Below are 142147 nucleotides of genomic sequence, written 5' to 3'. Positions count from 1 at the left end.
TATATTGCAATAAAGCTTTAGAAAACATTCTACAGGCCTGGTAGCAGTGTGTAATCTCAGGGTGGAGGTCACTCATAAATTTCATTCCAAATACTTCACAGTCTGTGTAAGGGGTTTGAGATGCCTCACTATTCTTTGAGATAGGAAACAACAAGGGTTTGGTGATGGGAAAAATCCTGAAAATAAGGCATTGGATGAGCAAAGTAGGAGATGGTTGGCATAGGATGGCACTGAGCCTTCATGCACACTGGAAGCATGTTTGCACATGGATCAGCAATACATATGCAGTGAGGGAGGGTGCACATGTATTGCCAGACAAGTAATGCATATGGGGACCTGGAGGTTGGGTAGAAATGAGGATCAGGAATGTAGAGAGGGGCTCTTCACTGGGTTGATAAAATAATAATGCACCATGGCTGGGCACGGTGGCTCACACCTGTAATCCCAGCACTTTGGGAGACAGAGGCAGGTGGATCACCTGAGGTCAGGAGTTTGAGACCAGCCTTGGCCAACATGGTGAAACCTTATCTCTGCTAAAAATACAAAAATCAGCCAGGTGTGGTGGTGGGCGCCTGTAATCCCAGCTACTCAGGAGGCTGAGGCAGGAGAATCACTTGAACTCAGGAGGCGGAGGTTTTAGTGAGCCAAGATCGTGCCACTGCACTCCAGCCTGGGGAACACAGACAGACTCCGTCTGAAAAAAAAAAGCACCACAACTGAGGAGTTCAATTGCTTTTGAAGGTTAAAATACTGCAGAGAAGATTCTTAAAGCAGAGGCTGGGGAGATAAACCAACAAAAGAATAATGTAAGGCAAAATGTAATCAAGACTAATGTGTTTCCCAAGTTATAAGTCAATAGGGAAGTGCAGTCACTTTTTTAAAAAATTAAAATTATTTTTCTATTAAAGGATATTATATAAATTAAAAATATAAACAGATGCATTTATTTCTATTGTTTTTTTCCTAATCCTAGACCTTTTGTTGTTATTTTAAAACTTATATGCACACTGCAACCCAACATTGTAACCCACTTTTTTCAGTTCATATTATAAGAAGCATTTACTCATATCATTACACATTCTTAATAAACATCACATTAATTGAGTGACTTTTTGATTATGTGTGCTGTTAGAGGGGAGCAGATTCAAAATGACTAGTAATTAAAAAGTCATTTTTACAAAGAGCTAGGCAAACTTTGATTAATCTGAATGCTGAGAGAATTAATTCTTCTTTATAAAATAAAACTCAACCTTAAAAAGCATGCGATGTTCTAGCCAGGGAGACAGGAAATACATTAAAAAGCTGAACAGCGCAGAGGCAGAATTATTATCTTTTCCTTACCAGTCTCACAGCAATGATTTAAAAAAAATATTCTCAGGACAAGGGCAGATACAGGCTGGAACAAAGGAGTCAATTGAATTGTTGAATGGGGTTGTTTGAAACTCATAGCTGAAACAATAGTCTTGAAAGACAAGGTACCAGAGAGTGGAAAGGTTTTTTAAATTCCAAAAGCTGGCTTTGAACATCAAAAGCTGAAACCGGAAGGAAGCTGGGCATAAAATTTATCCACAAACCACAGAATAGGTAGGAATGTACAAGACTCAGCTGCCTCCTGAGACCTGTTTATTACTGAGATAAGAAGCCTATTCCAGAATGTAAATCAACTTTATCACTATGAACACTGTTTAGTTCAGTTGGCACTGTTGTTGATTTGTGTGTGTGTGTGTGTGTGTGTGTGTGTGTGTGTGTGTGTGTTTTTGGTAGCAAGACTTTCTTGATGAAGGAAGCAATACGGTGATTTATGTGCTGACACCAACCAGACTTAGCTTGTTGCCAACCAGCACTTTGAGTAGCTCTGTTGTAAGAGATAGTTTTACATTCCAAAAGGGGAGGGACCTGAGAGTTGGGAAAGGAAAGCAGGAGAGCAAGATACCTTGAGCTTCCCTGTGAGAATGTTCAGAGTCCTAATCCCTCTCCCCCTACCCCTGTTGGCTTCATGCCAGCAGTGGGGTGTAGAAAATGTGTGTTAGAAACCTCTGATAGGGCCTCTTTTACCAAGGACCAGCCAACATGGGCCGCGTTCACACCCAAACCGTGAAGAAGGCGGCCCAGGTCGTCACAGAAAAGTACTACACGCGCCTGGGCAATGACTTCCACACGGATAAGCGCGTGTGCGAGGAGATCGCCATTATCCCCAGCGAGAAGCTCCACAACAAGATAGCAGGCTATGTCATGCATCTGGTGAAGTGGATTCAGAGGGGTAAGATACCAGTAAGAGGTATCTCCATCAAGCTGCAGGAGGAAGAGAGAGAAAAAAGAGACAATTATGTTCCCGAGGTCTCAGCCCTGGATCAGGAGATCATTGAAGTACATCCTAACGCTAAGAAAATGCTTTTGGACTTCAGCATTTGGCAGTCTGTCCAACCTGCAGGTCAGTCAGCCTACAGTTCGGATGACTTTCAAAACGCCTAGGGGACCTGTTTGAATCTTTCTGCAATACTGTAATATTTTCAATAAACCTGGGACAAAGGCACAAAACAAACAAACAAACAAAAATAAACCTCTGATAGGTTTGATGGGAGTGGGGCCTGAGGCAAGAGGGCACTCATGCCTTGCTCCCCAAGGTGTAGCCTAGGCAGACAGGCCCTTAGAGAGGCACACATGATGCCAGAACAATAGTCACTGTAGCTGCTTGAGTGAGTTACTCGAGGACTACCTCACAGTGTCCTAGCAGCCTTGAGGTCCAGAGATCTGGTGTGGGGGAGGGAGAAATATTGTGAGAGGGCTAGAAACTTTAGAGGCCTTGGGTTAAGATGAGGAGGGAGCAGAGTAGCGTGCCTCATGTTCAGAGGCCTTGGCAGTGTTGCAGATATCTGTTACTGGAAAGGGGTCTCTCTATCCAGGCCCCAAGAGAGGGTTCTTGGATCTTGCGCAAGAAAGAATTAGAGGGGAATCCATAAAGTGAAAGCAAATTTATTAAGAAAGTAAAGGAATAAAAGAATGGCTAATTCATAGGCAGAGCAGCCCTGAGGGCTGCTGGTTGGCTATTTCTTGATTATATGCTAAACGGGGTGGATTTTTCATGAGGTTTCCGGGAAGGGGTGGGCAATTCCTGGAACTGAGGGTTCCATCCCTTTTTAGACCATATAGGGTAACTTCTGGGCATTGGCATGGCATTTATTAACTGTCAAGGTGCTGGTGGGAGTGTCTTTTAGCATGCTAATGCATTATAACTAGCATATAATGAGCAGTGAGGATGACCAGAGGTCACTTTCATCATCATCTTGGTTTTGGTAGCTTCTGGCCGCCTTCTCTACTGCATCCTTCTATCAGCAACGTCTTTGTGACCTGTACCTTGTGCTAACCTCTTATCTCATCCTGTGACTAAGAATGCCTAACCTCCTAGGAATGCAGCCCGGCAGGTCTAAGCCTTATTTTACCCAGCCCCTATTCAAGATGGAGTCACTCTGGTTCACATGCCTCTGACACATCCACCACAAAGGTAGAGAGGAAAGAGCCACGTAGCTGTGATGGCTTGCAGATGAGAAGACAGCCCTGGGACAAAGGTAACCTCCAGTGCCTCTCTTTGTTATGGGGCACTTAACTGCTCTTGGCCAGGCACTGTGGCTCACGCCTGTAATCCCAGCATTTGGGAGGCTGAGGTGGTCGGATCATTTGAGGTCAGGAGTTCGAGACCAGCCTGGCCAACATGGTGAAACCCCATCTCCATTAAAAATACAAAAAATTAGCCGTGCGTGGTGGCGCATGCCTGTATTCCCAGCTACTCGGTAGGCTGAGGTGGGAGAATTGCTTGAACCTGGGAGGTGGAGGTTGCAGTGATCTGAGATCTTGCCATTGCACTCTCCAGCCCGGGTGACAGAGTGAGACTTCATCTCAAAACAAAAACAACCAAAAAAACCTTAACTACTATTTTTACCTCCTTCATTACCTGAAACTTAGATGTACTCTGCCAGCCTTGTTCCAAGGGGTGGAACTTGGAATTGACTAAGTATTCTCTCCTCAAAAAATGGGGGAGAACTATACTCAAAGTGAGTTGAATGGGCAACACTGAATTTTCTACTATTGGTGGAATTGGGGGCTTGTGAGTTAAGTTAGTTACGAGGAAATAAAAATATATTTCTGCACTCTTTAGGTTGTGATCCTATCAGTTAGGATAGGCTAGATTATGCTGCAGTATCAGATAATCCCCAACTCTCAGGCACATAGCATACATGGGGCAGCTGAGGCTTGGTTCAAAATCATCCTCACTTCAAGACCTATGCTGATGGAGCTGGAACTTGCCTTTTTGCAGAAGGAAAGACAGCTCTGGAGAGTCTCCTGTTAATGATTAAATGCCCCAGTTCAGAAGTGACACACATCACTTCTATTATTTCCACTCAGAGCATATTGACCTGTATCAGCCACAGTGTCCCACTCACGAGGGGGCTGGAAAATATTGTCCTTCTCTATGTTCAGAAGGTGGCAATCCAAAAATATTTGATAAACAGCGCTAATGACTACCCTAGTAGCTGTAAAAGTCTTACCCATTTCACATTTAGGGCTTCAGGACAAAAAACAAAACAAACAACAAAAAAAGCAAGATATATAAAGTGCTGTGGTTTGGATGTGGTTTGTCTCTGACAAAACTCATGCTGAAATCTAATTGCCAATGTAGCAGTGCTGGGAGATGGCACCTTTAAAAGGTGATTAGGTCGTTAAGATAGGTTAATGTCTTTCTTCCAAGACTGGGTTAGTTCTACTGGGAATGGATTAGTTCCCACTAGCGCGGTTTGTTACAAAGCAGGGTTGACTCTCAGGTTTTGCCCTCTTTGAACACACCCACTTGCCTTTCTGCTTCTCTGCCCTGTTGGGACACAGCACGTGGCCCTCACCAAAAGCAGAGCAGATGCCAGTGCCATGCTCTTGGACTTTCCAGCCATCAGAAATGTGAGCCAAATAAACCTCTCTTCTTTTTAAATTACACATTCTCAGGTATTTTGTTATGGCAATACACGACAAAACTTAGGCGTATAGAATAGCTCTGTAGAGCATAGAACCTGAGGTTGAGTTTTGACTCACTTGTAAATGGAGGTATGCTCTTAGCTAGCTTACTTAACCTCTTTGACATTTAGAGTTTCCCCAGGGTTGGTGTAAAAAGTATACGCAATAACTTCCTGGCATATGGAAGTGACACAATAAATAGCTATTATTTTTATCTTTTTTTGTTATCATTTGTTTCTTTTCCTGATAGTTTATAGTCCTAATTAAGTCAGAGTGCTGGTTAGTGGATTTCCAGCTAATTAAAGTCTTTTTTTCTTTTTAAAGTTTATCTTGGCCGTGCGCGGTGGCTCATGCCTCTAATCCCAGCACTTTGGGAGGCCGAGGTGGGCGGATCACTTGAGGTCAGGAGTTCAAGACCAGCCTGGCCAACATGTCTCTACTAAAAATACAAAAATTAGTTGGGTATGGTGGTGCACACCTGTAATCCCAGCTACTCAGGAGGCTGAGGCAGGAGAATTGCTTGAACCTGGGAGGTGGAAGTTGCAGTGAGCCAAGACTGTGCCACTGCACTCCCTCCTGGGTGACAGAGCAAGACTCTGTCTCAAAACAAAACAAAACAAAACAAACAAAAAGTTTATCTTAAAAAATATACAGTCAGACACTTATATTCAGCCAACCACATGTATTTCCAGCGGTGGCCCTCTGGGCTCATTTTGAATGATGGATATCTCATCCCCCATCCTAGAATGTCCCTGTGCCATCAGAAACAGTGGGCGGTGACTAAGGAGTGGTCTACATTTGGTTTTGTGTGCTATGTGGTTGGTAGTAAATGGAAATGATTGCTTCTCCTGCCCTACCCAAACCCACGACTAACAAATGTGAAATTAAGTAAATAACAGAGAGGGCTATGAGGGAAGTATAGCAAGAGCACAGGCCCCTGCAACCTCCATGGTGTTAACCCTACACCAGCATCAGTGTGATTCACAGCTGACCCTGTCAGGATTTCCATGAACAAATGGACCTACCACCTCTTCAGAACAAATCCAGACAGTCCATGTCACATATTTTGGTTTAGGATGTGGAAAGGTGCCCACCAGAACCTGGAAACAGCAGGACTGCCCATTTCCACTTCCTGCTGGTGTACTCTGGGGTTTTAGCATGGACTAAGGGGCAGAGGGGAGTGGAGGGCTTGCTTTCTCCCCAGCTGTCTTTCAACATAGCTCTCTCCTCTTCTCTGACCACTTCCCTCTCCCACTCCGACTCTAGGCCTCCACCAGGAAGGTGGAGGAAACCACGGGCACCTGACTCAGAGAAGGGTTCAGGTACCTCCTTTCTTGTGCCCTTCCCTTCTCAAAGAAGAGGTTTGGATTTGGGCAGCAATGAAAGGAGCACTTCTGGAAGGCACACTTCTCTCAGCCAGAGTCTGAGTGTGTGTGTGTGTGTGTGTGTGTGTGTGTGTGTAGACAAACCCTGAGTTCTTTTTAATCACTGGGGACCAAGTACTATAGTTGTACACAAGATACGAGACACTGTCTAAAAGTAACCATGAAGGTGAATAGGCTTGGCCTGAGGCAAAGTGATGTTTTGTATAGAGAGGGTTACTGCTGTTTCAGGATATCCCTTGCCAAGCCCGATTATGTTGTAAATTGAACTCCGACAGAGAAGGAGGACACTTTGTGAAGTCAGTTGTGTCATCAGATCACCCATCCTCCAAACCACCCCAGGAATAAAATAAAACAGAGGCACAGAAGATTTTTTTCTATAGCCCAATCCCCAGTACACATTCTGCCGAGGGAATAAAAAGTGTCCTTCAAGGAAGGACAGCCTCAGAAATTGCATTCTCTTTTAAAATTAATTTTAAAATTCACTGGCAAGGGTGGGGAGAAAATCCTTTAGCATACCTTACAAAGCACAGGGTAAGGTCAACCATAAATAGCAGAGTCCCTCTCCTAACTTAGTTTGAAGGAAGGGTGAGACTGAGAGGGCAAGGCAGAGAAAGACACATGGAATAAAAGAAAAATTTCACAGAAAAGGGACAGCTGCATGCTGAAATAAATTAGACATACCTGCAGAATGGGAGTTTGGACTTCCCACAGGACACAGATGTCCTTGGTGAATCCTGTCTGGAAATGATGTTGGAAAGGTGAGATTCCAGCCTGCACAGAGGTTCTCTGCTTCCTAAAGCAGCAGAGCAGAACCAGGGACAATTCCTTAGGTTTACAAGGTAAAGCCCGGAGTGAGCAACTGTTAATCAGGAAACCAGCACCAGGGTTGACCAGCAGCCTTGGAAATTGTCTGGGCCAGGGTGAAATTGTGTGTGTGTGTGTGTGTGTGTGTGTGCACGTGCACATGCATGTGATTATTCATAGATACATGAAAGTTAGGGAGGGGTTGAAAAGTCCTTGATACCAGAAATGGAACCTGGGGCAGGCTCGGGTAAAGCTAACTGCCCCCTCTTCCCACTGAGGCCCTGTTCTGAAGGTATGGGAAGAGGGAGTTGTGTATAGAAAGCTAATTTTCTGACCTGCCCACTCAGGGTAATGAAATGTTGCATGTCATTTAGTTGTGTCCGGTTGGATCTGGTGTCTCTCCCTACACTATCTAAAGGCCTTTGTTCACCTGTGACTTTATGGAGACAGCAAAATGATTCATTGAGAGTGACTGTACCCACACTATTGAGACCTGTGACCTGATGGCAATTTGTATAATGTGACTATAAGCATTGAATTAAATAAATAAATGTATTGTTTTATTACAATGATGGTTTGAAATGTCACCATTTTTTTTCTGACTACAAAATTAACCTATATTCTTCAGCATGGCTTAATGGTAATACTCACTTTCATCTCCCTCAGGGTGAGCAGGACAGGCCAGGGGTAGATAAGAGCCCATCGCTAACCTTGTGTACATGGCCTCTCTTTTTTGGTTAGGTGTTTCTGCCTCACTTTCTGATTCACTGCAGCACCCTGAGCTTATTTATGTTCCGGTTCTGCATAGCAATGATCACTCCCTCATCTAGAGACTTAATTGACTGTAGACCGATGCAAGAACTCTTGGGAAACACGAGGCAGCACTACAGGGCCCTGTGTCTACTGTGATGCAAAGGAGAAGGGAGAGATGCTCCTCACATGCCTTTTTGTGCAGAACATGTCAAGTCAGGGGTGACGGCAAGCGAGGCCCTGCATTGGCACTTGGAGATCCAGGGCATCTAGAGGGCCTGGGGTTGTGCCCAAAGCTCTGGCTCCAGCTGGAGAAGCAGCGGGAAGAGGCCCAGCAGCAGAAGGCTGCCCTTGGCATGGACAGGACCACCTTCAGTGCCAGCCCTTCCTTGCTTCACAGGGAAGCATAGATAGAATTGAAGGAAGTTGTGGTTTGAACATATGTGTACCTCCAGAATTCATATGCTGGAACCTAATACCCAATGTGATAGTATTAAGAAGTGGGGGCTTTCCGAGAGTGATTAAGTTCTGAGGACTCTGCCCTCATGGGTTAGTACTCTCATAAAAGCAGTTGAAGGGAAAGCCCTAGCGCCCTTGTCCTTCCATCTTTTCTGCTATGTGAAGACACAGCAGCAAGATTCTAAGATTCCAAAATCTTGGAAACAAAAAGCACCTCCCACCAGACACTGAATCTGCTGGCACCTTGATCTTGGGTTTCCCAGCCTCCAGAACTGTGAGAAATAGACTTCTGTTCTTTATAAATTACTGAGTCTCAGGTATTTCATTATAGCAGCACAGACAGACTAAGACAGGAGTGAAACAGGGAGGACAATGGCAGGAACAGCTGAGAGGACCTCCTCATCAGCACATAAGAACTCCTTGGCACCTCCCCTAAATAACTGGTGGGGTGGGGGTGGCTGTGGGGGTGGGGGGTGAAGCATGGAAAGATGGAAGGCCCGCAATAGCTGGTTCAAGCTGGAGCCAGAGAAATACTGCTTATGTCTGTTCACCTGACCTGCCTTAGCACTCCAGGCCGAGGGGGCTTTGGATACACAGGCTATCACTTCAGGGCTTTTATATAAAATATGTAAGAAAAATATTCAATTCTCCCTGTTTGCAATTATTTTAGGCCCACCATTTACATGCAGAGTCTTCCTTCACTATGTTTTATAGATTGTAGAAACATAAAGTAAAGGTGCGGAGCCAATGGGGATGAATTCAGAACAGACCTGGGTCTGGCCATTACTCACAGATGCTGTGAAAAATTAATCTTACCAGGGTCTTAGGGGTGATCAGACTCAGTGGCGCTGATCCACACTTACGAAGTTCATAAAATACAGATGTAAAAACAAAGATGCTCATTTATTAATGCACATTGAGATTTATATCCACCAAGGTGACCAGGTATGCATGACCCTTGGACTACAATTTCTCTGATGGAAAACAACTGAGGAAGCTCATTTATAATCAGAAGCATTCCAGGTGAGTGTAAAATCAGAACAAGAATTGGTTATGGGATTCACCTGTTACTGGCAGCTGGCTGAGCTAGCCTGAGGCATCTGTCTCCACAGTGGGGACATGTATGCAGGTCAGAATGGAGAACGGACACCATCTCTAACAGGCCGTGCTAAGTTGGGCACACCCCATGCTTGCTTCTGTTGCTCTTTTATTTCCAACTCCCTGCCTGCCTACCACATTACTTCTCGAGGAAGGCAAGCTAATGTTCCAAAAGACGGTGCTATCCCAGTCACTAAAATAAAATGTAGCAACTCATCAATTCACCAAATAACCAATTTACCAAATTACTGATTCACCAAAACCTTGATTCTATTAACTGCCTATGGAGCTTATAACAGATTGTTTGTATGAAATTGCTTTAATAGTCTTTGAAGATTTATTTTCCATTTTTGTTTGGTGTGGCTCACAGGAGCTGCTTCACCTCAGCTCTCTCCCTAAGAATTTATCAGGGCTTATTTGAATGTTCATTTCATGTTTTTCACCTTTTAGGGCCTTGCACGGCTTGTATAGCATTTTATATGTGAATGGGTGAGCTTGCCCTTCAACATAGATTATGACCTTCTCTAGTTTTGAGGCCTTATGCCTAACTTGGATTTTAGCCACATTCCTAAATTTGTATATAGACCCCATTTCATGGAAAGAATTTTTGCTAGTTTCCACATATTTTATGGATACATAAAAATTGACATGCAGACAAAAACTTTGTTCAAAAGACTGACAAAGTCAGCACAAATAGGGAAAGGCAAATTGATATAAAACTGTTTAAAGGGCAAACTCTTCTTTCATGTATATGATATCAAATGAAAGAGTTTGAAATTTGAAACATGCACAAAGTATTTATTTGATTGAGCTTATTCACAAAGCCATGATTAAGAGTAATAGGGAAGGCATGTAATGCATTGGCAAAGAGAAATCTACCTTATTTTTCATAAATTCCTTGACATTTGAGATGTGCAAAATGCACAACATTTGAAATACCCAGGATCTTCTCATTACTTAATGATATAGACCAAAAGTGCCAAACACACTAGGATTTGGCCAGCCACAGTGACTCAATGGTAGCAAATTGGCTTATGGTGAAATTGCTGCAGTACTAGACATGGCTTAAAGTACTAAATTTGGCAGTTTGGGGTGAATTAATCTTTCAGCAAGTTAATATTTGACACATTGGCTTTTGGTGAATTGGTCATTTAGTGACTTGACTTTTGGATAATTGATCTTTGACAAATTGGCTTTCATCAAATTTAATTTTAGTTCTTCCTTGGATTTATTATCCTCAGTTAAGTTAACGTTAAATCTTCTCTAGCCTTGGGCATTCCTAGTTCTTTAAGATGATTTAGCAAACTCTGAATGGATCCTACTACACTGATCTTCCTGAGGGCAAGTATTTTTAACTTCTTGAGAAACACGTCACTAACACTTGCCTATATTGTTTATCAGTATTTCGCCCTCCATTTCCTTGATGCTACTGAGCAATTCATGCCATACAGAGTTAAGGTATGCGATCTTACCGCTAATCAGTTCCTGGGGTCGCCTCAGACATTGATTTTCCATGGGGGCCATACTTCTGGGGGGTGCGTAGTTTGGACATTTATGGAAGCATTTTTGTCACAATGACAAAATTGTGGGTCAACTAGCATTTTAGGAAGTGGGGGCCAAGGATGCTGGACTTCCTGAAACGCAACTGTTCTGTGTCCCATATGCCTTTGGAAAATCACAGTAGACATTTGTGTTGATGAAAATCTTACAGACTACCTGTGCCTGGAATGTAACTCTGTTTTACATATAAACGTCATGTGTTTTTTGCATGGTTGAATATATACTGAAATTTTTAGGATCATAACTATTGTGGGAATCAAGGCAAGATGATATTTTGTTTTGTTTAGAACTTTAAGCTGGGCTCAGTCGCTCACGTCCATAATCCCAGAGTTTTGGGAAGCCAAGGTAGGAGGATTGCTTGAGCCCGGGAGTTTGAGGCCAGCCTGGGCAACATGGAGAGACCCCATCTCTACAAAAAATTAAAAAAATTAGCCCGGTGTGGTGGCATGCACCTGTGGTACCAAATGCACAAGAGGCAGAGGCAGAAGAATCACTTGAGCCCAAGAGGTTGAGGCTGCAGTGAGCCATGTTTGTGCCACTGCACTCCAGCTTGGGTAACAGAGTGAGACCCTGTCTCAAAAAAAAAAAAAAAAAGAACTTTACCAAGAATTTTGGAAATGCATGTTTCTGACAGCAACCCTTCTCATAATATTGAATCGCCAATTTAACTGCAGCTATATCCCTTGTGTTCACAATGATTTTAAGTAAAGGTGCAGGCACCTGGCCCTTTGCTATGTCTTCTAGGGCAGCTGTGTACTAGAATTCACATATTTAAATATATTTTATTATCCACTACTCTCCTTTTATTTTTCTTTACATTGTAGGTAGGACATTATATTTATTTTAAAAATTATATGTGTAGGTAGGTTATATATCTAAGAACTTCATTTCTAGATAGCAAAATGAATATTATGAAATATTTCTTACAAAAGTTAAGTATTATGTGTGAAAGGGTTGAGAAGCACGGTCTTACACTAGCTTTCTCTCTGCACTGCTCCATTTTCAGATCCTGGTACTCTGCTTCTTTCTGTTTCTCTAATTGCTCTGAGGGGCGGAAGGAGCTTTGTAGTCAGCCTAGGCTTTGGGGCAGGAAAGAACAACCTCCGAGATGAATTGACCTGGCAGAGTGCTCAGAGGCCTCAAGGTCATTGACTTCCTGTGTTGTAACATAAAACATCTTCCCCTCCGGCACCCACCCACTGACACCTCCCCATCACAGCCTGGCAGCCAGAAGGACGTTTCCCTGTGAAAACATTTCACTCCCACTGGTGAAGCAGCAAAGGGATGGTGTGCTTTAAGAGAACACCAAAACCCTGGCCAAGCCCAGTGTGTCTCTACTTTGGGGCTTTTGGCTAAAAAGTACAATATCTCTCAAAAATGCCTGTATAAGCATGTCAACCTGGGAGGAGTAACCTGCTAAAGCTTCAGCATTTATGACCTGAGATGATTAGGCTAGCCAGGCTGTGGGCAAGAGAGGGCAAGCCTCTGCAGAAACTGTCTCTGCGGTGGGAAGGGAGAAGGGCTGGCCTGGGGACTAGTCAAGAAATCTTGCTGGTGTGGGCCCTGCAGAGGTCACCTGAGAGGGTAGCATGGCGGGGTGTGGGAGGGAGACACAGACTTCACCAAGAGGTTGCCAAAGGCTACTTCTGAGACATGCCACTGCCAGGGAGGGAGACAGACTGTTTCCCACAGGAATATGCCTGGGAAGCTGATGTTACCACCACATTAAGGTGGGGTTTGCATAAGGATAGCAGGTGGGGAAAAAGCAAATAGTTATCTCTGTTGCTGGAGTCAGAGGGGATTTTTATTCTTTTCCTTTTCTTTTCTACATTTCACAGACAACCGGGAGTAAATAATACATACACTGGCTGGAGTCTGGCTCTACGGTCACACTGCTTGGGTGTGAATCCCAGAGCTACCACTTAGGAACTGTGATCTTGGACAAAATACTAAACCTGTATAAGTTGTTTCCTCCACTGCAAAATGGAGATAATAATAGAACTGATGTCATAGAGGAGATTGGAGCACAAATGAGCCAACACATATAGAGCACTGTGGTCTTCAATAGCTAAAATGACTACGGTGACCTTAACTTTGAGGGAGTGAGTTTCTCTGGGAATGTTCTGGCTGAGCCATGCCTCGAGTGGAACCTTCAAAGTGGTCACTGTGTGTATCATCTTGGGCCTGACTCTCCTACTCTAGGGAGCCACAGGCATTTGGTGCTACAGACACCTGGTCAAGTACTTTCCTGCCCTGAATAAACAAATAAATGGTACCAGCCCAGCACTAGAAGCCCAGGAAGTGGGTGGCAGAAGCAAAGCAGGATAGAATGGGCAGCCAGTCTGGAGAGGGGTCACTGAGGAGAGAAATGGCCACTTTGGTACCAGAGCAGGCCTTGGGCAAACTTGTGGCTCAAAGAAGTTGGTCATCAGTGTCCTCTCAATATCCCTTTCAGCCCTACCTTCCACCTTGTTTCTTTTAAAATGATGATTTTATGGGCCAGAGTAACAGAATATTTTTATATGGGATTTTTCTCTTTACCTTCCAATAACTATCAACACAAATCCTAGCTATAAGTTGGTGCATTTTTTTTTATTTTACTTTATTTATTTATTTATTTTTTTATTTTTTTAGGCAGAGTTTTGCTCTTTCACCCAGGCTGGAGTGAAGTGGTGTGATATCGGCTCACTGCAACCTCCGCCCTCTGGGTTCAAGCAATTCTCCTGCCTCAGCCTCTCAAGTAGCTGGGATTACAGGCACCCACCACCACCCCTGGCTAATTTTTGTATTTTTAGTAGAGACAGGGTTTCCCCATGTTGGCCAGGCTGGTCTCGAACTCCTGACTTCAGGTGATCCGCCCACGTCGGCCTCCCAAAGTGCCAGAATTACAGACGTGAGTCACCGTGCCCGTCCAGCTGCATTTATTTTTAAATACCTTTCCCCTCAACTTTTTCACCTGAAATTTTCAGACTATTTTACTTTGGGGATTATACATTTTTTTGTCCTCTGTTAAATTTAACTAATATTTACTGAGCATGGGTTATGCACTGGATGACAGTAAAGTTCTAGAACTGAACCAGTATGGGCTCTTAGGGTTTACTTCAGGCACACCAAATGTGGAATTCAGATGGCAAGAAGGGAAACTTGCTTCCTATTGGGCAAGTCAGTGGAGGCTGTGCTACCAAGTCCTGAGACTAGGGAACATGCGTGAATTCTAGGCTTACAGGGATGTGTGAGCGTGGGAGTGATGGGATGTGGGGTGAGATAGGCAGCTGAGATTCACATGGAAAATGCTGAAATAACTCCTACCTTCATCATTCAGAACTCTCCTGCCTTTTGAATTCCTTCTGTTTCATCTTCAGACTTCTCACAGAACTTTCTCTCTACCACTTTCTCTTAACTGAAAGCTGATCATAGTTAAGGACCCATTTCCTTTATTGCTCTCCTAAGTAGAAGCTTCTTATCTCAGACTCCACACACTGCAAGACTCAGAAATTTAATTTTGTAGTTTACTGGGTGCAGATGTCTCCAGGGGCTTGTTTCCTACTAACCAAACTTGCAGGAGATTGGTGTACAAATCTGTATCGCAATTTTTCCTCTGCAATGACCAGTGACTTCTAGGGCATCCTGCCTGGCACATGGGGTGTTAGTAATTGTACTCATCAGTAATGGTGGCTTGCAGAATATTGAAGTTATTAAAGTTTCTGTTTCTCTCATGTAAATGAAATTTAGATGTGGACAATTAAAAGCTGATATGCTGGCTCTGTGGAATCATCAATGCTCCTGCCTCCTTCAATAAGCCATCCTTATTGTGTGGCTTCCATTCACAAAGTCACTTCAAGTTCACATGTTAGACATTGCCTCTCCAGCCATTGAATCCATCATTCTGGCAGGAAGAAAAAGGAAGGAAGAGGCCAAAAAGGACGCCCAGCTGATTCAACACTCCCTTTTCAAGGGCTTTTCCCTGAAAAGCCCTATGTATTAGAAGCTAGAATTTAGTCGTAGAGTTACCCAATCGGTGTAAAGAGAAGCTGAGAAATTCAATTCTTCAGCCAGACATATCATCACTCCCTCTTCTCTCAAAATCAGAATTATGCTACTAAAGAAGCAGGAGAGAGAAAGAACATTGGGTAGACAGCTACCAGAATGTTTCAGCTGTTGCTTTCTGGGTCAACTTCTTAGGAACTGAATAGCAATGAATTGAGAACTTCCCACACCCACATAAGATTATTACAAAGAATATCCCACTCATATGCCACAATTCCACAGCAACTTGCTTAGGTAGAGTGAATAAAGGTAAATTGCTAGGAGTTTTGGGGGTAGCTTAATCAACCCATTGCAATCAAGAGGAACATCATGTAGTAATTTGTTTTATCTTAAAAATGTATACAGATTTTACATTTTACTCCTTGGTATAGCTGTGTTTACATTCATATTTTAAACTCAACTATATTCTGGAAATACTGATATTCCAGAAAGTTGAAAAGTCTGACTTTCCGAATTTTTTGAGTACTTCAGGGTATGCATTATCCAATTTGAGCTTTCTTTGGTTACCTTCTAGTATTGAGTAATGGTCACTTTGATTGAAGTTGGACACTTCCCAAGATTACTTGCAGCAGCACAATTTTGGTGGTGGTAAATGCTTTCATAGTGTTTTATGTATTTATTAAATTATATTTTATAGTATAATTTACATTTATTTAGAAAATAGATGTCCTATTTGTAGGCTATCTTGTTAGTTTTCATACCCTACATTCTCTATTCCCCCATAGTGATTGGCAAACTTTTTCCATGAAGAGCCAAATAGTGAACATTTTTGGCTTTGCAGGCTATACAGTCTGTGTCAAAACTATTCACTTCTGGCATTGTAGTGTGACAGCAGCTATCAACAATGAATAAATGAGCTGGGTGTGGGTAGATTTTAATATAATTTTATGTATAGTAACAGGCAATGGGGAAAGAATTCTGGGAAGGTGGCAGATTAAGAAGCACCAGGAATCTGTCTCCCCACCTAAAGACAGCTGTATGCCAGTATCTTCCTATTTTGGAACTCTGGAGTCTATTAAAGGCTTGCAACTTCCAGGGGAAGAATAGGATGGTAAATTGCAGTGACTTTTGGCCAATTTCAGCTTTTAAGCACAGTAGAAACTACCATCCCCCATCCCTAGCCCCCTGGTAGGCAGCTGGAGCAGCTGGCTTGCAGCCTGTGGGAGCCAGAGTGAGAAAAAAAAAAAAAAATTCCTTGTCTTCTAACATCAGGGATCTGTACTCCAATCACGGATTACTGATTCTGATCACAGCCATTGTTGTTGCACCTCTCCTCATTGTTGCATGCCCCTCCACCTCTGGCTAGAGTGATTTTCAGGAGACTTAAAGGGCCAGTGTCCTTTTCCACATTCATTTTTTTTCATTTTGTCTTTTTGAGAGCTAAACTAGGACATTTAAAAGTAACTGCATGTATGGTATAATTAGAAAGTGACTGCACATATTCAGGGAAAGGTGTAAGCTCAGCAAAGACCTGAGAAAACCTCAAGTTTATACCTCAGGCTGATCCTTGGCACAGAGAGAGCCTAAAAAAATTTTTTAACCCCCAAAACAATGAATAAGTTAACAAAACCCAGAAAACCCTGAAGAAGGGGGAGAATCTGATTTTCAGGGTTACCACATTATTAGCTTCCAATGTTTTCAACAGAAAATCATAGGCATGCAATGAAAAAAAAAAAACTATGGTGCATTTAAAGGAAACAAAATAAACAGAAACTTGATGAAAAAAACCTAATGGTAGACCTACTAGGCAAAAAATTTTAAAACAACCATTTTATTTTATTTTGAGACACAGTTTCACTCTTGTTGCCCAGGCTGGAGTGCAATGGCACTATGTCAGCTCACTAGCAACCTCCGCCTCCTGGGTTCAAGTGATTCTTCTGCCACAGCCTCCCAAGTAGCTAGGATTAAAGGCACACACCACCACGATCAGCTAAGTTTTGTATTTTTAGTAGAGGAGGGGTTTCACCATGTTGGCCAGGCTGGTCTCGAACTCCTGAGCTCAGGTGATCTGCCCCCCTTGGCCTCCAAAAGTGCTAGGATTTCAGATGTGAGGCATCGTGCCTGGCCCTAAAACAACTGTTTTAAAGACACTCAAATTACTAATGGAAGATATGGGAAAAGTCAAAGAAATAGTGTATGAACAAAATGGAAATATCAATAAAGATATTGAAAACTATAAAAGAAACAAGATATTCAGGAGATGGAAAGCGTAATAACTGAAATAAAAAATTCACTAGAGGGATTTAGGGGCAGATTTGAGCAGTTAGAAGAAAGAATCAACAAACATGAAGACAGGACAATGACAATTATAAAATCTGAGGAAGAGAAAGAAAAACATCTGAAGTAAAGTGAAGAGAGCCTAAGGGACCTGTGAGACACAAATGAGTAAACAAACATATGAAGTCCCAGAAGGAGAAGAGAGAGAGAAAGGGGAGGAGAGAATATTTGAATAAATAATGGCTGAAAACTTCTCAAACTGGATGAAAGACATGAAAATAAACATCCAAGAAGCTTAACAAACGCTAAGTAAGATTAACTCAAAGAAATCCACACCAAGGCACATTATATTCAAATCTTGGAAAGATAAAGACCGAGATAATCTTGAAAGCTTCAAGGGAGAAATGACTCATCATACACAAGGGATCCTCAATAAAGATTATCAGTGTATTTCTCATCAGAAACTTTGGAGGCTAGAAGGCAGTGGGCTAATATGTTCAAAGTGCTAAAAGAAAACATTGTCAACCAAAAATCCTACATCCAGCAAAACTATCCCTAAAAAGTGAGGGAGAAATTAAGGCATTCCCAGATAAAAGCAGAGGGAGTTTCAGACCATTAGACTTGCTCTGCAAGAAATGCCAAAGGGAATCCTTCAGGTTAAAGTGGAGACACACTAGACAGTGACTTGAAACCATCTGAAGAAATAAAGATCTTGATAAAGGTCAATACCTAGGGAATTATAAAAGTTGATATTATTATAGCAATAGTTTGTAACTCTACTGTTTGTTTTCTACATGATTTGAGAGATTAATGTACTTTTAAAAATTATTAGTCGAAAAACTAGTATTATTATACTTTGGTTTGTAACTTCACATTTTGTTTTCTATATAATTTAAGAGACTATAATAGATTTATTAGTTTATGGTTTGGGGCACAAAATGTATGAAGATGTAATTTTTTGACATCATCAACCAAAAGGGGTGGGGATGGAGCTGTAAAGGAACAGAGTTTTTACATCTTACTGAAGTTAAGCTGGTATAAATTCAAATTAGAGTGTTATAATTTTAGGATGTTAAGTGTAATCACCATCATAACTATAAAGAAAAGAGCTATCAATACATGCAAAAGGAAATTTAAAAAGGAATTTGAACACTTCACTACATAAAATCAACCAAATACAAAAAGAAGATAGCAATGTTGGAAATGAGAAACAAAAAGTTATAAGGCATATAGAAAACAAATAGTAGAAAGACAGAAGTAAGCCCCTCCTTACCAACAGTTAATTTAAGTCTAAATGATTAAACTCTCCAATCAAAAGACAAAGATTGGCAGAATGGAATAAAAAAACCCACAGGATCCAAATATAGTTACAGTCATGTGTTGCTTAATGTCAGATACATTCTGAGACATGTGTCATTAAGTGATTTCATCATTGTGTGAACGTCATACAGTGGACTTACACAAACCTACACAGAATAGTCTACTACATACCTGGGGTACCTAATATATAGCCTATTGCTCCTAGGTTACAATCCTGTACGTCATGTTACTGTACTGAATACTGTAGGTGATTATAACACAATTGTAAATATTTGTGTACCTAAACATATCTAGAGAAGGTACAGTAAAAATACGGTGTTATAATCTTATGAGACAACCATCCTATATGTGGTCCATCATTGACTAAAAGGTCATTATGCTGCATATGACTATATAGTCTGTCTACAAGTGACTTACTTTAGATCCAAAGACACAAATACATTGAAAGTGAAAAAATGAAAAAAGATATTCCATGCAAATAGTGACCAACAGAGAGCAAAGGTGACTATATCAGACAAAAAAGACTTTAAATCAAAAAAGTTTACAAGAGGCAAAAAGGGCATTGTATATTAATAAGAGGTTTAATATAGCAAGAAGATACACCCATTATAAACATTTACATACCTACCTAATAACGGACCACTAAACTATGTGAAGCAAAAACTGACAGAATTAAAGAGAGAAATAGACAGTTCTAACAGAACAGTTGGAGACTGCAGTACACCATTCTCAGCAATGGATAGAACAGAGAGAAGACAACAAAGGCAATAAGTACCTTAAACAACACAATAAATCAACTAGATCAAACAGACATATCTAGAGCACTCTACCCAACAACAGCAGCATACACATCATTCTCAGTTGCACATGGGGCATTTTCCAGGATAAACCGTAGGTTAGGTCATAAATTAGGTCAAAATGTGGTATATACATGAAGCAGAGTATTATTTAGCCTTAAAAAGGAAGGGAATTCTGACATATGCTACAACACATGGATGAACTTTGAGGACGTTTTGCTCAGTGAAATAAGCCAGTCACAAGAAAACAAATATTATATAATTCCACTTATATGAGGCACATAGAGTAGTAAAAATCAAAGAGACAGAAAGCAGAATGGTGGTTTCCAGGGGCAGGAAAGAAGGGATAAGAAAGAGTCACTGTTTAAGGGGTATAGAGCTTGACTTTTACAAGATGAAAAAGTTCCAGGGATGGGTAGTGGTGATGATTGTACAACTTTATGAATATATTTAACATCACTTAACTGTACACTTAAAATGGTCACGATTATAGATTCTATGCTGTGTTTTCTCTTTCTTTCTTTCTTTCTTTTTCTTTTTCTTTTTTTTTTTTTTTTTTTTTTGAGACAGAGTTTCATTCTATTGCCTAGGCTGGAGTGCAGTTGCGTGATCTTGGCTCATTACTCCAGCCTCCACCTCCTGGGCTCAAGCGATTCTTCCACCTCAGTCTCCCAAATAGCTGGGAGTTCAGGAGCGTGCCACCACACCTGGCTAAATTTGTTTACTTTTTTGTAGAGATGAGGTCTCACTATATCTCCCAGGCTGGTCTTGAACTCCTCGGCTCAAGTGATCCTCTCACCTAAGCCTCCCAAAGTGCTGGGATTATAGACATTAGACAATGCTCCCAGACTATGTCATGTATATTTTACCACAACAAAAAAATTGAAGGAGGAAAAAAGGCTATTTGACTATTTTGATAATTGCACTATGGCCATAAAACATGTTAGAATAAGAGTGGGGGACATAAAGGAAGTCTTTATTACTTTTTTTGCAACTTTTCTGTAGGTCTAAAAGTAGACCAAAATAAAAAATGGCCATTTGAAAGTGCTGCTGATAATAAAAATATTATTTATATATAATGAAATATGGCAACATGGTGAAAACCTGTCTCTACAAAAAATACAAAAATCAGCTAGGCATGGTGGCGTGTGCCTATAGACCCAGCTACCAGGTGAGGGGAAGAGGGGGCTGAGGCAGGAGAATCGCTTGAGCCTGGAAGGTTGAAGCTGCAGTAAGCCGCGACTGTGCCACTGCACTTCAGCCCAGATGACAGAGTGAGACCCTTTCTCAAAAACAAGAACAAAACAAAAAAAGAAATGAACAACATTATAAACCCATTAGACCTAATGGACACTACACCCTACAAAAGCACAATGCACATTCTTCTCAAGGGCACATCGGACATCTCCTAGATGGGCAATGTAGTGAGACCTCATCTCTATAAAAAATTAAAAAATTAGCCAGGTGTGGTGGTGTGTGCCTGTAGCTTTAGCTACTTGGGAGGCTGAGGTGGGAGGATCACTTAAGCCTAAGAGTTTGAGGCTGCAGTGAGCCATGATCGTGCCAATGCAGTCCAGCCTGAGTGACAGAGACAGACCTTCTCTCTAAAAAAAACAACCACATAAAAGTAAAAGAAACGGAAAAAAAGTACGAAATAAATACAAAGCAAGAAGGGAAGAAATAAAGATTAGAGTAGATATAAATGAAATGGAATGGAAAAGCAATCGAGAATATCAGTAAAAAGTTGGTTCTTGGAAATGTTCAACAAAGGTGACAAATCTTTAATTGAACTTACCAAGAAAAAAAAAGAGAGAAGACAGAAATTACTAAAATCAGGAATGAAAAAAAAAAGAGGCCGGGCGTGGTAGCTGTAATCCCAGCACTTTGGGAGGCCTAGGCGGGCGGATCACTTGAGGTCAGGAGTTAGAGACTGGCCTGGCCAATACGGTGAAGCCCGTCTCTACTAAAAATACAAAAAATTAGCTGGGCATGGTGGCGTACACCTGTAATCCCAGCTACTCGGGAGGCTGAGGCAGGAGAATCTCTTGAACCCGGGAGACAGAAGTTGCAGTGAGCTGAGATTGTGCCATTGCACTCTAGTCTAGGTGAAAGAGTGAGACTCTGTCTCAAAAAAAAAAAAAAAAAAAAAAAAAAGAAAGAAAACAAAAACATCATTACCAACCTTGCAAAAATTAAAAGGATCATAAAAGTATATTACAAATAACTGCATGCCAACAAATTTGATATCATGGCCGGGTGCGGTGGCTCAGGGCTGTAATCCCAGCACTTTGGGAGGCTGAGGCGGGCGGATCACAAGGTCAGGAGATTGAGAGAATCCTGACTAACAAGGTGAAACCCGTCTCTACTAAAAATACAAAAATTAGCCGGGCGTGGTGGCGGGCACCTGTAGTCCCAGCTACTCGGGAGGCTGAGGCAGGGGAATGGCGTGAAGCCAGGAGGCGGAGCTTGCAGTGAGCCAAGATTGCACCACTGCACTCCAGCCTGGTCAACAGAGAGAGACTCCGTCTCCAAAAAAAAAGGAGTTCGATGGTGAAACCCCGTCTCTACTAAAACTACAAAAATTAGCCGGGTATGGTGGCATGCGCCTGTAATCCCAGCTACTCAGGAGCCTGAGGCAGGAGAATCGTTAGAACCCGGGAGGCAGAGGTTGCAGTGAGCCAAGATGGCGCCACTGCACTCCAGCCTGGGTGACAGAGCAAGACTCCATCTCAAAAAAAAAAAATTGATATCATATATGAAACGGACAAATTCCTAGAAAGACACAAACTACTGACTCAAGAAGAAATAGAAATCCTGAATAAATCTATAAAAACTAAAGATGGAAGTAGTAATTTAAAAACTCCCCCCCACACAAAAATCCCAGGCCACATGGTTTCACTGTTGAACCAAAGTTTAGAGAAGAATTAATACCAATCCCTCACAAACTCTTCCTAAAAACAGAAGAGGAAGGAACACTTCCCAATTTATTCTATGAGGTCAATATTACCCTAATACTAAAACCAGACAAAGATATCACAAGAAAACTCCATTAAAAAAACGCTTAGCACACTAGGAATAAAATTTAATTTTAATTTTTATCCAAATAATACATCTACATTGTTTTACATGTATGTCAATTTGGATGGCCAGGGTGGCTGACATTATCAGATAAAAAAGGATTAAAGACATTGGGGTTTTAATTTTCAATCTCTTTGAGAGCAGCATACAATGGCCTGGGACAACAAGGTTTGCCTCACTTGGCCGAGCTGATGGAGGATCTAAAAATGGCTGACTTGCACATGCTGTTAGCATTAGCACAGTGCCTGGCACACAGCAAGCCTTTAGTAACCTTAGCCGTTACTCACATTATTATTGGCCAAGGTGAATGTATTTGATAATGCCAAGCACAAGTGGGAGTATGGAGAACTAGGTATTATTGCTGATGCTGAATTTATACATACCTTCTAGAAGGCAATTTGGCAACACGTTACAAAGGAGTTTTTGTTTTTTAAGTATGTATGCATTGAGGTAGTGACTTCATAGAAATTATTCTGAAGAAATAACTGGACAGATACACAACCATGTGATTCATGCCAGTGTTGTTTATAACCAAATGATTCATCTCTGTGTTGTTTTTGTTTGTTTGTTTGTTTGTTTTTTAGGGATGGGGTCTCACTATGTTGCCAGGAGGCTGGTATCAAACTCCTGGGCTCAAATGAGCCTCCCCCTCCTGGGCCTCCAAGAAGCTGAGACTACAGGCATGTGCCACCATGCTCAGCTTTAGTGTTGTTTACAACATGAAAAACTAGAAAACATAATTTGTTCAGTAATAAAGATTGGTAAAGTACGGTAGTCCCAGCCAAAAGATAGAGCATTATAAAGTTATTAAAACTCATGTTACAGAAAAATGTCTTCCATGGGAAAATGCTAAGTGAAAATTAACTTTAAAAATCATCTGTATCATATTATTTCAAATATATAAAGAGTGAAATGTTATATACTTAGAAAAATATCAATGGTGATTCTCTCCCAATGGTATGATTACAGATGGTTTTAAATCTAATTTCTTTTTTATGTTCTTCTGTATGTTCTGTGTTTACTTTTTTCTTCTTTTTGTTAATGGAGGGGGGAAAGTCAATAATGTTATTGAAAAAAAGTATAATGGTCTGTAGCACCCCAGTTCACACTTCATTATCTACTCTTTTAATATTCTTTAATTGATTCTGTAATTGATCCTTGGGTGTTAGTTTCATCTTTTCCAATCTGGAAACTGTACATCTTATAAGAAACTCTTTTGACATGAAGAGTTTTCTGTTATTCTCAATGTGTCTTTCAGACCAGAGCAATTAAACCCTCTTTAAACAGTGGCTCTACTCTGAATGGTGGCAGAAGTCTGCACAAGTTACTGATCTCGCCAACATCCTTGCACTGCAGCCCTTGTAATACACTAATAGAATTATCAATCGTCTGCAATAGGTACAGATCTTTTTTCTTGGCACTGTGAAGAGGGCACCTCAGCTGCAGAACACCATTAACACGGGATCCATTTTTCTTCTGTCTTCTTCAAAATACCTAGAACATAAAGTACCAGCAACTTAGGAAAGCTGATAGTGGCATTACTAACAAAGGCCATTCTCCCTTTCCACGAATATTCTGAAGCCATAGGTAGTAATAATGTTTGTGGTATGCACCAGCAACTCTGATATCTACAGTAAGCTTAAAGCAAAATGAGAAAATTGTTCCAGAAAATAACAGATGCTCTCAGATCAAATTTATTTCCCCAGAGGAAGACGAAACAAACAGAAAATAACCCCAGACATGATAAGGACATCCAACTGAGGAAACATCAATATTATAGACCACTCAATTAAAAGTTATGTGCCCAGGATTTATTTATGATATTAGTCCTTAATTTGGGGACCTGGGAATGGCAGATAAAATAAATTAGGAGTATCATAGAAGTCTCTGAACTTCCAGAATTCCATGTTGTACCTGTTGGAGCACTTTGTAACTGGGAAGCCACATAGGTAGGAGAGAGGGTCAGGCAGAAATGTATTTTAAGGTTAGCTCTGATAATCTAGACATGTGACTTTGAGTAAGTAATTGAATTTATCTGAACCTATTTTCTCATCTGTAAAATGGATATAGACACATCTGTCTCATAGGGTTGTTGTGAATATGAAATAAAAGAATGTACAAGAAGTATCTGGGATAGTGCCCACAGGCAGTCCACAAATGCTGGCACTTAGCATTACTGGCAGCATGCAGGGACAGTGCACAATATCCTATAGAGATGCAAAACAGACTTGGATAAACAAAGAAATACACACAAATGATTGGGTGCTTTAAGGAGGTATCTAGTTATTTATTGGAGAAAATGGCAGAAAACTTTTGTTTAAGACTAATCATGAGGTTAGACCACTGAGTAACCATGGGCTATAACCATATCTAATGTAACCAACATTCATTTGTTTATGAGAATCTTGAGTCCAACTCTTCCACATTAAAGTCCACACTAAAATATGGCAAATAGATACCATACCAGAAGAAGTCTGGAAGAAAAAAAAGTGTTGTCTAGAAATTTTAAAGATACTCTTGCGGAAACCCACAATTTCATTTTAAAAGGAAATTAAAAACAACAACAGACTCACCTCAAGGAAACTGATAATATTCTGGAAAGTTCCTAACGACTGGAGGATGGAGGTAGGTGTGAAAAATGTGTAAAATCATTTTCCTAATCCATAACATTAAATTAGAAAATACCTACATTGTTGTAATAGACACACTTAAATTATTAATTAATTATTTTTAATTAAAAAATTTAAATGTCTTTAAATATTGCTTAGGATCTAGAGCTCAAATCAATAAGGGTAACATGGTGGAAACATCGTGGCAGCTGGGGTAGACGGTATAGCATGGATTCCCTACTCTGCCTTTCCTTAGTTGATTGACCTCGGGCAAGTAATTTAACTTTGAATCTGTTTTTGCGTCTCTAAAATGATGATTACAAACACTTAGCTTTCGTTATTGTGTGACCACTGAGATTATGCAGAGTCACAAAAGCTGAGATGTATTGGCATCAGCTGACTTAAAGACCATGGAGAGTCCTGGAGACACAGGGTGTTTCCAACACAGGGTGTTTCCAACACAGGCTGTTGGAGATGAGCTGGGAGATGTTTGTGGAGAAAGAGCGGGGAAAGCTGGCGCTACAACCAAAGCAGCTGAGTCCTAGAGTAAGTCAGAGAGGAATTTCTGAAAACTTTAGACTTAGAGGCACATAATTATACTTAAAAACAAAAAAGATGAAAGTATAATGTGTGATACCATTTTATTGTAAAGATTTTCTTGATTATTTCTTAACTTTATCACACTGAAACAAACATACCATGACAGGCATCTTACACAGACAGATGCAGAGGTTAATGAAATAGTATTTTGGGGCTAAAGGGAAAGAACTTTTGAATGATCTCCATGGAACTGAACTGTCCTGTTTGTTTGCCTTCCATAGTAAATCCCACTTGCTTGGCTAGGTGTATCTGAGACAATGCAGGTGCTGTAAGGATCTGATGGCCAACCCATTCACATTCATCTAGCATGATTTCGAACAGAGTTTGTTCTTAAAGCTGAGATTTCACTGAGGGTCAGGCCTGCAAAGCCAGAGTTTTGAGTACTTAGATCATATTGTTTATTATGAGAGGGTGAAAATATTTTATTATAGTAGTTGCAATTTTGAAAAATCATCCAGTTTATAATAATATCAGAACCAATATATTTTGTGTCCAGTAAACATTATTACCGAAACTCTACCATTTTAAATAAAAAGCATTGATGAGCTTGACTGAACTGCTGGCACTTGGGATTTAAGAAAAAGAAAATTTTTTTGTAGTGGAGGGCCAGTACGTGGCAAGTGAGCTGTGCTATGTCTTGGAATTCACTGCATCTCTGCACTGAATAGGGAGGAAAGGAGGTCTGTGTGTTGATTTGCAAATAGCCCCATATTTGCCCTTGTTATTCTTCTGACACAACTTGCAGGCTCCTGGACCTTTTGATATTCCTCCATCAAAACTTACTGTCTGGGTGTCCTCTTTTCAAAGAGATCCTGGCTAATCCATGCCACTGAGTTACCCCTAATTCACAGACTTTTTAACCGCAGCTGAGGCTTTAACTCAAAGGATTGAGTGTAACACTGGGATTTAAAGCCGAAGTAGCCCCTGGGCTTCGAGTGTCTCTCTTTGTTAGCAAACTCACTAGACTTGTGTTGGAACTCTTCAGGGGAAGACATTGCATTTCCATCAACTAGAACAATTCTTGTCCCATGATTAAGTACCCCATGAATACTTGTTGAATGAAAGAAAGAGTAAAAATGAAGCTGATGAGGGAGATCTTTTATGGCAGATCTCAAATTATTGTCATTAATGTATTTTAATAAGTATTTCTTAATACCTATTAAAATTTTCTAATATCTATTAGAAAACACCTATTAAAATATATTAATAGTAGGTATTAGAAGATACCAGTTAAAATATATTAATAACAGTAATTAATAGGTATACTTTTAGACCTAATTGTCTAAATTTTGCCCTTGCCTGAAGTCCTCTTTCATCCTGACCCCATTGCTCTCTAATAGGCAGCAATTTTGCTTCTGTTTGAGAGACACTGTTGGGATAAGTAATTTGCCTAATATCTCTCTCTCTCACACACACACCAAAATAGATCTGGGAACAGATCCTGCCTCGACCCAGAAAAAGCCTGCTGAAACTCCCCTCCTCCAGCTCTTTGCCATTCCCCTCCCTGCTCCCCACACCAGCAGCCTTTGTAATAAATCGAGAGCTACATAACTACCTGCACTGTGCAGCTTTAAAAAGAGAACACTGTCTGAAAGACGCACAAATATTGTGACTCCCTGGAATGAAAGCTTCTCTCCTGGGAGTCAGGAGGAGAGAGCACACAGAAATCTTAACCTCTTTGAACATCCCGTCCTTTAAGTAAAGCTCCTATTTAAGAGCAGTCCCTGGGGGCTCCCTGCTTGTCATCTTCCTGACACTCTTTCACACAGGACTGTTTATTAGTGAGACGGCTAACACAGACGATGGAGGAAGACCAACTGGAGCACAGGCTTTGTTCAGGGACTGTATCTTCTGAATGGCCAATCCATCAGCAGCCCTGCACTCTGATTCCAGATTTCTCTGCAATTGCAGTTTTAATCTCTCCCTGGGCATAGATCTTTTTAAGGCAAAATGGTGTGGTAGAAAAAGTGGCTTTAAAATCAGATATAGCTAGGTTCAAATCCTTGCTTGCCTACTTATTATGTGATTCTGGGCATATTACTTAACCCCTTGTCTTAGCCTATTCATGCTGTATAACAAACTACCATAGACTGTGTAATTTATAAACAATAGAAATGTATTGCTCACAGTTCTAGAGGCTGGGAAGTCCAAGATCAAGGCACTAGTAGATTTGGTGTCTGGTAAGGGCTTGCTCTCTGCTTTTTAGATAGTGCCTTCTTGCTGTGTCCTCACATGGCAGGAAGAGAAAGCAAGATCCCTGGGGTCTCTTTCCTAAGGGCACTAATCCATTCATGAAGATGGAGCCCTCAGGACCTAATTTTCTCCTAAAGACCCCGCCTCTTAGTACGGCATTAGGGATTAGGTTTTGATATATGAATTCTGGGGGGACAGAAACATTCAAGCCATAGCACCCCTCTGAGTTTTCCCATCTGTAACAAGGTGGTATTAATACATGCTTTGCAGAGTTGCTGTATTGTTCAGCAGAGGTGGTCAATCAGCTTTCTAAATGGAATTCCAACAAGAAAAGTGGTCGAATTCTGGGGCCCCTTTTGCTCCGCCCCTCTCAGGGACCACCAGGGCTGGGAGCAGGAAATCACTTGCCTTGTCTTCCTGTTTAAGGGCTCATTTGCATTGCATTCTTGTTTGAGAAACGTTAATTAGAGAAAGATCCATTTAAGCCACATGTTCTCAGTGTCCTGCAAAGGCAGTGAGTCATGCATGCTGTCTGCCCTTTTGCTTGCCACAGGGGTTTTAGTTACTCTGTGTTCCTTTGAGGAATGTCTGGTTCCCCCAGAACAGCTCTTAGCCATTTCGTGTGAATGAGGTCACAGCAGGCTGGTTGCAGCTGGCATGGCACAGGGCAGGGCTAGGACCAATTATTACCATGATGGCCTTTGGAGCTGCTTTTTTTTCCCTCCCTTCTGCCCCACCCCAGCCTCTTCTTTGCCTTTCAGAGCATGGACATTTGTCAACAATGGCTGTACTGAAGCACTCGCAGCATTCCTGTGGCTTGGAGAGAGACACTTTCAGTAACTCTGGCCCAGCAGTCAGTGTAGGTGTAGTAGGGGCTATTCTTCCAAGCAGCTGGCTAAACTCTTGCACCTCCCAAAGATGCTTGGAATTCCCTCCAACCTCCAGTATCCTGTGCCACTCTCGATTCCATCACACCCTAACCATCTTGCTCACTCATGAGAAATTTTTTAAAAAGGAAAAAGATTACTCTGAAACTAGACAGAAATGAACTGGCTTCTTTGGGTCCTAAATATGATTCATGCTGGATTAATTAGCTAATCAATACTTCCATGCTTTCAAAATAAGAATAATTTTAAAACTTAAAATGCAGTAGAGGATGTAAAAGATAGCTTCCTGGGCAATTATTACGTGCCAGGCATTGTCCTAAGCACTTTCCAGATGTTACCTACCCTGTAAGGTGTATGGGCTCTGAAATCAGACTCTCAGTTTGAATTTTGGCTTTGACATGGAGTAGCCATATGGCCTTGGCTAATTTGTGATTTCACCTCCCTAAGCCTCAGTGTCCTTGTCAGTTTCCCAGTGTTGGCTCTGGGTCCTTGCTTGGCTGGCTCCTTCTCCTTCTCCAGGTTTTAGCTTAAATATTACCTCCTCCTAGAGATGTCTTCCTGATTGTCCTATCTTAAATAACGCCACACCCCATCTGCCATTGTTATCTATCAGATTAACCCGATAATCTCCTTCTGAGCACTTATTGTCTTGAACAAGAGCACATGTTTGCTGCAAGTCCTGCTTAGACCAGGCCTGGTTTCTAGTTGCAGGGGATACAGCAATGAATACCAACTCCTCCCATGGAGCTTACATTCTAGTAGGGAGAGGCAGAGAAGTAGACAGTCAGGGCGAAAACAAATAAATAATATTCCAAATATTCTAAATTACTTGTTTACTGCCCATCTGCCTTAATAAAAGTGTTAGCTCCTTAAGGGAAAGTTTGATTTGTTTTGATTTCTGTTGAATGCCCAGAGCCTAGCCCAGTGTTTAGCACATCTTATGCTTAAAAAGGAATTTATGCTTAAAAAGGATTTTTTTTTTCCTGCTTAAAAGGAAACAGCACACCCAAAGTGGTGACTGATAAGAATTTAGTGCAGGGATCATTTACAGAGGCATAGGAAGGGTCAAGGGAGCCAAAAAGATATAGTAAAGACACAGAGGGCTATGTGGGAAACAAGGTCTCCTTTATATACCACCTGGCTACTGCAGTAACCTTGTTAGCCAGTTCCAGCTTCACCTCCTTTGCATCTACTCTAGGACCAAATTAATTTCCCAAGTTCCCAATTCTGGTTCTTTTTCCCTCTGCCTAAAAACTCTAACAGTTTCCTATTACCTATGAAATGAATCTTAAACTTCTTCGCTTGGCATTCAAGGACCACTTTCCCCTCCCTTTCCAGCCCTACCGCATTACTCCCTTCGAGCACCTCACCTTCCGGCCATGTGTGAACCGCACCACATTTGGAACACCCTTCTGTGCCCTTGCTCAGGCTTTTCCCCCGGCTCAGCTTCCCCACCCCAACCTACTATCTCCCTGCTGAGATCCCCCTACCCTCCAAGGTTCTTCTAGGAGCTTCTCCTCTGATAAACCTCTTCCAGCCACCTTGGCCACATGAGGCTCTCCCTCCTCTGATATCGCACAGCACTTTGTTTATGTCTATCCATGCTTGCCACAGTCTGCTTCTTATTATAGGAATTTGGTGCATAAGGATAAGAATGTCTACCCCTCAGGATTATTGTGGGGTTATAAAGAAATAAGACATGATTTTAATGTGCCTAGACAGTTCATAGCATTAAGCAGAATTCAGTAATTGTACATTGTTATATATAATTCTATAATATTTGTCAGTTATTTTGGACATAATGTGGTAAAGTAGTTGAGAACACAACTTTGTAATCCAATTGAAAAACAACCAACACTTATATTAAATGTTTACCACGTGCCAGGCGCTACACCAAGAGCTTCAACGCAGCTATCTTTGGAGACACAGAAAGCAAAGGCATTTCTTGAGGGCTTCACTCTGATACCTGGTTTGGGGAGGTGGTAGTGATAACAGAATGGAGAGAGCAAATGCAATGGGCAGAATTACCTGGCCCAGGTGCAGGCAAGAGGCAAAGGAAGGTGTCGAACCCGACTGTGAGGTTTCAAGCGTGAGTGGTTGATGCTCTTCTGATATACTTGGCACACTATTAAATTCAGACCCAGATAGCTTGAGGGTTCTTTAACTCAGACAATTTTTCAAAAATTCTTTCTCATGAGGGAGTGGGCCTTTCTCTAACTTGAGATTGTCTCCACCTTCCATGACTTCATGTAGCATGCGCTCTTGATAGCACAGTACCCTGGTGCAGTGCTAGTGCAAGGTTGGCATTCAAGAAACATTTATCAAGCTGAGCTAAATGGAATCGAATGATTGGTTTGAGGCAACTTTCTTGGTTGCCACCAAAGGTGAATCCAACTTCTGTCTTCAGGAACCTAGAGACAGATGAAGCTAATCCAAGTGGGTCTTCTCCCTGCTCTGAGGGACTTCCACTCAGGATCCAGGGGACTGAATGGCGGGCAGTGGTGTGGCCTGGCTACTGCATCGGCTGATCTATATGCACAGCTTGCTTACAGACACTGTAAGGATCACAGTGTCTGAAAATGATTGCTGAAGTGTTTGGAACCTATGAGATTAAAATTATAGAATATTGTTAATTACCTCTATGAGGCAAAATGGCTGGATGGGTTTACACTACATCTGGCAGGTATTTTGGGGGATGGTGTGACTTAAAATACAGGTTTTACATGAAATTCACTCGTGCATGTATGTGTGTGGGAGGGTGGTGGGCAGGTGGTTTCTGTGTGGCACCTGGGACAGATGGCAGGCATCTTGCAGAGCAAGTGGAGCTGAGGAAAGACTTATTGCAGGGTTCACAAAATAGGTGATGCTTTAAAGCAAGAGCCTTGGATCAGAACTCCGAAGTGTAGATGTTCCTAAGAACAGGTATAGATTTGTATTCAAGATTCTTCACACAAAGGCAATTCTATGTAGCATGCTTTAAGGCAGGTTACTAGTTATTCAGTTGTCGTTGGTTGATAATTCTCCCAAACGACACAAGAAATAAGTTTTAAGAGTCCAGAAAAATCAGTATTTCCTCTTCTGGCAATATTCAAGATACTAAAAGCAGGGTCTTCATAACTCAGCACCAACAACATGTCACCAGCCTGAAATTTCGCCCTTGTTGTATATCTTCTGTTTGCTCTTTCGGATCTACATCCACCCTTCTCCCCACTCTCCCTGGGGCCCCATGGGGCTGACAGAATGGACCGCACACACCAACTCTCTTCCCTATGGGTTTTGGTTGGGTTTGGCCTGTGGGGAGGTTGATGGAGGTCAGAGTAAGAGGGGCTAAAGTCCTCTGCCTCCTTTCCTATGGGGTCGCATCAGGCTGGCTCCCTAGACGCAAGGTCTCAGCTCTTAAGACAGCCCCTCCACATAGCCCTCTGTGTCTCTAGGGGCCCAGTAACAGCTCCTCCCTTGTCTCTCCAGACCTAGGAGAGGCCCCTGGCCTTGGAGTGTGCACTGTGCCTGGTGGTTTCCCTGTCCCTGTACCCTGTACGTTGTACCATGTCCACTCCTTTGTAAACAGCTCCTTTAGAAAACGCCCCCTTTGAATCACCCTAATTTGGGCATGCCTTCTGCTTCCTGCTGGGATGCTGCCTGATACCTTATTTCTTATTTCTTCACAGCCCCCACATATCTCATTTCCTCCAGGGCCTTAACTTTGGATGAAGAAAAAAATCTGTTTTCCCTCTCTCTGCCCCTCTCTTACCCAGCCCTCACTTCAGGAGTCAGAGCGGGATTTTCATCTTGTAGGGCCCCTTTCAGTGCATGATTCTCTGTGCTGAATAACGTGGGAGATTTCTCCTAGTGAACTGTTTCTGTGACTCGGGAGTGGGCTCAAGTAATTCAGGTCAGTTTCCTCTTTTTATTTTCTGTAAAACAAAATCATTGACTCTGACAGTTGGTTTTATGTAGCTGAAACTCTATTTGAATTCTTAATGAATTCTTTTTTTTTTTTTTTTTGAGATGGGGTTTCACTCTTGTTGCCCAGGCTGGAGTGCAATGGCATGATCTCGGCTCACCGCAACCTCCGCCTCCTGGGTTCATGATTCTCTTGCCTCACTAGTAGCTGGGATTACAGGCATATGCCACCATGCCCAGCTAATTTTGTATTTTTAGTAGAGATGGGGTTTCTCCATGTTGGTCAGGCTGGTCTCAAACTCCCGACCTCAGGTGATCTGCCCACCTTGGCCTCCCAAAGTGCTGGGATTATAGGTGTGAGCCACCGCAACTGGCCTGTTGATGAATTCTTAAGAGAGAGTTGATTTTGTGTTCATTGTATAGTGTTCCTGGTCATTTAAGACAGACATCAATGGAAAAACTCCTACAGAGATGGCCTCTCCATTTAAACATATTGACCTCTGTGCTGGTAGTTTTCTGTTTGCCTCCAGATCTACTTATTGTCCTTCTCCAGACTACTCTGCTCTCCTACCCACTTGCTTCCAGTTAGGTTTAGTCCATGGAAGTTACTAGCATTGAACAGAAAACCAGGAGCAAAAACTGGGGTATTTATTCCCCCTACTCCTCTGCCAGGTTGTCAGGTGGCATTCTCCATGGTGATGACTCTTGCTGGGCTCTGGAAACAGCTTTGTCCCTTTGTCCCTTCAGTGCTAGGGTGGTATCAATGTTGCTAGTACACGGGTGCTTTACTATTTCTTTTTGGCTCCCTTGTTCCTTCCTATGCCTCTGTAAATGGTCCCTGCATTAAATTCTTATCAGTCACCACTTTGGGTGTGCCATCTGTTTCCTGTGGGGACTTTTACTGAGATATCTTTAATTGCCATTCGGAGGCTGGAAGACTGGCTTGCAACTTAACACGCTAGGTTAGGTAGAATTCAGAAGTCACCCTTGGGATTCTAACACTTCAAATCTCAGATATTTCTTCAAGTTCATGATAAATCCAATACACTTTCTATTGATGTGATTTCCCAAAATACACTCTAAACTCCAGGAATAAGTTAAATTAAGAATTCTGAATTCTCTGGCAGACACCTCCCTGAGTACAGGATCTCGAGGCAGCTATCTTTAGAGACACAGAAAGCAAAGGCATTTCTTGAGAGCTTTACTGTGAGACATCTGGTTTCCTCTGGTGAGCCAAACTGGTCTATATGTGGGCCATGGGGGTCATTATTGCCCCTCTAGCCTAAGAGCTCAACTAAAAGCAAACTAGGCAGTCTCCATGGTCTGTTTCCCCAGACTCACATCCAGGGATGGAGAAAAACTGGGGTGACTCTTTAAACCAATATGCTTGAAATGTTCGTTCAACACTTATTCAGTGGGGTATGGGTTGAGAGTTACTAAGAATAGTTTTTTTTTTTAATTTCTTGTCTACTTTGACATGAGTGAGATCAATTTATATATTTTGTTAGTTATAGTGAAAAAACAAAAAGACATGTATAGAGATCTGAGCTAATTGGCTCCTTATGGGTGGGCACAGGGGACCCATCAAAGAATATTCCGATTCTTCTCTCCAGAAGGTCAGCCTTCTAGAGTAGATGCCCAATTAATTGTGCCTATATCAGAAACTTCTCTATAGGAGTGAAATGAGAGCTCATCCAGAAGGTAAAATGGACCACAATCAGCCTTCTTGCTGTGGGGTGTATTAGAACAACACTTTTTAAAAAAGAGATGGGGGTCCTGCTATGTTGCCCAGGCTGGAATCAAACTCCTGGGCTCAAGTGATACTCCTATCTCAGCCTCCCAAGTAGCTGGGACTATAGGCACGCAGCACCATGCCAGGCTAATAACACCATTTTCTGTGGTGGGAATGACCCGTCGAGCATTGGAAACTAGGGGCTGAGACTGACTAAAGATGAACAAATGAAGAAAAAGGGGTAAATGGGACAAAGACTGAGCAGTATTTTTTTTTCCCAAGTCCTCTTCTCCCCCGCTCAATCAGTGAAGGAGAGATGAGTACCATCAGCAACTGAATGGTGGGCTAAAGTGATAGAGGGAAGGCAAGCAAATTAATTCAGTTGCTTTAACAGCAGCTATGTGGCATTGTGAGTTTGTGTTCAAGTCAGCTCCTGTTTGCCTTGATATATTTATCTTTGTGTTCTTTGAAATATGTGATGCTGAACTAATCTACATAGGAAGGTTACATAATCTCCACGTCCCATGAAACTCCATTTTTGGAAAAAATGATCACACAATTAACACGTACTATTTGTCTCATTGGTGGATTACTTCTTACTCTTTTTCCCTCTCATTAATCATTTCACCACCATTTGTGTCACCTGAATTGGATTTTTTGATTGATCAAGACATCTCAGACCCCTGCATAGCACAAAGTTGTTTTCAAATCCTTCAAGGTGCCGCAGCTTGAAAGGAACTGTAGAAACCAGTCCGTCAATCACTGTTGTAAAGTGCTCAAAGTGTCTCTCTGATTTGGCAACTCAACCTGCGTTTTAGGGGAAGAAATGCCTTGGGAACAAAGGTAAAACATTCTCACCAACTTAGCCCACTCAGAGCACAGAGAAGAATCAAGTGTACTATCCACTGCATTACCCAGTGATCCTCCTAGGAATAAGAAGCGAAGGTGACCACTAGATTTTATAAAAACATGTCTCCATCTCCTTGTACTGGGTTTATTTTCTTCTCTCACCATGCTCTGTTTTTGTTTTTCTGCCTTCCAGAGAGGCCTTCTCTCTACTTTACATCTTGCCATTCTCACCACAATAAAACTCATTCTCTCTTTCTCTAGTTCCCTTTGTTACTCTCAAGGGTTTTCCAAGTGTAATCTCCTGCTGTATTGTATCATAGGCCAAATACTTGTTTGTTATTTTTTATAATGAGACTATGATGGCATTGTCTGGAGGCACAGCTTTTGTGAAACAAGGTGAGACTGGCTCAGGATAATACATTTGTGTCTTTTAAAGTGGTTTTCTTCTAATATCCAAAAAGTTAAACATGACCAGAATAAAGAAGAACTATTTGCCAACATACCATTTTTAATGGAGACTCAAAACATTAAAAAAAAAAAAATCAGAACTGAGCATTGCCAGGAGAGGTCAGACTTGCCATAGGATAGACTTTCTGGGTCTCATATGAAGCCTCTACAGACAGAAGCGTGTCCTATGTTCATGGCCTTTCTGGATGTAAACTGGAGTCTCTGACAAACTACAGTGCTTTTCCAAGCTCACCTCTCTAGCCTGTGATGAACACTGCCAAATACATTAAGTGAAACACCAAAGCTTAGAGGGCGCTGAGCAACAGAAAATGGTATCAGTTGGTCCGCATTCGGACCTCGTATTCGTATTGATGGTTCTCCCCCTCCTTGCCTCCTCCCTACTCCACCTCTGCTGCCCTTATGCTTGGTACCTCTCATTTTGGCTCTGCCCCTCTGGAAGATCCTCTCTGTATCCTCATCCTGCGATGAGTGGTGGCAACGTGTGCCCTGAGCCCTATGCTAACGTGAGTGGTTTCTTTCAGTGTTCTCAGATTTTCCCCAGCTCAGTCCTCCCTCCTTTTCTGCAGCTTGGTCCTGGTTTCTTCTTGCCGGCGTCTCCAAGCAGCAATGATGGCTTCATCGTCCATTTCTTCCTCTTCCTCCCTGTCAGTGCTTCTCCGATACTGGGACCGCCGTCCAGATGCAAACCTCCCTTCTTCTCTGTTTTCTGTCCTCTCTTTCTCTCCCTCTTCTTCAGACCTCATAAAGCTCTGGGTGAACTTCCTCTTGGCTCCAAATTCAGAGAAGTCTGACTTGGATGACTCTTCCACATCTTCCCAGTCCCTGGACCTGGCCCAATTTGGGCGCTGTGGTTCTGGGGACTCTTCCCTTTCTGAGGACTCTGGGGTCCGGCGGAAGAAGTAGGGCTCTGGGCTCTCCTCTCGGGAACTTGAGGTCTCGTTGTACGTGGACCTGGAGAACTTGTGCATCTCTCTGCCCTCCCTGGTGGAGGAAGATGAGAACCGTGAAGTGCTTCTTACAGAGTTGCCATTTGCCTCGTGGTAGGAGGAGGTGTCCTGTTCCTCTGACTGGGATTTGGAAAACTTGTAACTGGAGGATTTAGACTCTGTCTCCCTGAGCAGGGACGATCTGGTGTACTTCCCTCTGGAACTTCCAGACCAGTCACTTTGGAAAGGAGGTTTTTCCTCCGTCCTGAGGCCACTGAGCCACTTATTAATACTGCTATCCATCTCTTTGCCAACTCTGCTGCCACTTGCATAGTGATCACAGACAGCCAGGGAGGAGCATGTGTCTGTTTCAGGTTTCTGGGAATTACTGCGGGAAGAATATCGGAAGCTCCCTATGGCACTGTCAGTGTCCTCATCCCCATCACCCACACCATCATCCTCATCTTCCTTGACCTTCTTCTTCTTGAAGAGGGAGCTGCGTTTGTTGTCTGAGGCCAGCTTTTCCATTTTGTACTCAGACATCTTCTCCCTAAGCTCCATCTGCATCTCCTTCTCCTTCCGGCCAAGTTCCTTTAGGTCCACATTGTCAGCAAAGAGGCTGAAGATGGGCTTGCTGGTCCCCCTCACTTTGCTTCTGCAACTTTCCGCGGGTGAGCTCAGTGTGGTGTTGCAGGACAGCACAGACTGCATGTCAGAGCTGGGTCTTGCCTGGCTCTGAGGCAACAGGCAGCCACCCAAGGAGGAGCTGCTGTGTCCACTAAGCATGGAGACTTGGTCATCCCCCAGGCAGCTAGCCGCTGGTACTGCCTTCATGCTTGCAACAGACGGTGAGCGGGACAACAGCAGCATTTCATTTTGCTTCTGAGCAAGGGTCTCACTGACTACATTGGCAATCCAGTTCTGGATACTGGCAATGGAAATGGTGTCTCCAGGCCCCACTGGCAGGTTAGGCAGGGGTGTGGTGGGGTTGGAGGTTGAACACCCCGCTATGTTGCTTGCAGCCTGAGACAGGTGGGAGCGGTGGCTCTGGGTGCTCAGTACTGACGTCGTGTCCCCATCAGCGCTGACTGAGGGGTCTGCAGACCAGAACGCAGACAGGGGAATGCTCCCGCTGGCCGTGGAGCTGTCCGCCTCCCAGCTTGCCATAGACTGGCTCTCCTCCAGCGTCTGCCGGCTTCTCTCCAGCAGCTCCAGCCTCCGTTGTCTCTTCTTAGCCAAGGCCGAGTCCTCCCCCTTGCTGAGCTCCACCACCTCCTCCTTGTTCTCACTGCCCACCTTCTTCTGGTGTTTCAGCTTCCAGGCCTGGTAGGCTGTCAGGCTGACGTCGGAGGGGTTCTTCTCCCCTACTGCCTCCTCTGCACCGGGCTCACCGCTGCTGTCTCCCGCTCCCAAGTCTTTCTTGTGAAATCCAAATTGGATTCTCTTGATCTTCCATCTTTCCAGGGCAGTGAGCTTGTCCTTGTTCCTGCTGCAGAAGTTGTAGAAGGAACTGGCCTCAGAGCCCACGCTGTCCTCATCATCCTCCCGCACCCTGCTCCCTGCTTCTGAGCTCCTGTCTGCCGCCTCCTCTCTCTTGCTCTTGGCGTGGTACCTCCGGGAAGCCTCCTTCTCAATCTCCAGCAGCCTCTCGTTCCATGCGTCCCAGGTGCTCTCCGAGGACATCGAGTCTGCGCGGCGCCTCCTGCCGTGGTCCGGGCGGTTCAGCTCCAGCTGCTGCTTCAGGACCCAGATGTCGTGGCTGCTCACGCTCTCCCAGGCGCTGCTCTCGCTCAGGGTGCGCCGCCGCCTCCCCACCGAGGAGCCAGCGTCGCTCTCCTCCTCCTTCTCCTCCTCCCTTCCCCACCTCCGGTACCCTTCTGCTTGGTACCTCTCGTTTCGGCTCTGCCACTCCTGGATGATCCTCTCCACGTCCTCGTCCTCGAGCTCCTCCCCACCCTGGCCAGAGGAGGCTGAGCGCCAGCCACCTCCATCCTGGGGGACCTTGTCTGAGAGGAGGCCCTGCCCCTTCTTCCACTGCTCGTACAGTTTCTCCTCCTCCTCCTCGTCTATGAGGGTGAGGGGCTTGGAGGCCTGGGTGGCCTTCCCCAGGGAGGAGCCACTCAGGTGGCTGGCGCTGTCGTCCTCCTCTTCCACCGTCAGGGCGTGCACTCTGGCCCCGAGCATGCTCCCAGTGCCCTCGCCCTCCTCAGCCTCAGCTGATCCCCCCTCCCGGCCATAGTCCTCTTCTCTCTCCTCCATCAACTTCTCATTGAGCTCCCGCAGCTGCTTCAGGAAGCCCTCATTGGGGTAGATGGCCCGCTTCTTACGCACGGTCATCAAAGCCTCCAGGATGGCCATGTTGTGGAAGATCATCAGGTAGGCGACCACCAGCACTGCTGACCGGCTGATGCCCATTTCGCTGCTGACCAGGACTTTCCCTGAAATGAAAACACAAGAGAAAATGATGTAATGACAGTGGCTTCCTTGTAGTGTTCTTGTTTGTTTGTTTTCTTTGGTAAGTGCTGTTTTAATATGCTGCACTTAAGGTGTTTACTTTGCCTCTGAAGTTCATCCGGGCTCAAGACACAGGAGGGCTGAGCATCACTGACCCCATATTACAGATGGGAGACATCACAATCCCCACTGGCCCTGTATTTGAAACACTGGAGTGCATTTCTACTTTCTCCTCACAAACCGAGCAACAGAGGGAGGAGAAATACAAGAACAGGGGGAAGGGTGATAAAGCAGAAAAGGAATGAGAAGCTAAGATAAATGAATCACAGAGAAATAGAATCTTGGTGTTGGGAAGCATCATAAGTCACATCCTAAACTTGAGAATTCCCTTTACAACATCCCTGATGCTGGATCACCTGTCACACCTGTTATCCAGCCACTGCTGAATGCTTCCAGTGACAGGGAGCTCATTAGCTCACATGGACACATAGACACAATTCACTCCATTTTTGGATCACTCTAGTGCTTCAAAATTTTTTTCATATGTTAGGGAAAAGTATAAATTTCTGTAACAAGCATCCAGTACTCCTGCTCTGACATTATAAAGTCAACTATGGATACATTGTATGAAACAGGGCTTTTATACAAAAATCCTTAACAAGATTGCTATCATATTCTTCCCGAAATATATATATTTTTCTTTTCCTGGCTATTTTGAGTCCTTCAAACATTATTTGAACATCTTCTCATGTTCCCTTACTATTCTAGCTACTTTCCTCTAGGTCAAAACTTGAATTTATCAGGGTTTTTTTTTTTTTTTTTTTAGGAGTTTGTACTCAGGATGGAGCAAGATATTTCAGGTTTGGACTGACTCACTCACATAGAGTAGAATGGGCCCTTCCCCACCCTTGTTTGGGTCACTGGGGCTTTACTGATACCATATAAACTTGCAATATGGGAGGATATGTCACACAATGAACTCAAGTTATCTTTTACATCCGTCAACTGAAACCTGTAAAACGTTTTTTAAAAACTGCAATTAAGTCGTGTTCCTTTTAATGTGCAGTCATTTTTAAACTTAAGGATAATTTCACAAATTCCTACTAACATCTTTTGGTGGATGTCTGTTTTTATAGCCTACAGGAGCTTTTGCGAGTCTTGACTCTACCATTCAACAGATCAGTTACCTGCTCCTGGCCTCCTTTTCGGCTTTGCATCCTTCATGAATGTGACAAATATGCCTCCTATGCCTTCATTGTAATAGCTGTTTAAAATGCAGACTGGGACCACTGGAGACCTTCCTCCCTGCTCTCATCAATCTACTTGCCAACAGTCTTTGGGGATGTTTGCTAATTCAGTTAAAAATCCTCTCTAACAATATGAGATGGGAGGTGACTCTTTCAGTATTATATCTTTGCAGCAGTTAAGGTCATGTCTTGGTCACACAGGAGGTCAGAGACAGAAAATTCAGGGGACTTGAGGCCCAGTAATGATGAAAGGTGTTATTGCCAAGAGCCAGCAGCCACTAGAGGGAGGTAAATCAGCAGAGTCAAAGCCACAGGCCAGGGTGTGGTGGCTCATACCTGTAATCCCAGCACTTTGGGAGGACAAGTTAGAGGATCGCTTGAGGCCAGGAGTTTGAGACCGGCCTGGCAACATAGCGAAACCTCGTCTCTAAAAAAAACAAAAACAAAAAACCATGGCAAGCGCCTGTAGTCTCAGCTACTTGGGAGGCTGAGGTGGGAGGATCACTTGAGCCCAGGAGGTTGAGGCTGCAGTGAGTGGTGATTGTCCCATTGCATTCCAGCTCAGGCAACAGAATGAGACCCTGTCTCAAAAATAAACAAACAAGGGTGTGGTGGCTTACATCTGTAATCCCAGCACTTTGGGAGGCCGAGGTGGGTGGATCACTTGAGGCCAGGAATTCAAGACCAGCCTGGCCAACATGGCAAAACCCTGTCTCTACTAAAAATACAAAAATTAGCTGGGCGTGGTGGAGAGCACCTGTAATTCCAGCTATTCGGGAGGCTGAGGCAGGAGAATCACTTAAACCCAGGAGGCAAAGGCTACAGTGAGCTGAGATCATACCAGTGCACTCCAACCTGGGCAACAGAGTGAGATTCTGTTTCTTAAAAAAGAAAAAGAAAAACAAGTAAAAGCCTTATAAGGAGCATCTATAGAAGCACTTGTCTTTTTTCTCCTCTCGTCCTCAGTCAGGGCTTAGCTGTCCCTTACAAGGACCTCCCCTCCACCCTCTGACCAGGCTACCATATACTGTGGCTAGTCTCTAAGTCTCACTGGTTTTCTTTGGAGGTGGAATCACGAGACCAACTCACTTCAGGACACTTCAGGACATGACCAGCCAGTCTTCTTCATAGGAGCATCAAATACTACTTAGACTCAGTCTGGCGGAGACCAGGTTGGGGTGCCACATTTTTCCTGCTGTGTTCCTAGCACACTGGGACTCCTCTGAGGAGCCTAAAGGGCAGCCAGAGGGACAAGAGAGAGGCTGGGTGGGTGAGACTCAGGGATGTTTACCCACTTCATCCAAAGCAGCAACAGGATTTTCTGTCTTCTCTGTTAGAGGCAGGCTGATGCTGTATAGATTCTTCTCTGCACAACTCTAGGGGGCCTCTTCACATCAAAATCAAAATATCAAAATACACTTGGGTTATGGTGAAAATTTTTCCAACAGTAAAATGGTTTGAGGAAGGTAGTGTTTTTCTAATTAGCAGAGTTACCATTTTGATTACCAGCAGGGCTGATTGTGAAGAGGGTCCCTGTTTTTAAAATTTGGAAAGTACAGGCTGGGTGCAGTGGCTCACACCTGTAATCTCAGTACCCTGGGAGGCCGAGGTGGTGGATCACTTGAGATCAGGAGTTTGAGACTGGCCTGGCCAACATGGTAAAACCTTGTCAATACTGAAAATACAAAAATTAGCTGAGCAGTAGTGGTGCGTGCCTGGAATTGCAGCTACTCAGGAGGCTGAGGCCTGAGAATCGCTTGAATCTGGGAGGCGGAGGTAGTGAGCTGAGGTCACATTACTGCATTCCATCCTGGGTGACAGAGTGAGACTCTGTCTCAAAAAAAGGACCTTCAAAAAAAAATTTTTTTTTTAAGAGTACAGCTACTGGGGAGAGCATCAGATTTGAGCAAGCCTGGATTTGAATTCTCTACACTCTCAGTATGTCTTTATATGGCAGGCAATTGTGCTATACCCTCCCAATTCATAATTCCCCCTTTCTTCAGAAGGTATCCCCCTCCACACCTGTATTTGCCCAGAAGCCACCCCACTTGCCACTGCTGATGGAACTCAGGGTACACAAAAAGACCAGTATCTGACAAATTCGCCAGGAAATTTGGAAATGGGACTGAGGCAGGAAATTAGCTAGTTTAATGTCAGGCCTGTGGATGGCCATTTGCTATCTGAAGTAGAGAGAGAAAGAAGAGGGAAACCAAGAGTCCTGAGATCGTCCAGTCCTTGTTCCAGGCCTGCCCGGCGTGCCAGGCTCCTGTCTTTGGCTTCTTTCCTGCATCTTCAGAATTAATGCCTTTGCTGCTTGTGAAGGAGTTTGAGATGGTTTCCACCCACTAGCAACCAAGAGAGTCTTGATTATTACACCGTGCACCATACAAAGTCACCACTTAATCTTCCATAGGTCTCAACTTCCCAGTGTGTACAATGTAAATAACAACACCCCCTCATAGGCTCTTTGTGATTATCATGTAAAACGCCGGCGCCAGGTGTTTCTTTCCCTGTTCTGGTCAAGAACTGACTCCCAAGTCTCCTAAAGCAGAGAAAACCACAGGACCTAAGGCTCAGGGAGTAATTCTAGGGATGCCACGAACTCTCTGTAGTGGAGTAGGAAGGACCCACAAAAGCAACAAGCACAGCAACAATAAGGGCCTTTCGCTGCCTGGCAGGGAGAGTGAGGCTGAATCGGGAGGAGATGCCCGCAGGGCGCACTGGACCCTGCAAGGGATCTGGACACTCAGCGCTCCGACCTACGGTCTCCGGCCGGGGTAGCTGACGCGCTGGCTCCTGGCCAGCATGACCCAGCCCGCCTTGGGTATGCTGCAGGGAAGGCAGCGCCTGGGTTACACCCGCGACAGGAAACTTCCTGCTGAGCCCTCGCGGCTCCTGGCACCGACTCCGCCTCCGCGTTTGGGCTCGTTCTTCCTCCCTCCACCCTCCAAGGCTGGCTATCGCTTCTGGGATGCGTTCCACATTCTGGGATCTGCCTCATCCGCCCTGGGATGCTGCGGGGGACCGCCGGCTCGTGGCCGTGTCCACACGCCTGGAGCTATTGCGAGCGTACCCGCTCCGCCTCGAGGTCTGCCGGTGCGCTCCAGGACCTGCGAGCGAGGTGGGACACACTCCTTACGCCGCAGGCGACCGACAGACCCATTCAATCCCACGTTGGTCAAACGTCCTACATTTTAAAAAGAAGGAGTTTTTTGGCCGGTCGCGGTGGCTTATTGTAATTCCAGCACTTTTGGAGGCCGAGGCGGGCGGATCACCTGAGGTTAGGAGTTCGAGACCACTCTGGCCAATATGGCGAAATCCCCTCTCTACTAAAAATACAAAAATTAGCTGGGCGTGGTAGTGGGAGTCTGTAATCCCAGCTACTCGGGACGCTGAGGCAGAAGAATCGCTTGAACCCAGGAGACAGAGGTTGCAGTGAGCCGTAGATGGCACCATTGCACTCTAGACTGGGCGACAAGAGCGAGACTCCGCCTAAAAAAAAAAAAGGAGTTTTTAAGCATTGAAAAAAGGAGAAAACTGAAAACTGTATATATATGTGAGTGTGTGTATGTGTGTATATATGTATATGTGTATACATGTCTGTATATATACACATACATACCTCTCTCTCTCTCTGTATATATATATATATATATATATATATATATATATATATATATATATATATATATATGTAATTTACACGCACACATACATATACATATTTAAAATATGTGTATTTGGCCAGGCATGGTGGTTCACGCCTGTAATCTCAGCACTTTGGGAGGCCGAGGTGGGAGGATCGCTTGAGCCCAGGAGGTCAAGGCTATAGTGAGCACTCCAGCAGCCTGGGCAACAGAGCTGCATCCTGTCTCTAAAAATAAAAAGTAAAAATAATTAAAAAAAAGAAAATATGTGTGCTTGTATTTTCCCTTAGAAGTTACCCAACCTGGCCATTGGTGGTGACAGGCAATGCCCTTTCCAGGAAATCATTAACAATATTATTATAGCAATGGCTATAATTTTTAAAGCATTTATTGTGCCAGGTGTTGTCCCAAGGGAGTTATTTTATATGCATTTTTAAAACGTTATTCCTCACAGCAACTTTAGGATTTGATATTTTTGTCTTTGTTCTCTGCAGTTCCTAGGGCTAAAGGAAATGGCCCAAGGTCACATTGTATATACAGTGTAGCAAATCCTGGACTCAAACCCAGGTTTCTGGACACCATATCCTCAACTCTTCCCAGCCAGGCTGTCGGCCCCATTGCCTGGGCTCCACCTCTCCTCCCTGAGGCCTGTGACCTCTGCAGACTAGTCTCATGTCACCTTTCACTTGGATATAGCAATAGCAACCCCAAAGCACTACTCTCTACCTTCCCAACTCGGTCTGTTCTCCAAGGTGGAGGGAGGGAGTTTTCCAAAACATAAATCAGATCAAGGTGCCGCTCCAACTTCTTACCCTGGCTTTTAGCTTCCTGTTTGATGGGGAACCTCTGCCACTTCAACCTTCATCCACCATGCTCATCGACACTGGCCTTTGATTCCTGAACACACCAAGCTTTCCACCTTTGGATCTTTGCACTACTAGTTCTCTTCTGCAGGAATGCTCTTCTTCCAGTTCTCCCATGGCTAGCCCTTTGTCACTTGGCTTAAATGTCCCATTGTCAGAAGGCCTCCTCCCCCATGCTCTCCAAGGAGCTAGTCAGTCACTCTAGCACATTGTTCTAGTTAGTCTCTGCCTCACACTTATCACCATCTGACATTTTTTTCTCTTTTTTTCATTTTCTGTCCCCTCTTACAGTGTAACAGTCAAAGGCTGGAAGCGTTGCCTGTGTCTTTCACCACAGTGCCTAGAATAGTAGTTGGCACTTGCTAGGCACTCAGTAATTACTTACTGGATGAATGATTATCCTGTCTTTTCTCCTTTTCTTAGAGAAAACAGCCTTCTTAAGACAGATACCCCTCACACACGCCAACTAATCAGGTTTTCATAACATTCCCCACATTACTTTTCCCCCGTGGAATTCCAGCAGCCTGGAGCGGCAGATCCCTCTCACCTCTGTAAGTCAGCAGCGCCTCATCCAGGAACTCAGACGCCTTCCGGAAATGCTGGGAAATGTCCACCTCAGGAAAGTCATCCACCTCTACACCCAGGTACTGGATCTCCAGGCCAGTGTAGAATTCGGGGCCAGTGTAAACGCCGGTGCCATGCGCAGCATTCAGAATGTGGGTGATTCCCAGCCTCTTCAGCCTCCCCTTGTTCACAGCCACACTCCTGCGGGAAGAGGCAGGGACCTGTTTGCAAGAGTCGGAACTAGAAAGGTGTGTCACCACTGTGACGGTGAGCCTGCCTCAGCCAGTCTAGGGCCACAGCTGGGCAAGTGCCTCCTTTTCTGCCCCTGGTTGTCTGGGGATCACTGCAAATACCATTATAGAAAGAGTTGATGACTTGGCCTCAGCAAAAGGGAGAAAAGACATGCAGTTAGGCAAGGAAGGGCGAGATGAAGAGGCCAACAAAATGATGTGTAAGGAAACATTTGAATGATCCAGAGACTTCTAGTTTAAAACCCCATGCCTTGGGAATGGACATTCATCAAGGCACAAAAGTGGTAGGCACAAATAATAAAATTAAGTGTATTCCACATTAATATGGCATGCTATAATTGTCAAAATCCTTTCACATGCATTATTTTATGTTATCCTAACAATAAACTTAAGAAGTAGACAGGAACTCTAGTTTTATTCCCATTTGAAGATTATAAAACTCAATCTGAGAGCTCTTATAACTTCCCAAGATTGTGAAAGGAGAAAAAGACAACAAGAACTAGTGTTTTAGATTTCTAGTTCAGAGCTCTTTTTGCTGTAGCTGAATAAGTGCAGCTTAGTTTGAAGAGGCCCTGAGGACAGGTTGTCCGAGAAGGAACAAAAGCTTTTAGCTGAGGATACCTGGCGATGCCTGGGTTCTTAGTGACCGTAAGATGAATGCTTCTGTATCTGAAGATCTATTTAAAGATCACTTAAGACTTGGTGCCCAGCTCTGAGGATCAAGTTCTAGGCAACTGATTACTCCTTGGTGAAGATAAGACCCACTGTTCAAAGCTGTTTTCCCTATTCCCTCCCCTGAGGCCAAATTTCCTCCTTTGCTTCTGGATATCTGGATAATTACACTGGGAAAACATCTCATTAAGTATTCGATGAGTCAGCAAAAATTTGTTTCACTAATTAACCAAGTGGTCGCAATTATGCACTGGCATCCTAAAGAAATAGGATGTGAGTGAGTTGTTTTTGTTCTGGAAACCGCTGATAAACTTTTAGAAAATAATAGTTTTTGGATTATAAAAACAATGTCTACCTTAGGAAACCTGTACAAGTTAAAGGAAATCTAAAGAAGAAAATAAAAACTGCTTGTAAAAACACCTCCCAGAGAGAAACATTGTTCACATTTTCTCACATTTCCTAACTGTTGTCTATGCAAAAACATGCACACACATACACATACATCTGTTGCTCAATTAGCAGCACACTGTACATGTCTTCTCTTGTAATCTAATTCTTTCTTACTGTATTGTGAACATTTTCCAATGTTGGTAATTACATATGCATGTCAGTATTATTGTCAATGGCTCCTAGTGTCCGGTTCTGTGGTAGCTACAGATGTCATGAGATGGTGAAGTCGGCAAGACTCTGTGGCAGGAAAGGAGGCCCAGAGGCCTTCTTGAGGGACAAGAGAGTCCTGGCAAGAGGGCAAAGGATAAGCAGTCATGGCGGCATCTTGCCTGGAGACCTCCGAATGCAGGTGGATGGAGGGGCCTTTCTCTGGGCTGGGGCAGGGTAAGTGGCTAGGCAGCCTCATTGTGCTGGATGGACCTATGGGCGCCTTTGGTGAAAGTTGGGGGAGTTTCGTCTGTCTCAGGCACTAACCAGAGGGTTAGGACAAAGGGTCATGAAGAGCAGTCAGACTCACTTCTCAGCTATGAAGACATTGGGCCAGACCTCATCCACCTCATTCCAGGGCGCCTCTTGGCGATCCTGAACCAGGGCCCGCTGTAGGTCCAGGACACAGGGCGTATTATAGAGGCTGGTGTCATCCATCTTCTCCCTGACGCGGTTGTACAGGTCCTCCACCAGCAGCTGTTCAGCAGACTCCAGCATGCCTGGACACTCTGCGTCTGCTCTGACCCCCGGTGGCTTGAGTTCTAGAGGAGACAGGCAGCATTCTCATCAGAGAGTTAGGAACATCATGGCCTTCCTTGTTCCTGGGGAGAACATGCTCTTGGCCAGTTTGCTGCCAGGATTCTGGGCATGGACTGAATGCCAGCAGGATCTCCCAGGAAGGACTTTAATTGGGCCCAGGGTACCTGCTGCACTGGCCCAAACACTTGTAATCAGGGTCAGCAAGAAGACTGTATAGATGTGGGTAAAGGGGATCCAATTTCTTTTACTCCCTCCCATGCTTCTCTGAAGCTGGTCGATAATTTTTTAGACCAAGTTCCTTAAGTATTAGGTGTACTTTGATTCATACTTAATAACTCCCACAGTGCCCAGTACAAAGTGGATGCTCAGAAGTGTTTACCAGCCAGGCGTAGTGGCTCACGTCTGTAACCCCAGCACTTTGGGAGGCCAAGGTGGGCAGATGACCTGAGGTCAGCAGTTCAAGACCAATCTGACCAACATGGTGAAACACTGTCCCTACAAAAATACAAAATTAGCCAAGCGTGGTGGAGAGTGCCTGTAATCCCAGCTACTTGGGAGGCTGAGGCAGGAGAATCACTTGAACCTGGGAAATGGAGGTTGCAGTGAGCTGAGAGCATGCCATTGCATTCCAGCCTGGGCAAAAAGAACGAAACTCTGTCTCAAAAAAAAAAAAAAAAACCAAAAAAAAAAAAGTAGAAGTATTTACCAAATGAGTGAATGGCATTCATTCATAGTATAATTCACTCTGTTAGTTTGACTCTTTTACATATGGATTGCAAATAACCCTGGGAAAAGTAAAACTTTCAGCAGTAATTTATGCAATATTGCCTTCTAATATACACCTAATTTACTGATTTATTTCTTGTATTGTCTTCTTCCCCCTACTAGAATGTAAGGACCTATGATTCTCAGCCTCCCAGCCCACAGACAGGTGGCAAAGGTTGGCCATGAGCTCTCATTCTAATCTCAAAACGTGACTCAGGGCCTTTCTGACAACAGGTCAGAAAAGCTCAAACTCCAGATGAACTCAAACCCCAATTCACTCACATCTGGGGTGAATCTTTATCTTCTAATAATATATTTGCTCACAGTTTATCAAATTTGGGGAAATGTAAGATGCTTTCTTTCTTTAAGTTAGACAAAAATAACAAAGAACAAAATCGTTCCTCTCACATGGTAGCCAAAATACTGAATAGAGAGAGAGAGAGAAAAGAAGCTGGAAAGATGTTTCCTCTGTGTTCCCCATAGCCTCTTGATGGCACCATCTCTTCCCTGATGGGCAGTCTCTGGGTGGGGGCTGCAGAGAGTCCAGCCACATTTGGAAGGTAGACTTGGTCCAGCCCCTCGTGGAATCTGCTCCTCCCAGGGGTCTGTAAGCAGGGCTTGTTGCTCATGGACTGCAAATCCAGGGAGCCTTGGGTTCTGCCTAGGGCTCAGGATTTCATTTCCCTTCTCTCTTCCCTCCTCTAACCCCCCTGAGGGACCCCCACATCCCTGCATCAGGGCTCAGCTCTAAACGTTCTCTGATCTCCGTTTCAAACGCAGAAAGAAGAAAACTCCTGCAATCCCAGAGCTCTATTTTGTTTAAAAATAGATGAAGTGTTCCTATTTTCTCCACTACCCAGTTTTCTCCCCTGGCTCTCCTGGGGTCTTTCATAGCAAATTCAGTCCGCTCCCCTTCCCGTGTCTACTTAGATGTCTTTCCCTTACTACATATAAAAAGTGGGACTCCTGACACCTCATTAAAATACACGGTGTTGTCTTCCTCGGCTATTTATCTAGCAGGTTGTTGTTTCCATTTCTTTTCTTTTCAATTTAAAAACAAATGTCCCAGCCCTTCACCCCTGATGGCAACTCCTGCTTTCACTAGGTCTCTGGTTCACACTTCAGCCTCTGTAGAGCTTGCCTCTCTCCCTGCATCAATTTCTTTCTATTACCTGACATTTCTTCAGCAGAAAGTAAAGCCCACACATTTCTCCCCTACACTCTCGGATGTGTGGCATATGCAGACTTTCATTAAAACGGAAGGTTTTCAGCACACATTTTTACCCCTGTAATCACTAGTGAGCATATATTGTTTTTTCTCTCCCTATAGCCCTTCAGCCACTAAGGCTAATGAAACTTAGGTTTGATGCCCCCAGAGAAGGGAAGAATAGAAAAGAGCCAGGATAAAACAAGGCATTGCACATCTTTTGGCTTCAAACTAGACTGAATGTCCATAGCATTCTATAGACTTGAAAGTGAAGCTTTCAAAGAGAGAAAATGTTTTTTATTTTTTTTCTCCCCTCAATTCCTAAAGCTGGACTTTTACTTATCAAGAACCAAAACATGGAGAATGGTCCACAGAATGAAGCACAAAGCAGAGATGATGCAGAGTGGAAGGTTAGGGAAATTTCCAACCACAAAAGAGGAAGAAAAGACTTTCTAGAGCTATAGTGGTGCTGGGAGCAATTCAGAGAGAACTGGACCAGGGTGAAGACACTGCCTGGGTTAGTGGGCAAGATATCTTGGGACAAGATATCTTGGAGCAAGACAACAGAGACCCCAGGTATGGAAGAAAAAGAAAAAAAATCCCCCAAAGCAGATGGGTCTTTGAGAAGATGGGGCCTCCTAGAGTGCCCAGAACAGTGAGCAACAGCAAGTCAAATTTCTGGTTCTATGTGAAGTGTGCAAGAGGTCCAAATGTCCTCTAGAGACCCTGGTGGAGACCCAAATGGGTCAGGGGACCAGTACCAGAGTTAGAATGGACAAAGAGTAGCATGTGATTCTAATAATGAAAGACCAAGGAAAGGATTGTGGCCACCAGCGGTGGTTGAGAGATTAAGCCCAAAGGCCAGCTGGGCCCTGCTTCATCAGTGTGCACTTTATCCCACTCCACCCCATCTCACCAGAGTTGTGAGGCTACCCAGGGAGAAGGGAGAAGAAAGGGGAAGAAAGAAATTGCAAAAGATTATTTCCTTAAAATTGATTAGAAAAAAATTCATCTAATCCAGATAAGTATCTTTGAGTGAAAAATAACTATATGTTGTCTGCTTCAAAATTTTACTGTGTAAATATTAACATATTGAATATTGGGTGCTCCCCACCCAAGCCTTTCCCTCCTCCCCATGCATCCTTCAGTTTGAAGCATCTTTAAGCACTGGTGGAAGTGCAGGTCTAAGTCTAGACTCCCTTGGAAGAGAACCCTCTGGATGCTTCTGGCCATTTCTCGGGCTCTCAGGTCTGTGCCTCTGCCATAAGCCACCTCAGGACCCCTGAGGTAACCAAAAATTGAGCAGGAGGCCCTAGGGACAGATTGGTGCTGCCTCTCTGGTTGTCCCTGTTCACACTGATGCATAATTATTTCCACTTCCATCCTATCAAAGTTGAGGAGGTAGGGTTGGCAGAACTGCCTTCTGCAGATCTGCTCTTCCTAACGTGATGGGCAGCACCTGAGAGGCACATTGACGTCTTCCAATGGCCCCCCTCTAAGGGTCTCCAGATGACCACTGGACTTTGCTTCCACCCAGCTTTTGATTGCATTACCTTCATTGATGATCTGTTTGGCTGCAATGGCTGAGGAGAGGTGAATGGGTTCCATGAAAATGCTTTCTGTTTCTGCATCTGAGACCATCGAATACCTAAGGGAAGAGGATATTCACGTGAGATAAGCCTGTAGCATCTGAACTGAAGGCATTCTTTTAGATGAGAAACCTGGCTTTGATTTTAGCAACAAGTGGGGAACAACGAGTGATCAAGGCAAAGCCTTCCTAAGTTTAAGGACCCAAGAATACAGAACACTGGGTATCATGTGACTCAGATGCCCACCCATTTTCAGATCACAGTTGGCACTGATGGTGTGTGATGTTTAATGACATGGTGGTCTATGTTGTGGAGGCAAGAGCGTACATCTACGCTTGGGGGAACCCACCCTGATGTGGCTTCACTTTCTTGGATGTCCCGCTGCTCATTTTAAAAATTTTGTCTCCTTTTCCTCTGCTATCAATCTACAGGGTGTCCTTAATTTTGCCTCTGCCAGTCTTCTGCTGGACTGCTGGGCTGAATAGGTTGCCACCACTCTTTCTGTTCCCTTTGTTCTCCATTCCTTCTCCCTGTTTGTAAGGGAATGGGCTAATGATGAAGAACTGGCATAGCACCAAGTGCAATGCTAAAGATGAACTCAAATGCACGGGTACTGATTCTGAGCACATGAAATCGAGAGTCAGGTTGAGCCCAGGGATGCAAAGAAAGTAACTTGGGTAAATGTCATGGCAATTTCCCAAAAATAATTCGGTGCAGTTGTCAAAAAAGACCTTTAGGAACATGGAGAATCTACAGCAGACACAAGACCTGGGACTGCACTATGGCGGTGGGGATGGGACCACACCATAGTTCACTAGTAAACAACTTTCTAGTGAGTTGTCCTGTTCTCCAGGTGTTCAGATGAGCTTTGGGTCATTTTCTTTTTTCTGCTTAGTCTTTCCTATAGGTCCATAGAGGGAGGATTTAATGGATACCATTTGTGAGTGCCTTCTATGAATTTAATTCTGACAAACCCTCCACAAATTAGGTATTATTTTTATTCCTGCATTACCGATGAGAAAATTGTGGCTCAGAAAGGTTAAGAAAATTGCCTAAGGCAGTAAGTAAATGGCAGGGCTAAGTTGAGAACATAGGGCAGTCCTGCTGTAGGTCCAGTGTTCTCTCCACAATACACAGATACCATTTAGATTAGAACAGGGAGGTGGATTGGTTGGTGGAAGCAACCCCAGCTGGATTCCCAGACTCAATGCAGACTTTGACAGGTAAGTACTTAAGAAATGCTTTATGGGAAGCCTAGATGCATGCATCAGATGAATTATGCTGAGTAAAGTTGAGTTGAGCAGAATCCCGATGAGCTGAACAAAGCTAACTTGAGCTGAGACAAGTTGAGATTGAATTAAGTTGAATTGATTAGTAGAACAATTCTCTCGTGCATCCACAACATCAGAGTCCACCCTAGGGAGAATGGTGTGCTCAGTGTCAGCAAGCCCAGTGCTCTTGCCAGGAGAAAGAAGTAGCCTGGGACTCTACCCAGGACATGGCCAGACCTGCCTAGGCAACCTCAGGGACAGCATGATGTGGCATCATCATCCATAGTATCTGAGAGTTTTCTGATAGCAGTTGTGCTGGCTCATTCCTATTCTAGCACCAAGTACTCCTGTGACCAAAAATGCATTTTCAAATATGTATGACTGCGGAGTGGGGTGGATTAAGGGTGAGCTTTGTTCACTAGAGGCTGCATGGGCGGGTCTGGCCATATCCTGAGTAGATTCACAGGCTACTCCTTTCTCCTGGCAAGGTTATTTCCTTCTCCATGGCCTGGCTGACACTGGGCACAGCATTCTCCTGAAGTTGGACAACAATTTGTGGATGGTTACTACAAAATAATTGTTCTGCTAATCAACTCATTTTTTTATATTTCAGTAGGTTTTTGGGGAACAGGTTTGGTTACATGGACATGTTCTTTAGTGGTGATTTCTGAGAGTTTGGTGTACCCATCACCAGAGCAGTGTACACTGTATCCAATGTGTAATTTTCTATCCCTCACCCCCTCCCATCCTTCCCCTCAAGTCCCCAAAGTCCATTGTATCATTCTTATGCCTTTGCCTCCTCGTACCTTAGCTCCTACTTATAAGTGAAAACATACAATGTTTGGTTTTCCATTCCTGAGTTACTTCACTTACAATAATGGTTTCCAATTCCATCCAGGTTGCTGCAAATGCCATTATTTTAGACCGTTTTATGGCTAAGTATTATTCCATAGTATATATATATATTTGTGTGTGTGTGTGTGTATATATATATATATATATATATATATATATATATATATATATATGTACCATATTTTCCTTATCCACTTGTTGACTGATGGGCATTTGGGCTGGTTCCATGTTTTCACAATTGTGAACTGTGCTGCTATAAACATATGCGTGCAAGTATTTTTCACATAATGACTTCTTTTCCTCTGGGTAGATACTCAGGAGTGGGATTGCTGGATCAAATGGTAGATCTACTTTTAGTTCTTTAAGGAATCTCCCTACTGTTTTCAATAGTGGTTGTACTAGTTTACATTCCCACAAGCAGTGTAAAAGTGTTCCCTTCGCACCACATCCATGCCCACATCTAAAAGTTTTCCAAACTTTTAGATTTCTCTTCTTTCTCAGGAACACCGATTATTCTCAGGTTTGGTCATTTAACATAATTCTAAATTTCTTGGAGGCTTTGTTCATCTTTCAAAAATTCTTTTTTTCTTTGTCTTTGTTGGATTGGGTTAATTTGAAAACCTGGTGTTAGGAAAATAAAAACAAGAGAGCAATGGAGAGAAAGCATCTCAATGGCCAAACAGGTTTATTCACAGGAATAAGCCTGCAAGGGGTTTCCGTCAGGAATCTGGTGGAGACCCTGATAGCTTAAAGCTGAGGTTTTTATAATAAAGTTTCTACAAGAGAGGGGTTGGGGAAGTGCTGGAAGGTTGGAACTGTAAGGGGCTGGGAAAGGATGTGGTAAGGGCCAGTCAGTCTTTGTTGTGGTCAGGATTGTTATGCTCCGTTAAAGGTACCGGTGAGGTTGACATTTGCTTTGTTTCTGGAAACACTGTCACCAAGGTAGAAAACACAATCACCAAGGTGGAAAAATGGCATTACTATTGTTAATTCTCACACCTTGTCTTTGAGCTCTTAAGTTCTTTCTTCTACTTGTTTGATTTTGTTGAAACTTTCCAGTGTATTTTGTATTTCCCTAAGTGTGTCTTTCATTTCCAGAAGTTGTGATTTTTTTGTTGTTGATGCTATCTATTTTTCTGGAGTTTGTTTTGTTCATATCCTGTATTATTTCTCAAATTTCTTTAAGTTGATTTTCACCTTTCTCTGGTGCTTCCTTGAGTTGCTTAATAATTGATCTTCTGAATTCTTTTTCTGGCAATTCAGAGATTTCTTCTTGGTTTGGATTCATTGCTGGTGAACTAATGTGATCTTTTGGGGGTGTTAAAGAACCTTGCTTTGTCATGTTGCCAGAATTGTTTTTCTGGTTCCTTCTCATTTGGCTAGACTATGTTGGAGGAAGGATCTGGGGCTCAAGGGCTACTGTTCAGATTCTTTTGTCTCATGTGGTGTTCTCTTGATGTGGTGCTCTCCTCCTTCCACTAGAGATGGGGCTTCCTGAGAGCTGGACTGCAGTGACTATTATTGCTCTTCTGGGTCCAGCCACCCAGTGGAGCCACCAGGGCTTCAGGCTTGTACTGGGGAGTGTCTACAAAGAATCCTGTGATGTGATCGACCTTCAGGTCTCTCAGCCATGGATACCAGTAACTGCTCCAGTGGAGGTAGTAGGGGAGTGAAATGGACTCTGTGAGGGTCCTTGGTTATAGGTTTGTTTACTGCACTCGTTTTCTCAAATGCTGGTTATGGTAGCAGTGAAGTTGTCATGTGGACAGACTCAGGACCTCTGGTTAGCCAGGATGTTACAGATGATAGAATTAGCTGTTGTTTTCTCCTTTCTTAGAGCAGCATTGTTCTTTTATGAGTTGTTGTAATGGCTTGAGCTGGTTGACCTCCAGCCAGGAGGTGGCACCTTCAGGAATGCATCAGCTGCGGTAGTATAGGGGGGAAACAAACTTGTCCTAAGGTCTTCTGGATAAATATTCAGGTTTCTCAGGTGATGGGTGAGGCCTTAGAGCTTCCAAGAGATTATGTCTTTTGTCTTTGGCTACCAGGGCATGTAGAGAAAGACCATAAGGTGGGGGCAGGGTTAGGTGTGTCTGAGCTCAGACTCTCCTCGGATGGGGCTTGCTGTCGGGGATGGAGGGTGTGGTTCTCAGGCCAAAGGAGTTATGTTCCCAGAGGGATTGTGGTTGCCTCTGCTGCATCATACAGGTTGCCAGGGAAGTGGGGGTAAAGCTGGCAGTGGGTGCCTCACCCAGCTCCCACACAGCCAGCAAGGCCAGTCTCACTTTCACTGTGCCCCACCAACAGCACTGAGTTTATATTTAGGCAGCCGGTAAGCAGGGATGAGATCTTGCCCCAGGCTATAAGCCTCCCTGAGGAGAAAGCAAGCAGAGCTTTCAGGCCCTGCCACTACCCCACTGTGGTGGCTTCTGTGCTCTTGTTTGCACTTCCTGTTTGCCATTCCCCCATCCCCATTCTGCCCTGGACAATTTACACTTGGTTGAAATTATTACAAAGTTCAGCTGGAAGTTTCCTTCTCCCTGTGGTCCTTCCCCAATACCCCTGGCTGCCCTCCCCAAGGACCCCTGTGAGATAAAGTCAGAAATGGCTTCCCTGGGGACTGAGAGTGCTTACAGGGCTCTTCCTGCTGCTTCTTCTACTTTTATATGTTTCTCAGCTCTCTAAATTCATTTTACCTCTAGGAAAGGTTAAATCCTTCTCCTGTGATCTGGATTTTCAGGTTCCCCAGTGAGGATGTGTGTTTGGAGGCAGACTTTCCCCCTCTCACACTTTGGGCATTCACAGTTTTTTGGCTATCTCATGATGTTTGCAGAAGCAAGCTGCTTCTTTGAAAGGGTCTGTGAATTGTTTCAGTTTTCCTGGTATGTTCCTGTGGTAGTTCTTGGAGCAAAGGTTCATGATGTGAGTCTCTATATGCTGTTCTGTTCATCCAAGTGGGAGCTGCAAGTTAGTCCTCCCTCCTATCTGCCATTTTTCCCCCCCATAACTCTAATCAACTCAATTTAATTCATTTCCAAATTATTTTGGATGTTAAAACTAGAGAGGCCTTTAGAGATCTCATTGTTTGGTGAAGATAATAGAGTTTTACGATAGCGGTTGTGTTGGCTCATTTCCATTCTAGCACCAAGCATTTTCTGTGACGAAAAGATGCATTTTCAAACAAACGTTATTGGGGAGTGGGGGTGGATTAAGGGTAAAGTTCATGGGATATTATCTTTTGGTGTTAAAACTAGAGAGATCTTTGGAATCTCATTACTTGGTGAAGACAGTAAAGACTTAAACACCTAGTGGGGGTGGCAGTGAGCTCTATAAAGGTACAGATTAGGTGGATTAGGTGGTCTTATTTACCTGTGTCTCTAGCAGATGGAGGGTGATCAGTCAGGGTTTGATGACTGAGTGAGTGGATGTACAGACAGATGGGTAGATGGATGAAGAGCTGGATGTCTGGATGAATGGATGGACCATGGTAAGGCTGGGCCAGGTGTCCACATACAACCTAGGGGATCAAACCTGATGATTTCCAAGGGCCTGTAGTCTCTGGCCCTTCCTCCTCCCCAGCCTCAACTTGCACTGGGTTCTCTTTGGCTCACTCCTTTCCAGTACACTGGTCTTCTTTTGGCTGTCATTCTCACCAAGTTCCTCTCTGCCTAGGGACTTTGTAGAAGTCCATTTCTGCAGCCTGATGGTTAGTCCTCTCCTGCTTCCCTCATTTTTCAGATTTTAGTTCAATCGTCCCTTCTTTAGGGAAGTCTTCCTTGATCTTGCACCATACACCTGTTTTTATGGCACTTCTATCAGATGTGATTTTACACTTATTTATGAAATCATTTGATAAATATTGGTCTCCTACACTAGATCATACCCTCTATGAAGGCAAGGACCATGACTGGGTATTTTGTTGACCATTGTGTTCCTAGCACCTAGGAGAATGTCTGGCACACAGTAAATGTTTCATAGATAATTTCTGACTCACTGACTGAATATGTCTTCAATAGAACTATACTTAAGGGAATGTGGCAGTTACAACAATCAGCAATAAGATCTATCAAGTGTTTGCTGCATGCTCATCATTTTACTGGGACACCAGTAGTAAGTCTCAAAGCAAAAGCAGGATCTTGGCTGTGTCCTCTCCATGCCTACTCTCTGCCCTTCAGAGGCCAAGAGGTATACAATATCTGAGGCCTATGTTAGCAATTAGTAATTTTTTCTTATGGTAGAGTAATGGTCACCCCAGATCTGTGATACTCTTTGCCTAGAGAGGTGGGGTCTATGTCTACTGCCCTAGAATCTGGGTAGTCTCTGTGACTACTCTGACCAATAGAATACAACATGGTGGAAGTGATAATTGATCAGTTTTTGAACCCACGTCTTGAGGGAAGCTTTCCTTCTTTGGGTCTTGACACTCTTTTTCTGGGAACTCCTGAGCTGCCATATAAGAAGTCCGACTACCCCCAGAACACCAAGCTAGAAAGGCCACTGGTCAACAGTCCCTGCTGAGCTCCCAGCCAACAGCCAACCATGTGAATGATCCTCTTAGAAATGGACCTTGCAGCCCATCAGGCCACTCCAGCTGATGCCATATGAAACAGAAAAACTGCCCGGTCAAGTCCTGTCCAAATTCCTGACCCACAAAAAGGGGAGCAAAATGAAATTATTGTCCTTAGTCATTAAGTTTTGGGGTAATTTGTTAAGCACCAATAGATAACAGGAATAGTGCTATTCCAAGGGCTAGGAAGCAAGTTTTAAGCAAATGCTTAGGCACTCTTCTCCTCAGTAGTGATACACAACCTATAAATATCAGTGACTGAGGCAAATATGTTACAGATGGGAAGCAACAACAAAATAATGCCAATATGGTAGAGCAAACCTTGCCTCTATAACAGACCTGGTGGACATTCTGAGCTCCAAGGGTTCAGGACAGCTAGTTTTCATATGACAATATTTCATAAAACTAGAATCAAAGCCCCAGATTTTATATAAATGTGAGCAGTCATATTTTCCATTTCAACAATATTTATTAAGGGAGTTTTATTATTTTATTTTTCAGTAATTAATACTATTTATACTCCTATTAACAAAACATTAATCATTTTATTTATTAAGGGTCAGTATTATGTAAAATGAGGTTTGGGGCAAAACCAAACCAAACAGATCCATGTTGAGAATTATTGTATTACTGTAGGGATTACAAGGCCTTCTTCCTTGCACAGCACCACATTTCTCCTACTTGGTCCGTTTTCTTTGTTCCTTTGTGTCCCAAAGAGGCTTTCTCACATCTCTAATCAGTATTCCAAGCAACTGATACAGACTGAAAATAGACACAGGAGGCGCCCTTACCTGTCAGGTGTGCAGAAAGGCCTTGCAAGGAACTCAGCAGGTGGGACTGCCAGGATCCTGGCCTGGGATTATCCATCCGGGAGCACTCCATCCTGCCACTTTCCCTAAATAACGTTGACTTTAAATTGTGAGGATTTGGTTTTAAATAACAAATACTGAGAATCAAGAATCTGTCCTAAATATACCTACACTCTGAGGCTGTGGGTTTGATAGGGGAGAATTTGAAAAGAGAAATCTCTGTGAAACATCTTTCCTTCTAATGGGTGGTAAAGATTGAAGTTCGGCTAATGAGTCAGCAAACCTGAGAAATCATACGTGAAGAGCCTACCCGGTATACTCTTGAGAAGCTGGCAGCTTTGTAAATGAGAAAAGAGGGGGGATGAAGAACAGATTTCCTCCTCAGCCCCACGATGTTTCTGTCTTTGGCTGCTGATGCTAAAATGTGAGCAACATTAAACTCTGCTCCGTATTACCCAGTGTGGAATGTACAATGTAGATTACAAATGCTTTTACGAGTCAGCCGCCATGAGGGGGAGATGTAAACCTAATAGTCATAAAACTGTTTGCCACAGACACGGTTTATTAAGTCTAATAAAGAAAGGTGTGGGGGCAAGACCTAAAACGGACGCTTGTTTTCCACAGAGAAGGAGGACTGCAGAAATAGAAAAGAGGAAGGAGGGAGAGACCTGAACAACTGGCCCTGTTTATATTTGCAAGGTCAGTGAGATGGCAGCCCTAGAGGTTTTGATTTATGACTATGTCTGTGTCCCAACTGGCATACCTGAGATGGAGTGAGATGACACTCACACCCTGATTAGAAAGCAGTGAGGGCTGGCTGTTCAAGAAAGACAGGCAGGGAAAAAAAGGACCTAGGATCGATACATACCTCATCATAGGATCAGGAAGCAGCTGCTAAAAAGCCTTGAGGCTGAATTGAAAGAGGAACAATAAAGGGGAGTTTGATGGACTTCCTAACCAAAAGCCGGAGAGTGGTGCAGCTTGCTTTAGACCTGCGTTTTTCAAAATTGCAGACTGACCAATCCATGTATCATAAAATCAATTCAGTGGGTTGTGTTCAGCATCTGGGACAGAAAGGAAAAAAGGAAACAGAAAAAAAGGAAGGAAGGAAGGAAAGAAGGAAGGAAGGGAGGGAGGGAAGGAAGGCAAAGAGGAAGAAAGGGAGGGAAGGAGGAGGGGAAAGAAAGGGAATAGCACCACCCATTGTAAGGATAAGTGTAGTTTTGTGAACTTTTAAAAATTTATGTATATGTGTATATATCTCTGAGTTGAGATGCAAATGGCATTGTCATAGTGCAGATTATAGTCAGCAAAGTTTGAAAGCCGTTGCTTTAAACTAGTTGCCTGCTGTCCAGACACGGAATGTAGTGGAATTGGGGTCCTTCAGCCCAGACTTTCCTATAGCTGATCACTTCCTGTCAAGGAGTCCCTTGGAAGTGAAATGGAGGTAGAGGCCCAGGAGGAGGTGTCTTTCTTGATTGGGCTTTTGCAAAAAAGGACAAGGTTTCTGAGCTCTAAGTTTTCAGTGACTTCAGAGAAAATGACTACACACAGGCAAAGTTCAGGCTCTAAGGAAGAAGAGAAGTCAGTAAACGGAAGAAAATAGATTTTTAGCAAGCTGCTTCCAACAGGCTTAGTGAAAGAGCTGAGGTGGAGAAATTTTCACCAAAAAAGAAATGTAAAGGAGAAAGGATGGACAGGAGGAGCCATTTCCCAAAGAAACATAACGAAAACACAGAGAAATTACACTTCATGCCCCTGTCTCCTACCACACCCACCACAGATGCTTGCTCGCCACAGGAAGGGAAAGGAGAGCACAGTTAAAGAAATTCACTGAAGGTCAAGGGAAACAGTGTCACCGTGACAGGAAGCCTGATCGAGCCTTACCAAGCAGTTCTACAAAACTGCGAAGTCTTGAAAAGTTCAGATCTAAAAGCCAAAGCAAGGAACGGATTTTGACTTGGAAAGATATAAAGTCAAGTAGAAACCATTCTTCAAATCAGGAACAAGAGAATGATAAAAATGCCTTTGCTCCTTTAGTTGGAAAGAAGAGAAAACTGATGATAATAGCTAAGAAGGAAGAGACGGGGGGTGGGGGGACGGGCAGAGGTTGGTTTGCATTACAAGCGCACTTACTTCTTTTTTTTCAAGACAGAGTCTGGCTCTGTCCCCCAGGCTGGAGTGCAGTGGCCCAATCTCGGCTCACTGCAAGCTCCGCCTCCCGATTCATGCCATTCACCTGTCTCAGCCTCCTGAGCAGCTGGGATTACAGGCGCCCACCACCACACCAGGCTAATTTTTCTATTTTTAGTAGAGACGGGGTTTCACCGTGTTAGCCAGGATGGTCTCGATCTCCTGACCTTGTGATCCGCCTACCTCGGCCTCCCAAAGGGCTGGGGTTACAGGCGTGAGCCACCGCGCCCGGCTGTGCACTTACTTCTTAGGCTGTATTTGTTTAGGTGACTGGGAAGGCCTGACGGAGACTATAGGTAAGGGAGAAGTCCCCACCAAGCTCCCCCACTGACAGGGGGTTTTAAATTTCAGTGTCAACTCATGAATCACTTAGGGAAATTTGCCTAGCTGTGAGATGGATGAATCTCTAACCGCCCATTTTCTTCCAGAGAGTGACTCATAGTGGCTAGGTTTGAATTTAAGGTGTTTGAAGTTAGTGCCTAACTCAGGCAAAAATGAAGATTTGATACCCCATCCATTTTCTACACCCCTTTCTCAGATTCTTAATTCACCCTAGGATGAGATTTACAGATGAGACTTGAAATGTTAAGACTCCCTGCCAGGACAGCAAGCAGGGTACATCCCTGCTAATTTTGGCTGGCTGCTAGTGGCTGTTTGGATCACTGGGTGAAGTTTTGCAAGGCTCTGTTCTAGTTCCACAGGAAAGAGTAAAATTCTGTTTCCTAGGGGCTGGATATAGGGCTGTAGTGAGTTGAACGGTGCCCTCCAAAATGGTATGTCTTCCAAAACCTGGGAATGTAATCTTTTTTGGAAAAAGGATCATTGCAGGAGTAATTAAGTTAAAGCTTTTGAGATGAGATAACCCTAAATTAGGATGGACTCTAAAGCCAGTGGCAAGTGTCCTTATAAGAGAAGAGAAGACAGAGCAGACGGCCTTTTGAAGGAGTGGCAGAGATTGGAATTATGCTGCCACAATGCAAGAAACGCCCGTAGCCAACAGAAACGAGCAAGAGACAAGGAAGGAGTCTTCCCTAGAGTCTTTGGAGGCTGTGTGGCTCTGTCACCAGCTTGATTTCAGACTTCTGGCTTCCAATATGTGAGAAAATAAATTTCTCTTGTTTTTAAGCTGCCTAGTTTGTAGTAATTTGCTGTGGCAGCCCTAGGAAACTAGTACAAGGACTAAGAGTCCGGTGGTGAGGTATTTGCTGACTTGGTGCGTAATTTAACTTAAAGAAGACTTAAAATTTAACTTAAAGACTCAAACCTTTACCTGAAGTCATAAAACCAGAAGGATGGAATTTCAGGCACTTATCAAGTACAAGGAGGACTGTTCAGGATGGGGACAAATATCAGTAAGTGATACTCTGCTTCTTAGAATACAGGATTTGCTCATGGCAGAATTAGAGAAGCATGATGTCTTAATCAGTGTGTGTGGGACTCTGGCTAAATAAAAATTTCTTGACATGATGAGTTACTGAAAAAATTTTGTTGTCAGATATCTTTTTCTGGAAGGAAAAGGTATGAGAACCAGCATTTATCAAATACCTAGTATACCTTTATATATGTTGTATTATTTATTCTCTACTCCTGGGTAAAACTGGTATTCTGATTTTTTTGATTAAGTAATTTAAGCAAGCTTTCAAGGGTTTATAAGTAGGAGGGCAGGTCTGACCTCAATTTTGGTCTCCACTGCACCACTTAATTTCTTTCCACAGTATCATACTGCCTCCTAAAAGAGGGTTTTATTTATCTTTTATATATATATATATTTTTAAAAAACAGCTTTATTATTGATATACAAACTGCACAAATTTAAAATATACAAGATTTGACATATGTATACATCCGTGAAGCCATCACTGCAACCAAGGTCACATCATCCCGTGTGCCCCTTTTTAAGCCCTCCCTCTCACCCCCTCCCTGCCCTATGCCCCCCAGGCAACCATTAAACTGCTTTCTGCCACTGTAGAGATGGGTTTGCATTTTCTAGAATTTTATATAAATGGAATAATATAGTATGTACCCTTTTTTGTCTGACTTTCAAGCAGTGTAATTATTTTGAGATTCATCCATGTTGTTGTATGAATCAATAGTTCATTTCTTTTCGTTGCTGTATAGTATTCCTATGTGTAAATGTGACACAATGTGTTTATCCATTCACTCGTCATTGGACATCTAGGATGTTTTTAGGTTTTTGGCTATTACAAATAAACCTGCTATGAACATTCATGTCCCAGTCTTTGCATAGACATAGGCTTTTTTTTTTCTTTTTTGAGATGGACTGTCACTCTGTTGCCTAGGCTGAAGTGCAGTGGTGCAATCTTGGTTCACTGCAACCTCCACCTCTCTGGTTCAAGTGATTCTTTTGCCTCAGCCTAAGTAGCTGGGCTTACAGGTGCCCACCACCACACCCAGCTAATTTTTGTATTTTTAGTTAAGATGGGGTTTCACTCTGTTGGACAGGCTGGTCTCAAACTCCTGACCTCAGGTGATCCACTTGCTTCAGCCTCCCAAAGTGCTGGGATTATAGACATGAGCCACTGTGCCCTGCAGACATAGGCCTTCATTTCTCTTGAGTATATACCTAGGAGTAGAATGATGGGATCATGTAGATATAGGTGTGCATGTTTAGGTAGATGTATGTTTAATTTTGTAAGAAACTGAAAAACTGTAAAATGGACTATTTTACATTCCCACCAGCAGTATATAAGATTGTCCCAAGTACTCTACATTTTCCACCAACATTTGGTATCGTCAATCTTTTTAATTTCAGATATTTTAATAGTAATGTAACGGTAACTCACTGTGGTTTTGATTTGTGTGTCCCTAATGATTAAGGATTTTGAGCATCTTTTCATGTGCTTATTTGCCATCCACATATCATTTTTGGTGAATATGTATTCAAATCATTTGTCCGCTTTTTAATTGAGTTGTTTGTTTCCTTATTAGTAGGTTGTGGGAGTTTTAAAAAATATATTCTAGACAGAAGTTCTTTATCAGATATGTAATTTGAAAATATTTTCTCCAAGTCTATAGGTTCTGTTTTCATTTTTTAAAAAGCACTGTAGACTCATTCATCTGAACTGGTTTAGGTGTGGTTCTGTGAAGTAAAGTGGGATCGATTGGATGATAGCTCCAAAGCCTGTGCAAATGTAATAGTTTAGAGTTCAGATTTTATGAGGCCATTGTGGGAAGAGATAGCCTATGAAGTGCCACCACATGTTTGCCTTCCTTGAGAATTTCTGAAAAGGGCTAGATGATTTGGGATAAGTTTCTAGAAATCAATTGCTGAGTAGTATACACAAACCAAGAAGCGCATTAAAACCAACAGGATTCAGCAGCAGTCACTGCAAATCCAGAGAACATTTGCTCTGGATGTGGGGCCATGTTTTAAGGAAGTTCAGCCCATTGTACAGTAAAGTGGGTCTTTCAGGTTGAGCCTGTTTTTGCCTAGGAAGGGAGAATGGCTGCTGAAAAGGCTAAGGACTGAATGCCTTTGCTTCAGTGCTTTTGTCTTGTGGTAGGCTAAGGTGATGTAAAATTGTGAAACCAGCAGAATTAATCTTCCCTGCGTCCTGTTTCCCCTTTCGGTGATTCCCTTCACCCCTGCCCCTTTGTGTCATATTTGTTATTTGCCTTCCTCAATCAACAATCTGAGAAGCTCAATCACCCCAAAGTGATAGGCAGTTAATAAAATACGTATTTCCTAGGGCAATTCTATGGTTTGTCCTCACCAAAACTCATGTTGAGGCTTGGTCTCCAATGGGGTGGCATTGGAAGGTAGTGTCTTAAGAGGTGATTAGGTTGTTAAGAGAGAGGAATGCTTTTCTCATGGGAATGAGTTCTTGCTCTTGGGGGACTGGATTAGTTACCATGAGAGGGGGTTGTTATAAAGTGAGGCTGCCTCTTGCATTTGGTCTCTTTTGCACATGCCTGCTCTCCTCTTTCACATGCACTCATGCTATGTGATGCCATCTGCCATGTTATGAGGCAGCATGAGGCCCTTGCCAAATGTGGCCACTTGATCTCGGACTTTCCAGCCTCCAGAGCTATGAGCCAAATAAACCTCTATTCTTTGTACATTACCCAGTCTCAGGTATTCTGTTATAGCAACAGAAAAGAGACCAAGACAGGCAGTTTTTAAAATAAATATATATGCCAGACTCTATTTATCTAGCCTACTGCTAATTGGACAGTTCATCATGTTGTTTATACATCCTATATCCTTAATGACTATTAGTTGCTAAACATTATAGTATTTATCTTCTGGTGCACATATGTAGTTGTTTTTGTTAAGTATTTATGAAGAGTGAGCCTGCTGGGTCAGAGGACAACCATATGTTTAGCTTTAGTAGATACTGCAAAATAGTTCCAAATGGTTGTACTAATTTACACTCTCACCAGCAATGAATAGGAGTTTTGATTGCTTCACATCTTCATTAATATTTGCTATTGTTGGTATTTAGTTTGAGATATTCTGGTGAGTATGTAGTAGTATTGAATTGTGATTTTAATTTGAATCCCTGATTTTAAATTTTTTAATTGATCTCTACCTTTATTCTTCTATGTTCAGATAACATGTTCTGTATTATTTCAATCACTAAACATTGGTTGATATATGTATGGCCCAGTATATGATCTATTTTGACAAATGCTCCATGTGTACATGGTAAGAATGTGTATCCTGTACTTGTTGGGTGCATGTTCTATAAATGCTCATTAGGTTAATTTTATTTATTGTTTTATCCAAATATTCTTGATAATTTTTGATATTCTTATTAAAAATGATTCTTTTGATTTTTTTTATTTTATCAGTTGCTGAGATAGTTTTAAAAAATATACATACAGTTGAGGGAGATTGTGGCTTTTAATTTTTCATTCAGTTCTGTCAGTTTTTTGCCTTATATATTTTGAGGCTGTGTTATTAAACATAGAAATTGAAAATTATTTTATCTTTTTGGTGAATTGAACCTTTGATCATTATGAAGTGTCTCTTTTTGTCTCTTTGTATCTAGTAATGATTACTTTAAAATCTGCTTCACTGGCTTGCTTTTGCTTACTTTACAATATCACCTTGGTACTTCTCTGATGGAGTGATGAAGTTTATGTTGCCTCCCCTTGAAACTTCATGGACATTTGTGTCAGCAGAGTACAGCAGAAGTGGTGCTATGTAACTCCTGAGGCTAGCTCATGAAAATTAATACACATCTATCTTATTCTCTTGGATGCAACTCTTGGAATTTAGCTACCATGCTTAGAGAAAGCCCAAAGTAACCCACATAGAGGGACTATCTTAGGTATTCCGGCCAAAAGCCCAGGTAAATTTCAACATAAACTGCCAAACGTGAAGATGCCTCTGTGAGTCACCCTCAGCCTTAAGGCATCTCCAGTCTTCAAATCTCTCTAGCTGAGACCTTGGACATCATGGAGCAAAGACAGGCTAACCCCACTGTGCCTCATCCAGGCTCCTGATTATGAACATAATAAAATGGTATTTTATGCCACTAAAATTTGAAGTTATGAGCAGTAGTAACTGAAACAGTGTAGTATAAATTTTTTATTCTTTGTTAACTTTTGTATATCCTTATTTTATTTTTTGAGACAGGGCCTCACTTTCACACCCAGGCTGGAATGCAGTGGCATGGTCATAGCTCACTGCAGCCTTGAATTCCTGGGCTCAAGCAATCCTGTTGCCTCAGCTTCCTGAGTAGCTGAGGCTACAGGCATGTGAAACCTTGCCTGGCTAATTTCTTAAAAAAAGTTTGGGCCGGGCGTGGTGGCTCACATCTGTAATCCCAGCACTTTGAGAGCTGAGGCAGAGGGATCACAAGGTCAAGAGATCGAGACAATGCTGACCAACATGGTGAAACCCCGTCTCTACTAAAAATACAAAAATTAGCTGGGTGGGGTAGCTTGCACCTGTAGTCCCAGCTACTCTGGAGGCTGAGGCAGGAAACTCACTTGAACCCTGGAGGCAGAGGTTGCAGTGAGCCAAGATCACGCCACTGCACTCCAGCCTGGCGACTGAGCGAGACTCCGTCTCAAAAAAAAAAAAAAAAAAAAAAAAAAAGTTTGTAGAGACAGGGCCTCACTATATTGCCTAGTCTTGTCTGAAACTCGGGGCCTCAAGCAATCATCCTACCTCAGCCTCCAAAAGTGCTAGAATTACAGGCATGAGCTACCATGACAAACCTATATCGTTATTTTTAAGGTGTGTCTCTTGTAAACAGCATGTAGCCTTTTTAAAAAAATTGAGTTTGACCATCTTTGTCTTTTAATTGGAGTATTTAGTCTATTTACATTTAATGTAGTTATTTATATATTTGAGCTTAAATCTACCATCCTACTATTTTCTTATTATTCTTTTTCTTTCTTTTTTTTTTAACCTATAGTTTCTTGTGGAGACAGTTGTTCTTTTTCTGTATTCTTTTTCTCTACTTTCTTTTCTCCTTTTAGATTGATTATATTTTATTATTTTATCCACCCTTCATGAGCTTGTTAGCTATACACTCCACTGCAAAACTTTCTAACAATTACACTACAAATTACAACATGCATCTTGGACTCCACACCCAAATTTACAGTTTCAGATAACCTCCCAAGATAACTATCATTAAACGGAGACAAAAAGGCAAATGAATGAATCAGGATTGAAAACTATATCTAGGAAAGAACTTTGAGTGTGGTTAGTAACACATGGATTTGTCTAATCTACATAGATCATAAACCTATTGAGTTTTTGAAAGGGTCGTATTTTCAAAGAAACCAGGAACTTCCAAAAGCTTTTGCATGGCATAAACCTTAAAACAGTCCCAGAGCCACCAAATTTTCATAAACAGGACACAGTCTGCAAAAGCTATACAGCCTTCAAGGAAGACATGTCTTCAACGTGGCTATGGAGGATAATGGACAAGCAAGACAGCTAGGAGGGCAGAGCTAGAGGTCAAAGAGAACAATAGACAAGGGTATTTCTCTCAGAGAGACAAATCAAGGTCAAATCTAGGAGGACTCCTCACATCCTGGGTCAACATGTTCATTAATGATATGACAGCAGTATTTCCTCTTCCTCCTTTTATAAAATGGTAGCTGTTTTTGGCAGTTATCCTGATCCGACCATAATGTGTTGCATTCAGGCCTGAGGGACAGAATGCACACCCATTGGAGAACCTAGCCTGGAACTACATATGCAGCAGTTGGTAAGTGGGATTTTGAGTTGCCTCACTTAGGAGGCAGTAAACATGTTCTATAGGTGGGGAAAAAAAAGATAACATGGATTGACTGACTAGAGGAGTACATTGTGGCTGAGACTGCTATTATCGACACACTGATTTCCTCTTTTTCTTGGGCTCATGGGCCTTATTTCCCATCCTTCTTTGCAAGAAAGCATGACCTTGCTGAGTTCTAGACGATAGAATATGAGTGAAAATGAAGTGACCATTTTCACATCTGGACCATAAAACCTCCTGGGAAATTATCCGTGCTTGTCTCCATTTTATGTTAATACTGATGAGCATTGTGACTTTAGAAGCCATGCTTTAAAGTGGTGAACCTTCAAGACAGAAGGAGTCTTAGTTCTTGAATCACTGCTCAGGTACCTGTTTTGGAACTTATTTGAGCAAGAAAGAAATGTCCTTTAGATATAATAGCTAGCATTACTCTTAGCAATACACGAAACTGTCACCTATCCCAACCACACACGAAGCGACCTCTGCCTTATTCGGGGGTATACAAGAGAGGAGGACCTATGTTAAATCTCTCAATCCTGAGAGTTTTCCTAAGTGGGACCATAATGCTGAATTTTCTTTTCTTTTTTTTTGAGATGGAGTCTCGCTCTGTCGCCCAGGCTGAAGTTCAGTGGCGCGATCTCGGCTCACTGAAACCTCCGCCTCCCGGGTTCAAGTGATTCTCCTGCTTCAGCCTCCTGAGTAGCTGAGATTACAGGCACCTACCACCACACCTGGCTAAGTTTTGTATTTTTAGTAGAGATGGGGTTTCACTATATTGGCCAGGCTGGGCTTGATCTCCTGACCTCATGATCCTCCCACCTCGGCCTCCCAACATAATGCTGAATTTTAAAGGAGAAGTCTCTAAGCTCCATTTGGGCGAAGTGCCCTGGCCCATGAGTGCTGAGCACCTGCCCTCATTCCTGTCTTACTCCACTGGGGAAGCCTTTTGACACAGGAAGCAGGAGCCAGCAAGATCCCAAGAGCATCAGAGAAAAGTGAAATCAAGCAGAATGATAAATTCTTAGAGGGGAAGTTAATTTCAGATGTTTTAGTTAGGCGCTTCCAACTAAAGGCTCAATCACTTCAGTTATTCTTCACACCAATTTGGTGACAGAGATGTGATTAAAAGTCAGGTCTCCTGTTATGATTTATGACAGAAGAAAATGGACAGGCACACACAGTATTGTTTTAGCAGGCAATTAAGCACGACATTTCTTTAACGTCTCGTGGTTTGTCTTAAAATGTTATGCACATTTTTTTCATTCTACATGATAACATAACGTCGATGATTTTAATGTAAAAGAAAGTTTCAAATTACTTGTGGTAAAAAGAGGACTCTCCAGGAAGATGCCTCATGCCTCTTGGCATCTTGCCACTTGCCCCAGGCATGCACATGTCCCAGTTTAAAAGACACAGCTTGATTATGGATAAAAAATTATTTTAGTGCTAGGGAATGCTTCCATGGGCTTCTCCTCTCCTCATCCCTTTTCTTATAGTCTACGGCCTGTCATCCCCATATCCAGCCCCAGTCCTACTGAATCAAGCAGGGCCAAATTCCTACTCATCCTCTGAGGTTCGGGTCCATCATCATCTCTTCCAGCCAAGCCTCCTATGACCTTCCAAGTCCAGTTGTTCCCTTCCCTATTGTCTAGTCCACCACATACTAGATCCTGGTCATATTAATATCTAGCACACACCTGCCACATTGCAATCAGTCTATTTGCATATTTACCTCCTCCAGAAAGTAGGACACATACAAGTACTCAATAATATTTGTTAAATGAGTGAACCGAGGTGATGGCTGCAGGCTCCCTGGAGCTAATGGCCCAACCTGTCCCCAGCCCCTCCCAGCTGGGGCTGTGAGGGTGGGAGATAAGTGGTCACTTACTGGCTAGGGGAGGGGCTTCGGAGGTAGTGGGCCTGCACCGCCCTCACGTTGGCTTCGTCCTCCTCGCTTGGGACTACCTGCTCCTCCTCTGTGTCCTTTCTGGTCGCCATGACAACCTGCCAACCTCTGAAAGTTTGGCAAGAAAAAGGCAGTTAGGGAATTAGGTTCCTGAGGTTTTGTTGGGGGAGAAGTTGTGTTGGTGATGTCACCTCAGTGGAACTAGGACTAGGAAGGTCCCGGTGGGCAAAAGACCAGCAAGGAATATCCAGTCAGACCTGGCCCAGCCACTGTTACCGGGACACCAAGAAGTGCACCCCGCCATATTAGGAGCCCACCTTGAAGTGACAATATTGAAGTGCCAGTGTGGCTCCTTCCACAGATGTCAGCAAGGGAGCAGGCAGAGGAGCCAGCAGGTTACCTGATCTCAGCTCAAAAAGTTGAAGAACAATGACTTCCCTGGACCAGCAAGATTTTTCAGTTGAAATTATAGGATGTGCATACACACACGCCCCTCACCTATGCCCATGCGCACACCTTTGTCTCTGCTGGGGAAGACACAGCTGGCCTTCGGTGTCTCTAACCAAGGCCACAGGAGGTAGGGCCTTTGGCTCAGGCGTCATCCTGGAGCCTATTAAAGGACATGAAGGATACCAGCAGCTGGTCCCAGCCATCATGGTTGTGCCCTGACACTCAGGGCAAAGCCGCTGCCCCTTGTATTGTAAGTCCTGGGCTCACCAGGATTGACAAGGGGAGAAGCACACTCACCTCTAACCTGCCTGGATGTTCCCCACCAAGGGCTGAGGGACCCAGATGAAATGACTGAAGCTGAAGCTCCGGCCAGTGAGACAGGAACCAGCCACCTCCTTCCTCAGGGCTTCTTCTCCTAGGGGCAGGACAGCTGTTAACAGGAAACCTTAGCCACCCTCTAAATTTAGCCTCTGGCCCCATAGGCTGGCAGATTTCTGGGAGGAAGGAATGCAGGCTCTGGACCCAGGCCCCAAAGCAGTCCTCACTTAACTCTTTCCCTCCTGGCTGATTCTCCAGACGCTTACATTTAGCAGCAGAATTGGAAGACGTTTGTGCTTGGTAGATGGAGAATCTAAAGAACAGCTTTTCTCTGGGTTCTCTCTTCAGACCCTCTTGCCTGGGACAGCCTATTCAAAGTTCTTCCAGAAGAGAGTCTAAATCCAAAGATATAGAAGAATAAACAAACTTACCACAGCCGCATGTCAACTAGAGAGGCCTAAAAAAAGGACCAGATATATAGAATGGAAAGGGTACTCAACAGATAGATATTGGGAGAGCACTGTGGTACAATTAAAGAGTAGTCATTGCTTGTGACCAGGATTACATTTCTTTTTCTTTTTTTTTAGACAGGGTCTCGCTCTGTTGCCCTGGTGAAAGTGCAGTGGTGCCATCACAGCTCACTGCGGCCTCAACCTCTCAGGGTCAGGTGATTCTCCCACCTCAGCCTCCTGAGTAGCTGGGAGTACAGGCACATGCCACCACACCCAGATAATTTTTAAATTTTTTGTAGAGATGGGGTCTCACTGTGTTGCCCAGGCTGGTCTCGAGCTCCTGGGCTGAAGTGATCCATCCACCTCCGTCCACCAAAGTGCTGGGATTACAGGTGTGAGCCACCGTGCCCTGCCTGCATTTCTTTTAATAGACATGTCTCAGGATGGTCAACTGGACAGTTGTGCTCACCCTCCACATTTCCTCCCCTCTACTCACACCCCAAGGTGATAATGGATTGGCAACCCTGGGTGACTTAAGAATTCCATGAGCTTCATAAATGTCAAATAAGCTGTCTTACCCTACTAACCCCTCTACCATCACAATGATCAAAGCAAAGCCAAATAGCCCACACCTCTCATCCCACACATACCATAGTCATCCTTTCATCCATTTATCCATCCATTTACCAACTTAAAATATTCATTGATTACCTACTACATATGACACTTTACTTGACCAAAATTGGCAAAACACATAGCTTAAAGTTGTCTTTCTTCCTAGTTAGGTGGAATGATGCCTGGTATATCGTATCATTAGAAATGGCTGAATGAATGAGCTCACTGTTTATTAGGAGGAATGAGACACAGACCAAAAATAACTCAAGCATAAGAGAGAATGTAGTTAGTGTCCTAAAAGAGATCCAGAGTGCTGTGTGAGTTCAAAGGTGAGAAAGAGCCCTTCTGACTGAAGAAATCAGGAAAGACTTCATAGAAGCAGTGGTGATATATGAGCTGACTTCTAAAGGACAAGTAAGATTATAATAGCAGATATAGTAGGGGAAGGGAATTACCGAGGGGGTGGCATCAATAAAGTTTTGGGGGTAAGGAAGTATGAGTTCTGGGTATGAAAATATGTCTAACTTGGTCAGAGCATAAATTACGTATTCTGGAAGGTAGACTGTGTTTGAGAACAAATGCTAGAATACCTTAAAAGCTAATTTGTTAGGTTCTGCAGAGTCAGTGATAGGACCCAAGCAGACAAGTAATTAGGAAGACTAATTTGGCAAAGATATTATAAAATGTTGGGGCTGAACAATTATTACATATAATAAGAGAATTAACAAGGTGCCTGAGTGAAATGTAATAAACAGAAAACAACAAATTTTGTATGTCAACCAAACCTAGCAGTCAAAAGGATTAATAACAATAAGTCATGTAGGATACTATGAATTCATAACACAAAGAAATGCTAGGGGAAATATTTGCAATGCTTATCACATCCAAAAGTTCCTTTCCCTAATATACAAAGATCTGCTAGAAGTCAACAAGCTAAAGATCAACAGCTCAATAGAAATATGGCCAAACGGCTGGACGTGGTGGCTCATGCCTGTAATCCCAGCATTTTGGGAGACTGAGGCAGGATTGCTTGAGCCCAGGAATTCAAGACCAGCCTGGTCAACGTAGCGAGATTCTGTGTCTATATTTTTAAAAATTTATTAAAAAAAGAAATACGGGCAAATGAGCTACCTAGTCTCAGAAAAGAAAATATATATGATGTGCAACTATATTAAAAGATTTTCAATTTCACTAATAATTTTTTTTTTTGAGACAGAGTCTTGCTCTGTCGCCCAGGCTGGAGTGCAGTGGCACCATCTTGGCTCACTGCAAGCTCTGCCTCCCGAGTTCACCATTCTCCTGCCTCAGCCTCCCAAGTAGCTGGGATTACAGGCGCACACCACCACACCTGGCTAATGTTTTGTATTTTTAGTAGAGGCGGGGTTTCACCGTGTTAGCCAGGATGGCCTCGATCTCTTGACCTCGTGATCAGCCCACCTTGGCCTCTCAAAGTGCTGTGATTACAGGCGTGAGCCACCGCGCCTGGCCAAATTTCACTAATAATTTTAAAAAGTAAATTATATATACATGGGATATCATGTTCACTTAGATTGGCGATGAGCAGAAAGTTTGATAACTGTGTCATAAACACTTGGTAACTGTGTTAGTGAGTGTGTGGGGAGATAGGTATCCTTATATGCTGCTAATAGGAGTGTAGGCTGTAAAATTCTCATGGTAGCTAGTTTAGCAATATCTATAAAAATTACAAATATGCATAACTTTCAGTGAGTCAGAAATTTTACTTTTAAGAATTTATCTTACATGTATAATCACAACACGTGTGAAATATCGTACACATAATAGATATTGGTTGCAATCTTTTCATAGTTGTGAAAGATGAGGAAAAACAATCTTAAAAGTAGTTTGGTTAAATAAATCATGTCACTCATATACAGTGAAATATCATCCCCATTTTAAAAAGATGATGGTGGTGGTGCTATACATACCGATACAGAAAGCTTTCTAAAACCTTTCATTAAATGAAAAATGAATAAATCATTGCAGAACAGTGTATATATATCTAAAATATCTATGGAAGAAACCAGCAACAGCCACTGCTCCTGGAGAATTATGGTCCCACACCACTGATCATTCTTTCAGTAGGGTGACCATCATCCAAATTTGCTTGGGACTGAGGGGGTTCCTTTTGGTTTGAAAACCAGGACAGTCCTAGGAAAAGTGAGACAAGTTGGTCACATGTCCCCAAGATGATCTTCTTTCACTTATGAACTTGCTACTTTCCCAGTCAGAATATAAACTCTGAAGGGGGAGACTTCCTGTTTTCTTCATGACTATATCTCTTGCGCACTGTGGGGTGGAGGCTGTAGAAGAGGAGAGAAGTAGAGAAACAGATCACATTGTGTCTTGAAGTGTTTCAGCAAATATGGGCAACACCCTTCTTTTACTAGCTTGGAACCCTACCTCTGAGTGCATTTCCCTTTTTATTATTTATTTCCTGTCAGTTATAAGAGAGGCCTACCCCTTTGTGAGCAGTCTAGGACTTTGTACACTTGTTAAGTAGGGAGAAGGCAGGGGAGGTGGCTGGTTTAAGGGGAACTTGAGGGAAGTAGGGAAGACTCCTCTTGGGACCTTTGGAGTAGGTGACACATGAGCCCAGCCCCAGCTCACCTGCCAATCCAGCTGAGGAGCTCACCTGCCAATCCAGCTGAGGCTGGGCAGAGGTGGGTGAGAAGAGGGAAAATTGCAGGGACCTCCAGTTGGGCCAGGCCAGAAGCTGCTGTAGCTTTAACCAGACAGCTCAGACCTGTCTGGAGGCTGCCAGTGACAGGTTAGGTTTAGGGCAGAGAAGAAGCAAGACCATGGTGGGGAAGATGTGGCCTGTGTTGTGGACACTCTGTGCAGGTGAGTAGGCCCCTTTTCTCTCCAGTGCCCAGGGGTGGGTGAGACATGGGGACCTAGGGCTGAAGGAGAGGCTCTGTCAGAGCCTTCCCAGGAAGGGCCTCCAGCAACACAGCTGCGTTCCTGCTGGGCCAGAATTACACATTCCGGACCAGTGCCCAGAATCAGAATGGTTTTTATTTACATATTAGTAAATAACATTCTAGCCCACTGCTGAAATGAAGAATTCAAAGTACTCTCAAGACCATATTTTCTTATCCCAAATTAGATTATAGGATCAGACACAGGATTTGACAATGTGGACAAAGTATTTGAAATCGGAGTTGTCCTAGAAAATCCAGGATGTGTGGATCTAGATATGTTCATTATCTAGTATATTAACGTTTGTGTTAAAACCAGAGAAAGAGACAGGAAACTGAGGCAGAAGAGACAATGCAACTTATCCCGTATCATTCACAGAGCAAGAGAAGATTCAAACCCTAAAAACAAACAACAAACTAGATGGGTCTTTTCCAAAGGCCAAAGCTCCTTGCCACTTCTGGGACCCTGGTCATTGAAAATTCTGGGACTCTGAGCATTTCCCTCTGGGAGGGAAACCTCCCAGAACAAAATCAGACATTCATGAGTATATGGTTGAATCCACATCAAGTGCTTAATAGCACAGTGTTCTGTGGGGACCTATGGAGTGTCTAAGGGTTAGAATGAAAGTCTTGGCATTAAGGTACCAACCATTTTGCTGGGCATTGGAAGGAAATAGAATGGAGAGAAGGAAGTTGAGAGACGCAGGGTTTGGCAAAGTTTAGGAATATCTTTGGTTTAGTGTATTTGGCCATCACCTTGCAATTCAGACACTGTTGAGGGCTTCCAGGATCCAGCTGCAACGGGGAGGAGAAGAGCTATACCAGGAAACTCAGGAGCACCAAGCCTGGGGAAGTGGAAACCAGGAGACTGGTTTAGAGCTCACTTTTTAGCATACACAGGAAAGCCCCGGGCCACGGGGCCTACAGCTCATTCTGGTTCTCCCAGGCCCTAGACATGCTTTTCTCTCAACACCTGGCCTTGGGGCTCTCGAGGGAAGGGCAGCCTGCTGCTGGGGAAGGGCTGGATCACACGGTTTGGAGGAAGATCTGGGTAAGATCATTCTCTCAGGCTGGCTCAAGTTCATCTGACTGAAGGCAGAAAGCCCCTCATCATCCACCAAGATGGACTGGTTGGCTCATTCCTTTATCCAAACAACTCTTTACTGAGCACATAGTTTGTGCAGGTGCCATAGAAGTGAGGAGTCTGGAATGATTAGTCATAAGTGGGCCTATCTCAGCCATCAGATTCAGGCAGGGAGGATGCTCCAGGGCCTGAGAGAGGGAGGCTGAAGGAAATACCCATCCTTCCCTGGCTGGGCCAGTGATTCTCCCATCTTCTCCTGGTAAGCCAGAAGCTCCTCCATGCCTGCACCACCCCAACCCCCAACACATATCCCCACACTTGTAGACTGGCTGCGACCCATGCATGAATAAAAATAAGAAATTTTGGCTTAGAAAAACGATCTTAAAACAAGATGCTCACCCAGCTTGGAGGGAAAAGTGGCCGTAACTCTGAATTGCCTGGAGCAGGACATTTTGCTTCTTCCTATGAGAAGGCAAGTGACCCCTGGGGAACTCACCCAGCAGAACGAGTCTTGGGCATGTTTTCAGACACACTGATGAAGTGTCTTCTACCTCCGCCCCATCCCTCCCACCACAGCCTGCCCAGCACAGAATCACGTGCCCACCAACTTTTCTTCCTCCATATCTTACATTAAGAGGAAGAAGGGGCCAGAGCAGTGGGGCAGGAGAAGCCAGGCTTGGTGGTCGACTTGAGGTATATAAACAGAGTTTACCAAATAGTGAAATAGCCATTGCCACTGCAGGTGAGCAAGGAAGACCTTCAAAGGTCGACCAAAAGCAACCAGGCGGCCCTCCCCACCATGCCTCATGAGAGGATACCACCTCTTCCTTTGCGCAGGTAAGGGAGACCCAGTTAGGAGCAGGGACATTAGGAAAGGCTTCCTGGAGGAGGTGGAGCTTGACTTGGGTTCCAGAGGACTTACTGGGCTTTTCTCTTCTTTCTCTTCCCATCTGACCTTTCCGAGGAATTGATTCTGCTAAGACCTGGGCAGGGAAGCACTGCACTGATGAATGGGCCTCAAGACTCAAGTGGTGTTGGAGGAAGCAGAAGCTATTCATAAGGTTCCATGCAGGGGGCACAAACGCAAGGCCGTGCTTTTAAAGTAGGGAGTTTAAAAGCAATCATAAAACCGACTAAAAGTTGGTCTGCTTTGTGTGTGTGTGTGTGTGTGTGAGACAGAGTCTGGCTTGCTCAGGCTGGAGTGCAGTGGTGTGATCTCAGCTCACTGCAACCTCCGCCTCCCAGGTTCAAGAAATTCTCCTGCCTCAGCCTCCCTAGTAGCTGGGATTACAGGCATGCACCACCATGCCCAGCTAATTTTTTGTATTTTTAGTAGAGACAGGGTTTCACCATGCTGGCCAGACTGGTCTTGAACTCTTGACCTCGCAATAAGCCCGCCTCAGCCTCCCAAAGTGCTGGGATTACAGGTGTGAGCCACCGTTGGTCTGCTTTTTATGATTATCATGTGCTGACAATTCTAAACAGAGTCAGTGACAAAACAGACCTCCATGCCTGGGAAATGTTCCACCCGTCCCTCCTAACACTCCACTGCCATCCCAGGGGACCAAAGGGGGCTGACCCCAGTGCCTCTTAACTGACTATGGTGTGGGCAAATGGCTTCACTTTGCTAAAGTCTTCTTGCACAGTCTTCTAGTCTGAAATGGAGGGGTGTAAAATTCACACTGTGCCCCAACAGGGCTATTATAGGTACTAAATGAGTTTGCACATGTAAAAATCTTAGAAGAGGACTTGACACATAATAACAACTCAATAAATGCCAGTTATGAGTGCAGTTATTATTATTACTGTGGGGGAATGTAAGTTACAGAAAATTAGTAGACTTTGGTGACCAATTATCCGAGAGCTCTGAGATGGCAGACACGTGCCAAGAAAGGGAGTCAGAGGTCACTGTGGATGAACCCTAAGTTATCACCAAAAAAGCCGCCATGCGCTGCCCCCTCCACAAGGCTGTTAGAGAAAATGCTCCAATGTGTGCACAAAATCAAGGCACTTCCATTCCAGGATTTTTTTTCAGCCACCAGACTTCATGAAAGATTTGATGTGCTGCAATGTGCCGCTGCATGAAAAGGGATGCATAAAGAGGCAAGCTCCAGGAGACAAAAGTCACTGAACAGCTCTGCTCAGAGCCAGTGAAACCTTTGAAGACCCAATCTCTCACACACACACACACACTTACTTACACACCCCACCTTCCTAGAATGAGAGGAAGCTTCCTTGTTTTTCTAAGTTAAATGAGAAAAACTCAGGAGAACTTTAACCTGGGAAAGGTGTAAAAGCTTTCTTCTCTCTAGAAAAAAATGTTTTTTCTCCCCCCATATAAAAAAGTTTCAGAAAACCCACAGGTGCTTGATCCATGAAGAGTTTTTGAAGGGAACCAAGTTTGCAAGTTGCTGACATTTTGAGGCTGATTGTGCCATTTTAGAACCCTTCCCTGGCATCTTTGTTAGAGGCACAATCCCAGCAGGAAGATTTTTCCTAAATGTGGTGCCCTACACTTGTCTGCTCTGAAGTGCCATGTTCGTGTGGATCACACAGGTGTGGGTTGGTCCCTGGGGTCTGCCCTATCACGATGGCCTATCTGAGCCCAGTGTCACATGTCTAAGCTCTGTGCAGTGGCCTAGCCTAAGATATGTGGTTTAGGGGCTTAGCCTCAGATGTGCACTTCTGATGAGACCCTGGACCTCAAGAGGGTAGTATTTGGGCCAGAGCCGGGGTGGTGTCAGCCCGCAAATGCAACTGCAAGATAAGCGGCCCGCCCACCATCTGCTCTGTGGCCCTGGGTCCTGTTGCCATTCCAATCCTAAATTAGCCTGGCTCCCCGCTGGGGCCTGGGCCCCACCTGCTGGCACCTGAGCACAAGTCAGAAGCCAGTGCTTGTAGGAAGAGCTCATGCACCTGGAATGAATCACATTGCCTCCCTGTCAGAGACGCAATCAGGATTAAAATGTCCTACTCTAGTCTCAGTCCCAGCCTCAATGGAGAAAAGATGTTATGAATGGTCGGTCTAAGAAGGTTAGGTGTTCAAAAGAGGAAGACTAATAGTTTAGGCCAGTGGCTCTCAACCCTGGTTGCCCATCAGAGTCACCTGGGAAGTGAAAATACAGATGCCCAGTCTCCCCCATACCTTCTGAGTCAGAATCCAGAGGGGAAGGATCTGGGTTTCTCTCTGGTTTTTGAAAAGTTACTCAGGTGATTCTGATGTGCAGTCTAGGTGTAGAGACGAATTGGAACTTAAGGAAAAGTTGGTTTAATGAACAGTTGCCTCTAATACACTGCATGTGACTTTTAGCTCAGTTTTGCATCATCCAGCTGCTTCTCCGGTTACTGTCCAATTCCCTCAATTTAGGGGGCTCAATGGTATGCATTCTCCCACATTAGTGTGCATACAAGTCATCTGGGGATCTTGTTAAAATGCAGATGATTCGGTATGTCCAGGGTAGGGCCTGAGATTCTGCATTTCTAATGAGCTCCCAGGGGATGATACTCCTGGTCCAGGGACCAGAGTCTGAGAAGCAAGGCCATAGGGAAGAATTGGTTCATGGGCACAGGTGTGATCCTCATCTTGCCTTTGCCCACCAGAGTCCCCTCTCAGGGCTTTTTGGTAATACAACCATGCTGCCTATTGTGATGCTGGTCACCAGGAAGCCTGGGGAAAGTGTGCCTGGCCCAGCATGTACTTGTAATCCTGGCAGTGTTTGACCTGGCTAATCTCTCCCGCATTTCTGAAACACTCTGTCCTGTTGGTTCCCATGAGACTTCCTCTCCTTGTTCTCCTCCTACATCTCTGGCCTTGATGTTTCCATGTCTCCTTAGCAGCCTCATTCTCCTCTGTCCTGCCATGAAATGTCAGAGTCCCTCACCCTCAGTCCCAGGCTCTCCTATTGTCACTCTACATCCACCTCCACCTCCAAAGCTTTAGTTGCCACCCATTCCCAGCTGACTTATAAATTTCTGTCTTCAAACCCAACATCTCTCCTGAGCTATTGTCTCACAAGTCCAACAGCCCACATGACTTCTCAACTTAGATTTGTGGAACACTGAAAACTCTCAAACTGAAAACAAAACTCATGATCTTTTTCCCCAAACCTGGGTCTTTCCCAGTGAGCTCTCTCTCAATAAATGACAAACTGTCCATTCAGGAATGAAAGCCAGAAACCTAGCAGTCATCTGTTACATTTTCTATTGCTGTGTAATAAACCACTCCAACATTTAGTGACTTAAAACAATAATAATCATTTATTTTCCTCTTAAATTAGCAATTTGGATGGTGTTTGGCAGGGACAGCTTGTCTTTGCTTTATGCTTTATGCTGGGTTGGCTTAACCGGCATTGGAAGACCCACTTCCAAGGTGGTGCACTCACTGGCTAACAAGCTGGTATATAGTCTAATTCCTCTCTCCAGGGGCCTCTCCACAGACAAGCTTGTGCCTCCTCATAACATGATGGCTGGATTCAAGAGTAAACATCTAAAGAGACAAGAAGTTAAAGCTGCTAGTTTCTTAGGGCAAAGCCCAGAAACTGACCCAGCATCACTTCTGCCATAGTCTATTGAGAAGCAGTCACAGAACCCAACTCAAAGGAGAGAATAAGAACACCTTTTGTTGAGAGCAGTTTAAAAGAATTTGGGGACCACATTTTAAAACCGCCACATCACCCTTGATCTCTTTATCCCCCACCTACAAATTCAGATCATCACTTTGTGTGATGATTTTAGCTCTCCAGCATTTCTTCAATCTGCCCGTTTTTCTCCATTTCCTCTGCCACCTCATGCTCCACACTGCCTCTCCTAAGCTACTGCCACAGCTGCCTCACTTGTCTCCTGAGCCTGTTTGCCCTTCTCCTAACTGCTGTCCACCCTGGAGCCAGAATGATCTTGTAAAATAAAATCATGACCATGTCACCACCTCTGCTTAAAGCCCTTCCATAACTTCCCATGACTATTAGGATAAAGACTCAAATCGTTGTCATGGCCGATAAGCGCCAGGCCCAGCCCACATTTCTGGCTGCACTGGCCATGTATGGTGTGATTTGAGTTGCTTGTAAGAGGATCTTGGTGGGGGCAGGCAATCTGGCTGAAAGGGTGGATAGCAGGATTTGTCCTCAACTACTTGGATGAGACAAGGATGCTGTTTTTACTTGTCCTGTATTTGGACAAGTTTATTTGGATTGACAGTGGGAGGCTAAAGGATATCATATGGGGAATCATACACCCCCAAGAAACCTCCCTGGTGCCATAGCTACACACTGGTTTGTGTTAGTTTCTGGAACATGCCTCGCCTTCTGCCACCCCCTGACCTCTGCATGATGCCCTTCCCTCACATCTCTTCTCCTATTTTCTCAAGGTTCACTCCTGCTTATATTTCAATCTCAGCTCAAAAGGCCCTTCCTCAGGGCACCCTCTCTGTTATATCCTCCCATCATATGCATGACACTCGTTACTATGGTGGTTTTACATTTATTTCTATGATTATTTATTTATTACCATCTGACTTCCCTGGAACAGTGAACGCCGTGAGAGCAGCAACTGCATCTGTCCCTGCCCCACGTTGTATCCCCAGAGTCTGGCATAGTGCCCAGGACACAGGCACCCAGCAGCCGTTTGCTGGATAGGTGTTAGTGAATGGGTGCCGACCCTTCTGAACCTCCCCTAGCAGCAGGCTGACTGGCTTCACCATTTCCTATCCTGCCTTTCCTGCTTTTCTTCCTCCTCCAGGCTGCCCCTGCTTGTCTCCAACCTCTGTGTTCCTAATCTCACTTGCTTCTCTCAAAATGTTCCTGTCTCACATTCCTTTCCTGGGTTTGATAGATAAGGGGCACTAGCTAGTTAGGGAGATGGATTACTCCACAGGTTAAAGTGACTTAGAGAAAGTCACTTAGTGTGTCTTCCCTGCCTCTCAGACATCACCTGCATTTTAGCAGGAGCTTCTGTGCCTTCTGTCAATGGTGGAAGTTTCAGTATTGCAAGAGCTGGTGGAGGACATAGTGGACTTGGGGGGAAGTTCAGTTGCCCCTCAAGCCACCCCGGGTTGGCAGCACTCAGGTTTTGCCCTCCATCGTCTTCTCTCTGCCTGCTCTGTGGGGCTTGTCTCTGTTCCCAGATCACCCTGTCCCCTTTCTGCCTGGGGCACCAACCGTCAAGCTTGGAACCCGCCTCCTTCCTGAGGTGTTTCCCTCTCCTCTCCTACCCAGTGACCTTTGGACTGCTTCCTCATTTTCTGCCCTGGTGAGTCAGGGATGCCATAAACACCAGGCATGGGCAGAACATGGCGACAGACAGACGCTTCCCATTAGGGCCGTCACAAAGTTCACTGGGAGAGGAGCATAAAACGTATATCTGTTGGCTAGAGCTCACGCCCTGCACGTGTCCACCAATGTATCTCCATCTGCATTTGGGGAACAGGTGACACTTGCCGTGAGCAAAGCTGGCTTTCCAACTGTGCCCTGGCCCTTCCCCTCCTCTCGGGTCCCCTCCCAGGCTAAGGTCTTGCTCCATCTGGTGTCTGCTGCACTTTCAGACTCTTCCTTGCTGGCAGCACCTTCCCTATAACCTACAAACCCACCTCCATTTCTCCTTCTTCAATCCCAAAGGGGCTAAAGAAATCTGCTCAGGATCCTCTGTGCCCCTCTGGTCTCAGCTTTCTCATCTTCCAGTGTTAGGTGAGCTCCTGACAAAATAGGCTGCCCTCACTGTCTCTACTTTTTCACCTCCTAGTTGGCTTTATTGTTAAAAGAGGGCTGTATGTTTGTTGCAGAGCATTTGGGAAATAAAAGTACACATAGAAGAAATCTCAGATTGCCCCACGATCTCAGAATCCACAGGTAACTGTTATTAATACTGTATTTTGGTGTATTTTCTTCTAGAAATATTCTCTCTCTCTCTCTGTCTGTGATTGTGTAGGACTGGGACACTGTTGTATGCACAGTTTTGCATCCTGCTTTATTCCCTTATATATGCAGTCCAACACCGTGAATTGAATCCCTCGGGTTCTACCTCCTCAATAAGCCTTCCCATTAAATCTCTTTTCCTGGTTTTAACTCAGCTCCTCCCCTACACACCTCACTCCCTTAACACTTCCACTTTAACACTTAATTGGGCTCTATTAGGATGCTGGCTGACAGTAACCTCTGACTGCTTCCTGAGCAGGGATTGTGCCACATACCACTCAATCAACAAGGCCTTATTAGGACCCAGCTCAGTGTAGACACCTGGCAGGTAAAGCCGGCAAGTGGTGGATATAAGAGAAGCCTGAGACTCAGACGCTGCCCCAGGGAGCCTGCCATCTGTTGAGGGAAGGAGCCTGATGCACAGCCCATATCAACACGAGAACTACATGTACCTGGGATACATCTGCCCGAAGTGGCTCGGGAAAGCCAGGCAGCAGGAAGGGCTGGGGTGGTCCTGGTGGGGCTTCCAAGATGGCGTGTGAACACACCTCTGATCATTTTTCTGGTGCCTTGCACTAAACTAGGACATTGGTAGAATTTTATTGGATTGATCTGAATTTATAGATGCATAAAGAATCATGTTGAATGAACGGTTCAACATTTATTGAGTCCTAAACCACCTCCCTCCCTGCCTCTCAATCTCTCCTCTCTCAGCTGCCAGTTTGAGAGCCTCCCTGCCCATAGAGGAAGGACAAACCAACCTGCGTGTGTGAACTGCCTTCTTCTCCCTAGAGACCAGCACTTTCTCAACACCAGCACATGGTACTTGGTCCTGGGGCTGGCTGGGTCCTTTCTGGCCTCCAGAATCTCCTCCCTAAGAACGTGGTTTCTCTGAGCAAATAGATTTTCCCAAGTGGAGGCATTACTGCCAGTTTCCCAAGGGCTCACATAATGTGCTATGTATGCCTCAAGCCACCGGTTCCATCAAGCATTTCATTATCCTCCAACGTATTATTTTCCATTTAGTTCTCAAGAGACCGTTTATTATCTTCTTAATAAACCTTAATTTTTTACAAGCAATCATCGAGACCTCAGGCTGGCTCTCCATATGGACCCCCTTAGGGAGGGGAAATGACCTCTCCCATTTCCAGCTGAGGTATCTTGCAGACTCCACTTCTCATCTCTGGGGCTCCTTTGGTCCTTTATTTTACTTTTGGTCAATTTCCAGCAATTCATTGAATAGGTTCTTCCACCAAGTTTCTCTGGTTTTAAATCCTACCCATCCTGTAAGCTTAAGTTCTCTATAATTCATTCATTTGCTGTCAAAAAACACGTATTGAGACCTTTTACATGTTAGGCACTTTGCCGAGCTCTAGGGATATGAAGATGAAGAAAACACAGGGCAGCAGAGGAGAGAGACATGACAACCTAGATTGCCTGTAGAGTCCTTTATGTCCCAGGGTAAAGGATATGCACTTTATGTGAAGTCATTCAACCCTCTCACAACCTGGAGTTGGATAATATGATGATGCTCACTTCACAGTTGAAGAAACTGAAGCCCAGAGAAGTTAATTCAGTTGCCTAAGGTTACACAGTTAGGAAAAGTAAGAAAGAGGATGCCAACCCGGATAGTTTGGCTGCAATGTTTGTGCTCTTGGCCATGCTGCTGTATTGTGTAATAAAGTTTTATGAGAGAGAAGCACTAGGAGGCAGGAAGCCATGGGTAGTAGGTGACACAAAGGACAGAGTTATCAATTCTTCTTGGGAAGGTTGGGGCATCTTCTTTAGGACAATGCATGTGCTATCATGCAAGAGATTGTTATGATTCCTTCCTTGCAGGTAAAGGCGCTTGCACTTCTAACCTGTATACCCCTGGAGGTTAACACATTGATACATTATTAGTTAGTAACACCTTACAGTAAATTAGCTTATCCGATGGATGCTCTTCTTGAGCATCAGAAGAGCTCAGCCTTGACAAGGAGAGTAGGGGAGAGAGGATGGAAGAAAGAAAATGTCTAGAGCATGACGGGCACAGGGCAAAGGGAGTGACTGGATGGGAGAGCCACAGCTACTGGGAGGAGGGTGGGCTCTGGGCAACTGGAGACCTGATATTCAATGCCAACCTATACAAGGAAGCGGAAAGTGAGGTAGCTGGAAGACTCTAAAAATGAGCTTCACTTCTCAACTTCCTAATCCCAGCTTAGATGTCCTACCTGGTGCTTTGGTCTCATTCACTGAGTACGGATGCAAAGACCCCCAGGAGAGAAAATGAGGGATGCAGTGCTAATAAGGATAAAGCCTGTGGAAAAAAGTAAAAGAAACTGGATTTATTCCAGATGGAGGTGAAAAAGCTGGTGATTGCAAACATCAGAAGCCTCTAAAGCTACAATGGCGAATTATTAAAAAGTCCAGCCAGATGTCTTCATTGCCAGTAATGTCAGAACAAGAGGATATTGACTGAATGGGTGGAAAGGATTTAGGCTAGCTATGAAGGATTCCCAAGATGGCTGTTGGCATAAAGTTCTTAAACACGGAATAACTTCTCGTCTCAAATTATGGAAAATGTAAGTGTGCCTCAGGGCACAGGATGAGCTTTTTAAGATGCTTCTCAGGTTTACAAAGAACATTGAAAGAGTGCTCCACATTTTCCACATTTGTGCAAGTTTTCTTTTTTTTCTTTTTTTTTTTTTTTTTGGAGACGGAGTCTCGCTCTGTCGCCCAGGCTGTGGTGTGATCTCGGCTCACTGCAACCTCCACCTCCTGGGTTAAAGCAATTCTCCTCCCTCAGTCTCCTGAGTTTTTGTAACTACAGGTGCATGCTGCCACACCTGGCTAATTTTTGTAGTTTAGTAGAGACAGGGTTTCACCTTGTTACTCAGGCTGGTCTCGAATTCCTGAGCTCAGGCAATCCGCCCGCCTTAGCCTCCCAAAGTGCTGGGATTACAGGAGTGAGCCACCACGCCCAGCTGGTTTTTTTCTTTATGAGCTCTTTCTTATTCATTCATTTCTATTTCTTCCTTCACAGGTCTAATAACATCAAATGGATTTTAACTCTCTGTTATAATGATCTCTAAAATTGATCTATTCTTTAGTTATAATCATTAGCAATTACTATTCTTTTTTGACAGCTCACCCATGGTGATGGTGAGTGCTGCCTCTTGTGATTAACTTCTACCAAGGATGCACCTCCACAACAGAGTATGAGACAAGGAAGCAGAAGTGGCTCAATATGAAAAATATATGTAATAGTAACTATCATTTATTGATTATGAGTTAGGAACTATTCTAAACAAAGTACCCATTTCATGTCACTTAATTCTCACACGGCCCGTTTCTCAAAGGAAAACTGTGTGGCACAGAGGTCTTAAGTAAACTGCTCATGGTTATATGTATAGTAAAGAAAGGAACCAGAGTTCCAACAGGGGCATTCTAGTTCTAGAATCTGTGCATTCAAATTCTATGCCATGCTGCCTCCTGAAATGGCCATGGAGAAGTTGTGCGATACAGAGCGGTACACGCTCCGGGATTAAAGTATCGAAGGGATGTTTCTGAACCAGAAGAAAGGGAGAGTTGGGAGACAGAATGAACGAGTGGTAGGAGTGGTTGATGGGAGTATATTGCCCTCCTTGGAAGGGGATGTTCAGAGAATCTGAATACAGCCAATTCGGCCATTCCATTTGGCAGAGTCTCGCCTCTCACAAGGATGTGAGGCTCCTGAGAACTGTGAGGTGCTAGAGAATAGTGGGTGTTGTTTCTATGCAGTTGCCAGCCCTAGTTCTTTTCCTACATAAAGGTCACACTGAGTTCTCTTCTATAAGCAAATACTGTACTTAGCATTTGGTTAAGAGGATCTAAGTGTATGTGTGAAGCTAGTCTATGTCCATTAATTTGCCAGGGTAAGAAGATGACTTTGTGGGCATCTATCTTATCTCCCTGAGTAGAGCAGGGGGCTGGTTTTATATGCTAGGCACATATTAAATACTTGTTGGTTGACTGAAGAAAGCAGAAGAGTTTCTGTGACAAGATTGAGGGGTGTGATGTGGTCAAGGAACAAAATAGGAAATAGGTTCTGTTGACAGCCAAGGAAAACACCATCCTCCTGTCCCTGCAGGCAAAAATTAGCACTTTTCCCTGACTGTTGGGCAGCAGCCCTATACCCTCACCAGGGCTGCCTCTATCTGAAGGACTTGCCAGCAGCTCTGCCATTTGTTAGCTGTCAAGCTGTCATATCTAGATAGAGCAAAGGGTTTAACCTTTTGGAACCTCAATTATGTCACCAGTAAAATAGGGAAAATACAAATGTCTATCATTAAAGAGAGTATGAAAATAAATGAGAGAATATCTGTAAAATACCTGTATGGTGCCTGTACCATTGAGATGTAATTAAAATAACATGAGATTAACAGGGAATTGAGAATGATTAACTCAATAGAGTGACTCATTTTTCATCCATTGATGGTTGACTTAACATTCCTTTAATCTTGAGTGAGCAGGTAATTAGACACTCCATTGTCTAAAGGAATGACTTAGTGGGTTGGTTCTCTTTGATTTGAGAGTGAGAATTGTTACTATCAGATAGAATTTGCTTGAGTTTTGGGGACCAACTGTGCATGGGCCATTTAGGTTCTGCCAGTGGCAGAAGTCCCTTAATGTGTAGTGTGTGGCCAGGGTGATAGACAAGAACAGAATCAGTGTAAAGTTCATGGAGAGGCCCAAGAGTGGTCACCGTGAGGACAGCGCTCCAGGGAAAATGCCCTGGTCCAGGCAAGGACAGAAGAGGTGAAGTAAAGATCAGTGGCAGTTGCCATGACTACACCAGGCATATGAGAAATGATATCTAGATGGGCTGTCTGCTATAGCTGGGAGCTGGGCAGACGGCACTGGAGGGCTCCATTGAAGCAAGTAACCTTCTGATGAAGGGTGACTTGTTAGTAATGATGACTAATGTGTTTTCTTCTCTTTTTTTTTTTTTGGAAATGGAGTCTTGCTCTGTTGCCCAGGTTGGAGTGCAGTGGTGCAATCTCAGCTCACTGCAGCCTCTACCTCCCAGCTTCAAGTGATTCTCCTGCCTCAGCCTCCTGAGTAGCTGGGACTACAGGCATGCACCACCACAGTCGCTAATTTTTTGTATTTTTAGTAGAGGCAGGGTTTTACCATGTTGGCCAGGCTGGTCTTGAACTCCTGACCTCAGGTGATCCATCCACCTCGGCCTCCCAAAGTGCTGGGATTACAGGCACGAGCCACTGCGCCCTGCCAGCAAATGTTTTCTGATAGACGAAGGTGGTGGAAAGACACCAGTCACATGGAGGGTCATTTGATAAGTCTTGGCCACTTTGGAATCACCTTCTGGAGCAGCATCAGTGACTTGGGAAGCCAACATTTGAACAAATTTTCAGGGGCTTCTGGCACTGGCATCACCATGAGGAAAATATGCAAATGCCAAAGAGGGGAAACCTGTTTTTTTGACATCTTCCTGTCTCTCATTCCCAATATCCAATACTCCCGGATATTATAAACTCACCCCAGGAGCTCACATGGCCCTCACTGTACAGTGCCCATTCCAGGAGGGTGGCTGACTTTCACCTTATGAAATACTGCTTAATGAAGTATGAACAACCCGAATGCTTCCCTGTTTCCCAGGAGCGATTTGCATTTTGAAAGAGAAGTGTGTTAATCCAGCTGGAATTTGCCTGGATAGTGGAGTCTTCCCAGCTGGGCGGGGGGACGGTCTTCAGCAGGACATTTTCCTTCTTTATGCTGCAGCCTCATCATGGGAACATTCAGTAAGAACTTGCTCACCCTTCTACCACCAAATCTACCAGCCCACTTGCACCTTTAGCCACATCCTGTTACAGTGGGTAGACAGCCCGGCATCTCTTCTAAGGCCTGTCCTCCCATAACACCGTACCCCCAGCCCCATTTGCCCTACAAGGACATCATTTCTGTCCCCATTCTCTCTTGGCTCATTCTCATCATCAACAAACAGTGTAAAAGTATTATTTTTTAAATCATCATACACATATTTTGGGAAAAAGGGCGTAAACTCCTCTTGACCCTATAGCCTCCTTTAGCTGCTACAGTCTCCCTGCTCTCTTCCCTTTCCAGCAAACACTGTCTGCTTCCTCTTGTCCCATCAGCTCTTGAACTCACTCCTTTCAGGCTCCATCCCCACCACCCCACTGCATCCACTAATGCCAAGGCCACCTCCATGTGGCCACATCCAATGACCATCTCTCTGCCCTCAGGTCCCTGGTTGAACATGTCAGCAGCATTTGAGTAGCTGACCTCCTTTGCTTTCAAGAAACTTTTCCTGCTCTTGGTTCTCTTCCTGTCTCCCTAGCCAGATTTTCCTACTTCTCCCTTACTGATTCCTCCTAATTTCCTCCATCATGAAGCACTGGAGTGTCCCAGGGTTCAGTCCCACATGTCTTTCCTGTCTTCATGCACTTCCTTAGTGATCCTCAACATCCTCTGACCTTAACTGATGGAGAGCCGGTGACTCCCAAAGTTGTGTCTCCATTCCGTGCCTCTGTGGCACTCCAGACTTACATAACTGCCTCATTGCCACCTCCACCAGGGTGTCTAAGGAGCATCTCAAACTTTGCAAGTCCTCAAACAAACTCCTGATCTGCCCCCTGAAACTTCCTCCTTCCTTAACTGTTGTCATTTCAGTAAACGACAACTCCATTCTTCCAGTTGCTGAGGCCAAATCCTTCTGTCTATTCCTGACTCCTGTTTTCCTCTAACACGCCAAATGTAGCCTGCAGTCAAATCCCATTGGCCCTACCTTCTAAATACATTCCAATTTGGATCACTTCTCACCACCTCCCCACAATCACCTGTGTCTAAGACATTAGCCCTCATCTGGACTATTGAGCCAACTCTTGCCTGATTTCCTTGCTTCCATTCTTGTTCCCCACCCCACTTCTATCTGTTCACCCCACATTTGCCAGAATGATCTTTTAACAATGTATGTCAGGCCAGGCATGGTGGCTCATGCCTGTAATCCCAGCACTTTGGGAGGCTGAGGTGGGTGGATCACCTGAGGTCAGGAGTTCAAGACCAGCCTGGCCAACATGGTGAAACCCCATCTCTACTAAAAATACAAAATTAGCTGGGCGTGGTGGTGCATGCCTGTAATCCCAGCTACTCGGGAGGCTGAGGCAGGAGAATCACTTGAACCTGGCGGGAGGAGGCAATTCAAGATCGAGCCACTGCACTCCAGCCTGGCAACAGAGCGAGACTCTCTCTCAAAAAAAAAAAAAAAAAAAAGTAAGTCAAATATATTTTCTCTGCTTAAATCTCTCCAGGGCATTTTCACTTCATTCAGAGCAAAATACAAAGTCCTAAATAAGGGCTACATTGCTCTATGCAATCTGAGACCACCCCCACCCCCACAACTTTTCCATTTCATCTCTCCTCCTCACTCACTTCCCTCCCACTACACAATCTCCCTTGCTGTTCCTTGTGCGTAGACTAAGCTGACTCCTGCCTCCCTGCCTGACCCTTGCTTAGCCTCTGCCTGGAAAGTTCTCACCACTGGGATCCACATGGGTCTCTGTGCCAAGCATCTATTCTGTATAACAAACCACCCCAAAACTCAGTACTTAAAATAATAACAATCTTTATTTTACTCCTGAGTCTTCAATTTGGGCAGGGATCTGCAGGGTAGCTCAACTCTGCACCCCTCAGCATCAGTTCCAACAGCTAGGTGGCTGGGTTTGCTCACTCCCATGTCTGGGAGTTGAAGTTGGCTGTCCCAAAGGACCTCAGTTGGTGTCCCAAACACAGACACCTGTCTTTCCATGTGGCTGCTTACCTCCCTTCAGAATGTTGATGGTTTTCCAGGGTGAGCATCGCAAGGGACCAGGTGAAGAGAATGGCCTTTTATGAGTTGGCCTCAGAGCCACATAACATCCCTTACACTGGAGTCACAGGTGCACCCAGGCTCGAAGAGAAGGAACACAGACCCCACCTCCTGAGGGAGGAGAGTCAACATCACGTGGCAAGAGCATGTGTGATAAAATATGCTAGTGTGGCCACATTCTTTTTCCTAACCTTGTTCTGATAAACTCATACGAGATAAACTCCTGTGAAAATATGGTCCATCTCTTTACCTCGATATAATCTTATTCATAAAATTCTTTACCACATACAAATGTTCCATAAATACTTGTTAAATGAGAGAATACATCATCATCACAACCAAAACGATGGCAGGTAATGTTTATTGAGAGTTTTCTATGCGCCAGGGAGTAATAAAAATACTTACACATGGTATCTCCATTAATTTTCCCAATAAATCAAGGAAATAAGTATTAGAGCTCCTATTTTATTGATGAGAAAACTGACGCTCAGACAAGTTGACACAGCTGGTAAGAAGTAGGGCTGAGGTTCAGGGCCAGGCAATTCATCATGCTGTGGGGTGGAGTCAGGTGGACCAAGGCCCATGTGTTTGTCCTCATCGCAGTCTTGGAGGAGAAGCTGGTTGCCAGGGCCAAGGTGGCCAAGATGGCTCTAGCTGTGGCTGGAGGTGCAAGAACAGCCCTGGACATTCCCTCAGTGGTCCTGTGGGCAGTGAGTGGGTATGTCTGTCCGTGTCGCTTACTTTTCCCTTCCACTGCCTACTTTCTTTCCAGTCAGGGTGACCGTCGATGCCATCTCTGTGGAAACTCCGCAGGACGTTCTTCGGGCTTCGCAGGGAAAGAGTGTCACCCTGCCCTGCACCTACCACACTTCCACCTCCAGTCGAGAGGGACTTATTCAATGGGATAAGCTCCTCCTCACTCATACGGTAAGGATACTTTACAAGTTCAGGCAACATGGGAATGATTATCACCTGACCAGGACCTCTTAGAAGGCAAGCACTATGAAGTCTTTCCATAAATGGTAGAATAAACACTAGCACCCAGGCTGGAGTGGGTGGGGAGGGAGCAGTGAATGTTGGGCTCATGGAGGGCCAGAGTATGTCACCTTTATTTTGAAAATGTCACCTGCCCCTAAAATATCTTTCTGGTGGCCAATCTCAAATGACCTAAATTGTATCATGCGAGTCAGTCACTCCTTTTGATTAGCATAGCCCTTGCTCTGAGGCCAAATTTTATGGGTTTTTTTTCCTGTTTGGATTCTTTTGGGAAGTGTGGAGGAGTTTTGTTTTTTTTTTCTATTTCTATTTTTAAATAGATAATATAATCTCATGGTTTGAAAATCAAAACCTCATAAAAAGTGTGCATTGAGAAGGCTCATTCCCATCCCTGCTTCTCCTGTCTCACCCACCCTCTTCCCACACCCTCATCCTCTATCCCCCACTTTCCTCCACCCCCAGGCAGGGCATATACGAGCATGGATATATGTTTTTATAGATGTATTTGCGTATATGAATATGTATATTTACATATACTACACACATACTGTTTTGCATTCGACTCTTAATACATCTTGGGCTCTTTGTGTATATGAGTATATTTATCTATCTCATTTTTCAACATTTGCAAAAGGCATTTCAATTTATGAAGGTACTATATGTACCATGAATGGACATTTGGTATGTTTCTTATATTTTGCTGCTACAAATAACGCTGCATAAATATAAATACCCTTATATGTACCTCTCTATATATACATATATAAAATAAATTATTAAAACTCTGGGTCATGTGAAAAAGGGTATGTGAATTAAACATTTTGACAAATAACATCAAATTTTTCTCATTAAATGTCTCCCAATCTTTATTTTCACCACCAACAGTGAGGACACCTATTTCTCCAACACAGAGCATTCTCAAACTGTTCGCTATTTGCCAGTCTGATAAGCGAAAAAACATCTCATTCATCATCAAATTAACATTTCTTTAATTATAAGAAGTAGAGCATCTATTCATAAGTTTAAAAGTGAGGTCTTCTTTTAAAATGCAAACGTGCCTGGCAGAGATAAGCATTAGGTCCCCGACCACTTAGAGTGGAAAGACTTAGCTTTTTCCCTAACAGGAAAGAAGGGGTGGCCTAGAACACTCAAGGCCTCGAGCGGGCAGGACGGATGGGGAAAGAGAGCAAGTCTTGGTCAGACGCACCAAGGGACCATGATGGGCCATAGCCACCTGTCCCGACTGCTCCCAGAGTCCCAGGGTAAAATCCCAGAGAGGGGAGCTGCTGCCTTTAGCTTGTAGGAGCGAAAGGGAACCTTCTCTTGCCATCATACTTATTTAGCAGGCCAGACTTGAGGTCTCTGCCTGACAGTTTTCTGGGTGTTAAGGTAGATACTAAAGTTATTTTATTGACTGCTGGGTCCCTTACTTCCAGAAGGATTTCAGGCAATTGCCTTGAGACCCTGCAAGAGTATAGAGAAAGGGATTTAAATACGGCCCCTCAAGGAGATTATTGTGACAGGTCCTAGCAGGTCTTCTAGCCTGGCGGAGGTCCAGGGAGGGAGGCTTAGGATATCTTTGATGGGAGGAGGGTTAGTGGGCAGAGGGTCCTGGGCAGAGCCAGTCAGCATCAGAAAAGAGCAGAATTGGGAAGGACCGGTATCCATGGACTGATCCACAGCCCGAGACACCTTTGCATCTCCCATCTTGTTTCTCCCTCGCTTGTCAGCTAAGCTTCCTGAAAGAGCTGTCTGCCTCAACCTGGTCTGTTGCCTGTGGTTGGGTAGATTGCACCCTGCACAAGGATATGTGCTTCATTAGCCAAGCCATGTATCCCAGCACAGGCTGTAGAGCCCCTTATTCTAATGTTGCACAAAGCGCACTGCACGCACAGGTGTCAGACTTGACATCGGGTCTCCACATTCTCTGTCCATCATGGTCTCGCTTCTATACCTAATGCTCTACAGAAATCAACAGCAACCTCTTTTTTCGCTCAATTCAGTACACTTCATTCAGCCATCTTATTTCATCTCTCATTAGCATTTCACACCAGCAGCCACTTTCCAACCTTGGAGTCTTCTTGTCTTGACTTTCTGGAAGTCTTGTCTTGGCTTTTCCTCTTAGCTCTCTGACCTCTCCTTGACCCTTCAAATGAAGTAACTTGGTGACTTGCCATTTCTCTACTTATTTATCCCGGGTGGCTTCATCTAGCCCATGTCTCAGTGAACATCGACATGTCATTGGCTCCCAAACCTTCATCCCCAGTTGCACTAAACTGACCTGTCTGGCTCTTACTGACTCCTCCACCTAGATGGATCTCCCACCGACACTCCAGATACCCCACACGTAAAGAGAACACATTGTTTATTCATAAAACATTCCCTTCCTTTGTGTTTCCTCTCTTGGAAATGACATCACCAAATATCCAAGCCAAAAAACTCTTACCCTGGAAGTCTGCCGTTCCCTTACTCTGTCCATCGGATCTTCTCCTGGCTTCATGGTCTCATTGGTGCCCCCACTTTCATACTCCTCAAATTCATTTCATTCTTTCCATCTGCATTGCCACAACCTTATCTGAGGACCCATCATTTTTTACCTGAATTGTTAAACTGGTTTCTTAACCAGTCCCTTTTCTCCTTCCAAGTCACTTTCCATCCTGTGTTGAGAGCTGACTTCCTAAATACATGGCTCTCTAGCACTTCAGGGTAAATGCAAACTGTTTAGTCCCATATACACGATGTCTGAGACCTGGCATTGTAGAATCTCCGGACTTCAGGCTCTGGAGCCACAATGCCCGGTTTGAACCTCAGCGCTGTCGTTTACTTAAACATCATGTGAACTTGGGGGAGGCCTTTAACTTCTTGGTGCCTTGGCTTCCTCATTTGTAAAATGAGTGTAATCATATACCTACTTTAGGGGTGTTGTGAAGATTCCATGAGATAATACATACCAAGTGCATAGGCTAGTACCTAGCACATAGCATACACTCAATAAATAGCAGCTATGATCTTTATTGCTACCTGCCCAAGCTCACCCTCTCACCAGTCCCTCACTCACACACTTACCTCCATTCATACTGAATGACTGGGGTTGATATGTTGCTTCCCACATCTAATTCTTTCTCTGTGGTTCTTCTTTTGCCTGAAATGCCCAACACCTTTATCCTACTCCAACACTTACTCTCCCAATACCCCCAGCCCTTTGCCTGGCTAATTCTTAGTTGTTTTTAGGATTCAAGGCAACTGTCACCTCTCCTAGGAAGCCTCCCCTGACTTACCACTCTGGAAGTGATATTTTCTTCTGGGGTCCTAGAGATAATCACAAGATGTTGCAAGGTTTGGTTGTCTATCACTTCCATCACTCTTTGGGTGCAGAATTCGTGAATTATCATCTTCAAATGTCAGACACCTAGTAGATGCTCAGTTATAATAATGGCTAGCACTTCTAGAAACTTAACATGTCACATAATGCCCTAACTGCTTTGTGTATATTACTACTGTAATTCTCACTACAGTCCTGAGAGGCAGGTGTTATTGTCATCATCTCCATTTTGCAGAATAGTTAACAGAATCACTGGTGGAACATTTTGCTCAAGGTCATACAATTAGTACATGGCAGAATGGGGATTTGAATTGAAGCAGTCTGGCTTGAAAGTCTGTGATTTAGCCATTACCACATACAATTTGATAAATGATGAGTCTATCAATCAATCAGTACATTCCAAAGGCAAGAGTCAAGAAAATAAAGTGGGTTTGGCAGCCAAGGCTGGCTGCCCAGCATCATGCCTGGTACATGGAAGGTGCTCAGTAAATACTGATAGACTGAATGAGTGAGGATAGGCTATGGAGAAAATGGAATGGATAAGAGAGATGCCGGAGATTACAAGAGGTGAAAGTGCTGGGATCCCAGATGGACCCATTCACCCACATGTGTACTGCGGTATGAACTGCCTAACTTCTTTCAATATTTTCATTTTAAAAATAAACTAAAAAAATATATATATAATACAAGAAATCCACAAATGGGTAGCACATATGCGAGCTATTTGTTCTGAGGGGTTGGCAGGTCTGTGCTTCTGGGCCCTGGAAACTGGGGGATGAGGGTAGTCAGGGCAGGCTGGAAGCACCAGGCAAGGGCCTTTGGGTGAAGACCTGGTGCCATTTCTTCTCTCTCCAGGAAAGGGTGGTCATCTGGCCGTTTTCAAACAAAAACTACATCCATGGTGAGCTTTATAAGAATCGCGTCAGCATATCCAACAATGCTGAGCAGTCCGATGCCTCCATCACCATTGATCAGCTGACCATGGCTGACAACGGCACCTACGAGTGTTCTGTCTCGCTGATGTCAGACCTGGAGGGCAACACCAAGTCACGTGTCCGCCTGTTGGTCCTCGGTGAGTGTCTTCATGTCTTTCAGGAGTTGTAGGAAGAGGGTGGGCAGGTGGCAGCACAGGGAGAAGAGCCCAGGTGTTGAGACGAAGCCAGAGGCAGCAACAAGGAGCTAAGACTCCTCACCTCGTCCAGGCTGTCTTCAGCAGAGGGACCGCTCCTCCCTTTGGAACTAAACACTATTCTGAGTTCTCCGCCAATGGCCAACAGTCTCGAGGACAGAGAAGGCCGACTTGGAGTGGTCCCTTGCTCTGTCGGTGTCCTTTCCTCCATACCAGCTCCTCTTTTTCATACCACACTTATTACAAAGATAAAGGAAAATCTTAAATCCTATTGCAAAGACTCATTGTGCCTTAATTGGGTGCTCAGGGGGCCACATCATGATTCTCTTATATCTTTCCCTGCCGTAACTTTGGCTACCCAGCAGAAATTCTTCATGCCACCATCTGCTCACCCCCATCCCTCAACAGATACTCCATCAGTCAGGTTCTGCTCCCTTTGAAATGTGTCCCAAGATAACATTCTTTTCATAGGAATGACTTATTATTGGAATTTATAGTTTGGGAAGGATCTGAAAGATCATCTACTTTAATATCCTCATTTTGTAGATGAAGCCCAGAGAAAGGAAGGAACTGACTCAAAGTCAAATCGTTATTGGAAAATAACTGTTATTTAATGAGCACTTAGTCTATGTCCAATATAAGAAATGGCACCACTGCTGGGAGGTAGCAATGCTTTAAACCAAAACAAAGATCTTTTTTCCCTCTTCCTTTTACATAATTGATTGCATTTTATTTTTAATTAATATGTTTAATTTAAATTAAATTTATTTTAAAATTTAATTTAATTAATAATTAAGATATTTTTATTGCATAAGGTGGTTGCCTGACGTTTTGAAAGCATTATAGTGGGTCCAACTATACAACTATGCAAACTCGCATTGTATAAAGAATAACTAAGGTCTCCTTCCACCCTACCCCCTAGAGAGGTAGCCAATGGCAACACAGGTAGGTATTCCATATTTTCCTCATGTCCTTTCAACACACACACACTCTTGCATACTTTTCTCTTTTCCTTTCTTTCCTTTAAAAAAAATGGAATCATGTTATAAAGATCACTCTGCGTTTTTTCTTTCTAACCTTGTTTCATGCGCATTTCTCCAGATCGGCACATGCAGATCTACCGATTAACAGCATACATTCCATCACACGGAGGTACCATGATTTATTCAAGTGTTCCATACTGATGAATATTCAGGCTGTTAACATTTTTTTGTATGAACAATACTACAATAGACATCCCATACACACACGTACATATGTATGTTAGGGGTCCCTTAAATAGGTCTCATTTCCTTTGGGCAATGGAAGTATTAATGCACACTCCCCCGAAATCCTCCACATAAGCATTATATAAATGCTGATCCCTCTTCCTCCCAACCAGGGCCAGCCAGAAGGATACAAATTTAATCTGAGATTATGGAACTCGGTGAAACCAATGTTTTACTTTTTTAAAAAAGAAGAAGGGTCGGGTGCGGTAGCTCAAGCCTGTAATCCCAGCACTTTAGGAGGCCGAGGCGGAGACCAGCCTGAGCAACATAGCCAGACCTCCTCTCTACAAAATAAATAAATAAATAAATAAATAAATAAATTGAGGTGGAGGATCTCTTGAGTTGGGGAGGTCGAGGCTGCAATGAGCCGTGATCGAGCCGCTGCTCTCCCACCTGGGTGACAGAGACCGGCCTCAAAACAAACAAGCGAGCAAGCGAGCAAGCAAGCAAACAAACAAAAAACACAGAGAAAAGAAAGAGCCCATTTTTTTAATGCACTCGAAGAAACAAGTTTAAATTATATACATATAAACATATATAAACATAAATAAAAACATATATAAACATTCACACACACGTTTTCTTTCCTAATGGCTTTGCAGCTAGGCTATTTTAAGGCAGCCAGCCCACTGGGGCTGGATGACCTCAGTAAACCGAGGCGAGCATGAAGCTCCCAGCCCGGCGGCCCCTCAGCCCGCGCCTCGGGGCAGCACGCGTGGTCTCAGTCTCGGTTTCGGCTGGGAAAACTGGGGCTCCGGGACCGGGGACCCGGTGCTCCGGCCTCTGGCGCCCCCTGACGTCTGTAGCGGGAGTCGCAGGCTTCGGAGAGGCCTTGGCACCCGACTGGTTCCGTTTCCCCTCCCTCCCTATCACTGCTCCTCCAGTGAATATTCAGGTAACATCTGCATTCTGCTGGGGAGGTAAGACTGATAATATACCGAGTCCCCCGGAGGTCTCACGGGCCCCACATGTGTGGAAGGACGATTTGATCTGTTAAAGATCTGTTTGATCGGAGGTCCTACCTGTTTTTGACGGTGGAAGGCTGAGGGGAGAGACCTTAGTGAGGGATCTGGACAGGGTGAGAGCAGGGGTTCCTGGGTGAGGCCAGAGGGTTTAGGGGCTGGGAACTGACACATTCCGCCCTAAGGCTGATCTCTTTGGGAGTGGCTGGTCACTTCTTTGCCATTGTCTGTACCTCTGCCTCTGGAGAGAATTAAGGATTTGCTTTCAGCAGTTTTCCCTTAGAAAATGGTGGTTTCAGCAAAGCTATAACAGTTTTTGGATGCATTCGGATGCCTTTGAGTGCTCTGTAGATGCCAGTAGGCCTCAGTTACTTTTCTTCCCTTTTTGTCTTTTATCCCAAAGAAACCTGGTTGTAGAAAGGCTCTACTGTCAGTCATGCACACTTGGTGTGACTTTGGGGACACCTGGGACTCCTCAGGTGGGATTGGTGTTTTGCCCGCTCTCCAATTGTGGAATAAAGCCTTTGCTTCCGATTCAAGGCATTCCTGGGAAAAGGCTGAATGGTTTGGATGCGTGGAGAGGGATGCTCCCGTACCTCTGAAAAGCTCAAGAGATAAAGCTTGGCTCAGCAAGCCCATCCTAGGGGTCCTCTGGGAAGTGGTGTTCACCTTCTCTTGTTCCCCGGGGACCTGCTTGTTGGCTGCTGGTAAGAGTGGTCCTTAAGCCGCAGACTCCCCCTCCCCACACTGCTCCAGTCCCAGGGTCTGGTGCAGGATAGATGAGGCCCGGCCTTGAACTTTGGACCTCTTATGTTTAGGAACCATCCAAGGGAAAGTGACAATCAGGGAGGGCCTCTAATTTCCCTCATGCTCGCCCCACACCTGGCCAGCCCTCACTATGGCAGCAGGAGATGTTGGGCACACCCAACAATAGCCTGGCTCTTTCCAAGAGGAAATACTGTGGCTGCTGGGCTAGAGGGGAGTGGTGTGTGTGGAAGGGTTTCTCTCAGCAGCTGCCGGGTGGGGCCGAGATCAGAATGCACTCCTGATGCTCAGCGACCGTGCACCTGGATTATAGAATGGGCAGCACTGTTTATTGAGCGAGCAAGCCATCCAAGGGGATGTGAAAAGAAAGACGCAGAGGAGACAGGCTTGCCACCTAGGGATTCCAGGAGCAACCCTCTCCACTGTGTGTCCTCCCCTTCTCACCTCCAAGGACACGACCTGAAGTCTCAAGCATGCTTCATGCTGCTTCTTGCCTCTGAGCCTTTGCACATGCTGTTCACTCTGCCTGGAGTACCATCACCTCTTTCTCCGACCACCACTCCCACCTCCACCACTGGCCTTGTTTACTGTCATGCTTCCTTCACGTCACAGCTGATCTTGGGTTTGGGGCTGTTTTAGGCCTTATCTGCCCCAGCAGCCTTGCCTCCTGTCTGGTCATTGTTCAGCTACTTGTCTTTTGCCCCCACTAGATTCCTTGACCCACCCACTGTGTCCTCCAAGTGCCCAGCATTGTCAGACACACAGTAGGCACCCAGTGAGGTTTGTAGAATGAACCCAGCTCCACAATGGTATCTTGACAATGCTGAGTGAAAGGCACAGGCTTAAGCTTCCCAGAAATCCAGGGAATCGGGTTGGGGTTGTGAGATGAGGGTGGCTGCCGTTCTGGGTAACCTCCAGTCTATGGGCTTCCCTCTCCTTACCTCTGCGCCCTCTGCCTGCTCGAGTCCCCTCAGTCCTCATCCTTCACCCTGCACATAACTTTACTGCTGCCTGTGGGTCCGCCCATCATCCCGTGCTTATGGCAACTGCTTCCGCCCATCATCCCGTGCTTATGGCAACTGCACGTTATCTGCAAAGCACAGGAGGAGGATGGTGCTGAACCCAGAAAGAACATTACTAAGAAGTTAAGAGTGGAAGGCTTCAGAGATCACTTAGTTCAGGGGTAGGCAAACTAGGACCAAATCCAGCCCACAGACTGTTTTTACATTTCTAACATACTATTTAAAGAGAAAAAGTAGCAGCAACAAAGACAATATGTAGTCTGCGAAGCCTAAATATTGCCACCTGGCCCTTTACAGAACAGGTTTGTAGTCCACTAATTTTACAGAATGGAACACTGAGGTCGAGGGGAAGTGAGGATTTTCCCAAAATGGCACAAATGAATTAGTGGCAGAAGGAGCTCATATGGGCTGGTGGAGAGTGCACAGGATCTGGAGTTATAAGAGCTGAGATCTAGTCCCAGCTCTGCCAGTACCTATGAGCAAGTGTCCTCTCTGGGCCTCAATGTCCCCATCTTTCTTTCTTTCTTTCTTTCTTTTTCTTTTTTTCTTTTCTTTCTTTTTTTGAGACAGAGTTTTGCTCTTGTTGCCCAAGCTGGAGTGCTATGGCACGATCTCAGCTCACTGCAACCTCCGCCTCCCAGATTCAAGCAATTCTCCTGCTTCAGCCTCCTGAGTAACTGGGATTATAGGTGGGTGCCACCACGGCCGGCTAATTTTTTGTATTTTTAGTAGAGATGGGGTTTCACCATGTTGACCAGGCTGGTCTCAAACTCATCTCGAACCCCATCTTTCTAACGGCCATGTTCCGCTATCTTTAAAATCCCATGACTGTAAACTAGAACACACATGAGGCCATGCCTTGGAAAGCTACTGCAGGCCCGCAATGCTTCCCAGCATATGTACTGCTCCTTTGTGGTGGTGACAGACCACTGAGGCCATATTGGGGTGAATTGGTTTTACAGCATTCCATCTCACTACTCAACTATGGAGTTTTCTGCCTGTGAACAAACAAGGCAGTATATGTGTGTGGGGGGTGGGTGGGGAGGGGTGGGTGGCTGTCACCAAGCCCCACCTGCCTCATGCCTTCTCTTTGGTCTCTCCTCTATATAGTGCCACCCTCCAAACCAGAATGCGGCATCGAGGGAGAGACCATAATTGGGAACAACATCCAGCTGACCTGCCAATCAAAGGAGGGCTCACCAACCCCTCAGTACAGCTGGAAGAGGTACAACATCCTGAATCAGGAGCAGCCCCTGGCCCAGCCAGGTAAGGGGGCAGTAGGGAAGGCGGGCTCCCCACGTCAAAGTGCAACACATGCAGCTGATTGGCTAGGGGCTGCAACTTGGGTTGACCGATCAGATCCCCCTGAAGGCCGCTTGCTTCCCTACCCATCCCTATCCCCCTATCCCCACCTCTCTAAGCACTGGTTTCTTGTTTTTAGACAGAGTCTCGCCAGGTGGCCCAGGCTGGAGTGCAGTTGGCACGATCTCAGCTCACTGCAACCTCCTCCTCCCAGGTTCAAGCGATTCTTCTGCCTCAGCCTCCCAAGTAGCTAGGATTACAGGTGCCCACCACTATTTTTAGTAGAGACGGGGTTTCACCATGTTGGCCAGGCTGGTCTTGAACTCCTGACCTCAGGTGATCCACCCGCCTCAGCCTCTCAAAGTGCTGGGATTACAGGCGTGAGCCATCGCGCCCGGCCAGCACTGGTTTCTTATAATAATACCTACCTCATAGGTTCTGGCAAGAAACAAAAATGATTCATGTAAAGCGCGTAGCGGAAGCCGTGGTAAATGTTAACTTGTTTTCTTTGTTCCTCATTCCTCAGTTCTCTTGGATGAACGTGCCCTGATAAGCACTCTGTGCAAAAGCATGGGTAGGATTTTAATTTGATTGTGTCCTGAAGTATACATTTGAGACCCCAAGTCTAACTCGGGGGCTCCACGCAAAGGTGGGGAATTTAACTTTCCCATTCCTTATCCAGGCCGGTCCCTCTCAGCCGTCACGGACCCCCGCTGCCCCAGACACACCACCGTTTTATGGCTCCACACAACGACAGCACCATGTTGCTGTAAGGGTCCCACCTTCTTAGGGGAGGCGATGGTGGATTCAGCTATAGTTGCCAGGAGACCAGTTTTGTACTGGGCAGCTTGGTATTGGACCTTTCAGTCAGGAAACTGAAAAAAAAAAAAAAAAAAAAAGAAAGAGCTATATAAAAATCCTACCATCCTTTCCACACCCAGAGCCAATGGGTGTGGAAATACCCTGGTGGAGTCCCAGGGCCCCTAGTGCCACCCCTGCTCCTGAGGATCAAGAAAGACAAGGCTTGCTGGGTGCCGTGGCTCATGCCTGTAATCCCAGCACTTTGGGAGGCTGAGGCAGGAGGATCACTTGAGGCTAGGAGTTCAAGACCAGTCTGGGCAACATTGTGAGACCCCTGTCTCCAAACAAAATTTTTAAAAAATTAGCTGGGCATGGCAGGACTCACCCTTTAGTCCCAGCTACTCAGAAGGCTGAGGTGGGAGGATTGCTTAAGCTCTGGAGGTCGAGGCTGCAGTGAGCCATGATCACACCACTGCACTCCAGCCTTGGTGACAGAGCGAGACCCTGCCTCAAATAAAATAAAATAAAATAAAGTAAAATAAAATAAAATAAAGTAAAATAAAATAAAATAAATAAAATATTTTTTAAAAAGAAAGACAAGGCCTGAAAGGTGTCCATCCGATTTAGCTTCTGGGAGGTCTTTCAGTTCAGTGTAGGTGGAAAAGGAGGCCAGAGGTGGAAAGCAAAGCCAGCAGGGCACACAGCTCTTCTGAGAAGATGAGGTGCCCCGGGGGTGGGGATGAGGACCCGGGGGAAGAATATCTGGTGTCCTGGATAAGCCCAGCCGGACGGATGCACACATTGGGGGTGCACTCAATCCAGGAAGAGCTTTATCACTCGTTTGGGGGCAAATCGACTTCTTAAAAAAGTTAGTAGACACTTTGGGAGGCTGAGGCAGGCGGATCACGAGGTCAGGAGATCGAGACCATCCTGGCTAACACGGTGAAACCCCGTCTCTACTAAAAATACAAAAAATTAGCCGGACGTGGTGGCGGACGCCTGTAGTCCCAGCTACTCCGGAGGCTGAGGTAGGAGAATGGCGTGAACCTGGGAGGCGGAGCTTGCAGTGAGCCGAGATCGCGCCACCGCACTCCAGCCTGCAGCCTGGGCAACAGAGCGAGACTCCGTCTCAAAAAAAAAAAAAAAAAAAAAAAAAAACAGTTAGTAGAATCCACTCGACCTAACTTAAAATAGGTCAATGTAATGTAGGTTTTCAACAAGCTTCCAGTTGTGTTTACGTATTTCTGGTTGGCAACTTTTTATCGAGTGTGTCTGGAATTTTTGTTGAAACCACCTGGCAGCTCCCCGGGGGCTCTGTGGCCTCCTCTCTCTGGCCTATGAATAGTCTAGTGACTCCAGCCATGGTCATGGTAGGTGTGCTGTGGACACTGGTAGTGTCTGATCTTCTTTCCTGCAAAGTGTGTATATGGAGACCCAAAGCTGAAGGTTACAGGTGGCAGATGCTATAATAGCTTTATACCCAGTGGTGATGTAACACAGAAGATGCATAAGAAGATCAAAGAAGGTTTCTCCAAGGAGTGGGTATTGGAGTCGACAGTGGTTAAGAGCATGCCATGGGCTTGACTCCTGGCTCGGACACTTGTTAGCTGTATGACCTTGGCAAGTGACTCAGCTTCTTTGTGCCTTAGGTTCTATGTCTATGAAATGGGTACAATGCTAGTGTTTACTTCATAGGGTTGTGAAGATTAAATAAAAGTAGATGTGAAGCATTGAGACTAGTGCCTGGTAGGCAGTAAGCACTCATTTAATGCTAAGTGTTATTAGCTGTTATTTGAGTTGGGTCCTCAAGGATGAGGAGGCTTGGCATGGAGAACAGGAAGGAATCATGACTGTCTGGTGTGGCTAAGGGGTAGGGTGCGTGTGTAGGTGTAGGAATGGTGGGAGATACTCTTGTTAAGAAACACAGTGATGAGAAATCATGAAGAGCCTGTGCGTTACGCTAGGGAGGTTCGTCTTTGCCCTGTAAGCCACGGGTACCTTCTGAGGAGCCTCACAAAGGGGCAGCCCAGCTGCAGTTCTCTCCTGCCTCCACAGGGAGACTCTTCTGGTTGTTAGAAGCCAAAACTTAGTTCTTTCATTATCCAAAAGGGAGAATCCTGAGGACAGGAAAGGAGGTGAAAAGAGAATTGCTTCTTTAATTTGTGAAAGCTTTAATTTGTGAAAGCTTTATCCTGTCTCTAGTTAAGATTTGCTGAGTCAGAATGGGGACCTGCAGGTGACAGAAAAGAATATGGTTAATGTCCATAACAACATGCCCTGGCATCTGGAGACATTGCGGGGTGAGGGCAGAGTTCTCAAAGCCTTCGTTTCCACTCTGCTTTGCAGAGCCTTGGAGAATCTGCCAATTCTGGCCAGGTGCAGTGTGGCTCATGCCTGTAATCCCAGCACTTTGAGAAGCTGAGGCGGGTGGATCGCTTGAGTACAGGAGTTCGAGACCCACCTGGGCAACATGGTGAAACCCTGTCTCTACCAAAAATACAAAAATTAGCCTGGCATGGTGGTGTGTGCCTGTAGTCCCAGCTACTTGGGAGGCTGAGGTGGGAAGATCCTTGGGCCTGGAAGGCAGAGGTTGCAGTGAGCCAAGATGGTGCCACTGCAGCCTGGGCACTAGAGCCAGATCTTATCTTAAAAACACAAAACAAACAAACAAAAAATAAATAGAGAGAATCTGCTAATTCTTCTTCCTCTGTGGGTCAGCCCAAATTATTTCTGGCTTTTAAAACATTTCAGTCCACCATGGACGATTTGGAGAGGAGGGTACCTCTGCTCTCCTACATCTGAAGACAATTTCCAACATTAGAGATTCATTCCTTTGACTAAACCCTCAGTGGAAACAAGCTAGCAGTGAAAAGAACAGGGAATCCAGAATCAGGAAACAAGAAGTCCTGACTTCTCCACTTTGGAGCTGTGAGTCACTCACAGCCTCTCGGACCCTTAGTACTGCCCTTTGAAAAAAACTGGGATTCCCCAAAAGCTGTGAAGAGGATGAGAGGAGATCCCATGTGTAATAGCTCTGAACAGACTTTGTAAGCTGTGTCCCAGGAAGCTGAGTTTCATGCACTGAAGAAACAGGAATTTGGATATCAAGGAAGTGGGGGAGGGGGTAGTTCTGGGGCCTGGAGCACTTAAGGGGAGGCGGTTGTGAAGGGTGGGGACCAGTCCAAGGAGGATCGTGAGGGCCCTTTGTGAGAGAGAGGTGGCAGCAGGGGCTTGTCGACAAGCTACAGGATTGGGTAGGGGTTGGGGGGATGCGGAAACGTTAGGTCTTGTCAACGTGACATTAGCGTCTTGGTGAGACAGGAGGTTCTCTTGAGGGGAATCTCTCCACAGCTGGAGCAGAGGAAGGTGGGAAGCGTATGACCGTCCTGTGCATTCCCCTTTCTGACCACAAGGTGTCGCCACTGCAGCGGAAACATTAGTTTTCTCCGGATATCAGAAATTACTAGTCCCTTTCCGAAGGAAAAGGGGCTTGGGAGCCCCAACTCGGAATCAAAGAAGGTCCTGTGGCACAAGACCTGCACTGGTTCATCCCAGCAGCTTCCAGTGCACACGGTTTGCATCAGGGAACTGGGGGAGGATAGCGCTGACTCATTGGACTAGGAAACCCCATGTTCCCCACCCTAAACAAGGCCTAGAGCTCAAAGCTGGACTCTGACAACTAAAAAAGTCCTGACTGTCTGCAGTGTGCTGCCTACACTAAATCCAGAGTCCGAGCTTCACACTCTTAAGTGGTGGGGATCTGTTATGAGCTCTAGACCTCCTAAGTATGCCCAGGGCCATAGAGCATTTCCTAAAGTGTGTTCCTTCAAGATGCCTCTTAAAAATAACAAATCCGATTCATTTAGCAAATGAGAGCATGAATACCACACCCCGCTGTCAGAAGTTCCCAGTGCTCAACAGCATTGTAGGAGCTCTGAAAGTGCTGCCCTTAGAAAGATTACTTAATCCTAACTCAGTGATTCCTAAACTTGCTTTTTTAGGGACTCCTTCTCCATGCCGCATGTTAATATCACATGTAAACAATGTTCCAGAAAACATACTGAGGCGTGGAATTCTAGGATAGAAGGGGACACATTTTATGAAGAATGAGCATCCAGAGAGTAGTGTCCTGGGGGTCAAGGGAAGAATTTGAAGAAAGTACAAGTGAAAAGACTGAAAGAAAATAGCACCAAATCAAAGTGTTATTTATAGGTGATGGAATTATGAATGATTTTTATTTGTTCTCTCTTCTTTAAAGAGGCATTCCTTGGCCCTTTGGATGAGATTAAAACCCCTTGCCATAAGCTCAGATAGTACCTCCATCTTGAACTGTAACCATCATTGTTTCATGTCTGTCTTCTTTGGGAGACTGGAAACACCAAGAGGACAGGGACCCTCCTCATCTCGTTTATAGCTGTGATCAGCAGCTAAAGATTTTCTGTATTGAATTGAATTGAAATAATAGTTTTATATCATTTATAAATTATTATAAGGAGCATACATTGCTTTTATCATACAAAATTTTATTTTTATACATATTTTTTTCGAGATGGAATCTCGCTTTGTTACTCAGGCTGGAGTGCAGTGGTGCGATCTCAGCTCACTGTAACCTCCACCACCCAGGTTCAAGCGATTCTTTTGCCTCAGCCTCCCAAGTACCTGGGACTAGAGGCGCACACCACCATGCCCGGCTAATTTTTATATTTGTAGTAGAGACGGGGTTTCACTGTGTTAGTCAGGCTGGTCTCGAACTCCTGACCTCAAGTGATCTGCCCGCCTTGGCCTCCCAAGGTGCTGGGATTACAGGCGTGAGCCAATGTACCCGGCCACAAATTTTTAAAAGAAAATTATCAATGGCTCCAGGGAGTTCTAGACCTGAAACAGGATTTTTGTTCCTGTTTTATAATTTCTTAATTTTGTGACCTTGAGCAGTTCACTTAACTTCTTTAAGCCTCCAGTTAACTCCATGAATTGGAGATTGAAATATTGAGGATTGCTGGAAGGATGAAAGGACATCACATTTGAGGATGTGTACTGAGCAGCACATCCGGAGAAGGAAAATCTTGAGATGCAATCTTGCAGGAAAGTGACGGTGGGGCGGAGAGAGGACAACTCCCCTGGTTTTGCCCCTAGCACCAAGTGGCAAGAGGCAAAGCTGGTATGATTGACAGGGCCAGATCTGTGACCTGAAGCTTGGACTTGTTACTGAGGATTACGTCTAGTGGTTGCTGGGCAGCCCCTGAAATGTCTGAACAGAGCAGTGACAGGATCGTATTTACAATTTAGAGCGTCTCTTAGGGATGGCGTGTAACCACCTGGTGGCAGCAGGGATCAGGCAAGGCTGGCTCTGCAGCAAAATTAGAGGAGGTAGGTCTCCAGCTCCTCTCAAAATAGCAGTTATAACAAAGCATCTTGGATGGCAGGACATATACATATGCCCAAGCACAAAGCTCTTGCTTTCAAGATGAAGAAATTCATAGGATGATAGATTGAGGGGAAAGGTCTTCCATGAGATATTCTGGTCCGTTCTCTTCGATTCAGGAGGATCAGGTGTTTTCACTCCTGCTTTCCGAAGGAAGCCTACAGCTCAAAGAAGTTAAATGGCTTGCTCAAGTGGCGGCAGATGTAGAGGAAGAGTCTAGACAGTCTGCCTCCGTCCCACCCCAACAGCACACACATTCACCACCCCCCATACCACACACACTACACATGCAACACACACCACACATCACACACCACACACATTACACCCACCACACACCACACATCACACACTGCACACCACACATACTACACACGCCACACACACCACACACAGTACACACCACACACACCACATGCAGCACACACACTACACACACCACACACACCACACACCACACACACACCACACACATTACACACTCACCACACACACTACAAACGCTGCCACATACACACCACACCACACGCACCACACTACACATGCCACACACACCACACACACGCCATACACACACCACACACACCACATACATCACACACTACACACACACTACACACACCACACACCCACCACACACCAGACACATCACACACTCACCGTACCACACACACTACACACACCACACACATCACACACTCACCACACACACTACACACACCACATACACACATACCACACATATGCCACACACACCACATACCATACACACACTACTCTCACAGAGCACAGCACACACACGCTGCACATCACTGACACACCACACACCACACACACTGACACACCACACACACTGACACACCACACACACCACATAACACACAGACACACACACACACATACACCCCACACACCTCTCTCATGGCAGAAATCCAGAGATCAGAGTTTTTGATTTCCAAAGGCTTCTTTCATATGAGTCTAAGCTAAGAGATTTGGTTTCTGAAGATCATAAAAGTAATAATATCTTCTGATTAGAAAGCATTTTCATGTAATACATAATGTGCATTATGTTTCCTGAGCACTTACTACATATCAGGCATTCTGTTGTGGGCTTATATTTATTATTAGTACCTCATTTTATGCTTGCAAGTACCCTGTGAGGCAGGTACTATTATTTCTGATTTTAGATGAGGAAATGGAGGTTGAATGAAGCTGAGTTACTTGCTAAAGACAAATTAATAAGTGGCAGAGCCAGGTGTCAAACCCAGGGTGCCTGACTGAATTCTGAGCACTTCACATTGTGGGCCCTGCCTGGTTTAAGCGTCCTGCAGCCCTGGAGGTGGACATGGGGCTCCGGCCTGAAGAAGCTCAGTGGCAGAGGTTGTGCTTCCCAAGGAGTCCAGACCTCCCATTCCTGGCTGTCTCCACTCCACTGTAGTGCCTCTCTTCACCCTGACTCTTCTTCCCCTGCAGCCTCAGGTCAGCCTGTCTCCCTGAAGAATATCTCCACAGACACATCGGGTTACTACATCTGTACCTCCAGCAATGAGGAGGGGACGCAGTTCTGCAACATCACGGTGGCCGTCAGATCTCGTAAGAGCAGCCTGCGGGGGGAGGGCTGACAAACGCCACAGGATAACTGGTGGGGGTCCAGAAAGTCAGCTGAGACCACCGTGAGGAGGAATAGGGGAACCTCTCTAGGGCCACGCACCTGCAGGTTAGCTGTGGTGACCTAGGCAGGATGACTCTGTCCCAGGCTCCCCTCACTCTGAGGCCAGTCCAGTTCCACTGGTGTTTGGAAGTGGAACCTAGGACTGACTTCTAGGACTCAGAGGCTTTGTCAGTCCCACCTGCCTAGGAACCACTCGGTGGGCGTGGAGGAAGTGCCCAGGGCAGCTGCCGCAGAGTCTGGACCACATCCTTCTGGGGTGAGACACCAAATCTAGCTTAAAGAGCTGGCTGGGCTGACATCTGAGGACTTTTGCAGAGCCAGGGTAGCCCGGAAAGTGTTAAGATGTGAAGTGGACCATATGTCTCTGTCTGCACCTCCATCCTGAAGAATATTCCTGGGCCATGGCTGGTCACATTCCTCCAAGACCATGCCTTTCATGGAGTGTTACCAGAAGCTGGTAGCTGCTGCTCCCCTGGCTGGGAGGAGACCCGGAGCTAGCTTAGAAGCTCGGCAAGTGCAGCTGCTCTGTCCTCTTGCAGCCTCCATGAACGTGGCCCTGTATGTGGGCATCGCGGTGGGCGTGGTTGCAGCCCTCATTATCATTGGCATCATCATCTACTGCTGCTGCTGCCGAGGGAAGGACGACAACACTGAAGACAAGGAGGATGCAAGGCCGTGAGTGTCTGGGCTGGTAGCCTGTTGGAAGGGTCTGGGGAGACTGGAAATATGCTTCCCAATTCCTCACAGCCTCTTCTACTTGCAGCACCCCTTGGGGTATATCACCCCCATTTTGTGCTGATGAAACAATGACCTGTCCAAGCCATAAAATGTGCATTGCAGCCCCAGGACCTGCCTCCCAGTCCTGTGGTTTTCCAGTCTGGGAGCTCAGGGCCGGGCTTCCTGTGGCATGACTAGAGCCAAGTGTGGCCTGGAGCCCCTGTCACGGGGCCAGTTCCTCCTGGGCTGGTAAAGCCAGCCTGTTCCTGTAACCCCCTCAGCTCATGCGTGGAACAAGTCTGTGGCACCTTTACTCTCAGCCCAGCCTTTCAGCCCAGTGTCCTCTGCAGCTGGTGGGTGGGGAGGAGGTCTGGAGGCTGCTCTTCCTGTAATGCACATGAGGCCCAGCTCCCTTGAGGGTCCACCTGAGAGCAAATCCTTCCCCTCTGTCCCCTGCTGCCCTGCAGGAACCGGGAAGCCTATGAGGAGCCACCAGAGCAGCTAAGAGAACTTTCCAGAGAGAGGGAGGAGGAGGATGACTACAGGCAAGAAGAGCAGAGGAGCACTGGGCGTGAATCCCCGGACCACCTCGACCAGTGACAGGCCAGCAGCAGAGGGCGGCGGAGGAAGGGTTAGGGGTTCATTCTCCCGCTTCCTGGCCTCCCTTCTCCTTTCTAAGCCCTGTTCTCCTGTCCCTCCATCCCAGACATTGATGGGGACATTTCTTCCCCAGTGTCAGCTGTGGGGAACATGGCTGGCCTGGTAAGGGGGTCCCTGTGCTGATCCTGCTGACCTCACTGTCCTGTGAAGTAACCCCTCCTGGCTGTGACACCTGGTGCGGGCCTGGCCCTCACTCAAGACCAGGCTGCAGCCTCCACTTCCCTCGTAGTTGGCAGGAGCTCCTGGAAGCACAGCGCTGAGCATGGGGCGCTCCCACTCAGAACTCTCCAGGGAGGCGATGCCAGCCTTGGGGGGTGGGGGCTGTCCTGCTCACCTGTGTGCCCAGCACCTGGAGGGGCACCAGGTGGAGGGTTTGCACTCCACACATCTTTCTTGAATGAATGAAAGAATAAGTGAGTATGCTTGGGCCCTGCATTGGCCTGGCCTCCAGCTCCCACTCCCTTTCCAACCTCACTTCCCGTAGCTGCCAGTATGTTCCAAACCCTCCTGGGAAGGCCACCTCCCACTCCTGCTGCACAGGCCCTGGGGAGCTTTTGCCCACACACTTTCCATCTCTGCCTGTCAATATCGTACCTGTCCCTCCAGGCCCATCTCAAATCACAAGGATTTCTCTAACCCTATCCTAATTGTCCACATACGTGGAAACAATCCTGTTACTCTGTCCCACGTCCAATCATGGGCCACAAGGCACAGTCTTCTGAGCGAGTGCTCTCACTGTATTAGAGCGCCAGCTCCTTGGGGCAGGGCCTGGGCCTCATGGCTTTTGCTTTCCCTGAAGCCCTAGTAGCTGGCGCCCATCCTAGTGGGCACTTAAGCTTAATTGGGGAAACTGCTTTGATTGGTTGTGCCTTCCCTTCTCTGGTCTCCTTGAGATGATCGTAGACACAGGGATGATTCCCACCCAAACCCACGTATTCATTCAGTGAGTTAAACACGAATTGATTTAAAGTGAACACACACAAGGGAGCTTGCTTGCAGATGGTCTGAGTTCTTGTGTCCTGGTAATTCCTCTCCAGGCCAGAATAATTGGCATGTCTCCTCAACCCACATGGGGTTCCTGGTTGTTCCTGCATCCCGATACCTCAGCCCTGGCCCTGCCCAGCCCATTTGGGCTCTGGTTTTCTGGTGGGGCTGTCCTGCTGCCCTCCCACAGCCTCCTTCTGTTTGTCGAGCATTTCTTCTACTCTTGAGAGCTCAGGCAGCGTTAGGGCTGCTTAGGTCTCATGGACCAGTGGCTGGTCTCACCCAACTGCAGTTTACTATTGCTATCTTTTCTGGATGATCAGAAAAATAATTCCATAAATCTATTGTCTACTTGCGATTTTTTAAAAAATGTATATTTTTATATATATTGTTAAATCCTTTGCTTCATTCCAAATGCTTTCAGTAATAATAAAATTGTGGGTGGAAATTCTTATTTCTTTTTTAATGTGGATTTTGTTTGCAGTAAGATAAAGCTTGGGTCTCATGGATCATCTCTACTCACCATAGCACTCTTCTGCTTCCTAGGGGAGGTGAGACAAGGTAACAGATTTGAGAATCCTGGGGTCCCTCTGCTTGTGGCCGCAGTAGGGTCAGGCAGTGCCTCTAGTGGTTGCTGGGAATAGGACAGATTCCTGCCTGCTGGTGGAGGTATATTCCAGGAGTCTGCAGTGTCAGGACACCAGGAGGCCTGGGTGTCGGTCCACGTGCTTGAAGGAAGATGGTGGAGATGCTCTAGCCAGTTCTGCTTCCTATGATGCCCCTTCTGAGAAAGGGGCGGGGCAGTCCTCTTGTTCTGTCACAGAGAACTGTGACGCTTCCTCCTCCAAGGCAACTTCGCTCCGCTGTGGGCTCTTGGCTTTGACATGGACTCTCCTGCGAGATATTCAAGGTCTGTTCTTCAGTGTCCTTTCCTGTGCTCCCTCCTGTCCGAGCACTTGTCACACAGTACTGTGTGCCTATTATACCTGTGTACAGGTCTGTCTCTGCCTCACCCTGTATGATTTGTAAGGATAGGAACTGTAGCTTCTTTATGGCCTGGCATGTGTTGACCCTTGACAAAGGTTTGTTAAATGAATAACATTTGGTATCACAGTATCTTGCCCAAGGACATCTCCTAGCTCTCTAGATACTCTGAGGTGCCTTCCAGTCCTCACGGTGCAAGGTTCCACAAGCATGTTCTTGAGGGAGCCACGGAAGCAGAGGCGGCCACCTTCCCCCAGGTTTGACTTGACTTCTCTCTGCCCCTCAAAGGACTCTGAAGGTTCACCTGCCTTAGCTCCAGGCTTAGGGAAGAAAAGGAGGGAAATCGAGACCCACTGCATTAATTCAACAACAAATATTTTGTGAGCATCTACTACGTGCCAAGCAGTGTGCTGTTTGCAGAGTATATAAAAGTCACTAAGAAACTGTTATTCAGGAGGAGCTAAAATCTAATGGCGGTCACAGACATAGAAACATAATTACATGAGCAAGAGAAGGGGCTACAGGACACAGGAGGGCCTGAGTAACTCAGCCTAAGGGAGTTCAGGAAAGCTTCAGAGAGGAGGTTGCATTTGGGCTGCATCTTGAAGAAGAATGAGGAGTTTTACAAGTGGAAAAGGGCTGGTGCTGACATTTCTTCTGTCCTCCAATGCATGTTTCTATTACTTGGGTGTCAAATCATATTATCACTCAGTAAGACTACAGTTTCCTGCTGAATTTATTTCGGTCCACAGACTCTGGGAATTGGACTGTTGTAGGTTCTTATACAATCAAAATTAGCCCAGCAATGCAGTCTCCTTAGAATGTTAGGCATCCCTTCCCAAATTATGGTTTCCAGCTGCTGGTTCAAAGACTTTATGGTGTTTTAGAAGAGAGACAAATGCTACCCATTAATTGAGGGAAGATTGTGTACTATAAACCCTTATTAGGCACTTCAGACAGTTTTCCATATAATCCCCACTCGCAGTTTCAAATACTTGGGCATATGCCAATGTTAGGTGTTCATGTTATCACCTAAGGAGGGACTCTGGCTGCCCAGAGAGGAATCCATGAACTGATACACAGCTTGGTAAATTAGCCACTCTTCAGGATCTTGTTATTTATTTATTTATTTATTTTTAATTTTACTTTAAGTTCTGGGATACACGTGCAGGACGTGCAGGTTTGTTACATATGTATACATGTGCCATGGTGCACCTATCTACCCGTCATCTAGGTTTTAAGCCCCACATGCATTACATATTTGTCCTAATGCTCTCCCTCCCAAAAAGTCTTGTTCTTAAGCTGCTTTTGTGACACAGTGACAGGGCCTCAGCTCTCAAATGCAGAGTCACATTAACCAAGCTCACAGTGCCTGATGTACAATGCTTATAGCAGCAGCACTTGCTCTGGGCCAGGTACTGTTCTAGGCCTTTTCCATAGAACATCTCATAATCTTCACCCTATGAGATAAGTGCTATTATTCTTCCCATTTTACAGATGAGGAAGCTGAGACACAGTGAATTTAAGCAATTTGGATCAACACAGAATGTCAATTTGCTATTTATAGCTGTCAAGTAGACCAGCCTTTCTGTCCACCTGACCCAGGCCATCTCACCCCATGGGCACTATGCCCTCAGTTGCTTACTGGGCATGGAATCAGAATAAGAGAAGTCGGCTACTATCAAGGAGCTCTCATCTTTGATGGCAGTCTGTATCAGTAGGTGTCATATCCCCTGTGGAAATTCTGGAAGATTCTCTGGTCTTGGCTCCATCCCTGGATATTCTGGCTTGGGGCCCGGGGCATCTGCAGAAGTGATCCTATTGTTAAGTCTGGTCCGATGGGGAGGGCCTCTTTGGGGACGCTTGGCTATTGAGTTTGCTCACCGAGACTGCCTCTCCTCAGGTAGGTTTCCAGAAAGACTCAGCCTGGTTTCTGTCTGTGACGGCCATTTGTCTGCACTTCCTCAGCTCACCGTGTCATCCCTTCCTACAACATTTTTTCTCATGCATACACTGCCTTTTTATTTGCTAAAACTTTCCTCCAGCTCCAAATAACTGTTAGGTCTGGGAACTGGTCTTTCCTCTTGAGGGGATACTGAATATTTCTGCTCGGATCTAGGATTTTAAAGTTTATCTCTAAGAGGTAGTCTCATTTCCCTGATTTCCATGTTGTTGAGTAAATTTTTTGTTTCAATTAAGATGAGCTAAACTGCTATAAAAGTGGACTAAAAAGCTATAATGACTCAAATACAATAGAAGTTTCTTTCTCACACAGTTGAGAAAGACTCAGGGGCCCACTCTTCTGTTCATCTCCAACTATTTACATTAGTGGGACTTCTATCTTCAAGGGCCTGGAAACTGTCTGAAACCAGCCAGCAGAGAGGAAGGAGAGCAGAGCAAAGGTGCAAATGCTTCCTCAGACTTGATCCCGAAGTGACCACCCTGATTGTGCCCACATGCCGTTGGCCCATTGGCAAGCACTAGTCACAAGGCCACACATTGTGCAGGGAAGGCAAGGAAATGCAAACTTGTGACCTTATTATATGTGCTCAGGAAGAAAAAAAACAGCTATTGGCTTCTGCCACAGTTGCCTCTTCCTAAGTTCCACATACCCTCTCCATTTTACAGATGAGGAAACTGAGGCTCAGAAGCAGAAACTCATTGGAGGTAGCATTGCTAGTAGGTGATGGAATGAAGATTAGACTCAATTCTGTCTGATTCTGAAGATGTTGCTCTTTCTACTTGAAAACATTTTCTCTTGATTCCGTGTATGAACAGGATGATGGAATGGAGGACATGTGGGAGTGGAGACAGAGTTAAGGTTTTTTGTTTTAAATTTGTAAAATTTGTATATGGCAGTTGTTACTTATAATACAGGCATCTCAGGTATAACAATATATATGCATTTCTGAAAAACCTTGCATTCTTCAAAATCACACACTAAAACTAATAGGACATACAGGAAAGTTAGGATTAGAGGAAGAACACATAAAACCAATGGAACTTTGAAAACCAATGGGCCTTTGCAACCAGATCACTTTCAAAACATTAACAACCCTTGCAAAAACACAAGTGATGTTAAATCTTGGTGCTAAATCTGTTAGCACCAAGCATCACAGTCAGTCACTCTTAATGTGGGCACTCATTTCTACAGAGACCTACTCATCACAATTAAAAAACTATCCATTGATCCACTTGTCTATCTTTTTGCCAATATTGCACTGTCTTGGTGAGTGTAGGTTCATGATATCATCATTTTTCATTGTAGAGTCCTCTTGATTATTTAAGATTGTTTTGGCGAGTCTAGATCCTTTGCTTTTCTACATAAATTTAAGAATCAACTTTTACATTTATAAAATATATGCTTATGATTTTGATTGGGATTGCATTTAATTAATAGATCAAGTTGGGGAAAATTGACATCTTAATATAGAGTCTTCAAATTTATGAAAATGACATATCTTTTCTATTAATTAGGTCTCTTTAATTTCTCTCAGAGGTAATTTTTAGCTTTAGCCATAAAGGTTTTGCAAGTATTTTGTTAAATTTAAAAGTGTTTTATATTTTTGATACTATTATAAATGATATTGGTTCTTAAATTTCTATCAGTTTTGATTAATTTATTTTGAAGTTCTGTTATTAGGCACACACATTTAAAGTAGCCATGTCTTCCTACTGAATTGGCTTTTGTCAATAGAGAAATATTCCTATTGATCTCTGGTAAATTAATATGACAACGTTTTTATGCCTATTGTCTTTATGGTATTTTTTTCATTATTTTACATTCAACTTATCTCTGTTATGATATTTAAAGGGGATCTTCTTTTTAAAATCCATTCTGACAATCTCTGCCTTTTAAATTGAATGGTTTAAGTCATTTATATGTAATTATTGATATGGTTTTGAAAGTCTACCATTTTCCTGTTTGTTGTTCTATGTTTTGTTTTGAGTTTTTGCAGTTACAATTCCCTTTTCCCTCCCTATTTTGAGTTAATAAAATATTTTAAAACATTCCAATTAAATTTTATATTGGATTAGTAATAATACATTTAAAAGTATCTATGACATATATATGTAGGGAGTATACACTTAACTAATTATTAGTTATGTTTCAGTTTTTCTCTCAGGAAAATGGGACTTGATATATTAATCTCACACAGGTTCCACTGAGAGGCTAGAGAAGATCTGTCTGGCTGAAAGGTAGCTGCTGTAGCTCATACAGAAAGCCTGTGAAAGCAGGTCTCTGATCTCTCGCAGCAAAACCTGCCCTCCCTGTCTTGCCCAACAAAAAGTAAAGAAAGAAAAAAAGAAAAATTATGGGAAAATCCTCCACTTGGGTCTCAGCATTACTCCTAAAGTCATTGCCATTTTTGTGGGATGGGATGTTCACCCAGAGTTACAGAGGAACAATATGTATTGGGAGGAAGAGAAAGAAGGAGAGAGGAAAGTGATGTTGGGCTAGTCTAAGGAGCCACCAAAGTGAAGGCTGTAATTTCTAGACTCATTTTGGCATTTCTGACCCTCATTGGTATGGCAGGGCCTAAAGCTCCTTCTGATCCTAGACAGCAAAGATTGTCCCCTCTGGCCTTGCCAGGAACAACACAGCTCCACAGTTGCTCCTCTTCCCTTCATGAGGAGAGTGCACATCCAGATTTTCACCCTCACTGTCTTGGAAAGTCATTCCCCCCAATGATTAGAAGCTGCAATTCAAATGTCTGGGAAGATAAGCCAATGAGTTGAGGTAGATGAAGGCCAATAGCCATGGTGTCTTAGCTGTAGAGCAGAGAGATGACCAACTCAAACTGAGGTCTGAGCAGCTTTGATCACCAGATGCCAAGGGAAATGAATCAAGGGCAACATGCCTGACCCATTGAACTTGTCTCCCCTCTACTTCCTTAGCTTTAAGGTAGGAGAAATTGAAGATAAGAGATAGTGAGAAGGCAGTTGATATCTATCTACTCAATAAAGTTCAACAGAGACAAACTAACTTGAACTATTACAAAAATTTTCTTGTCTGCTCCTGGAACTCCTCCTTTTTATTATTTGAATAGTGACAAATCTACTTCTAGCAGCCAGATCTCTTAACTCTTCTTTTATATTTTCCATTACTGTATTCCTTCCTAATGCCTTTTGGGGAGTGTTCCTTGACCCAATCTTATAGTTCACTAATTCTGGGATAGAGGCTGGCTTAGTCTAGGTTTCTGTGAAAGCAGAGCCTGAGATCATGATACCTGTCTTACTTAGGAGATGATCCCATAGCAATAGCCCACTCCATAACACAGATTTTGTTGACTTTTTTTCTGTCCCACTTTTCTTGTTCCATAACTTCTGCTTCCTGGGCAACTAAGGCTCATTCTACTAGGGGCCCTCTGAGAAACTGTAGAATATGCCTCAGGATTGTAGCACTGAAGGGAGGAACAGCTGGGGCATTTATCTACCACTTCCATCCCATAGGGATCTACTGGCTAAGGGCTGTTTCTGGGGCTGTTACCTCCCCCACACTTCCCAGCTGCCCCCCATAGGTTGGTAGAAATCTCCTGAGGGAATAAAGAAAAGCGTAGCATGCACTTGAGTAGGTGCAGAGGCATCATGAGTGGACCTGTCCATTATAGCTGAACTACAAGCAGGTGACCAAGGGAATGAGGTGTAGGGACCACAAGCACTTGCCCAGGCCCTCAGGGTGGACAGCCTACAGGCTTCTCCACCTCAGGGAGACCCTGACCCTGGGAGACTGCTTATACCTCAGCTTCAGGCATTGCTCCTCTTCAGAAGCCTTCGCTCCTGATTGCAGTCACTCGGCCTCAAGTGTGGGCTCGGGGGAGTCCCTCTCTTGTTATTTTCTCTGGCGAGGCACCCTCTTTGAAGCTTGCAGCTGATTCCTGTAGTGTTGGGCTGCAGCAGCCCCTTTTCTCTTTACCAGCAGTAACTGGACAGGGAATGATTTGCTCAGAGCAATACAATGACAAGAAAAGAGCCCCTGAATGAAAGTTTTTCCCAACCTGAGAGTCCTCCTAGATGCCACTTTTTTTTAAAGTCAACTAGTGGCCAGTTTTGAAGACATTATCCCTTTAGCATCTCTCCTATGAGTCTTCCTCCTCCCCATTCTCCTTTCTGTTGCAGCATTGTTCTGGGGCATAGAGACCTGGCCTCATCTGCTTATATATTCCTGGTTTGGAACAAACCTTGTTTTCTGCTCATTGGTAGCCCTTCAAGCCAACTTTATGCAAAACCAGGGAAGTGGCCTCTGCATGGGCAAGTGTCTAAATTAAGCATTTCAACCTACATAAAAACATGTCACCCTAACCCCACTCCACCCTTCTAGGCTGGCTTAAATTTAAGAATATTTGCACTTAAATCCGACTAAGAATATTTGCACCCCAGAAATTTCAAGAGATTATAAGTTTGGACTTACTGCTGATCGATACATTTCAAAACTTCCAATAAAAGAAATAGTACTTACAGAGAGTTGTACAAAGTATAGAATATTCTTTACTTTTTCCTTGTCTCAAGCCAAGCCATCGGATCTGCATCTTCGGTTGGAATCACCTTGAGTCCCTCTGGAATTCTTTTACATAACTACTTTAGCATTATTCCACTGGTCATCATTGTAGGAAATTGTTAGAAGCAATATTAGGTCTCTCATTTTTGTATTTATCATTAGAGTATTGTTGAGGACACTGCTCACTACATTGTAAATTACTTGTTGATGAAAATCCACCAGATAATTTTCTCTCAGGTCTGCTTACTAGGAAAGTTTTTGCTGCTCAGTTTTTTGGGTTTTTTTTCCACGATCTTGGCTCACTGAAACCTCCACCTCCTGGGTTCAAGAAATTCTCCTGCCTCAGCCTCCCAAGTAGCTGGGATTACAGGCATCTGCCACCAAGCCCGGCTAATTTTTGTATTTTCAGTAGAGACGGGGTTTCGCCATGTTGGCCAGGCTGGTCTCGAACTCCTGACCTCAGGTGATCCACCTGCCTTGGCCTCCCAAAGTGCTGGGATTACAGGCGTGAGCCACTGCACCCGGTTTCTTCTTTTTTTTTTTCTATTCCCATTAGGTCATAAGTTTTTGCTACATATAAGCAAGTCTGCTATAGACACATTGTGTTAAGGACACCATGAATTATATACAACTTGTGCTTTCCTCATTGCAATGATTGCTAGGAAGTTCAGAGTCAAACTTATATATGTCAAGGAACTGTTCAGGATTTTTCTAAATGGAGTTGGTGAACTAACTTTGTCCATGATTTCATCTCGCTCTCTCTCCTTTTTTGCCCTCATTTTATCTTCACAGTGATTTTGACTTTATTTAGTTCTCATCTTTTATGTATTTGTGGAATCCACCTTAAGTCCTCTTGAAAACAAGATGGGATTGAGTAGCAGTGAATACGAATAATAAAAACAGCTGTGGGGAGTGAGGTATAAGCGCCTGGAGTTGGGGTTGGGGAGGGAGAGTTTTGGCTGATTCAGCTCCTTGGGAGTCACAGGCCTGGATGAGGGGCATGACATGGAGGACATGCCCTGAGTGAGGGTGTGTGGTGAGAAAGCAGCTGAGGACGGGTTCTGTGGACAGCTTTATCACAGATGGAGGAGATGACAGTGAAAGGCCTGCAGCATGGCTGGAGGAAAGGAAAGCCCGAAAGAGGTCGGTCTGGGAAGCAGGAGAATATAGGTTCTTCCCTTTTGAAGTATTTTAAACAAGCCCATCATGTTTCTATTCTGCCCTTTTCCTCATAAAATCAACAAGAGGAATTGCACAGTTGAAAGACTTAATTGAGCATAGTTTATTTGGCTTGGCAGGCTTCTATGATTTTTTTTTTCTCTCCTGAACTAAAAAAAAAAAAAAAAGGCTACCCACGGAGAGAGAAGCTTTTCTGTTTCCACCTAAAGTTCACTTCCCACATTCCCAGCAGCCTTGGCAGACCCCTGTCAGTCTGGTCTATGGCGAGAGTAAGCGAGCCTTCCTGCACTTCCAGTCTGAGAGCACGCCCTGGTCTACCAGCGGATCCCGCGGGGAGTCAGGGCCCCAGCCTCTCCAAGCTCCTGTGGCCGAAGGTGACGTCAACACCCACTGCGCGCCTTCAGAGCGGCAGCGAGGCGGAAGTGGATTTCTGTAGAGAGGCACCTGGACTCATAATTTAGTGTACTTTCACTGCCTCCCCCACTTGGCAATCAAAACCGGAGATGCTTTTGAGCTTTCTTTTGTGCTGCCCGGAGAGGAGATGGGCTTATTGTGCCAACGGGCAATTATTTCATATCGCTCTACAGAGCACAAGCTGCAGCTGTCTTGGAGCAGGAGCTTTGCAAGGTGGATTCAAAGTGTCTCGTCTCACCAGGCATCCAGGAAGAGGCTTCAAACACCCTGCGGGAATACTTAGTGAGCAACTTTCTAGACACATCAGCCTCAGTGAATCTCAACTAGTCAGTCTCCCTGTCTCAGTATCTTCAGGTGTGCATATACCTGCTAGAGGTTGTCCAGGGTGGGGACAGTGTATTAGAGGAACATGAGCAATCGGCTGAGGAAATGAAAGAAGAACTGAATTTTATAAAGCATATTCAAAGGCATGACCCATTTTAATCTTCACAGCCACATTATCAGCCAGGCATTATTCATCTTAGTTTACAGATGAGGAAACCAACGCTCGGGATATTAAAGTGACTTGTTAAGGAACATGCAGCTGGTTAGTGACAAAGATAGAGCCCAAACTCAGGTCTAACTATGTTAGTTCTGGGCTGTCTTATAGATTTTTTTTTTTTCCCCAGAAAGAGATTGAGAGAACCCTTAAATAAAGATGTTAGTTGCTTAAGTACAATTCATACCATGAGCCTTAGTCTCTCCCTTCAGGAACAATCTATATGGTTTATCAGCTCAGGGCAGCCTTCCTCCTCTCCCAGCATGTTACTTTCATCTTCTTGTTCTGTCTTTTCTCTAACTGGCTTTCATTGTCTTTTTTATGAAACTAAAAACATCCTGCAGTCCCTTTGAACCTGTTCCATGACAGAGGAGAGCTCTGTGGCTTGGCCGGGGAACAGTTAAGCGGAGCAGAGAAACAATGCCACCATCAAATATCGCCCAAGGTCCCATTAATAAGGGTTGTTCTCCAGACCCGACAGGACCAAAAAGCAGGGTTGCATTTGTGTTATTTCTGCTCCCTTAGCTTCTCTACAAGTTTGATACCATGGAAATAATTGAGGAAGACCTAAAAACCAGGTGCTCCGGCTTTGTGTGACTTTGAACAGTGGCAAGGTCTCTGGAGTTTTTTTTCCCTCTTATTGATAAAAGAATCAGTCAGGAAGAGGTTCAAGATCCTCTTCTAGCGCCAACAGTCATCTGTATGGAAGAAACCAATATTTTTACCTCTGCTTTTGACTTATCAGTGGGGTTGACCTGCAATTTCTGAATATGGCAAATGGGAATATGGGGAAAATCATATGAAAGAATAGTCTATTCTTTTAGAGATGGTCTTTCAGCCTGAATCAGGAGAATAACATCATTTCTTTTTCCATTACTTTCTGAGGAAGGAAAAGATGTTCACTCTTGTAACTCCAGTGCCTAAAACAGTGCTTGGACATAGCGTGTGTTCAACAAATATTACTTGAATTAATGAATTAATAAAATAAACTTAAATATCCAAGAAATCCAATATTTCTTAAAATTCAAGACTCTAATTAATATTTGAAAATCTTTGTTTTTGTCCATGTGCTAAGTACATGTCTGTGATACTCCATGGTCCCCATACCCCACCCTCCAATTGAGTTTCCATAGGACCTGAGGTCTCTTTGGCATAGTCAGATCTTGCTAGAATTTAAGGCTGTGTTAGTTAACAAAAATATAATAACTTGAAGCATGAGGAAAAGTCTCATCAGAGACACAAACAGACAATGCACAGGAAAAGAAGTGAGAATTACACTTAACCCTGGGAAAAGATGCTCAACATCATTCACTTATAAGTGTAAATTGAAACTACACTAAGATACAATTTCCCACCAGTAAGATTGGCAAAAATCCAAAATTTGGACCACATACTTTATTGGTGAGGCTAGGGTGAAACAAACACTCTTCTACATTGCTGGTAGGAATAAAAGATGGCATCATGATGATGGAGGGGAATAGGGGGAAATTTAGCAAAATTATATGTGCATCTACCATTTGACTCGGCAATCATACTGAAATTTATCTTTCAGAAATCTAGATTTTAGAACACTATCCCAAAGCCACAGTAGCAAAAATATGATAAAAGATGTATGTATAAAGTACTGTTACAGCATTATTTGTAATAACAAAAGACTGGCATCAATCAGAATCGACAGCACAATAGTTAAATAAACAATTCTTCGGCCACATAATGATACAGTGCAGTGTAAAATGGGGATTATCTCTATACAGTAAGTGATCTCTAGGGTATATTGTTAAATGAAAAAAGCAAAGTAAAGAAAAATATGTGTAGTAAGCTACCATTTACATATAAAAGAAAGAGTAGAACCTATCTACCTATCTCTGTAGGTGTGCATTTGCTTACATTATAAAAACCAACAAGGGAATAAAAACTATTTTTAAATAGCTGTATAGAAGAGGAGAGGGAGGAATATCTTTGAATATTCCAAAGATTTGTCTTTAGAAACATAAATTATTTTTTAATTATAAAACAAAATTAAATAAATACATAATCCCCCAAAGCAAAAATAAAATGTGATTATATTTGTGTAGCCAGTAAACACCATTATGAAACAAAGAAAAATAATTTCAAATGACTTTATTTTATATTTTTTCATGTCAGATGGGTAATGTGCCCATGCTATAATAAGGTTCGAGGGTGGCACATCTCACACATGCACATACAAACTCAATCATCACACTTAAGCTACAAAAGCAACCTCGAGTGACTTTTTTTTTTTTTTTTTTTTGAGAGCATGTATCTGATCTTGGCTCACTGGAGCCTCCACCTCCTGGGCTCAAGCAATCCTCCTACCTCAGCCTTCCAAATAGCTTAGACCACAGGCGTGCGCCACCATGCTCAGCTAAGTTTTTTAACTTTTTGTAGACACAATCTCTCACTATATTGCCCAGGCTGGTCTCAAACTCCTGGTCTCAAATGATCTTCCTGCCTTGGCCTCCCAAAGTACTGGGATTACAGGAATGAGCCACCACGCCCAGCCTTCACATGACTTTAAAACAGCAATTTGGCCACATATTCCCATTGAGATCAATCCTAAGGACAAAAAGAACAACAAACACAAAAACAAAACCTTGAACTGTTCTCAGTAGTCATATTGTTGGTGGTAGAGTTGGTATTGCTATTTTGAGACTACTGTGTTGTAGGATAAAGAAAAGTGATTATTTGGTTTCATTGAGAACTATATATTTTTGGTGTGGTTGAAAGGAGATATAGATGCAAGATTGATAAGTTTAAGTAGGAACCTGTAGACCTGTATTTCATTTGGCATGAAATCATGACATTTTTCATCTTAAAAACATATTTTCTAGTTCTGCCTGCTGAAGAAATCCAGACAGAATTTCTGACTGTAGTCAGGCATCCCCAAGACCAAACTTAGGTTCAGTGATTCTCTAGAAAAACTGGCAGAACTCAGCAAATATGCTGTACTCATGGTTACAGTCCATTACAATGAAAAGATACAGATTAAAATAAGCAATGGAAAAAGGCACATAGGGCAGATTGCAAGAAAGACAAGATACAAGCTTCCATTTTTCCTGTCCCAGTGGAGTCATATGGACAGCCTTAATTTTTCCCAGCAATGATGTGTAGCAGCGCATACAAGGTAGTGCCAACCACAGAAGCCTTTTTTTTTTTTTTTTTTTTTAAATCTGGGGTTAGTGATGTGGGCATGAATTTCCAAAGGTCAACTGATACTGCATGGCCCAAGGCATCTATCAAAAATCACATTGTTAGCATAGACTACCTGGTATGGTACTATAGACTACCTTCCAAGGTCCTAAAGAAACAGACATTCTTACCAGGAAAGACATCCCAAGGCCTTCAAAGTTATCTCCCAGGAGTTGGTCAAGGGCTAAACTTTCTGTGGAATGTACAGGGTTTGGGCAACCCATGCCTGCTGAGTTAATCCTTTGCTGCAAACTGACAGCAAGGCACCACTAGTACACAGATTGTGGTAAATACCATTGCCAACAAACAAAAATAGGGCTTTTTGGAGAAATGGCTGAATCCAGGTCTAGGGAAGGTGAGCCTAGAATATATTCAACTCAAACAACTCAACAGGAAAAAAACAAATAACTTCATTAAGTTATTTGTGAGCAAAGGACGTGAATAGACGTTTCTAAAAAGAAAACATACAAACAGCCAACAGGTATATGAAGAAAATGTCCAACATCACTAACAATCAGAGAAGTATAGATCAAAACCACAATGAGTTATCATCGTACCCCAGTTAGAATGGCTATTAAAAAGGAAAAATATAAAGGAATAAGGAAGCTATCAAAGATTATTAGAATTGTGTCACTAGGACTCAGATGTCAATCTAAATAAGTTTCCACTGGCCAAAAGACAGGATGACTTAAGCAATGATAATAAAGATAATTATTACAGTAAAAACTTTAAAACCACATATCCATTTTTATAATGATACTAAAATAACCACAACAACTCACTGGTGCCCTTTGGAAGATGCTAGGAATAACCCACATTATTAATTTAAAAATAGGTAAATAAAACATTTGTTCTCTCTTTCTTAAATGATTAGAAAAACCAGATATTTGATATGGTGTGTTGGCAGAGGGGCTTCTCTTTGCAAAAGTATTTCCGCTGAAAAGAAAAAGAAAAAGAGAATGGGATAGAATTATAGTATCGTTATGTTTCAAAACCTACTGAAGTAGTGGATTTGGACAATGATCATCACCCTCAAAAAAGAAAACAACAGAGACTGTCCCTCCTATTAGAAATACAAACACCACCCGTAAAGGCCTGAGGTGGGGGAAAAATGTGACTAAGTATCTAGATGTAATTACCAGTTCATAAGTGATACAGGCCAGAGGAAAACATGTTAAATGATCTTTTAGGGCAGCCATGCAGTCAGCAAAATCAAGACTATAGGAAACTACAGTACAACTATGGAAAATTACAGAGCTTGTTTTATCACAAAATTTTTTAAGTTTGCAGAAAATGAAGGGGAAACCTACAGAATAAAAGAGACATATCAATAAATTAGAATATATGATACTTATTTGTATCTCAATCCAAACAATCAAAGTGTAAAACAAAAAGCAAAATCAAAATCATTTCTAAGACAAGTGAGAAAATGTGAAGACTGACTACTGAATAATATTAAGGCATTATTATAAATGGATTTTAGGTGTGTACTGAGATTGCCTGATTTTTTGGGTTTGTTTTTGTTCTTTTTAGTCCTTATCTTTCGAAGGCACAGACTGAAATCCTTATAAATTAAAATAATATGTTTGAAATTTGCTTCAAAATAATCTGGTGGGAGGTATAGGGAATGGGTGGGGGTATAGGTGAAACAAAATTTGCCATACTTGTATTGATAGCTGTTTAATCAGGGTGAGAGGTACACTAGATTCTTTATATGTTTTCTCTACTTTTGTATGTTTGAAACTTTCTATAATAAAAAGTTAAACCAACAAAAACAACAATAAAAACAAAAGCCCTATATCAAATAACAAGATGGCCCCAGCATTTTGATTGAAAAAAAGTATAGGGAATCTCCCTTCCTTCCTTCCTCCCTCCCTCCCTCCCTTCCTTCCTTCTTTTTTTCCTTCCACAAATATTTATCCATTATCTACTCTGTTCCAGGCAATGTAAAAACAGCAGTGAACAGCTATAGTAACCAAAACAGCATGGTATTGGTATAAAAATAGACACATAGACAAATGGAACAGAATGGAGAACTGAGAAATAAAGCCATGTATTTACAGCCAACTGACCTTTTACAAAGCCAACAAGAACTTACATTGGAGAAAGGATACTCTCTTCAATAAATTGTGCTGGTAAAATTAGCCACATGCAGAAGAATGAAACTGGACTCCTAGCTCTCACCATATACAAAAATCAATTCAAAATGGATTAAAGCCTTAAACATAAGACCTGAAACTATAAAAATACTAGAAGAAAACCTAGAGTAAACTCTAGGACATTGGTCTATGCAAAGAATTTATGACTAAGACCTCAAAAGCACAGGCAACAAAACCAAAAATAGACAAATGGGACCTAATTAAACTAAAAACTTTTTGCCCAGCAAAATAAATAATAAACAGAGTGAAGGGACAACTTGTTGAATGGGAGAAAATGTTTGCAAACTACCCATCTGACAGGGTACTAATATCCAGAATATAAAAAGAACTCAAACAACTCAACAGAAAAAACAACTCCATTAAAAAGCAAGCAAAGAATGTGAATAGCTATTTCTTAAAATAAGGCATACAAATGCTCAACAGGTATATGAAAAAAATGTTCAACATCACTATCAGAGAAATGCAAATCAAAACCACAATGAGATATCATCATACCCCATACCCCTTTTTATAATGGCTACTATTAAAATGACAAAAAATAATGGATGCTGCTGAGTATGTGGAGAAAAAGGAATTCTTACACATTGTTGGTGGGAATGTAAACTAATACAGCCACTATGGAAAACAGCATGGAGATTTCTCAGGAAACTAAAAATAGATTGACCCAGCAATCCCACTACTGGGTACCTACCCAAAGGAAAAGAAATCAATATATCAAGGAGATACCTGCACTCACATGTTTATTGCAGCACTATTTACAATAGCAAAGATATGAAATCAACCTAAGTGTCCATCAGCAGATGAATGGATAAGGAAAATGTGGTATATATACATGATGGAGTACTATTCGGCCATAAAAAAGAATGAAATCATGTCATGTACAGAACACTGATGGAACTGGAGGTCATTACCTTAAGTGAAATAAACCAGACACAAAAAGACAAATATCACATATTCTCACTTAAATGTAGGAGCTGAAATATTTGATTATGTGGAGACAGAGAATAGAAAGATAACAAGAAGGGTAAGTTGAGGGTAGACAAAGTTGAAGAGAAGTGGGCTAAAGCACCCAAGTGTACACTTATATAGAAATAATAAATTTAATGTTTGATAGCAGAGTAGGGAGACTATAGTTAATAAAAACGTATTATACTCAGGTGATGGCCACCCTAAATACCTTGACTTGGTCACTATGCATTATATATATGTAATAAAATTTCACATGTACGCCATAAATTTGTCCAAATTAAAAAAAAAGCAGTGAACAAAGAGAAAGACAAATTTCTTTTCCCTGTGGTGGGAAAAGGTAATCCTAAAAAAAATGAATGAGTAAAACAAAGTATGTCCAATGCTTATAACTACAATGGTGGATAATAAATCAGGCCAGGGGGCTACAGAATGTGGATAACTGCTATTTTGAAGAAGGGGTCAAGACCTCATTGAGAAGGTGACATTTGTGTCAACACCTGAGGAAGGTGAGGAGAGAGGTATGCAGATATCTACAGGAAGAGTATTCTGGGCAGATGAACCACCTAGGGCAAAGGCCTTGAGGCAGAAGTGTGCTTGGAGTATTTAAGGAAGAGTAAGGAGGACAGTGTGGCTGCAGCAGACGGAGCAGAGGTGTGTGGGAAGCAAGGCCAGGGAGATAGTGCAGGGTCTTAGTGGCTACAGAAAGGACTTTGACTTTGAACTTTGACATGACTTAAGATGAAGAACCAGTACAGGTTTGTTTTTTTTAAGCAGCTTTATTGAAGTATGCATTAATTTCCTGGAGCCGCCAAATAAATTGCCATCAATGTGTAGCTTAAAACAGTAGAAATTTATTCTTTCACAGTTCTGGCAGCAATAAGTCTGAAATTGGGATATCTGGAAGCTGAGCTCTGGGGAACTATAAAATTTTGAGAAAGGGAGATAATGAAAAAGCAGCTAAGACTGAGGAGCAACCAATAAGGCAAGAGAGAACCAAGAGGATGCGTGGTCCTAGAAGCCAAGTGAAGAAACTGTTTCAACTGTGTCTACAAAATATTGCTTATAGGTCAATTAAGTTGAGGACTGAGACTTGGACCATTTGATTTAGCAATGTGGAAGTCACTGGTGGCCTTGATAAGAGTAATTACAGTTAAGTGACATGGACAAATGCCTGATTGAGTTCAAGAGACAATGGGAGGAGAGAAATTGAGGACAGGAAGAAAAGATAATTCTTTTGAGAAGCTTTGCTCCAAAAGGGAGCCAATAATGAAGCAGTAGACAGAGAGGGGCTCAAGGGTTATTTTTATTTTTAATGAGAGAACTAATTGTACAGTGATGGGAATGATCCAATTGGGAGGGAACCGTTAATGATGCCAAAGAGGGGAGAACTGCTGGTTCAACACTCTGAGTCTGGGATAAGATTTAGAGAAGAGGAGAGTTATTGGCCTTAAGAGGAGCACCAACAAGTTATTCATTCTAACAGGCAGGGTTGAGGATGGAGTGGGGGACACAGCATATGGTGGTGAGAGCTTATAGAAGTTCTCTTCCTCAGTGAAGTGTGAAGCTAAAAGTGAGGATGGGAAGGAGATGTCGGCATTTTAAGGAAAGAAGAGAAGGTATGAAAGAGTCATCTAAAAGAAGAGTTAGCGAGTGAGTGGACTAGGAAAAGAAAAGCATGACTTGAGAGGCAGTGGATGAGGGAAATGCAGTAGTGTTAAGGGCCTCATTGAGGGTGGTGGTCATGAATTCACAGTGAGACCAGGTAGCATGGCAGTGTGCTTTTCTTCAGCGTTATTCAGATGTGTAGGTGTTGGTGTGAAGTGGGCAGAGAGTTGTGTTTAGCAAGGCTTTAGATTGTGCCACACAATTATTTAGTAAGGGAAGTGGGAATGTATACCAGGGAGTGATCATAACACTTGATTGTGGACTTTGAACATGGTAAGGGTCAAAATGTGAACAAAAGCATTGTATGACACAGGAAAAAATATGATTAAATTAATGGGTTGTAGGTCCCATTAAACCTACAAGTTCAAAAATAGGAGAATTGTTTAACTTGGGGTGCCAGAATTTATGAGCTAAAAATGGAGGTGGCGAGCAGAGAGTATAATGTTGAAATGGAAGGTGTGGAATTGTGATATTGGTATATGTCTAAGAAAGTGGACAGTAGAAGCAGGGTGAAGGGCAAATTCCTGAGGAGAGGATGTCAAAGAACCAAGACATCTGATCCATGAGAAGATCATCTCATGGAGACTGAACTCTCCAAGAACTAAGGCAGAAGTAGTGTTGGAGAGTGTGACAGAGCTCAGAGCTAAAATAATCAAAGAATGAGTGGGAGTGATCTGGTGGAGTAGATGACAGCAACAATGAGGAAGAGTGGTGACATAACTTGTCAACCTGACCTTCCCCTGAAGTAAGTCATAAGACCCTCATGTGAGAGGTGCCCTTCCTGTACCTGGAGGAAAAGGAAAGGAACATCCTTATCTCTGAAGATCAAGAGATGCCAAAAAGCATATGAACAGGCAGGCCTCGCTAAGTTTCTCCCAGTTCATTACCATTAGACCATACCAATTCATCCTATCGTATTTCTCCATGACTATCCATTCTTTATGAAATCTATGAAAAAAACACTTAGGTTTAATTGTTTATTCAAGTCTTTATTTATTTATCAAGTCTCCCATGTTACATAGAACTTATAAATGTGTATGCTTTTCTCTTGTTAATCTGTTTTTTTTACAGGATCTCAGCCATGAACCTAAGATGGGTAGAAGAACAGATATCCTCCCCACCTCACATAACAATTTCCATTTTTTCAAAGAAGGAATAAAGAATATGACTGTATGCCTGACTGTTATAGTTCTATAGGTGTATAATACTTTGGAAAAATACCCAACAACTGGCCACATTGATGTCCTGGGGAAAGGAATTAAGTACATGGGGACAATGGTGTCATCCCTAGGGGTTACCATGTATCCCTGGTAACTTTTGAATTTGAGCTGCATACATACAATGCCAATTACAAATAGTAATAGTGATATTAATTTAAAAGGATGTCTTTTTGTTTTCAAGTTGGGGAGACAAAATATACATACACTTCTTATTATAAAATGGAAAGTGTTTAGTGTCCTAAGAGAGGCAGAGATGAGATTGCATTCCAGACTTGGCTAGAAAGTCAGGGCTGGTGGAAATTTAGGTACAAGTGTGAGTTTGTATTTTGTTTAAATATACTTCAATGGAACTGGAATGAATGCCCCAGTCTCCAAGTTCAGGTCATGTTCAGCAGTGCTTTAGCCTCCAACAAGTTTTTTGGGTAAAAGCAGGTGCCAGAAAATATGTAAAGTTCCATAAGGGTGCTGCTAGCATCTGGTAAAAGTCAAGGGTTTAATATTACTAGTTAAAAGCTTTTTAAACACTCATCACCTTCTTTTGTGATCTGTTCCAGTGTTGAAGTAGCTGTGCTTAACACCATTGTGTGCCAGCGGGAGACAGAAAATGCATGTTATTTTTAGCAAAGTCTAGTGCAAATGGTGGATGCTCTTTGGACTCTGCTGGCAGATTTGATTCTTAGCTCCTGGAAAGCCAAATTTATTTAAATTGCCATCCTTGTATGTCGTCTCAAAGAGTGAAATGAACTTTTCCAGTTCCTCAAACTGTGATGTGGTGGGTGAATAAAATCCCAAGGTGGCATCCAACTAGGACTGGATTGAACGTTTCTTTCTTTTTTCTTTTTTTTTTTTTTAAAGCTAAGTAAGGACACAGAGTTTCAGCTCAGCAGCTGATAAAGACAACTGATTTACTGGAAAAGCACACAGAACTCTTCCACCTTTATTTTCTAAAACAGGAAAATTCTCAGGCAACTCATTAACTCTAGCTCTTCCCAAATCAACTGTCTTAAAGATTAAGATACCCTAACTTGAGAGGAAGAAAACTCTATACTTCAATATTTTACTGCCCAAGTCACCAAAAAGCCTCTCATAAAATTTCTCTTTATTATTAATTAAAGAGACAGGGTCTTACTATGTTGCCCAGACTGGACTCGGACTCCTGGGCTCAAGCAATCCTCCTGAGTAGCTGGGACTACAGGTGAGCACCACTTTTCTTCCTTGAATCTATTAATATGGCAAATAACATTTATAGATTTTTGAATGCTAAATCATCTTGCTCTCCTGAAGAAACTCAACTTGGACATGACTTTTTTAATATATTGAAACACTCTATTCCTTGTAAGTTTAGAATTCAGCTGTTAAACTCTGTGGCTTTGGCATTTTATTCTTTAGAATACTTTAAACTATTGCTTCAATTTCTCTGTTTCAGGAAATATAGGCTTTCTTTCTTCCTGAGACACTTCCAGTGAATTATATTTTTCTGGGAATTTGTTTCCAATTCATCCAAGTTCCCAAATTTATTGGTATGGAAAGTTCATATTATTATTTTATGTCCTTAACCCCTGCTGGTCTGAACTTAATGTCCCCTTTTGGAACATAATGTTGTTTGTGCCTTCCCTCTTTTTGCTTGGTTTATCTCACCAGAGTTTTATCTATTTTAATATTTTTCAAAGAGCCAACTTGGGCTTTGTTGAACCTATTGTACCTTTTCTATTTCATTGATGCTTTCTTTTTATTATCACCTTCCTTCCATATTTAATGGGCTTATTCTTTTTCTAACTTCTTAAGTTGGTATTTAATTGTTGAATTTTCAGCCCTTCTTTACTTGTAATATAAATATTTTCTCAATACTTCTATATTCTAATATGTAGTGTTTGATTATTGTACAGTTGTTATGAAGAATTTTTACTATCATTTAGTCATAAGAAGGTTTTAGAATCCATTATTTCTTTCAGACTTACAGGTTTTAAATGTTATAAAAAATTTTATTGATAGATGAATAGTGGAGAAAGAACATGACTGTATGTCAACTTCTTGAAATTTATTGAGATTTAATTTATGGTTTGGTCCATTATTGTTTTTTGAAAAAGTTGCATGTCTGTTTGAAATGAATGTGATTGAGAAATTGTCCATTAGATCAAATTTGTTAGTTTAAAATTTCAAATATTCCATATATTTACTGGGTTTTGGTATGCTTGACTTATCAATAATAGACGTGTTTAAATCTTTTGGCATGATGATGGATTTGTCTGTTTTTCCTTGTATTCTATTAGTTTCCATTTTGCATTTGTTGAAATTATTATAATAGGTGTATAAAAGGAAACATCATTGAATTAACCAGGAAATATAAAAATGTTGAGTATTTTATATTTCCTGGTTAATGCAATGATTTTTATACTAAACATTCTTTTATTTGATATTAATATAATTATGACAGGATTGGTATTTCTCTATTTTTAAACTTTTATTTTAGGTTCAGTATATACATTTTTTATCCTTTTTCTTTTTTCTTTTTTTAAAGACTGAGTCTTGCACTGTTGCCCAGCCTGGAGTGCAGTGGTGCTATCTCAGCTCACTGCAACCTCTGCCTCCCAGGTTCAAGTGATTCTCCTTGTCTCAGCCTCCTAAGTAGCTGGGATTACAGGCACCCGCCATCACGCCCAGCTCATTTTTTTTATATTTTTACTAGAGACGGGTTTCACTATGTTGCCCAGGCTGGTCTCAAACTCCTGACCTCATGATCCTCCCGCCTCAGCCTCCCAAAGTGCTGGGATTACAGGGGTGAACCACTGTGCCCAGCCTATCCTTTTATTTTTCATCTTTCCGTAGCAATTAGCTTCAGGTGTAAATCTTATAAGCAGCATGTTACTGGATTTTTAAAAACTCAGAATGGCAAACTTCTAACTGGTGAGTTTAGTCCATTTATATTTATTTTAAGTATTGATATGTTGCATTAGATTTTACCATTTTACTTTATACTATTTTCCTTGTTCCCCAACCCCATGTTTTTCTTTTTTTTCCCTTGCCTCCAGAGGTATGAGTTAATTTTATTGTTGTTGATTGCATTTTTCCTTATTCCAATTGTTTTCTATTGGTTTGGAATTATTTACTTTATATATATTCTCTTAATGGCTACCTCTGAAATTTTGCCACACCTATTTGACTTAATAATATCGAGTGTAAAATAATATATTAATTTCTTAATAAACCATTCAATAACTTAGAATACCTTAATTTCATTTAACTCCCCTTCAGACTTACATGTTATTATAGATCCAGTATTTTAGTCCCATCCTTTTATAACCTCACAAGTTAATAAATATACTAATAATTACAATTTTTATACAAACAATATTTGTCTAGATTTGCACGTTTGCCATTTTATGTCCTTGCTATCTCATCATGCATCTCAGACTGTCCTTCTAGGATAACTTCAGAAGTCCTTTATTATTAGTTCAATTGGTGGCAACAGATTTTTAAATATATAAATGTATTTATTTGATCCTCTTTTTTCAAAGATAATTTATTGGGTACCCAATTCTAGTTTGATAATGATTTTCTCTCAACATTTTGGAGATATTATTTCACATCTCCTGACTGCCTTTGCTGCTGCCAGAGTTTTCTGTCATTGTCCCTTTGTAGGTGATATTTTTCCGTGGCTGCTTTCGAAGTCTACTCTGGTGTTCATGAATTTTCCCTTCAATATCTTTGGGATAGGTTTTTATATTTATCTTGAGGATTCATGTTTTTCATTATTTCTTACAATTTTCAGCCATTATCTCTTTAAATATAGCCTCTCATCCATCTCTCTATTCTTAAACCTCATCTTTTTCCTTCATATCTCTTAACATCTCTTTCTTATGTTCCATTCCAGTCTCTTTTTTCTACGTTTCTTCAGAACTATTTTCCAACGCAGTAATTTTCTTTTCAGTTGTGATTAACTTCCCATTGTGGGTTTTTTCACTTCAACAATTCTAATTTGTTTTTTGTGTTTTTTTTTAGTGTGATTTTCTTTTTTTATATTTTTTTGGTATTTATTGATCATTCTTGGGTGTTTCTCGGAGAGGGGGATTTGGCAGGGTCATAGGACAATAGCGGAGGGAAGGTCAGCAGATAAACACGTGAACAAAGGTCTCTGGTTTTCCTAGACAGAGGACCCTGCGCCTTCCGCAGTGTTTGTGTCCCTGGGTACTTGAGATTAGGGAGTGGTGATGACTCTTAACGAGCATGCTGCCTTCAAGCATCTGTTTAACAAAGCACATCTTGCACCGCCCTTAATCCATTTAACCCTGAGTGGACACAGCACATGTTTCAGAGAGCACGGGGTTGGGGGTAAGGTTATAGATTAACAGCATTCCAAGGCAGAAGAATTTTTCTTAGTACAGAACAAAATGGAGTCTCCCATGTCTACTTCTTTCTACACAGACACAGTAATAATCTGATCTCTTCTTTCTTTTTCCCACACTTCCCCCTTTTCTATTGACAAAACCGCCATCGTCATCATGGCCCGTTCTCAATGAGCTGTTGGGTACACCTCCTAGACGGGGTGGCGGCCGGGCAGAGGGGCTCCTCACCTCCCAGACGGGGCAGTGGCCGGGCGGAGGCGCCCCCCACCTCCCTCCCGGACTGGGCGGCTGGCAGGGCGGGGGCTGCCCCCGACCTCCCAGACGGGGTGGCTGCCGGGTAGAGGGGCTCCTCACTTCTCAGACGGGGCGGCTGGGCAGAGACGCACCTCACCTCCCAGATGGGGTGGCGGTCGGGCAGAGACACTCCTCAGTTCCCAGACGGGGTCGCGGCCGGGCAGAGGCTGCAATCTGGCACTTTGGGAGGCCAAGGCAGGCGGCTGGGAGGTGGAGGTTGTAGCGAGCCGAGATCACGCCACTGCACTCCAGCCTGGGCAACATTGAGCACTGAGTGAGCGAGACTCCGTCTGCAATCCCAGCACCTGGGGAGGCTGAGGCAGGCAGATCACTCGCGGTTAGGAGCTGGAGACCAGCCCGGCCAACACAGCGAAACCCCGTCTCCACCAAAAAATGCAAAAACCAGTCAGGTGTGGCGGCGCGCGCCTGCAATCCCAGGCACTCTGCAGGCTGAGGCAGGAGAATCAGGCAGGGAGGTTGCAGTGAGCCGAGATGGCGGCAGTACAGTCCAGCCTCGGCTTTCACAACTTTGGTGGCATCAGAGGGAGACCCGGGAGACGGGAGAGGGAGAGGGGGAGGGGGAGGGGAAGGGGGGGAGTAATTTGTTTTATTTCTGGAAGTTCCTTTTGTTTCTTGTTCTTCAAATACATCTGCTTGCGCTTCTTTGTGAATGAGTCTTTTATGTAAACATTTCATGCATAGCTCTTTTATTTTCTACGTCTGACAATTTCAGTATCAGCAGTGGGTAACTGTTACTTGCTGATTCTACTCTCACAGTGTGTCACCTTTTTTAAGGCTTTGTTTAATGAGCTTACTGCTTGATTTTGATTTGTAGGAATCCTGGGAAACGAAAATGGACAAACATTTCTTAAGAGAGGATTGTAACCTGTTTCTGACAGTGTCCAAGGGTTGCCACCAACCTGATACAATTTCACCTCCCTGAGAGGCAGAAGTCTTAGGCTCAGGCTCTCTACTTTGCTGCTGACCCTAGGCTCAGACTAATGATAGCAGTGCTATTTGCACCTACCCCCAACTCCCAGGCCATCCCTTCCCAACTTCTAAGCTTCCTTAAAATTCCTTCAGTCCATCTACAGGGGTCAAAATGAGGCAGACATGCTTAGAGTGATGACCACTCACTCAAAAGAGGTCTACTTGAACTAGTGTACTGCTTCTAGGAGCTCAACTCCCATATCCTCTTTAATCTCATTGTCATGAGTGAAGAGTCACAGGAACTCCTAGTCTGCTAACAATCGTAACCTTCCCATCCCTATCTGCTTTGACTCCACCAGGACCAACTTTCTTATGTTCTTTATCCTTGTTTATATCAGTTACTACAAGAACTACCAGACTCCTAAGTCACTGCTCATCTCCCACACCCAAATCTCCCTAAGGTTCTGTACATCTCTACTGCAGTCTCTTCTCCTCACCAATTCCTGAACCCTTCTACCATACCCCCTACAACTTATGGTTCATTATCAGCAAAACTGCTTTAATTTCAACCATTTTTCTTTCTTTTCTTTCTTTTTTTTTTTTTGTTGTTGTTGTTGAAACACAGACTCACTTTATCGCCCAGGCTGGAGTGCAGTGGTGCAATCTCAGCTCATTGTAGCCTCAACCTCCCAGGCTCAAGTGATCCTCCCACCTTAGTCTCCCCAGTAGCTGGGACTACAGGCACATGCCACCATGCCTGGCTAATTTATGTATTTTTTGTAGAGATGGAGTTTTGCCATGTTGTCCAGGCTGGTCTTGAACTCCCGAGCTCAAGTGATCCGCCTGCCTCAGACTCCCAAAGTGCTGGGATTCCTGGCATGAGCTGCCGTGCCCAGCCTCAAGCATTTTTCTGATTTCTCCCTTCATTTCCTTGCTAAAACTTAAATCTGGCTCTTTCCTGAGAGCAGTATTCCCTTGTAGCCTTCTCAAGTACTGGCTATTTTTCTTTCTCATACCTCTGTTACCACTGGACCTGGAGGTGAGATAGTGCCTCCTTGTTTCTCACTGTTACTTTCTATCTTCCTTCTCTCTAAAACTCTCGGCTTTGATTTTCATGTCATCAGATTTTAACACCTATCACCCTCATTTTGATGTCACCTATCAACCCTTGGGTTAACCCCACCTCCACCCTCCATTTTCTCAATAATTTTGGCTCCTGGGATACTACCACTCTCTCCAAGTCTTAATTACTGGTAATTTCAATGTATATGGAGATGATTCTTCCAACATCCTGACCTCTCATTTCTTTAGAAAAAAAATTTTTTTTATTTCCATAGGTTATTGGGAGAAGGTGGTGTTTGGTTACATGAGTAAATTCTTTAGTGGTGATCTGTGAGATTTTGGTGCACCCATCACCCGAGCAGAATATACTGCACACAGTTTGTAGTCTTTTATCTATCACCCCCTTCCCACCCTTTCCCCCTGACTCCCCAAAGTGCATTGTGTCATTCTTACACCTTTGCATCCTCACAGCTTAGCTCCCACTTATTAGTGAGAACATATGATGTTTGGTTTTCCATTCCTGAGTTACTTCACTTAGAATAGTAGTCTCCAATCTCATCCAGGTCACTGCAAATGCCATTATTAATTCATTCCTTTTTATGGCTGAGTATTCCATTGTATATATATACACCACAGTTTCTTTATCCACTTGTTGATTATGGGCATTTGGGTTAGTTCCACATTTTTGCAATTGTGAATTATGCTGCTATAAACATGAGTGTGCAAGTATCTTTTTTGTATAATGACTTCTTTTCCTCTGGGTAGAAAGCCAGTAGTGGGATTGCTGGATCAAGTGGTAGTTCTACTTTTAGTTCTTTAAGGAATCTCCACACTGTTTTCCATAGTGGTTGTACTAGTTTACATTCCCACCAGCAGTGTAGAAGTGTTCCCTGTTCACTGCATCCATGCCAACATCTATTATTTTTTGGTTTTTTGATTATGGCCATTCTTGCAGGAGTAAGGTGGTATATAACATTATGGTTTTGATTTGTATTTCCCTGATCATTAGTGATGTTGAGCATTTTTTCATATATTTGTTGGCCATTTGTATATCTTCTTTTGAGAATTGTCTATTCATGTCCTTAGACCACTTTTTGATGGGATTTTTTTTCTTGCTAATTTGAGTTTGTTGTAGATTCTGGAAATTAGTCCTTTGTCAGATGTATAGATGGTGAAGATTTTCTCCCACTCTGTGTTTACTCTGCTGACTGTTCCTTTTGCCATGCAAAAGCTCTTTAGTTTAATTCCCAGCTATTTATCTTTGTTTTTATTGCATTTGCTTTTGGGTTCTTGGTCATGAAATCCTTGCCTAAGCCAGTATCTAGAAGGGTTTTTCCAATGTTCTCTTCTAGAATTTTTATAGTTTCAGGTCTTAGATTTAAGTCCTTGATCCATCTTGAGTTGATTTTTGTAAAAAGTGAGAGATGAGGATCCAGTTTAATTCCCCTACATGTGGCTTGCCAATTATCCCAGCACCATTTGTTGAATAGGGTGTCCTTTTCCCACTTTACGTTTTTGTTTGCTTTGTCAAAGATCAGTTGGCTGTAAGTATTTGGGTTTATTTCTGGATTCTCTATTCTGTTTCACTGCTGACTTCTCAGTTCCTTAAATGCCTCTCCTCCAACCATCTTGTTCTCTACCTCCCTCAGGAACTCATTCATAAAACAATACCCCGGTTATCTCACTGTCATTAACTGTGACCTTCTATAATCTTAATTTCATGCATTGCACTCTCTGACCACCAATCTCCTGTCTTTCTAGCTCACTCCTCCTGGTACCACAAAATCTCTTATCTATCCTTCAATCTTACCTCCAATTCATTGATCTAGTAATCTTGATAATTTATTCATCTTCCTACCCAGTCTATATTTTTTACTGAGGTAAAATAGACATACGCAATTTACCATCTTTACCATAAGTGTACAGTTCAGTGGTAATAAATACATTTATATTCCTTTTGCTCCTTCATGTCCCCCATGCCCTTCCCCTTCCTGGCCTATGGTAACCACAAATCTACTATCTTCATCAGATCTGCTTTTTTAGCTTCCACGAGTGGGAACATGCAGTATTTGTCTGTGTTTGGCTTATTTCACTTAATGGCCTCCAGTTCCATTCATGTTGCTGCAAATGACATGATTTCATTCTCTTTTATGGCTGAATAATATTCCATTGTGTAGATATACCACTTCTTGTTTACTCATTTATCAGTTCATGGCTATTTGGGTTGTATCCATTTTGGGGCTATTACAAGTAATCCTGCTATGAACAGTCATGTGCAAGTTTCTGTAGAAACATGCACAGAAATGGAATTGCTGGATCATATGGTCACTCTGTATTGAATTTTTTTAGGAATTGCCAAATTGTTTTCCATAGCAGCTGTACCATTTATATTCCCACCAGCAATGTATGAGGGTTCCAATTTCTTTACATCCTTACCAACACTTGTTTTCCTTTTTTTGATGATAGTCATCCTAGTGAGTATGAAGTAGTATCTTTTTTGTTTTGATATGCATATGCTAATGATTAATGATGTTGCACATCTTTTTGTATGCTTATTGGCCATTTGTATTTCTTCTTTGGAACAGATATTTGAAATATCTTTTCAAATCTTTTGCCTATTTAGAAACCGGGTCGTCTTTTTTATTGTTAAGAGTTCTTTATTACTCTGTATACTAGACCTTTATCAGATAAATGATTTGTAAATACTTTCTCCCATTCTGTGTGTTGTCTTTTTCACTTTCTTGATAGTATCTTTTAACACACAAGTCTGCTTTTTAGGACTTAGTTTTGATATATTCCAAATTATTTTTTCTTGTTTGTTCTTTTGGTGTCCTATTAAGAGACTGTTTCCTCATCTAAGGTCATGAAGATTTACACTTGTATTTTCTTCCTCTAACAGTTGCATAATTTTAGCTCTTACATTAGGTCTTTAATCCATTTTGAACTAATTTTTGTGTTAGGTAGGGTCCCTGTCTCAGTCCATTTGTACTGCTATAACAAAATACGTGAGACTGAATAATTTATAAAGAACTGAAATTTATTTCCCATGGTTCTAGAGATTGGGAAATTCAAGATGAAGGTGGTGGCAGAATTGGTATCTGGTGAGGGCTGCTCTCTGCTTCCAAGATGGCACGTTGTTGCTGCATCCTTTGGAGGGAACACTGTGTCCCCACATGGTGGAAGGGACAGAAGAACAAGAGTGTGCTTCCTTCAACCTTGAGCCTTTTTACAAGGGTGCTGATCCATTCATGAAGGCTCTGCTCGAAGGCCTCCAAAAGGCTACACCTCTTAATACTGTAGCACTGGGGATTAAGTTTCAACATGAATTTTGAAGGGACATCATCATTCAAACCATAGCATATCTAAATTCATTATTTTGCATGTGGATATCCAGTTGCCCTAGAACCATCTGTTTTAAAGACTATTCTTCCCTCCATTGAATGGTCTTGGCACAGATACATGAGTTTATTTCTGGAATAGACTCTCAATTCTATTCCAATGATTTACATACATCTGTCCTCATACTTAAGACCACTTTTATTAATGCACTGTAATTGTTTACTTCCCCCATTAAACTGTGAGTTCCTTGAGATCAGGAGCCACATCTTTATTCATCTTAGTATTTTTAACTCAGCATTTAACAGACTCTCACAACATGTTCATTGAACAAATCAAACTAACCACTTAGTTTTGAGGAAAAGAATGGGAATGGAGTCTACAATAAAGATGGTTCCCTTTCCCATGTAGTACTTTACCTTATGAAGTGGCTTTGAAATTCTGACATCCCTTCTCCATTACTCAAATTGGCAATTATTGATTCTAACATGTAGTGAACACCTTCTCATATAGAAATATGGGCACCACAAAGTTTGCAATTGAGAAAAAGAGATGTCATGAACCAAAATAGCTGTAATTAAAAACAGTTAAATGTTATAATAAAAAGGAAATACTACTGGAGTTAGAGGGGGCAGAAATCACTGTCAACCAGGATATCCATGAGTATACCAATCGCTCACCTAGTCTTCCTGAAGGGCAATTAATACTTCAAATTCAATGCCAAAAGGTTTTTTTTTTTAAAGAGGAGACAGGGTTTGAATTTTACTAATAATATGGTTTGGGAATTTTGATTATCTTTGAAGGGAAAGACCAGCTGTTCTCTTAAAATAAATCCCTGGGGCCTATTGAATTGTTTTCATTATTTGACATATACCTCAAAAGTACAACCAATACTATTATTTAAATTAAAAAATTAACTTGAACAATTCACAGAGGACTGAATTCAGGTGACAGAGAACAAGACTTAGGCATCTGAAGTCATGAGTCTGAATATTTAGACCTTCCTCATCTTCTCCATCCAATTATTAATAAGCTGAGTTTTTCAAAGTTATTATTATTAGTTTTGTAGAGGCAGGGTCTTGCCCTGTTACCCAGGCTAGAGTGCAATGGCATGATCACAGCTCAATGCAGCCTTGAACTCCTGGACTAAAGTGATCCTCCTACCTCAGCCTCCCTAGCAGCTAGGACTACAGGCATGCGCCAACATGCCTGGCTAACTTTTTAACTTGTTGTAGAGCTGGGGTTTTGCTATTATGCCTCAGCTGGTCTCAAACTCCTGTCCTCAAGTGATCCTGCTGCCTCAGCTTCCCAAACTGGTGGGATTAAAGGTGTGAGCCACCACCCTCTGAAGAAGTTGATTTTTAAGAAAGACACAATGGTTTCAAAGCTCGGATATGAAGTTTTTAAAGACAAATATACTACTAGAAAATATAACATATAAATTTAGTCTATGAATTGTTCTCGTTCAAAGATCTGGTATCAGAAACAGATGAATGCGAGATGGAGGACAATATAGTGCATTAGGAACATGATCTATACAAAAGGTCAGCCAATTAAAAAAAAAGGAACATGGTCTTTGGAGTCAGACTGACTTGGAATAACAACAGTTCCTTCAGTTAGGAGCTATGTGACCTGAGCATTTTTTGGTCTCTAACATGTATCGCCTCCTTCAGAGTGGTAATAAGGATTTAATAAGATGACACATATAAAACATCCACAAGGTAGGT

At 43.5% G+C, this 142147-nt stretch overlaps 2 protein-coding genes, 2 long non-coding RNA genes, 1 other non-coding gene and 1 pseudogene across 8 annotated transcripts, besides 10 other annotated features; 2 read left to right on the top strand and 4 right to left on the bottom strand.

The window, feature by feature from the left end:
- On the top strand, window positions 2046–2528 carry RPS17P6 (ribosomal protein S17 pseudogene 6; annotated as a pseudogene).
- On the bottom strand, window positions 35743–70833 carry STYXL2 (serine/threonine/tyrosine interacting like 2). 2 transcript variants are annotated; one of them, NM_001080426.3, is made up of 6 exons: window positions 70714–70833; window positions 69949–70074; window positions 51104–51198; window positions 47349–47580; window positions 45442–45659; window positions 35743–39121 (listed from the first exon to the last, which is right to left on the bottom strand). In NM_001080426.3, exons 2-6 carry the CDS (start codon window positions 70056–70058, stop codon window positions 36300–36302), a joined length of 3477 nt encoding a protein of 1158 aa, NP_001073895.1. In that variant the 5' UTR covers window positions 70059–70074; window positions 70714–70833; the 3' UTR covers window positions 35743–36299. The 2 variants fall into 2 exon arrangements, with proteins under 2 accessions (NP_001073895.1, XP_011508448.1); XM_011510146.3 differs by lacking the exon at window positions 69949–70074.
- Window positions 38600–39230: an enhancer, noted in NCBI's record as "H3K4me1 hESC enhancer chr1:167094915-167095545 (GRCh37/hg19 assembly coordinates)". NCBI's record gives its function as "activates a minimal SCP1, AML or CMV promoter by ChIP-STARR-seq in naive H9 embryonic stem cells {active_cell/tissue: H9 hESC(naive)}" and the evidence as "EXISTENCE:reporter gene assay evidence [ECO:0000049][PMID:30033119]".
- Window positions 42756–43326: an enhancer, noted in NCBI's record as "H3K27ac-H3K4me1 hESC enhancer chr1:167090819-167091389 (GRCh37/hg19 assembly coordinates)". NCBI's record gives its function as "activates a minimal SCP1, AML or CMV promoter by ChIP-STARR-seq in primed H9 embryonic stem cells {active_cell/tissue: H9 hESC(primed)}" and the evidence as "EXISTENCE:reporter gene assay evidence [ECO:0000049][PMID:30033119]".
- Window positions 61002–61296: a silencer, noted in NCBI's record as "tiled region #8817; HepG2 Repressive non-DNase unmatched - State 22:ReprW, and K562 Repressive non-DNase unmatched - State 21:Repr". NCBI's record gives its function as "represses a minimal TATA promoter and a strong SV40 promoter by Sharpr-MPRA in HepG2 and K562 cells {active_cell/tissue: HepG2 | K562}" and the evidence as "EXISTENCE:reporter gene assay evidence [ECO:0000049][PMID:27701403]".
- A 2693-nt stretch (window positions 70834–73526) lies between the features above and the next one.
- Window positions 73527–76308, bottom strand: LOC124904451 (uncharacterized). Its single transcript, XR_007066717.1, has 3 exons — window positions 76224–76308; window positions 75497–75585; window positions 73527–74122 (listed from the first exon to the last, which is right to left on the bottom strand). It is a non-coding gene; the product is annotated as an uncharacterized LOC124904451 (long non-coding RNA).
- Window positions 74356–74505: an enhancer, noted in NCBI's record as "active region_2034". NCBI's record gives its function as "activates an Ori minimal core promoter by ATAC-STARR-seq in GM12878 lymphoblastoid cells {active_cell/tissue: GM12878}" and the evidence as "EXISTENCE:reporter gene assay evidence [ECO:0000049][PMID:35858748]".
- On the top strand, window positions 74531–112072 carry GPA33 (glycoprotein A33). Of its 3 annotated transcripts, XM_047424480.1 has the most exons (9): window positions 74531–74663; window positions 82597–82663; window positions 83444–83551; window positions 91369–91523; window positions 95770–95986; window positions 101171–101326; window positions 109059–109178; window positions 109797–109932; window positions 110442–112072. In XM_047424480.1, the coding sequence occupies exons 5-9, from the start codon at window positions 95896–95898 to the stop codon at window positions 110572–110574; spliced, it is 636 nt and encodes a 211-aa protein (XP_047280436.1). In that variant the 5' UTR covers window positions 74531–74663; window positions 82597–82663; window positions 83444–83551; window positions 91369–91523; window positions 95770–95895; the 3' UTR covers window positions 110575–112072. The 3 variants fall into 3 exon arrangements, with proteins under 3 accessions (XP_047280436.1, XP_016855494.1, NP_005805.1); XM_017000005.2 differs by lacking the exon at window positions 83444–83551; NM_005814.3 differs by lacking the exons at window positions 82597–82663; window positions 83444–83551.
- Window positions 78121–78620: an enhancer, noted in NCBI's record as "H3K4me1 hESC enhancer chr1:167055525-167056024 (GRCh37/hg19 assembly coordinates)". NCBI's record gives its function as "activates a minimal SCP1, AML or CMV promoter by ChIP-STARR-seq in naive H9 embryonic stem cells {active_cell/tissue: H9 hESC(naive)}" and the evidence as "EXISTENCE:reporter gene assay evidence [ECO:0000049][PMID:30033119]".
- Window positions 95673–95886: a silencer, noted in NCBI's record as "fragment chr1:167038259-167038472 (GRCh37/hg19 assembly coordinates)". NCBI's record gives its function as "represses an EF-1alpha promoter that drives an FKBP-Casp9 reporter gene in an ReSE screen in K562 erythroleukemia cells {active_cell/tissue: K562}" and the evidence as "EXISTENCE:reporter gene assay evidence [ECO:0000049][PMID:32094911]".
- Window positions 99962–100256: a silencer, noted in NCBI's record as "tiled region #13653; HepG2 Repressive non-DNase unmatched - State 21:Repr". NCBI's record gives its function as "represses a minimal TATA promoter and a strong SV40 promoter by Sharpr-MPRA in HepG2 cells {active_cell/tissue: HepG2}" and the evidence as "EXISTENCE:reporter gene assay evidence [ECO:0000049][PMID:27701403]".
- On the bottom strand, window positions 99992–112223 carry GPA33-AS1 (GPA33 antisense RNA 1). The gene is made up of 6 exons (XR_922249.3): window positions 112142–112223; window positions 106481–106601; window positions 104162–104280; window positions 102145–102237; window positions 101791–101920; window positions 99992–100128 (listed from the first exon to the last, which is right to left on the bottom strand). It is a non-coding gene; the product is annotated as a GPA33 antisense RNA 1 (long non-coding RNA).
- Window positions 107581–107700: an enhancer, noted in NCBI's record as "active region_2033". NCBI's record gives its function as "activates an Ori minimal core promoter by ATAC-STARR-seq in GM12878 lymphoblastoid cells {active_cell/tissue: GM12878}" and the evidence as "EXISTENCE:reporter gene assay evidence [ECO:0000049][PMID:35858748]".
- Window positions 120734–120883: an enhancer, noted in NCBI's record as "active region_2032". NCBI's record gives its function as "activates an Ori minimal core promoter by ATAC-STARR-seq in GM12878 lymphoblastoid cells {active_cell/tissue: GM12878}" and the evidence as "EXISTENCE:reporter gene assay evidence [ECO:0000049][PMID:35858748]".
- Window positions 120964–121013: an enhancer, noted in NCBI's record as "active region_2031". NCBI's record gives its function as "activates an Ori minimal core promoter by ATAC-STARR-seq in GM12878 lymphoblastoid cells {active_cell/tissue: GM12878}" and the evidence as "EXISTENCE:reporter gene assay evidence [ECO:0000049][PMID:35858748]".
- Window positions 123372–123473, bottom strand: LOC124904834 (small nucleolar RNA U13). Its single transcript, XR_007067430.1, has one exon. It is a non-coding gene; the product is annotated as a small nucleolar RNA U13 (small nucleolar RNA).
- Between the last annotated feature and the right edge of the window lie 18674 nt (window positions 123474–142147).

This window comes from Homo sapiens, chromosome 1, assembly GCF_000001405.40.
Source record: "Homo sapiens chromosome 1, GRCh38.p14 Primary Assembly".
In the NCBI taxonomy this organism is placed as follows: Eukaryota; Metazoa; Chordata; class Mammalia; order Primates; family Hominidae; genus Homo; species Homo sapiens.
Note: the sequence above shows the minus strand (reverse complement) of the source record. Positions and strands in the feature narration are given on the sequence as shown.

Excerpts from the sequence above, each read along its gene's own strand:
- GPA33 (NM_005814.3), top strand. The coding sequence starts at position 74,621 with ATGGTGGGGAAGATGTGGCCTGTGTTGTGGACACTCTGTGCAG. Across the intron at positions 74,664-91,368 it reads GTTGTGGACACTCTGTGCAG|TCAGGGTGACCGTCGATGCC; the intron begins GTGAGTAGGCCC and ends CTTTCTTTCCAG. Across the intron at positions 95,987-101,170 it reads TGTCCGCCTGTTGGTCCTCG|TGCCACCCTCCAAACCAGAA; the intron begins GTGAGTGTCTTC and ends TCCTCTATATAG.
- STYXL2 (NM_001080426.3), bottom strand. The coding sequence starts at position 70,058 with ATGGCGACCAGAAAGGACACAGAGGAGGAGCAGGTAGTCCCAAGCGAG. Across the intron at positions 47,581-51,103 it reads CAAACAGATCATCAATGAAG|AACTCAAGCCACCGGGGGTC; the intron begins GTAATGCAATCA and ends TGTCTCCTCTAG. Across the intron at positions 39,122-45,441 it reads GGCGCTGCTGACTTACAGAG|GGAAAGTCCTGGTCAGCAGC; the intron begins GTGAGAGGGATC and ends TTTTCATTTCAG.